This window comes from Sarcophilus harrisii, chromosome 2 (genome assembly GCF_902635505.1).
Source record: "Sarcophilus harrisii chromosome 2, mSarHar1.11, whole genome shotgun sequence".
NCBI lineage: Eukaryota > Metazoa > Chordata > Mammalia > Dasyuromorphia > Dasyuridae > Sarcophilus > Sarcophilus harrisii.
The window spans coordinates 303,679,717-303,804,921 of NC_045427.1; the positions used below are offsets into that span (position 1 = coordinate 303,679,717).

General features: G+C 34.7%; 1 protein-coding gene across 8 annotated transcripts; it reads right to left on the reverse strand.

Moving 5' to 3' along the window:
* Positions 1–39,065: 39,065 nt before the first annotated feature.
* Positions 39,066–106,045, reverse strand: GPATCH2L (G-patch domain containing 2 like). Of its 8 annotated transcripts, none has more exons than XM_012547975.3 (10): positions 105,879–106,045; positions 102,274–102,945; positions 92,682–92,746; positions 90,032–90,208; positions 83,577–83,656; positions 81,084–81,151; positions 79,857–79,911; positions 78,374–78,459; positions 48,936–49,030; positions 39,066–40,425 (listed from the first exon to the last, which is right to left on the reverse strand). In XM_012547975.3, exons 2-10 carry the CDS (start codon positions 102,933–102,935, stop codon positions 40,256–40,258), a joined length of 1,458 nt encoding a protein of 485 aa, XP_012403429.1. In that variant the 5' UTR covers positions 102,936–102,945; positions 105,879–106,045; the 3' UTR covers positions 39,066–40,255. The 8 variants fall into 8 exon arrangements, 6 of the variants coding, with proteins under 6 accessions (XP_012403429.1, XP_003756260.1, XP_023357722.1 ...); XM_003756212.4 differs by lacking the exon at positions 79,857–79,911 and adding an exon at positions 79,966–80,005; XM_023501954.2 differs by lacking the exon at positions 105,879–106,045 and adding an exon at positions 105,757–105,872.
* Between the last annotated feature and the right edge of the window lie 19,160 nt (positions 106,046–125,205).

Below are 125,205 nucleotides of genomic sequence, written 5' to 3' on the forward strand. Positions count from 1 at the left end.
TATCTGACCTATGAAGAGCCTGACATTTAAGAAGATCCAAATCTTATAAGGGGGAAATAAATAATAATTGTCCCCAGAATAGAATTTAATAAGGTAAAGACCTCTTAGCCCAATTTGCTCTTCTTCCCAGCCCAGTTTTCATCTTGAGGTTAAGTAAAGCCCAAGAGTATAAATCTGGAGTGAAGTCTTCTTGAGGATGGTCTACTCCAAATGGTCTTGGGAGTCAGAATCATCTCTTTCAATTGGGTGTAAAATATACTTAATTTCTCTGGGACTCTTTGAAGTGGGAAACACTGAAGGTTAAATCAAACTTCTTTTTTTGTTGTTTCTTTTGTTTTGCTGAGGCAATTGGGGTTAAGTGACTTGTCCAGGGTCACACAGGAAGTATTAAGCATCTGAGGTCATATTTGAACTCACATCCTCCTGACTTCAGGGCAGGTGCTCTATCAACCACACCATCTAGCTGCCCTCAGATCAGATTTCTTAAGGCTACTTTATATTATAGCAGAATTCCTGGATCTTTTCTTTTAGTCCTGATGACTATGGAACTGCATAGACTGATCTCTGGAAACACAAGTGCAAGATGGGCATATTTGGGCTGATTTGGAAGGAAGGAAGGAAGGAAGGAAGACAGGGAGACAGGGAGATAGGAAGGGAAGGAGGAAGGGAGGAAGGAAAGAAGAAAGGAAGGGAAGGAGAGAGGGAGGAAAAGAGAAAGGGAGGAAAAGAGAGAGGGAGGAAAAGAGGGAAGGAGGAAGGGAAAGTGGGAGAGAGGATGGGAGGGAGGGGGGAGGATGGGAGGGAAGGAAGGAGGAATCAGATTCCAAATAAGGGAAAATCCATGCAATTTCTAATATATATAAGAAAGAGGAGAAGCATGGGAAATTGTGATGGCAATTGAGGCATCTCAATTTATTCTCCCTCTTACTGTCTAAAGAGAAAAGAGGATAAACAATTTAAACTAAAACAGAAATTGAAAATATTTATTATAAATGTTAACTCCAATCCTGATTCCCTACATTGCCTACAGAGTCCAACTCGTCCTTTGGGCAAAGAAAAAAAATAAAAGCCAGTACTCTTAAATGACAGGTCCTTAGTCTTTTTGGTATTAAGAATGCATCAGAATAATGTTTTTAAATACATAAAATGCAACACACAGGATTAAAAATTAACCCAATATTTAAAGATTTCCAAAATATTTTTCATTCACAAATTCACAATCTCCTGTAATTTATTTTATAGACACCTCTCCCCCCAGGTTAAAAATCCATGTTTTAGATAGTGTTGTGGTTACAAAGTCCAGGAAAAGGAAGGTCCAAATTCTTTCAAGAACCACTTCAAGAGTTAACCAGGCCTTTCCGTATTTATTTACAGGTTAAAGAGGCAAGATCTGATTGAAGGAAAAGTACGCCAAGGAGTTGAACGGGAGCTAACAAGGAGCTCTCTCCAGCGGCACTGCGGGCGATTACTCCCGAGCACCCAGCCATACCAAAATCAATAAACAATTTCAGCGAGGCCCAGGGAACTTTGCCACACTTAATAAAAGTCTCCAGTCACAGTTATGGCTTCATTTCACCTTAACATCTTCTTTAACTGTCCCTTCTTTTCAAGATCAATTAGAGGATCATGCAAAGAGAATAAAGAAAAAAAAATTATATATATATATATATATATATATATATATATATATATATATATATATATACCCACACACATATACCCCTAAACAAACAAGGTCAAGATAAGTTTTGAACTCTCCCATATACATCTTCCCATTTTAAATGTTCAATATGAGGTAAAACTAGGGATTATGTGGGGAGAGGAGGTAGGCAGTTATTGCTGTGGGGCAATGGGGCAGAGCAGCAATAAATGAGTTGCTCTAGCTTTCAAAAACAAATGAGTTAACAAATGTGGAAAGGCTGCATTATCCAGGGTTCTTTCTTGCCTATTCATTTCCATCCTGCTGAGTCTTTTGGACATTTAGCACCTCTACTTAAAGAGTGTACAGCAAAAATGGAAGTCAAACTGAAATGTCCCAATTAGCACTTCTAAGAAAATTGTTAGGGACCATGGTCAAGGAGAGAGACATACTAGACTTTATTAGTTAAGATTTTTTTTAATCTGCACCTTTCATTTATCTTTGTATATACTAGAACATTTGTCTAATGATTATACTGGGGGTCCATATAAAATTAATGCCTGCCTTATTGTAGGATAGTAGGTACTATATTTTTAAAATTTTTAGCACATATTTAGCAGAGGAAAGCTAATCCATGATAAAAAATTAAATCTGTACAATAATGAGAAATGTCTAAAAGAAGAGTCCTAGGATGTTTTATTCCTGGATAGCATGTATATATGTATGCATAGACATGTATGTGTGTATTTTATATACATATATATGTGTGTGTGTATATACACACACACACACACACACACACACATACACACACATCCTTATATATTATTCTACCTCTTCTGCAAATTAAATGATTGGGGGTCTCTGCAAGATTGATTAGAAAAGAAGTCTCCAACACTAATTAATTTGTCATTGTCCTTAGCTCCAGAAAGACCTTAATTTAGAAAGGCCAAGGGCATCCATTGCATACCAAACCATCACCAGTTGCCTTGACTTTTTTTTACCATTGGATTTTGATGATTTTTTGGAAGAAAAAGATATCACCCTCCTGATGTCATTGGTTCTCTTCAAAAATGAAGAACAAATAACAGCAGCAGCTTCCAAAATAGAAATAAAAACAAAGAGATTGCTAAATGCATGAAGAGTGAAAACAAATATCTACCAACAAAATGTATTTCAAAAGTAAAAAAATAAAATGATCTTATCTATGTCTCCATCCATAAGGAGAGCAATTGCTCCCTGCTTTAGTAAATAGTTTAATAAGTTGCAAATGGCTAAATATGGTTTTTAAAAGAAAGTGAGGTCTTAGATTGGCTAAAATGATAGGAAAAGATAATGATGAATGTTAGAGGGGATGTGGGAAAACTGGGAAATTATTGCATTGTTGGGGGAATTGTGAACTGATCCAAACATTCTGGAGAGCAATTTGGCACTATGCCCAAAAGTCTATCAAACTGTGATCCAGCAGTGTTTTTACTGGGTTTATATCCCAAAAAGATCTTAAAGGAAGGAAAGGGACCCACATGTGCAAAAATGTTTGTGGCACCCCTTTTCATGATGGCAAGAAACTGGAAACTGAGTGGATGCCCATCAGTTGGAGAATGGTTGAGTATATGAATGTTATGGAATATTATTGTTCTGTAAAAGAAATGACCAGCAGGATGATTTCAGAGACATCTGGAGAAACTTACAGAAACTGAAGCTAAGGGAAATGAGCAGAACCAGGAGATCATTGTACATGGCAACAGCAAGATTATATGATGATCAATTCTGATGGACATGGCTCTTCTCAAAAAGGAGACAATTCCGCCCGGTTCCAGTGATCTTGTGATGATGAGAGTCATCTACACCCAGAGAGAAGACTGTGGAAACTGAGTGTGGTTTACAATATAGCATTTTCACTTTTTGTTGTTTGCTTTCATTTTATTTTCTTTCTCATTTTTTTCCTTTTTGATCTTATTTTTCTTGTACATCAAGATAATTGTATAAATATGTAAAGATATATTGGATTTAACATATTTTTAACATGTCTAACATATATTGGATTACCTGTCATCTAGGGAAGGGGTTGGGGGGCAGTGGGGGAAAATTGGAACACAAGGTTTTGCAAGGGTCAATGTTGAAAAATTATCCTTTCATATGTCTTGAAAATAAAAAGCTTCAATTAAAAAAAGGAGGTGGGGGGATTGCTCAATCTTGTTATTTCTATCTTCTAAATTCTTTTACAGGTACTCTTGCTTCCATTCATACAGACACAACTCTAGTTCATGTTCATTCAAGCCCCTTCCCTCTCTACTCCATTCTATTCTCCACTCAGCCACTCAGGCCATTTTTCCTAAAGCACAGATACAATATCCACATTCTCTCCCTACTCAATGAGCTTAGGTAACTCCCTTTTACCTCCATGACCAAATATAAGTGCTTGATAATTAAACCTCTTCATAACTTATTTCACTTCCCTGCACACATGCTACACATGAGCTACACAGGTCTATTTGTAGTTCCTCACAAACAACAATCCATCTCCTAATCTTTGTCTTTGCCTATCTTTCATGCAATACTCTGAATCCTTCACTTCTGCCTCACAGTTTCCATAGATTTTTTTGAGACTTATTTCAAAATCCATTTTCTACAAAAGTTTCTTCCAGTCCCCCAGCTGCGAGTGTTTCCCCCTTTCAAATTATATTCATCTCCTCTGAAGAGCTAAAAACTTTGAGGGAGATGCCTGCCATAAGCTGGAAAATCTACATAAATTTTGGAGCCCTCCTTTCATACCAGAGAAGTCTGAATTATGTATTATATATGTTTATATTGTACAATACTATCTATGTAGTTTATGCATTTCTGAGTTTCTAAACTTTTCCTGTGTTGCCTGCTGTCCAGGATTGTGTCTCATTTGCAGCTTCTGCAAAATTCCCCCCAAATTCCTATTTCTTATGTTGATCTATGGTATGTGGAAACCATGAGGAGGAAAGTCACAATATGGAAGGTATAATTATAGATATTTTGTCTGCACCTAGCTATGTCTCCTTCTCTTTGAGAGTAGGAGATATATTTTGTTTCTTTGTATCCTCAGTATTCAGCACAATGCCTGGCATACTAAATGACTGACTGACTAGCATAGTGTACTGTCATTTCAGTTGTATCCAACTCTTTGTGACCACATTTGGCGTTTACTTGGCAATGATACTAGAGGGATTTGCCATTTCCTTTTCCAGCTCATTATACAGATGAGGAAGTTGAGGAAAACAGAGTTGAGTGACTTGTCCAGGGTCAGACAGCTAGTAAGTGATTTGAATTCACAAAGATGAGTCTTTCTGACTTCAGCTTCAGAGCTCTATCCATTGTACTGACTCACTGCTCTAATATTAGTTGAACTGAATCCAATATCTTTTTAATTCTCATTTCCAGATAATTCATTCTTAGGTCTAATTCTCTCATTCTATAACTATTCCCCTCTCCTGTGCCTTCTCACCCATATTTTAGCCTCATCAATATATTCACATTTTGTTCTTGTTTTGGTAGTAAATGGTAGCAAATGATAAAGAAAAACTCCAAAATAGCAAATTCATGTGAGATGATATTGTTTTCTTTTTTAGACAATACTTTTTGCACATTGAGTGGCTCTTCTATGGAAGATTTATGAGGAAACATGAAAAAGCACATCACAATGTGAGACGGCATGAAGGACTTGTAATCTTCTGAAAGGGATATCTCCATCAATTAAAAATCACTAATACACCATAGCACCTTATTGAGTAGAAGACAGTTTCATTCTAAGGTTTCCCTGGTAATTTAGAATGTGTTTTCTAGCTCTGAATGTTTACTTCCTGTTCACTTTTCTTACAATTGTGAGAAATAAAGAGTATATCAAATAAATTCCTAATTAAATTAAACCAAAATTCCTAAATAAAGCCCATATCCTGGATTTATAGGCTTCTGTTCCACAAATCAAGTCAGATATTGTGGTAAATCAGGTCAATTAAGTATTTCCCTGGTTTGGAAAATAATGATACCTTATAAATTACATATATATAAGCATAAATATAATTATATAACATAATATATAAATACATTTAATTATATGTAATTATGCATATAATTATAATTTTATAAATAATCAAATTATTATATAGCATATATTATGCATATAATATATATTACATAAATATATATACTTATAAGTAATTATATCCCTGGTTTGAGTGATCTTTCATGGCTGCTGTATATAATTATTTCATTTAGATTTTTCAAAACTCTATGGTGATATGAACTCAAACCAACATATTAAGTAACAGAATCTTAAGTGGTGGCTGAGTAAAATTGGCTATGTCTTTAAATTTCTATTATGTGATAAATAACTCCCATTGAAAAATTCATCAAATTAAGACAATATATTATATGTCAATGCAACTCAAACAGGTTTTTGCACAAAAGGGCAAGTTCTATAGTAATGCTAGATTTTAAGTAGCATGCTATTACAACTGTAAGTAGTCACCAAACCTTGATATTGGCATAAGGGTTGTCTACAGAAGGTTCAGGGGAAAAAGTTTGGAGGATTAGTAAAGAGTATAGACAAAAGATAAAGGATAGGTACTGGGTTAGAAAATAGACCTGAGATTTCAGTGATACAGGGAACTCCCAAGCGAGGAAACTCCTCCTACAAAGGCAGATCAGACCCTTCTCTGCAAGGGAGACTCTCCTGCAAGTTGCAACCTAGAGAGTTACACTAAGGTTAATGACCTCTCTATCACATAAACCGTGTATGTCAGAGGACAGGCTTGAAGCCATGTGCTCCTGGTTCCAAGGTCAGCTCCCTGATTATGATGTCATAAGTGTTTCTCAGTACATATTGTGTATACATGTACATACACACATGCATTATTTTTAAATGAATATGTTAGTAAAAAAAAATAAACCTGGTTATCAGTGGATTTAAAGCTTTCCTTTAGTTACAGGGAAATATGTGGACAGAGTATGGAAGACCTAAATTCAAATCTCATTGGCCTTAATTATGTGACCTTGGGAAAAATTCTTACTTTCTCCATGCTTAGTTTTCTCATCTATAATTGAGATAATAAAAGCACCTAATTCTCAGGGCCCTTGTATCAAATGAAATATATGTAAAATTCTTTGTAAACTTTAAAGCACTGTAATTGCTAACTTTTACTGATGTTAATTGTCAATATTATTAAAATGAGTACAACAATCAATCTAGAAATGAATAAAATGCTTCAGTTCATTACAACAAGTGGCAAGAAGACTTCATGTACTATGCAGGGCTTTTAAAAAATACTTAATTTGAACCATGCAGTAGACAGAAAAATTGACCTTAGCTATAAATCAATCCCTGATTCTCTGAGTATTCTTATGAAATGATCTGTATAGCAATTGCATATACAAGCTTTGGAGATGATTTCAGAACCTTTCTATAATAAAAGGGGATAAAAATATTCAAGAAAATGTGTCACATAAACATACATGCAAGTGGATCATCTCACCCTCGAGACTCAATTAAACAGTTTCTCTTCCACAGCATCTTAAGCCGCTGCTTAGGTTTCCACATTACTACATTTGGTTTCTCAATCTCTTCGCCTATGAGCGCCATGCCCTGGATTTTCTCTCCTAGCCCATATATTTGCAAACTCTGGAAAAAGCCATCTTGTAGCATTATCATCTTTGTGGGGTGCTAGAAAGCCCTGATTTAAATCTTATTCTGATGGTAAAGGGTCCTGCAGAGGAAAGGAAGGTTGAAACGACCCCACAGCCATAGTTTTGGGTGAGATTTATTTAGAGCCGCATCAATTTTTTTGTGTATGCTGTATCTTTTTTTTTTTTCCCTGTGAGGTCAATCAAGGTTGAAGCAAGTTGTATCAGATATTTCAAAGATCCTCTATGATGAAAATTCATTCTTTAATAATACTACAGTACTTAGTTTTATGATAATTGTGGGATCTGTAAGCAGTTGGGGAGATAGAGGGATGGTACAAGAACCAGGTAAACGAAATAAGATGATTTTTATAAGTCATTTCAAAATGATGGAGAACAGAATAAAAATAATTCAATAATTTAGGTCTTGGTAACAAATGATTCCAGCATAAATCAAATACTGTGCCTTAATAATATTACCTGGTTCTTTTTTTGTGTAGCTGTTTTAGAATGAAGAAGTTAGTTCTATTTCTACTAAGTCCAACTTAGGGTTCTGAGATGGAGACCTTTACAGAATTTATGCCTTATGCCTTCACCTTTAGTGATATCAATGCAGCACTGTTTTCCATAAACAGTATCCCTTTTCCATAAACATTAAACAGTATTTTCATTTCAAAAAAATAACACAGCAAGTACAACCAACAATATCTTCCAAATCAAGCACATTAAAGAGTTATTAATGGACTAATATCCTACTAGATTGTCTTGTAGGCTGTGTGGGTTATGATATGTTGAACTAGCCTCACATCTAATTCCCATGGGCATTCAATGACAAGTTTTGGTAAGATAACTACAAGTTAACTACAGTGTCAATGTGAATAGCTAATTGGCCTATGTGATGATTAAAGTCATGATCTTGATATTGAAGATATAGTCGGCCAAACGGAATCCACACTGATTTAGGAAATAAAGGACATAAAGGACATTCCATCACAAGTCCCCAAATGCCACTGTGAAACCCTGTCCCAACTTCTGTTCTTTCATCCATCAATTATAGTGGCTAAACTGGGACCTTGCATTAGGCACTAAAACTATTGAACAAATTCCTTTAATTTAGGAAAAGAAAACTAAATCTTAAGTGTCACTATTACCCAGTAGTAATACCCAGTACTTCTAATCTCAACTATCAGGAAGTTTAGGCTGGGAGATCATTTGAGTTTAGGAGTTCTGTACTGACATGGGCTTAACAATATTGTAGTCACATTTTGTTCAACATTAATATAGTGAGTCATGGGATGCCTCTTAGGTTACCTAAGAATGTGTTGACTAGTTCAGGTCAGAAATAGAGCAAATCAAAGTTCTCATGCTAACCAACACTCTTTTCTAAGTGAAATTCTAAGTAACAGCTAAAATAAATTAAATTTGGGAGGGGTGAAGCACAGAATGAGAGAGGAAACAAGTAACCTAGCTATTGATTCCTCTGATGAATCATAAATCATTAAAAGATGGAAGGTATCTTTAGAGATTTTCTGATGTAGCTGCCTACCTCATGGAGTCAATAAACACTTGCCCACTATATGCAAGCACTAAACAAAGCCCTGCGAACAAAAAGCAGCAAAAGACTGCCTTCAAGGAGTTCACAATCAATGAGAATCTTTACTTCTTACTATTTTAACAAGCCACCCACCACACGGGACTATGTGCTTATTCCCAAGCTTGTTTTGTGCAGTATTGTCAGACACCTTCAACAAAGATGAAAATGGCATCGAGGTCAGCTATCTCACTGATGTTAACTTATTTAACTTGAAAAAAGCTATAAGCTAAGACTAAAGTGAAGAGAGAATTGATGCTCTCATGCCAACCATGGATTTATTTTTAAAAAAATTTAATGTTGCAAGAACCATACATATGGGCACTATATCTCTTATAGCAAGTCACCATTCAAGCCCTAAAATTTACCTTTTAGACCTAAGCTCACATTTTACATTATATGGAGTGATATTCAACTTAGATTATGGTTGACTCAGAATATGATCAATATAGAATACATAAAATTAGTTAATAAAGGATTCATCAAAAACAAAGGATTCACAGAGGTTTCTGAGGGAAAACTGTTTCCAATTTAGGGTTCTCAGATGGAGACCTTTACAGAATTTATGCCTTCATGATTTCTTAATATTAAAAATCAAAAGGATCATGAAATAAGATTTTTCTCTATGTCTTTCCATCTCTTGTGGAATCTGAGATAATTTTTATATGTACCTGGAAGGTACCTTGTTGGAACAATGATTTGTTTTCCACAACAAATAGAAACCAGAGAACTTAGACTGTCTACAAATTTCAGTCAGTTATGTGATGGTGAAGATGTGAACCTCTGTTCAAGTACAGATCAGATTGTATTCATCAAGTTCCTTTCTTCCAGCATGCTGTGTACACTCCCTCTTGGTCTTTGTGGGCAGTTTTTATGAGCTATTATAACTGAAAACAAATTCATCACCTGGTGGCCAATTGTCTCTGATAAACTTCTCTAAGTTTAGCAAGACTGAGTTTGGGATGTGTAATGAATTACTAGGTCCTTATATTAACCTTTTCTGACTCTGGCAGAAATCAGAAGAAAGACTTAAAGGCAGGTAGAAATGTGTCCATTTGAAGGCTCTTTTACAGTTCATAAATAGAGCAAAAAACTATGGAGGGCAGGAATTGCTGAGGGAAAACCAATCTAACCTATAAGCATGGTCATATCCTACTTGGAAAAAGAATGTTTTTAAAGATTGTGACAAAATATTAATAACAGGACTATTATAGAAACCAATAGTTTGAATTTCATGTCTAGAAAATGAATTACCTTCTTGTGACAAAAAAAAAAAAAAAAAAAAAACTCTGCAAGTCATAATAATGTTGAGATTGGGAAGGGGCACCATAAATGTCCCAGAATGGTGTCACAAGATGTCTCAAAATAATTTGCAGGCTTGAACCCATCTCCTAGTCAAGGGGCAAAGTTTTATTGAAAATAATGGTATGCTACTACTAAACGAACTGAATTTTAAGGGAATCCAGTAAAGAAACAGAACCAAGGAGAGTCATTTTATCCAGCTTCAACAATAGATATGCCAATTCTATGGCTCAAGGGATAGGGAGTCTATCACTGGCATGTTAATTCTAAAGCCCAAGGGTAGGGATAGGAAGTCCTACCATCAGTCAGCAATGAATTGAGAAATAGTCTATTTAGTATCAGACAGATTGGACATAGGAGTTTCCTGAGGCAGACTCCAAAACTAAAAGTTTTAGGATTTCATATTATATCAATAATAGCCAAATGGACTCAGGTAATGACTAAAATCTTACCTTGACTTGAGTTTAAATCAGTGACTTTCAACCCATTGTATTTTATCCCCAAAACTTAGAATATGGGGGTGGGTTTTTTTGAGTTCCTTCCTTTTATTTATTTATTTTTTTAATTATAGTTTTTCATTGACAGAACATATGCATGGGTAATTTTTTACAACATTGTCCCTTGCACTCACTTCTGTTCCAACTTTTCTCTTTCCTCCCTCCACCTTTTCTCCTAGATGGCAGGCAGTCTCATACATGTTAAACATGTTAAAGTATATCCTAGATACAATATATGTGTACAGATCCAGATCCATAAAGTTCTCTTGTTGCCTAAGAAGAATTGGATTCAGAAGGCAAAAATAACCTGGGAAGAAAAACAAAAATGCAAGTAGTCCACATTCATTTCCCAGTGTTCTTTCTCTGTGTGTAGCTGATTCTGTCCATCATTGATCAATTGGAACTGAATTAGATCCTCTCTCTGTCGAAGATATCCATTTCCATCAGAATATATCCATATATAGTATTGTTGTTGGAGTGTATAATGAGGTTCTGCTCATTTCACTCAGCATCAGTTCATGTAAGTCTCTCCAGGCCTTTCTGTATTCATCTTGCTGGTCATTTCTTACAGAATAATAATATTCCATCACATTCATATACCACAATTCAGCCATTGTCCAATTGATGGGGCATCCACTCATTGTCCAGTTTCTAGCCACTACAAAAAGGGCTGCAACGTTTTTGCACATGTGAGTCCCTTGCCTTCCTTTGGGATATAAGCCCAGTAGTAACACTACTGGATCAAAGGGTATGCACAGTTTGATAACTTTTTGAGCATAGTTCCAAATTGTTCTCCAGAATGGCTGGATGTATTCACAATTCCATTAATAATGTGTCAGTGTCCCAGTTTCCCCTCCAACATTCATCATTATCTTTTCCTGTTATTTTAGCCAATCTGACAAGTGTGTAGTGGTATCTCAGAGTTGTCTTAATTTGCATTTCTCTGATCAATAGTGATTTGAAACATTCTTTCATATGAGTAGAAATGGTTTCAATTTCACCATCTGAAAATTATTCATATCCTTTGACCATTTATCAATTGGAGAATGGCTTGATTTTTTATAAATTTGAGTCAATTATATATTTTGGAAATGAGGGCTTTATCAGAAGCTTTAACTGCAAAAATCTTTTCCCAGTTTATTGCTTCCCTTCTAATCTTGTTTGCATTAGTTTTGTTTGTATAAAAGCTTTTTAATTTGATATAATCAAAATTTTCTATTTTGTGATCAATAATGATCTCTAGTTCTTCTTTGGTCACTGGGGGTGCCTTTTTAAGTACACAGAGAATTTGAGACACAAAACAAATTAGCTAAGGTAACAAAGATATATGGCTTGAGCTTGACTCCTGTGGAATTAAATAGCTATAGCTATTCTGTTCATGAGGTCATGCAATATTTCATAGCATTATGTAATAAAGGGATTCATTAATACAAGGGATTCAATACATACCTACTTCTACAACTGTCTCCAAAAGGGTTTGAAAAGTCATTAGAAACATTAAATGATTTTTCACCAAGTCCAAAGTCTATCAAGGAAAGATATCCAGAGTTTATCTAGAGTTCAAAGTATCAGTGAGCAGACTGATGAGGAAATGAGGTATCATTCTAGGATCTTCCTGTGTAGGACAAAGACCACCAACTCAAATAAATCAAATAAATTAAGGAGATTTCTCAAGGGAAAAGCAGAAAGGAATTTTATTAAGATCTCCCAAGAAAGGGTGTCTCCCTGTCCACAATCAGGCAGAGAGAGACGTGGCCCTGTTAACAGACAAAAATTATATAGGGGCCTGGGCTAACACTCCTTATAGGTTGGATCTTTGCCCAGATTAGCCAGGACAAAATGAAGAAGAAACCCCGAAACTCTAAAACTCCTTGAAGGAGAAGATCTTCAACTCTGCCTCAACCCTGCCCGAGGGAAACAAGACCAACAGTTTCATTTTGTTATCTGGGAGGGGGGGGGGGGGGGGCAGTCCTGAGCTAAAAGAATTCCAACCTTATTGAATTAAAGAAACTCATTCAATTCTACTCAAATTCCAGCTTATAGATGAGCCAACTTGGGCTGTCCCAGCCCCCACTGGGTCTGATCTGCTTGGGCTGCCCCAGTCCCCACTAAGACCCAATATAATAGCTTCCTTCAACCAAGGTCTTTTGCAGATGGAACTCGTTAGCTCCCTTTGCTGCCAGGACTTAGACATACTATACTACCTTGACCCCAAGATAGTGGTGCCATTTGGTCATCTTTGAGAACCAAGAACGATCAATTAACCACTACCACAATAATTGCTATTACTATTGCTACTACTGATGTAATAGGACTCTTTGGTCCCCTGATCTTTGTGGAGGGAGACCTGGGTCAGAAAATCCTGAATTTCCTGGTTCTGGCTCACAAACCACCCACCCCCCTCCCTTTTTTACCCGGCCTCTGGGAAACTCCTAAAATAATCCCCACCTTCAATTCACTTGGAGATCACTCTTTAGTTTCTAGCTTTGAGAATAACCACCCATAACTGACTTGAGGATTACTCCCTCAATTCATCCAGAGATCACACCTTAGCCCTCGGCTACAAAAGGCTAAATAAAACTGAAATGTCTCCCAAATGTTCCCTACTTTCCTAAGCAGGATCCTAGCCCACTGAGAACTGCTTGGTGTAAATAAACCCCTTTTGCCAAACCCAACTTGGAGACTGGGATTGTGAATTCTTTCACAAAATCTGCAACATCAGCCTGGGAACCCCCAAGCACTGTTAGGGTGTCTTATCCCTCAACATTACTATCACCATCACCACCACTACTTTTGTTATTACTACTACTAATACTATTACCACAACTATCACAACTACTACTACTGTTTCTATCTCCAGCACCAGCACTACTACTATAACTACCATCATTACCACCACCTACTACTACTATTACTACAATCACTATTAGAACTAGAACCACCACCACCACCACTACTACTACTATATATTTAGCTAGCATTGACATACCATTTTAAGTTTTGCAAAGTACTTTACATGTTAACTCATTACATGTTAATTCATTTTCTACTTGACTAAGTAGCCAAATCTAGATTTGGAAAGTACTAAAATTGAGACAAAAATCTGTCATTTCTACTCCTTGATCCTATTTCAGATTTCAGGAGCTAACAAAAATGAATTTAATCCTCTTTCTTTATGATAATCCATGACCATTTAAAGATAGCTACTATGTCTGCTCTAATTGTTCTTTTCATCAGGCTAAATATACTAAGGTAAATATATAACTTTCAAGTTTCTTCATAATTCATTCTGTTTGCCTGTCTCTAGTTGTATTCCAATTTGGTTTTTTGGAGAGAGAAGTTATGGAGGATGATGAGGTTTAGATTTAGGGAACCAAAATGAGATTAGGGTTTCTAGTGGTCAGGGAGTTAAATGATAAGGTCTAATGGCAGGTTGGGGTTCAGAGAACCAAATGAAGAGGGCTTGGCTCCCTTGGGAGTTTTGGGGACTCCCTTCTGGTGGCGCAGAGATTTCTCTGCAAAGGAATTTACAGACCTGAAAATCTAGATTGATAAAAGAGGTTTATTATGGGGATTGGAAGTAAGGTTAGAAATCCTGACAGAGAGGCATAGGAAAATACATAAGGATAAGGAGAGGATAACACTAGAAAAGAATATTATTCCAGCGGGCAGATCAATGGAAAATGGAGTTTTGCACTGAGAATGCAGTTCTCAGTGGGCAAAGTGTCCTGGTAGTTGAGTAAGCCACCTGGAACCTCATTATATTGGTTGTCTTGGTGGGGGTTGGGAAACCCAAGCAGATCATCAGAATGGGGGCTGGGACAACTAGAGCAGATCAGAACCCATGGGGCCTGGGAGAGCCCAAGTTGGCTCAGATCCAGTTGGGGTGGGACAAGCCCCGAATCTCCTATTGGAATTCAAAAGGGTGCTTTTGACCAGGATTTGTGAATCAAAGGCCCTGGCTTCCTAGACTAAAATGCTTCAGCCAGGAGGGGCTGGGAATCTGAAAAGAATCACAGATCACTCTAAAAGGAATCACAAATCAATAGGAAATATAGTTTTTTAAAGGGACCACAAACTGCTTCAAAGGAGATACAAATAATTTTTTTCATGAATATAGGGAACTCCTCATGGGAATACTTTGTTGCTAATATAGACCATGAGAGTGTTGATTGGAACACTAAGAGCTTAAGAGACTTCCCCATGGTCATATAGCTATTATGTATCAAAGATAGGATTTGAACCCATGTCTTTCTGACTCCAAAATTGACCTTATATCTAATATTCACTTTCTAATTTGTTATTGTCTCCCTTAAAATGTGGTTCTCTAGAATTGAATACACATATGTGGTCTGAATAAGACTTTAGATTGATCTTTATCTATCTGGTTTCAACTTGATAAAAGCTATGGGAATCCCAATTCTGTCCTCAGATTTTTATCACCTGAAAATCTAGTAAGCATTGTCTTCATCCAAATACTAAACTGGGAAGGAATCTAGATAATGGCCCTTTAGACCCTAGAGGTTTTCCTCTAGGTTAACATATCATTGATCATAATTTTTTGGCCCTGATCAATCATATTTAATACTTTAAAATTAGAATTTATTAAATATTTTGTCTTCAGGATTTCCCTGATTTATCAGTCTAATCATAGATCCCAAAAGGATATGAGGTTGACTTGCCATAGGAAAAAATGCATGCATTTATGCCAATTTGTAGTGATCACTGCTTTACTTATTAAGTGCTCATAAGCCATTTAAGTGTTTTAGAATTTTACTAAGGATAGATATGTTTCAACCAATTGCTAATTCCTGCAATTCATTTTTCCCTTTTTTTTTGAAATTGGAAATTTTCTCCACAATTTCTCAAAAATTACTAGTAGCAGTTAGATAAATATGACTATATTCCTCTCATATGATAGAATAGCTTTTATCTAGATCAGATGTTTGAGCATATAATTTAGAGAAGACACATTGTCTCTTTGTATCTCCTCATCTACCTGGGGTTTTAATTCCCTCTTAAAACATACTGGTTATTCCTTTCATTTTGAAGATCATTTTTTAATAACTTCAGTGGATTTATTCTTATTTTTCTTGATCCATTTATGATCGTTAAAAGAACCTTAGATAAATAAATTTCTGTGTTCTTTTATCTCAGTAATCAGAATGTATTGGGTTTGTCCAATCCAAAGATCCCAAGTTCCAAACATTTTCTCTCTTAGGATACAAAGCGTTAGCTACAAATGTCTTCCTTTTCTTCAAGATTTATGAACAGAATGGGACCGACCACTACAGTAAAAGAGACATTTGTGACTTGTGTATACAGACATTCAATAAAATGTGTTTTGATTTTCCAAAAATTATCTACAATGAGGTATGTCACGGAATCAAGGTGAGGGATAAAAGGTTCATCCTGAAGTCAGAATAGAATTCTGTCAATACTCTGTACCTTGGAGTGACAAATTTTAGGCCTCAAGAAAAGCCTGTGGCAAAAGGGAGACCAAAAACAATCAGAGAAAAGCTACTGTCTGAACATCTGTCCACTTCACCAACCAACAGTACTATCACAAAAAATTACTGTAAGCAGATTCATCGTGACTAAAGCAACAACCTTGACCAGTCACTTCTGAGCCCACTTACATTCATAATGATACTGTCTCTCCACCTTTCCCTTCCCCCAACAAGCATGAAAGATGAGTGGCTTCATGGAACGAGTCCCCGAGCTGTGATGGGAATCCGTCTCGCTTCACTGCAAAAAATATATATATCCCAGTACAGCTGTGATGAATTCTTTCATTATTCATCTGCAATCTCACTGCTATTTCTTTCTCTTTCTTTTTTAAATAAAAATGAAAACAGATTAAATGACAAATGTTGAGAATAACTGGTTTTACATAGCCAGGCCAGAATACAGAAGACAGGGAGAAAGAGACAGATAGGAAACACTGCATAAGCTCAAAGCACAAAGCCAAAGAAAAGAAAAAATTCTGCGTAGTAGGGAAGCTTGGAAGTCTTTAAATGTTGACACGATCTGCATGGTGATTGCATGGGGTCAGCTCAAGGCTGAGGAGTTTATTTCCTACTTAAATGCTTCCATTTGGAACAATTTACGGCCCTCCAGATTATTTGACTGAGAAAGCCTTTTGGATAGAAACTGTTCATCAACATTTCAGTAGCAGACATATTCATGAGGCCGAGGAGGAAAGCATCAAGAATCACAGGATTGCATCTCTGAAGTCAAAGGGGGTCAAGTTTTGGTACTTACTAAAAAATGGGACAGACTTACAAGGCAATTCTTAGTGAGAGGATAGATCTTGTCTTTAAAAGTCTGCATAACAGCCAATACATGCTGGGCATGCCAGGAAAACATGATGATGTAGAAGGTAAAGAATTGAATTAGGAATCAGGAGACAGGTTCTGGTGTTGGCTTGAGCTGGGTGACCTTGAACAAGTCTTATTGACTCTCTTAGGCCTTAATTTGCACAAAGTATTCCCTTATTTGTTGTTATTCATTGAACTGGATTGAAATCTGTAAAAGAAGGGGTCTTTAAATGGTTTCTAATTTTCTCAAGTTAAACTTCACTTGGTCATTGTTTAGGCCCTAACAGGCTCAGTGAATGAAAATAGCACACAAATATGTGTGATTATGTAAGTATGTATTTATGTATGTATATGTATATAGACCAGATGAAAAAAGGCCATTATCTGTCTCAATTCTTACCTAGCCTTAATCACTGAATGGGTGTTGCCTCAGTTAAACTGAGTTCTTCAAGATCTTAGCTTAAAAATTCCAGCTTCTTCCACTGCATCCAGGGCCATCTCCAGTTGTCCTGATATGTGTCTTGCCACTGGACCCACATGTTTCTAGAGAAGAATGTGAAGCTGATGACCTTGTACAGTCTTCACTTCAATCCGATTCACTTGCATATCATGGCATCACCTCCTTGATGTCATGGTCATCATTGAAAATGAAGGACAAACAATAAGGTTCTCTTCTAGTTCTGATTCTATGATCCTGTCATATAACCACCACTGTTGAAACAACACATTGATGAATAATCTGCCAAATTAGTAGCCAATTCTTTGGCCATTTTCATAGAATAGAACATCCTAACAAAACAGCTATTTGCTTTATCTGATTGTCCAGTTAGTATGCAGTCAACCAGATTGAGGACTGAGAAACACCAAGACTTCTCTCTCCAAAGTTACTAATGATCTCTTAGTTGTCAAACTAGAAAGAAACATGGACATATTTGAGCCAATCCCTCCAAAAGGAGATAGAAGGTGCCCTGTACTCATGACAACCGTCCTCATCCATTCCACTATATGAAGGAACATGACAAGGCTTTTATTTTCAGAACCAAAGCTTCATTGATTATTCCCTGTTAATGCTTCCCTCTTGATGGAGGGAAGTGGAGGGAAATGACAGAATGTAATATCCGGACCCCTCAAGAAGAAAATCAATTTGATTTGGTTTTACATTTCAACTGTAGATAACCTCTTCTTCCCAATTCCAACCAACAATCATTGCTTATCACTCCTATCTCTCCTTACCCCCCTAATCTCCAATTTATGCATTTATTCAATCTTCCCTTTTTTAAACCCATTCAAGCATAAGGGGTGAAGGTAGAGTGTGGAGAAAGAACAAAGGAGCTTATAAAAAAAAAAAAAGATTCCACATTTCATTCATGTTCTATTAGTAATTTAGAGCAACTAACTAAACAGGTTAGAGGATACTTAGTAATTTAACACAGAAGGGAAGGACCTATCCAGGCAGCCAACTTATCTGACTTATTGCAAATGCATCCAGGAGACAGCTAATCTCAAAGAATGACCTTGGAAAACTGACAACCTAGAAACCACATACCCCCTGGCACAATGCAGAAGATACAAGTTCAGAGGAAGTGGCAAGGAGCAGATCACATCATGCATAGTGGGAGTACACTGTATATTTAGACCAGGTCAACAGATGTTTTTAAAGCACAATAACAAACAAGCAAGCATAACCTTGAAGGTCTAAATTGGATCTTCTAAAAAAGCAAAGCAATTGTTTTAAGTTTACTTGTTTTTGATTTTCATTTGTAGGAAACACTTAAAGTGTCTTTTTCTAGTTAAGTTTTCAAAGTACTATCTAAATAACTAGAGGGGTGATCAGGGAGAATAGCCTCTCTTGTGTGAAGCTTGACAAGCCCTTTGTAGGGCTGCTCATCTACTTCTGGTGTCTACCTGACACAACTCTCAACTGTGGTTCCAAAATGCCGTAGTATACACAGTGGCCACACCCCAGTTAAACCATCTTAACAGACTGACTAGAATAAATTGAGAGTAAGTAAACTATGTTAGTGAGTTGGGGCATGTCTATCCCAATGGGCAGATAAGGGCAGTTTGTTCCAAGGCCCATGAAGGCAGCTGAAGCAAGCACTGTAGCTCTACAGTCAGACATCAAACATGCCATGGTCATCCAGAGCATCCTGAGACATGACAACTCATCCTGAATTATGTGTTAATAATGGTCACCCCTATGTCATTAGTCCTCTTTAAAAACAAAGGACAAACAGAAGAAAGAAAAAGGAGGAGAAGCAGGAGGAAAAGAAAAAATAGAACTCCTCTCATCTTGTGCCTCAGGCTTCTTTATTGGCCAGTAGCCTTATGTGAGATAGCTGACTCGTACTTTGTGTCACATGATTGTCAAAATAATGCTAATTCAAGCATTATTTTAAAATCCCATTTTTATGAAAAATTATCCTCTCCTAATTTGTTATTTCCCAGGGAAATAAATAAGAACCTTTCAGAAATTAACCCATAATATCAAAAAAAAAAAAAAAAAAGACATCAAATGTTGTGCCAGTTCCCTTTTATTGTCCTGCCTCAGTTTCCCTAATTTTTCTGCCTCAGTTTCTTAAATTGTTCTACCTCAGTGGCCCTGGTTGCAACACAGCCCCCCCCCCCCCCCGCCCCGCCCATTAGGACTGATATAACTTAGGGCTGGCTACTCTAAGGTTATAAACTATAAATGTTTAATCCAGATAAGGAGAAAGACCTATCTTAGATATCATAACTCCAGACCTTCCCAATTTATCAGAATGACCAGTGCTCACTGCCTCTCACCTCCCTCCCCCCTTTTGTCATTATTTTCTTGATCACTAAAATCCTATAATCTCTGGAATTTCACATTTGATGTTGAATGCTTTGAGACATCAACCCTGGGATCAAAATGGATCCTTTGGGCCCAGAAAAAAGAGGGAGAAAAATTTCTCCCTCTCAGAAATCCAAATAAAATAACTTTCTAAAATCTCTATCTTGCCTCAGTTTCTCCAAAATTACACATGTAAGTCATTCTTCCTGAAAAAAAAAATACTTCACTTGATCCTTCCATTCTTGATAATATTCTTATATCTCTTTTGCCTTTTGTAGATAAACTCCTTGAAAAGTCTTTCTACAAAGTATGCTTCCACTTTTTCCTACTCTCATTCTTTCCCTAATCCTTTACAATCCAATTTCTGATCTTATCATTCTACCAAAACTGCTCTCTCCAAAGCCACTAATGATCTCTTGGCTGCCAAATCCAAAAGCCTTTTCATCCTCTTTGAACTCTCTGCAGCCTTTGACACTTCTGATTCTAATCTCCTCCTTGATACTCTTTCTAGATTTTTATATAATCTCTCTTGGTTTTCCTCTTATCTGTACCTCTGATCTCCAGATCATACCCAATAACTATAGGTATATCTCAGGATACTATCCTGGAGCCTGCTTCTCTTCTCCTGCTATCCTTGATAATCTAATCAGCTCCCAGGGATTTAATTATCATCTTTAGACTATTTTCATAGCTACCTTTCTTGCCCCAATCTCTGCTGACCTTTAATCTTCCATCTCCAACTGCCTTTCATACATTTGAACTGAATATCTACTTAAATTCATTATCTTATTAAATCCAATGTCTTAAATTCACAATGTCCAAAAACATCTTTTCCCCCAAAACCCTCTCCCACTCCTACCTTACCTGTTACTGTACAGGTCAGCATCATCCTTTCAGTCTTTCAGGCTCACAACCTAGGAGTCATACAATTCTTGGCTCAGAGAATTTTCTCTGGGAATTTCCCATTCGTTTAACATTTTTTCTCTCTTCCATTCTATTTGTCAGAATATGGACTATTTGTACCCAACCTATGATAGAGCTCTCCAGGCTCCTACTGGTCTGATCATAGTGAGACACACTATACCTTGACCCCAATATAGTAATGTCATTTTGGTTCTCTTTGAGAATGAAAAATAATAACCAACCGACTGATTTCTTTGGCTTCCTGTAAATCCCAACTAAAATCCCACATTCTATAGAAAGCTTAATCCCTCACAATTTCAATGTTTCTCTCTTTAATTATTTTCTACTTGTCCTGTATATGACTTGCTTTGTAGATATTTGTTTGCATGTTTCCTTTCCCATTTGGTTGCAAGCTCCTTGACACTAGGTAATGTCTTTTGCCTTGTTTTGTATCATGAGTTCTAAGCACAGTGCTTATGAACCTAATAGGTGTGCTTTATATTTGATTTATTCATCTCAAATTTTTAATGATCACAGTCCTTGAACATCAAAATATCTTAATCCTAAAAAGGGGGTATGTCATCTTAAGATCTGAATAATAAAGCTTGAGTCAGGTTTTTTTTTTTTTAATATATATATATATATATATATATGTATATATGTGTATATACATATATATATGTATATATGTGTATATATATATATATATATATATATTTATTTTTGCCATTTGATTCAAAGTTTCAAAATATGATTCTGAAGGATATTTTTAATTCCCTGGTACTATTTGATTCAAATAGTGAGCTACTTATGGTTCAGAAGACACAAAGAATTCTCACAATATGGTTACCAAACATAATTATAAGAACAAATTAACAAGACTAAGAAAGTTAAAGTAGATTTGTAACAACATGGAATTGTTTTGTTGTTGTTGTTTTTTGACAAAGACAGGGTGGTTTGTTATTTTCTTATCTGGTTCATTTTACAGATGAAGACTTAAGTGCCTTGCCCAGGGTTACACTGCTAATAAATGTCTGAAACCAGATTTGAACTCGTGAAGATGAGTCTTCCTGATTCCAAATTTAGTGCTCTACACACTGTGCACCTAGCTGGCATATAATAGGCACTTAATAAATATTTTTTGAACTGAATTATGCAATTTTAAGTCTTGCTTACTTAAAGTAGTGATAAAAAGGCAAAGAATATAGATTTAAATTCTGCATGGACCAGTTATAAGCACTGTTTTGTTCAATAATCATTGAATGCATTCACAACAGCAGCTTGCCATTTTGGAAGTACAAACTCCTAAGTACATATTCTGAGTGAGAAAAGTGAACTGGATAAATTCATTGTCATTATTGAAAATGCAATTCAAAAAGTATCCTTGTCTAAAGGGAGCATCATTTTTGTACTTGAAGAATAGTACAACATTGTACTTCACTGAATATTAAGTTCTTCACAAAGAGAAGGTAAAAATGTGGGAAATAATACTAAAGTATAAATTGCTAAGATTCTAAGAATCAAAAAGTGCATCAGAGGATCCAAGATGGTAGAGTGAAGTGAGGAAGCTGCTTGAGCTCTCTCCGTTTCCTTGAAAACCAAATGAAATCAAGTCTCTGAACAGAATCTGATGGAATGAAACCAACCTCCAACTCTAGATAAATTGGAAAAACTTCAAGATCAGTCTCACTGGGGTAAAAAGTGGTGCTCAGCTTAGCTCAGAGTTTGGGAAAGTCAGTGAGAGGATTTTAATCACAGCAGATCAGCAACTGAGACCCTTGGACCTGGCTTAATAGAGGAGCAAACAACTAGGAGCAAACTTGCCTTCAGTTCTAGCTCAGAAGGCAAACTCTTAGAAACCAGACTGTTTCCTGGAAAGAGCAAGCAAAGCTACCCCTCTGCAAACACAAGCGGCCCCTGTGCTCAAAGCCAACAAGGCTCAGAACTACACAGGAAGCTTGGAATTGTATTCTTTACCCTAGGAGCAGAGCTTGATCATAAAAGTAAAAAGAGTAAATACCAAAAGAAAAGAAAATGAGCAAGCAACAGAAAAGAATCTTGACCATAGAAAGCTACTATGGTAACAGGGAAGACCAAAACACTAACTCAGATGAGGACAAAATGTCCACAGAGGAAATCCCAAAGAATATATGAAGCCTGAAGAGCTTCTTAGAATTCCTCATTTTCCTTTAAAAGGCAAATAAAAGAGGTAGAAGAAAAAATGATAAAAGAAATGAGAGATATACAAAAGGATCAACAGCTTGGAAAAGGAAGGCAATTCCTTAAAAAATATACTTGGCCAAATGCAAAAAAAAAAAAAAAAAAAAAAAAAAATCCACTGAAGAAAACAACACTATGAAAAATAAAATTATTCAAATGGAAAAAGAGATACAAAAACTATCTTAAGAAAAGCACACATTAAAAACTAGGACGGAAGTTAATGACTCTATGAGACATCAAGAATCAGTCAAATAAATTTTAAAAAGTGAAAAAATGCAAGAAAATGTAAAATACATCAACGCAAAAACAGTCAAACCCAGAATATAGATCCAGGAGAAACAATTTAAAAATCATTGGTCTATGGGCAATTAGGTGGCACAGTGGATAGAGTACCAGCCCTTAAGTCAGGAGGACCAGAATTCAAATCTAACCTCAAACATTTAACAGTTCCGAGCTATGTGACCCTAGGCAAGTTACTTAATTTCAATTGCTTCAGGGAAAAAAAAAAAAAATCATTGGTTTACTTGAAGGCCATGACCAAAAAAAGAGACTGTATATCATTGCTCAAGAGATCATCAAGTAAAACTGCCCTGATATACTAGAAACAGAGGGGAAAATAAATCACTGGAAAAAAAAAAAAAAATCTATCGATGACCTCCGGAAAGAAATCCCATAAGGAAAACTCCAAGGAATATTGTTACAAAAAAATACTGCAAGCTGCCAAACAAAAGCCAAACAAAAGTATCAAGATACAACAGCCATGATTACCTAGGATCTAGAAGTGTCTACAATAAAGGATTGGAGGGCCTGGAACACTATATTCTAGAAGGCAAAGGACCTGAGATTACAGTCAAGAATTAACTATTCAGGGAAACTGGAGCATCATCTTTCAGGGGAGGAGATGAAGTGCTTCCATGAAGTAAGAGACTTTCAATCATTTCTTATGGGGAAAAAAAAAAAAAAAAAAAAAAAAAAAAAAAAAAAACAGAACTAAATAGAAAATATGACCTTCAAACATAGGACTCAAGAGAAGCATAGGAAAATATTTTCCCTAGATTTCTTTGTGAAGAACTTATGGAATATATTTTATATATTCCCTAACATTCCCTTCTTGAGAACTGTATCTGCTATTTGGGCAGTTAGAGGGTGATAACACATGGACGGAGGGTGTGGTTGTGATGATACCTGATGTGATGATATCAAAGAAAAAGACATTAAGGGGTATGAAAAGGATTGTACTAGGAGAATAGGAAAGGGGAGATATAATGGGACAAATTAAATTACATGAAGGGGCACAAAAGACCTATTACATTAGAAGGAAAAGGAGGGGGATGAGCTTGATCTCATTAGTTTTGGCTCAAAGAGGGAATAACAATCATTCAGTTGGGTATAGAAATTTATCTTATTACCATTTAAAGGAGGAGGAGGAGAAAGAGGAAAGAAAGGGGAGGTGCAGGATAGAGGGGAGGGCAGAAACACTAGAAGGAAGGGGTAAGAGAAGGGTGAGGGGTAATAGAAAATAGTGCAAGTAGTGAGTGGGGTAGATTAAAAACAAAACACTACAAAGGAGGGACAGAATGGAAAGAGAACAAAAGTATATACAGGGGAGAAAATAGAATGGAGACATACAGAGTTGGTGAATGTAAATGGAATGAATAGCAGAGTGGATTTAAAACAGAAACCTACAATATGTTTACAGGAAACACATTTGACACAGAGAGACACATATAGAATAAAGGTAAAAGGTTAGAATAGAATTTATTATGCTTCAGCTGAAATAAAAAAAAAAAAAGCAGGGGTAGCAATTCTGATCACAGATAAAGCAAAACTAAAAATAGAAAAATAGATCTTATCAAAAGAGATATGGAAAGTACATCTTGATAAATGGTACCATAAACAATGAAGTAGTAGCATAATAAATATATATGCACCAAGTGATAGAGCAATCAAATTCCTAGAGAAAATTTTGAGGCAGTTACAGGAAGAAATAACAAAATTATACTAGTGGGAGACCTCAACCTTTCCCTCTCAGAATCAAACAAATTTAGCCATGAAAATAATTAACAAACTAGGAAGGTTAACAAAATACTAGAAAACCTGGATATGGTAGCTCTGGAGAAAACTGAATAAGGACAGAAAGGAATACATCTTTTCCTCAGCAGTACATGGCACCTACATAAAAACTGATCTGATCATGTATTAGGGGATAAAAACCTTACAATTAAATGCAGAAATACAGATATAGTAAATATTTCCTTTTCAGATCATAATATAATAAAAATTATATTCAATAAAGGGCCAGGGGAAAACAGACTAAAAAACCAACTAGAAATTAAATCATCTCTCTCTCTCTTTTTTTTTTTTTTGCAAAGGCAATTGGGTTTAAGTGACTTATCCAGGGTCACACAGCTAGGAAGTGTCTGAGACCAGATTTGAACTCAGGTCTGCCTGAATTCAGAGGTGGTGCTCTATCTATTGCACCACCTAGCTGCCCCTAAATAATCTAATTCTAAAGAATGAATGAGTCAAACAACAAATCACAGAAACAATCCATAATTTCATCCAAGAGAATGACAATAATGAGACAATATATAAAAAACCTACAGGATGCAACTAAAGCAATTATTAGTGGAAATTTTATACCTCTAAATAGTTACATGAATAAAATACAAAGATCAATGAATGAGCATGCAACTGAAAAAGCTAGAAAAAAGAACAAATTAAAAACCCCTAATTAAATACCAAATTAGAAATTCTAAAATTCTAAGGAGAGATTAATAAAATTTAAATGGAAAAAAAATTGACCTAATTGATAAAACCAAAAGCTGGTTTCATGAAGAAACAAACAAGATAAATAAACTTTTGGTTAATTTGACTAGAAAAAGGAAAGAAAAAACCAAATTACCAGCATCAAAAATGGAAAGGGTGAATTTAACACCAATGAAAAAAAAGCAATTAATTAGGAGCTATTTTGCCCAACTGTATACCAGCAAGTCTTGACAATCTAATCAAAACAGATCAATATTTACAAAAATATAAATTGCCCAGATTAACAGAAGAGGGAATAAATTATTTAAATAGTCCCATTCTAGTAAAAGAAATTAGCCAGCAGTGAAAATCCCTAAAAAAAAAATCTCCAGGGCCTGATGGATTTACAAACATTTCAAAAACTATTAGGGGATTCCATTAATTCCAATACTATCTAAACTATTTAGAAAAATAAGCAAAGAAGAAGTCCTGCCAAACTCCTTCTATGACACAAATATAGTAGTGATATCTAAACCAGAAAGAGGCAAAACAGAAAAAAAAAAAATTACAGACTAATCTCCCTAATGAATATTGACACAAAAATTTTAAATATTAGCAAATTAGATTATAGCAACTTCTCAGCAAGATTATACACTATGACCAAGTGGGATTTATACCAAGAATGCGAAGCTGGTTCAATATCAGGAAAAGTATTGCCATAATCAACCATATCAATAACAAAAGCAACAGAAATCATATGATAATCTCAATAGATGCAGAAAAACATTTGACAAAATACCCATTCCTATTAAAAATACTAGAGAACACAGGGAAAAAGAGAATCTTCTTTAAAATAAAACCTATAGCAACCATTACTTGTAGTGGAGAGAAGCTGGACACATTCCCAATAAGAACAGGGGTGAAACAAGAATGCTCATTATCACTACTATGATTCAATATTGTCCTAGAAATGTTGGCTTTAGCAATAAGAAGAAATTAAAGGAATTAGAACAGGCAAGGAGGAAACAAGCCTGTCACTCTTTGCAGATGATATGACAATATACTTAAAGAAACCTAGAAAATCATCCAAAAACCTACTGGAAACAACTGTAGAAAAGTTTAAGGATATAAAATAAATCCACACAAAGCATCAGCATTTGTATGTACTACTGACAAAACTCAGCAATGAGAGAAATTTTATTTAAAAAACAAAATATTTGAGTATCTACTTGTCAAGACAAATCCAGGAACTATATGAACACAATTACAAAACACTTCATAATAGACAGAACTAACCAATTGGACACAAATTAAGACAGATCTAAACAACAGGGAAAATATCCCTTCCTCATGGGTAGGCTGAGCTAGTATAACAAAAATGACAATTCTACCTAAATTGGGCAACTTATTCAGTGTCATACCAATCAAACTGCCAAAAAATATATTTTATAGAGCTGGATAAAATAACAAAATTCATCTGGAAGAACAAAAGATCAAGAATATCAAGGAAATTAATGAAAGAAGAATACAAAAGATGGTAGTCTAGCAGTACTAGACCTAAAACTATATTATAAAGCAGCAGTCATCAAAAGCATTTAGTACTGGCTAAAAACAGAATGCTGGACAAGTGGAATAAGTTAGACACACACGATACCATGAATCAATGACTATAGTAATATAGTATTTGATAAAACCAGAAACTCCATCTTTTGGGATAAGAATTCACTATTTCACAAAAATTCCTGGGAAAAGTGGAAAAATGTCATAAACTCAACATAGACCTATATGTCACAGCCCACTCCAAAATAAGGTCAAAATGGGTACATGATTTGGGCATAAAAGATGTTGCAATAAATTAATTAGGAGAGAGCAAGGGATAATTTACCTATCAGACCTTTGGAGAAGGGAGGAATTTATGACCAAAGAAGAACTAAAGAACATTATGAAATGTAAAGTGGACAACTTTGATTACATTAAATTAAAAAGAATGTGCACACAAAAAAAAAAAACCCAGAAACAAGACTAAAAGGGAAGTACAAAGCTGGGGGAAAAAATTATAGTCAATGATGCTGATAAAGGTTTCATTTCTGTTGTTGCTGAGGCAATTGGGGTTAAGTGACTTGCCCAGGGTCACACAGCTAGGAGGTATTAAGTGTCTGAGACCAGATTTGAACTCAGGTCCTCCTTACTTCAGGGCTGGTGCTCTATCCACTGCACCACCTACCTGCCCCTAAAGGTTTCATTTCTAAAATAAATAAAGAACTGTATCACATAATACAAATCATTTCCCAATCGATAAGTGGTCCAAGGATATGAACAGACAATTTTCAGTTGACAAAATTAGAGCCACCTATAGTTATATGAAAAAATGCTCTAAATCACTATTGATTAGAGAAATGCAAATTAAAACTACTTTGGGGTACCAGCTCACACTTTTCAGATTGGCTAAAATGACAGGAGAAGATGATAAATTTTGGAGAGGATGTGGGAAAACTGGGACACTGATACATTGTTGGTGGAGTTGTGAAATGATCCAACCATTCTGGGAAGCAATTTGGAACTATGTCCAAAGGGCTATAAAATCTTTTGACCCAGCAGTGTCACTACTGAGTCTGTATCCCAAGGAAATCATAAAGGAGAGAAAAGGACCCACTTTTGCAAAAATCTTAGCAGCTCTTTTTGTGGTGCAAGGAATTAAAAGATGAGTAGATATCCATCAATTGGGGATGGCTGAATAAATTATGCTATATGAAGGTAATAGATTATTATTGTTCTATAAAAAAATGTACAAGCTGATTTTGGAAAGGCCTGGAAAGATTTACATGAACTGATGCTGAGTGAAATAAGCAGAACTGGAAATACATCATATATAGTAACAGCAAGATTGTGTGATGACCAACTATGAAAGACTTGATTCTTTCTTCTCAGTGATTCAATAATCACAATCCCAGTAAACGTTGGATAGAAAACGCCATCTGCATCCAGAAAGAGAACTATTGAGATTGAATGTAAATCAATATGTGCTATATTCATTTCTTTTTTGTTTTTTTTTTCCTCTCCTGTGTTTTTTTTCCCCTTTTTGTTCTGATTTTTCTCTCTCAACATGATTCAGAAAGAAATGTGTATTTAAAAAGTTAATATACATGTATTACCAGAAAAAAATGTTAAAAAAAAAAATTATTAGAGTCACTACAGGTTCAAATATTTCTATTTACTCATTAATCTCCTCTTCTCCTATTTTAAATATATACAAGGATCATTTTTTTAGACAAACAGTGTTTTAGGAAAATTGACCAAAAGAATCATCTTTGAACCAACTAAAAAGTTATTGTGCAAAGAAAATTAAACCAGAGACTAACCTCTGATCTACTTGTGGTTCTCCCTCAAAGTGTGACCTTGGGAAGACATCTCTAGATCTGTTTCCTCATCTGTAAAATGTTTAACATTCTTATCAATAATGATTTGAAGGTAGAGATGAAATAACACAGATCCCAACAATTTTCAACAATCTAGAATAATGGATCTATGATATCAATTATACAGGATGGGAGAATAGTTAACATGGAAAAGACTGTAATCAATAGTGCAACACCACAAGCACAAAGCAAATGTGATTATTGGATTTAAGAAAAATAGTGCAAAACACGTTGTTTCCATTTCACCCTGGAAAATATTTGAATTACTATGGCCCATGTTGGTATTAAGTGTCCCATCTTAGGTCACTGGCAAGGTCAATACTGGCAGGAGTGGAGTACAGCAGATATAACACTGGATTGAAGCCAAAACAATTCAAGTTCAAATCTGACCTCAGAAATTTACTAGTTATGTGGCAATAGACAGGGCATTTAATCTTTCTCAGTCTTCCTCATTTTTGAAATGAGGGGATTAGACTTAATGTCTATAAATCTAAATCTCTAAATTTTACATCTAGAAAAAAATGAGACTGAAAAAACTGTGATTATTTAGCATAGAAAAAAGACTGATTTAGTGACATAGCTATCTTCAAATATTTAAAGAGCAACAAATGGAAGAACTTGCTTTGATTGGCTCCAGAAAAGTTACAGAAAGACAGGTTTCAACAGTTTTTTTAAAATTTCCTTATTATTAAAGCCGTCCCAAACTGGAATGAGGCTCTGTCTCAGTTAGTACGTTTACATTCCCTATTACTAAAGGTCTTCAAGTAAAGGCTGGGCATCTATTCAGGAATAGTATAAGGAATTTGTTAAGGTAAACATCCTCCCTATTGACTTCTGAGGTTCATTTCCAATTCAGATATGAAAATAAGGGTTAGATTAAATTAGCTCTCATGATCCTTCCAGGTCTGATAGCCTAGAAATTTATGGCTCCATGGTCCTAAACCTGTTAAAGGCTTGGCTTCAAGAATCTCTCTTCTAGTCAGAATAACAGACTGTTTAAGGAGTAGAGTTTTTTAGCAAAATAAACAAAAACACTGTATAACAGTAACAAAAATAACCTTCTCCCTGTTAATGTTGCAATAATGTTGCAAAGAAGAAAATTACTTCTAGAATCAAAAATGACAAGTTGTTTTCACAGCACTTCTGTTCTAAATCATTCAAATTCTGAAGATGCCCGACTCCAGATCTTAATGGAACACTGACTAAAATTTTACTTGATTCTTGACTGATAATTTGCTATCATTAAACAAGACCATAATCATACTCGGGCACATGAGCAACTTGGTGTCATGCAGGCAATTCCCTCTTCCCCTACCAACAGTTACATATGAAACTGCAAGGAAGACACCTGAATGGCCTTAAGGTTCATGTAGCTCAGATTAAGATTATTAGGTCTGGGACCAAGCCATGGGAAAAAGAAGAGTCTACCTTTGACAATATCATCAGGTTATTTTTCATAATCACCTTTGATATTGATTTCTTCCAAAGAAGCATTTTACAGAGCAACAAAGACAATGTATCCAACAGCTACAGAAACAAGAATCAGTATCAAAAGAGTACAATGGACCACAAGGACAAAAGTCAACATTCTAAAAATCATAAATAAATTAAATACACTTATTTCTGTAGGGTCTTTTTTTTTTTTTTTTAAGGATATATAAGATTTTTTCCCCTTGATGACCTATGTGGAAATAGCTTGAATTTGTTTATAATCAGAATTTTGAGAATGATCAACAGAAAAACAGCCCCTTCTTTGGGGAATTCAATCCGTTATTGTCTGCAGAATTCTGGAAATTGAAATTCTGGTAATGGAAAGCACAAAGGAAAAAATATTTTCAGAATGGTTGCTGTTACATCACTCAAGATTTCAAACAGAAAAGTTGGTTTCTAAGTTATTTCTTAAAAAATAAAACATAAATCTTAAGGCAGTTTCATTAATTTTGAAGTATTTCTGGAAATTTCACTTAAGTATTTCTTAAGAAACATGGCACAGTGGATAGAGGAAGTCCCAGGACCAAGAAGACCAAATACCTCACTTTTGACATGATAGCTATACAATCAATTCAAAGTTTTCTCCTAGAAAGAAATTATAGGTCTAGTCCCCAGTCTTACTTCTAGAAAAGCAGCAGGCAAATTCTCACACGACACTGCTTGTTTTGAATTAGCAGCCAGTGTTCTCCAGGGATGCTTTGGTCTATCAGCCTATAACTATTACTATCAGGTCAGTCAGTGACAATATAGGAACAAATTAAAACTACCTTTGTCTTGTGTATAAAACTGACCATTCAGTTAACCATATGATATTGATATGACAATCAGCTTTCCCCTCCATTTTTATATATCCTCAAGTTACTTCCAAGACTTTTAGGACACATTCCTACATTTGATACTTAGAACAAACCCAATGAGTTGAAATCTAAAAGTGAAAATTATACACAGTCTGTACTAAACAATACGTAGCTATTCTACATATATTACAGGAGAAAGAACTTGAGGTAGTGTTTCAAGGTTGTAGATAGAGTCCAAGTGGCATGTCTCACTCTACAATCCATTCCTAAAACAGCTGTCTACTTTCAGTGATGGTGAATCTGCTAGTCTTGGTGTTCTTTCTCCATGTAAGTCAATTAACTTTACACTGAAAAAAAAAAGTTGTTCATATTAATTCCTTGGATGAATGAAGTTATTTAATTTTAAAATGGAAGTAAAAGTAGTCTACAAAAAGGAAGATTACACCTTGGAAGAGCTATTTTGCTAAGATATGTCATCAATCATAAGATTGATCAGGATCAATTTGGTAGAATATTCTAGCACAACCAATTACCATTCACATATAATTTTGGAGCTTTCAAGACTTTTAGAGATTACTCCAAGACTCTACTTTTACAGAGTAGGAAACAGAGGCTTATTAGATATTTTGTAAGTGGCAAAGGTCTCTCATGAATCCCAGCTCATGTTCTTTTCAATACAACATATTTTAGGTCTATTTATATTTTCTTGGTTTCAAAGATCTTACTAATGACTATAGTGGCCATTTGCAAACATGAAAACAGACCCTTTATGTGAAGCTGTCAATATTAAAAGAGATTTGCTTTCTTTTATAATGTTCATATAGGGAAGGATAACTCTACTTGAGGATATCAATGACAGAATAATACACCAGAATTAAACAGCTGACGAAAAAAAAAAAAAGCAAGTCAGAAAATGGATCAAGGAATCCCAATCAGAAACCTTGCTAGGAAAATACCAGATCATATTTCATAATAGTCCTCCTTTATATGGCCAACCTACCCATATTGAGTGAAATGATAATGGAGAAGAGCCAATTGGAATGGCTTCACTAAAAAAGTATGGAAACCACCATTTCAACATAGAGTGTCAAACAAAACAGAAATTCCAATATTCCCAATTTGTGCTGTTATTAGTGTTATCAATAATAATAATAATAATAATAATAAAGGTAATCATAATACTACCAACTATCAAGTGCCAGAACAAAGCACATGGGCAGCAGTGAAATCTGTGGTAACAATGACTGATGTAGATGCCATGATTAACAGCTATAAAACTCTGCTGAAATTTGCAAGAAAGTGCTTCCATTAATATATACATATTACTATTATATTTTACAAGGAGAGAGTACTTTTCTCTTCAAGTTTAAATAATTTTATTAATTTTACTCAAGCTGTACTTAAACCTATTCTTTTGCTAAGACATGTCATCAATCACAAGAAAGATTGAGCAGGATCAATTTGGTAGAATATCCCAGCACAACCAATCCCCATTCACATATAATTTTGGAGTTTACAGGACTTTTAGAGATTACTCCAAGACTCTTTTACAGAGTAGGAAATAGAGGCTTATTAGATAAGAAAAGTCACATGAAGTGAAATTACATTCAGCGACTTAATATTTCTCTTATTAACTGAACTCCATATTCAAATATAAATCAGACACATTTTCACCAAAAGCTCTCACTCAGCTATTTTGTCTCTTATATGCCACACCTTCCCATCACATAACAATTCTTGACATTTGAAATGTTAATATTTCACCTCTTTGTATTTAATTGAATATATTTTGTAATTACTTATCTTTGTATATATACTGTTCCATTTCTCTGCTGTCCAATCCCGGCACCATAGAATATTAAATATTGTAGACAGTTTGTCCTTATCTTCATAAGTGTCTATTACAATATCTGGCATAGAGAAGACATTAAATGCTTGTTGAATTTAAAATATGACCGTCTAAAAATACTGCTCCTGTTTATCAATGGTAAAATCCAATGTTATCCTTCAGACTTCCTGAAGAATTACCTAGGTTAGTGAAGTACAAAATGGAAGTAAAAGTAAGCTATTGAAATACATAAAGAACTGAAATTCCTGCAAAGGGCTTAAAGTTTGAGTGAGATTCATTTAGGTATTGATAGATTCCAATCCCCTCCTTCCTTTTAGGAGAAAATTTAACAACATTCCACTTGTATCAGATAAATAAGCACCAAGTTTTTTAGGTATTCTTTCACTTACGTTCTCCATTTCAGTAACTGATAATAAGACTTAATTCCCTTAAGAGCAGTAAGTCCCTTTCAGAAACTTAACCATTATCTTTCACTACTTACTTTCTCTCCATCACATATATTGTTTTCCAAGGATAACATGTACCATTCTAAAGGACTCCTGAGATTTTAGTCAGAATAGGTGTTACGCACCATATTCTGGAATACTGAAAACATCAAATTGACTTGCAAAACATTAACAAAATAATAAAGAGTATTTTAAGAACTTGGGGGATAGGCTCAATACAGTCTTACATCAAATATTGAGAAAAGAGGACTTTTGGGCCTGGAGAGACAGACTTACATGAACTGATGCTGAGTGAAATGAGCAGGACCAGGAGATCATTATATACTTCAACAACAATACTATATGATGATCAATTCTGATGAACGTGGCTCTCTTCAACGATGAGATGAACCAAATCAGTTCCAACAGAGCAGTAATGAATTAAACCAGCTACACCCAGCAAAAGAACTCTTGGAGATCACTATAAACCATTACATAGAATTCCCAATCCCTGTATTTTTGTCCGTCTGCATTTTGGATTTCCTTCATGGGCTAATAGTACACCATTTCAAAGTCCGATTCTTTTTGTACAGCAAAATAACTGTTTGGACATGTATACTTATATTGTATTTAATTTATACTTTAACATATTTAACATATATTGGTCAACCTGCCATTGGGGGGAGGAAATGGGGGAAGGAGGGGAAAAATTGGAACAAAAGGTTTGGCAATTGTCAATGCAGTAAAATTACCCATGCATATAACTTGTAAATAAAACGCTATAATTAAAAAAAAAAAAAAAAAAAAAAAAAAGACGACAACTTTTGGTTCTTCATCCACTGCATAAATCTTGGCTAAATTTTAAAATACTAAAGTACAAAAGATTAATATCTAAAAGTTGATTACCATGCTTATTCTAACAGATTACTAATTACATATTTATGCACTGTGACATTTTGCTACCCAAATAAATGCTTTACTAATATCAGAGGAGCACCCTTTACTCCTCAGCCTGGTATTTAAGGTTTACTAATCTAGCTAATTTGGGGCTATACAAATCTGTCTGCTACTTATACCTTTGGCTGAAATAATTCACTCTATTCCCCTATTTTCAGAGTATTCCCAGCTACTCCCTAACCTTGGTCATCCTCTTCAAACTTTGAATTCACACAGGTTAGGGTCCATCTCAACTGAGCTGATGGGAGATCCTTCCCTTTATATTTCTTACATCATTTTATCTATATGCCTTTATGTTTGTTTTGCTCTTATATCATGGCTATCTAGAAATGTTTTAATCTGATAAGACTTCAAAATTCTTTAAGGGCAGGGGTCACACTGCTTTTTATTTCATTATATGCCTAACAGATGTTTATTAAACTGAAACCTCATCATAGCAGCAAATGGAAATAGCATTTCAAATCATGATTTGATCTATACATACTTAAAAAATCCTGGAATCATTCATCTAACATCAACACATATTGGGATTTTTAGTACAGTAAAAAATTCCCATATATCAACTAAGTCAATTGAAACTATTGGGAAAAGTGTAATAATCTATTTTGCTATACCTCTTTTAATCTAGACATGATAAGGATATCATTTTCTTCATATCTTTATCTCATCTAGAAAGCAATTTCCAGAGGATCATTCTAATCCTTAACAAGTGAGGGAAAAAAGCAACAAAGGAAATCTGATATATTATCATAGTTTTTACCAAGGTTAATAAGTCCATTAATTAAAATTATAGAATTGATGTTGAGCAAAACAAGCAGAACCAGGAATACAATATACACAGTTAATAGCAAAAATGTGTGATGATCAGCTATGAAAGACTTGGTTTTTCTCAGTGGCTCAGTGATCCAAGGCAATCCCAATAAATTTTGGATGGAAAACACCATCTGCATCCAGAAAAAGAACTTTGGAGATTGAATGTAAATCAACACATGTTGTGTTCAATTACTTTTTTTTTTTTTTTTTTTTGCTCTCCCATGGTTTTTCCCCTCTTTTAACTTTTCTCTCCCAACATGATTCATAAAGCAATGTGTACTAAAAATTAATTTTAAAAAATTAAGTATAGAAATACCACAGTGTTCTAGGTAACATCTAGAATTAGTTAAATTTTATTGGTTAGGCCTCTACCCTTGAAAATATGCCTTCCTCTTAAGGCACATTTTCAGATTCTTATTCTTCAAAATACTGGTAATTCTCGACTTCCAAAATAATAATCTCATCAGTTGTCTATTAGAAACTTGAGGGGATTTTTTTCTTTCTTTTTGGAAAAAGACAATCCTTGATATTTCTCACCTTTGTTCACTTTTCTTCTATGTTTTTCATTGACTTGACTTTTATGTGTTATGAACTCCATATAATTTGTTTCATTAGGGGTTGAGAGTTAACCCCTATTCATCTAATCCCTGATGTCCTCTCTCTACCCTCCCACATTGCTACTGTTTTATAAAGGAATGAGGAATCATGCTAAGTCGGTTTTGCTTCTACAACAAAGTATCTCTGGGTCAGTAACTACCAGAGTGGGGAGAAAAGACATATTTGTAGTAAAAAGCCCTTTTATAATCTCCCAAAATTCCAAAATCCAAAAAAATTAGTCCTCAATGACTTGAAGGTTTACTGATAGCAACATTAAATTGTTTCCTCTGTTTCACCTAATTCCTATAGGGTCACATAATCTTAGATTGAAAGGAACTTTTGAGGTCATCTAGTGCATGAATCCCATCCTTGCCCCCAAACTCATACTTACACACACATTCTCAGAATCACAGAATTTGTTTCCTTGCTTTTTCCAATGACAGAAAATGTGTCACCTCATAAGGCAGCTCATTCCCTGAGATAATATCATCAAAACTATATCCACCCTACCCTTATCATAGGTCTGACAAGATACACTAAATAATGATATAAAAGAGGATGGAACTATTAAATCTCTTCTTTTTTTAAAAATTCAGCTTTTACCCCTAAAAGTACTGACTGGATATGTCTATTCCTGAGAACAAAGATTGGACAAACCAAAATGCAGAAAGGATCTAAATAAAATTATTTTATGCTTGAAACAATTTTCTGGAAAACAGGAAGCATTAAAATTATGGCCATATCATTTGCATGATCCATTTGTCTAGTTTTTAACAGTCTTGGTTAGTTCTCCATCTCTGTGATCACTACATATATCTTTCTATCTTCATTCTTTAACTTTTGGAATCTGTTCTCTCATCTACAAAATCCCCTTTTCTAATACGGATTCAGCTTTTATTCCCATACTGTAAAAACTATTAGTTCACTGGCTTCAACAACATCTAACATTGAATACTAAATGCCTATATACACTCCTACTTTACTGTGACATTTTAGTTCTAGTTAATTGTAAGGCTTGGATGTGAAAGGGACCAAAAGCAGCAGGCATTCATTTTAGACTAGTGATTTCCCCACTAGAACAGCTTAGGTGCAGTCTATTTCACCTTCCAATAGAAGAATACTGATTATGACAATAATACATTTGATTTTAAGAAGCATTTAGATTTGAAAATTTAAGGCTGTCTGATATACTTCCTAGCTAAAACATTATTTAACATCTTTTTAAAAGGATAACATTTTTTCTTTTTACCTACATAATTGTGAGAATGGTTTTCTTAATGTTACAATAAAAAAATTCTTTAAAATGCTAGTTTTAAAAACTCCCTTTGAAGTCTTCAGTTAGATGTAAATCTGAAAGTAAAAGGTCCCAACAAAAGTACAATGTTCAAGATCCTTAATTAGGCTATAGAATGACAGTGTGTGCAGTCAGTTTGTATTTACCAGAATCTGAAATGAATATAAACTATGGGATTCAGCTTGAGTTATTTCTTTTGTGCAAATCATATTTACTAGGCTAAAGGTCTGGCTCAAGAAGCAGTGTCGCACATTTTTCTAAGAATTTGTTGATTATCTAATTTTAAAATATTGTGTTTTTCCCAAAATTCTTTGTAGGATATCTTGTGATTGATTTCTTAAAACCTTGATATAACAGAAAGGACAATGAATTAAAAAAAAAATACTCAGGAGTAATATCCTTTGGAAATCCATTTGTAAAGAATATGGAGAACAAAGCATCACAAAAAAGACATTTGGTCAATATTCATAATTCCTTAAGCATGCAAATACAGCACCTAAGTCAAGGAGCACAATTTGCATCTCCCCTCTCCCCCACCTTGTTGAAAAGCATTCCTGTGCTTAATAATCATTTTCCCAAGTACAAATTATTTTTCCATCTTATTGAGTACCACCTATCACAAGTACTCAAACGAGCAGACAAGAATATCCCAAAACCAAACATTTTGATATGCAGTCCTGGCACATCATTTTGTAAATTTGGCTCTCAATCTGCAAACTGGGCTGGTCAATGGGAAGCTATATTAACAAGGAATATAAGGCATTGGAAAGAAGGGAGAAAAACCCTATACATCATCCAAATAATACACTGAAAATTTGAGAGCAATCAGGATATAAGGTGCCTCTACATACTGGCAAGTACAAAGTAATCAGAGATATAAGAGAAAGAAGACCCCACCTCTCAATTCCTTGTCCCCTGCCTATACTGCAAAGTGGAGATTAATCAGACTACAATCAAAGACTATTTTGATCTAATGTCAAGATATGTGGACCAAGAATTTAAAAACTTGAAATATAATATTAGGTTGCTTAAGTGGCAAGTCACTTTAAAGTTTTGTGGCTCTCTATGCCTTACTGGGATATTGTTAAAGGTAAGTAAGTTGATACATAGTCTTTAACTTCCAGCCAAAAAGGGGTTATAATGGTCAACATAATTATTAACACCTCTGTTATCTAAGCCAATCCTTTTGCAAGTTAATCATAATGACACTGATAACCAATGGTTTTACTTAACCCTACAGTAGACAGACCACTTTGAAGTTTGTAAATCATCAGAGGCAGGATTCAAACACAGCTGTTCCCAATTCCAAGTCCAGTACTCTTATCAGCTACACATCTGCCCACGTGAGCCAGTGGGTTTGGTACAAGGAAAAATAATATTCTATGGCCACAAATCCATCACTGATTAAATATATCATAGTTAACAAAAAGGCCATAAGCCAGTACTACTACTATGGAAACACAAAGAGTATGCTCCCTCTTAAAAGTGAGTCAGATGCATCATCTACTTCATCTTTGTATCTGAACACAATGGACAACACATACTTCTATGGAGAACAAAAGAAAACAGCTGAGCCCTGAACCCTTCTCAAATATATGATTTGAAAATGAATATGATTTGAAAAGGGAAAGCAGTTAGGGAGTTCCTTAATTTTAATCTATTACTAGAAAAGCTTCTGAGCTTCAGGAAATGGGAGCACTTATCTCCAACATCTACTGTAGTATAGAAAATGATCAAAGATGTGTGAGAATCCCTATAGAATTTACTGTGTACAGTATGCATGTAAAAAATCAATTTACTGACTTTTCATTCTTTTACAGTTTCCTCTTACATGTTTCACAGTATAAAGTACTCAAAGTGAGCACCTTTACATTAAGCCCCTTAAAACATGTGGTCTAATACTACTATAGGAAATGGCAGCCTCCCTTTAGCATTTCCCATTAGCTATATATCCCTCATATTGATAGCATCGCAACTAACCTCAGGTATGACCAGAGGTCTTCACAATGCTTTAAGAATGAAGGGAGACAATGGAAATTTTTATCAAAAAAACAGATGACCCAAAAGAGTTATTATAGCAACAGATAAGCTTAAAATTATTGACCTGAAAGATCAATAACTCACATGATAAAAGGACTGCTTAAGGAAGGCTTTGACTTGGGAAATGCAATTTTTAAAAATATTTTTACTAGATACCTTAGAGCTTATTTTCACCTAAATTATCTTCATTATGCCAATTTGAATGTGTTTAATGGGATTTCTTGCTCAAGAAAAGAATACAGGAGAAAAGGCAATGATTAGTATAATCATGAGCAATGTTAAGATATCTACTAGATAAACTTTTTCTGAGGCCCAAGTTACTAGCCCATGTTTCTCCTAAGATCCAGCATGATTGATGGAGTCTTGCTGTACTGAAACCACCAAAATACAAAATTTCAAAGCCCCAGACTTGAAATCAGTCTCATGTTTTAGTGTCCTACCTCCTGGTCAATTTCATGCTAGTCAAACTCAGTTCTCACACTTGCCTGGAGCTAGCTGAAAGTCAGCTTTTCTTCAAAGGACATTGGCAGCACTGCCACAAAATAAGATGCAAAAGCAATCACCAGTTTCACAACAACAAAGACAGACATCTGCAAAAAAGCAACAGCTCTGTAAAAGTAGCTGTAGATAGATGTTGGGACAGCAGTGACAGATAAACATAATAAATACAGCATAGCAAGAATTTTTTTCAACTGCCCCAACATGTTAATACTTTTAAAAAAATGAATCATAAGCATGATTTTCCAATAAAGAGATCAAGTTGCTGTGATTGAAGATAAGTGCGCTGAAAATGACGATAGGTATTGCCAAATAAGACAGCTGGGACAGTATAGTCCAAAGTCTAAAATGTTTTTAACAAATCCAGCCAATATTTGGTGAGCAAAACACTTCTCTAGCTGCATCCAGAGCTTTTTTCCTGCGGCATTTTAAAAAAGGTCACTGTAGCTGGCCCTGTGGTTTTCTCTGCTGCATAGGTCCGGACTGACCACTCAGAATTCGGAGATTTCTGAGTCTGAGATGATGGTGGGATTGCTTCTACTTCGTCCATGTGAACAGGTAAAGCTGTTGGAATAAAAATAAGAAGAAGCAAGGGGAAGGGGAAAAGACAAGAGAAGGGAAACAGAGGTAGGAAAAGGGAAAAAAATGTTCAAATTAAAATAACAAACTTTCAGAGAAAAAACAATTCCACTAATCCCCAGAAACCTCAATATTTTAAAAGGGCAGACAATATAAATCTATACTTGTTTATTTTATTTGCTTAACATTAACAGAAAGGAAAGATTATGTACTTTGTTATGTACCTAACTTTCAATTAGGTACTCATAAAACAGTTCCATCTAAACTAAGTTAACATGCACTTTAGTGAATAAATTTAGCTGTGGGAATTACTAATGTGAATTTCTAATATTTTTATCCTAACATCATTAATATAAAAAAGGGAGGGCAAAAAAAAGTTAGAACATTAGCATCCAAACAACAGTTCAGATCAAGTTACCCATTAATATATAATAGGCAATACACTCCATAAAGTAAAATTTGGAATGAAAGCAAACTAATAGGAAAGAATGGGATTACTTTTACCTCGTTAAAAGACAATCCCATTCTTTTACAGGTATTGTGGCCTATAGAAAAGAGCAAAACTTTTTAAACTGTAGTTAGTGAACCCCATCTGGGATCATGTAAATAAATATGGGGTCATGACATGATTTATTATCAGTAAATGTTTGATTTGTATACCTATTTTATATACCTATGTACCTGGGGTCATGTAAAAATTTCTGAGGTGAAAAAGTCACAACTGGAAAATGTTTAAGAAGCCCCATGATAAAGTACCAATTTTGAAGTCAGGAAGACCTTGATTTAAAAGTTATATATAGTGTAAAACATGCCTAATTTGCTTAATTTGCCTCCAGGAAACTCTCTAAAATTAAGATAAGTTGTTGATCTACATTAATAATTTCCATACTAATGAATAAGGATCACATAGGTCTAGACCAAAAAATTAAAATTAAAAAAAAAAAGAACAAAAATCTGTGATTCAAAACTTAACAAAATGCAACTGATGGGAAGTAGAAGGAAAGTTAACCTTCTACATAGTATCTTAAGGATTAAGAATGTATTCTATATCTTAAAGATAAGAATATTTAAATCCATTTGGACTATCTCATCATAGTGATTATATCTAGAAAAATCTGCTGTCCTAAGCCCACTGAAGTTACTTTTGTTTTTTTAATAATTTAGCCTGAAATCTACATTTCAAAATTAGAGATCTACTATTTAGAAAAAGATACTTGAACATCTATCTTTGAAACAGACAAGGGCTATTATACTTAAAATAAATTCAACTCAAGAAACCACCAACAGTAAGAACATAATTCAATAAGATTTGCTAAACATTTTACAAATATCGCTCTCACTGATTCTCATAAACAATCCTGTGAGGTGGGTATTGTGTTATAATTATCTCCATTTTATAAATATGGAAAAGAGGTTTTGAGAAATTAAGTAACTTGCCCATCGTAAAGTAGCTAATAAGCATCTAAGCACTTCAATCCAGATTTTTTAACTCTTGAGTTCAATACTTTATCTTCCATGCAATATATGGGTTCATTTAAAACAGAGTTGATGTATATTGTATATTCTTAATCCTAGTATGTTCTTATAATATAATAAATATATAAATATATAATAATATAATATAATAAGTATCCTACAAAATAGAAGGAAAAGACAACTTTTAGTTAAAGATGTAATTGAATCAAGAACAACTAAGCCAGAACTTAAAGAAGGTATTAAGTGTAGTCATGGGGGGTCAGCCTGAATAAATGCACAGAAAAAGGAGTTCATAAATAGGAATGGAGAAAGATAACACTAGAAAGTAAGTTTGAAGGCAGATAGTCACGAACTTTAAACTGCCAAATTATGAAGTCTGTGTCTGAACCTACAGACAATTGGGAGCCACTGAAATTTTCTGAGTACAAAGATCAAATTTATATGGCAGTTGCAAGAATGATAGATGGGAAAAAAGGAGACTATAATCTGAGAGATCAGTTAAGGAGCTATTATAATATAGACTAGGCAAGAGTTGGGGTAAGAGCTTGAGCCTATTATATTGAAAATGGGGAAGAAAGGAAAAATTTAAGATATTGCATGGGTAGAATTTATAGATATGAGAACTCACTGAGGAAGAAGAAAATAAACAAAGATGATGCTACAGTTTGCAGAGTCCTAGTGACCCAGAAGACAGTGGTATCCTTAAAGAACAGGGAAGCTGGAAAGAAAGGCAGTTTAAAGTGGAAAAAGATGAATTTATTTTCTGTAAAGACTAATTCTGAGGTGCCAATGGGCTATTCAGATAAAGATGTCCTAGCAATTAAGAATATTGAAGCTCAAGTGAGAAAATCAGGCTGGACATAAATTTGAGAAACAGCTGCATTTAAATAAACAATACCTCCAGATTCCTGCTCCAATGCCTTTATGAAACCCTAACAATCTCTCCAAACCTCATTTCTTCATGGGTTAAGATGGGGACAATAATTTTATTTACCTGCTTCACAAGGGTTGTTGAGGATCAAATAAAAGGATCACAAAAAGTGTTTTATAAACTTTAAAACACCACAGAAATTAACAGTATCTGCTGAGAGGTGAAAAATGAAATCATAGAAGTGGACGAGGTTGATAATAAAGATTAAGGGCAAGGACAAAGAGTTGGGGGAACCCATGCTTTGGGATTGGGGATAACGGTTAAAAGATGAATTACTATCTAAGAAAGAACAAACAGGTAGGAAGAAAATAAGGGAGAAAATATGTTCAGAAAATAATAACAACAGTTAGGGCACAGAGAACTCTCAAAGGAGCAATGAGTGAAGGGATCAACAATGTCAAAATACTATATGAAAAGGTCAAGGAAAATAACTAAGAAAATGCCACCATGAAGTCATCGGAGAAAAGCTACTCCAACACAGTTAAGAAAAATGGTTTCCCTTTATGAAGAGTAAACTGGCAAAGATGATAAAAGATGATGATAATGTTGGTAGGATTGTGGAAGGACACATAAGCTAATATGCTGTCAGTAGAGCCGTATCTGAATTGGGCTAAATATTCTGGACCATTCAAATGTCTATACATTCTAATACAAAGATCTCCCTAGTAGGCAAATACCAGAGGGCTGTCAATAACAAAAAGAAAGGTCCCATATAGAACAAAATATTCAAAGCAGTACCCCTTTTGTAGTAGCAAAGAAATGGGAACAAAACAACACTATGAATTGGGTAAGAACTAAATATATTATAGCACACAAATGTAATGCAATATTACTATCCAGGAAGAAATGATAAATATGAAGAATACAGAAAAGCACTCATCATATGGATTAAAGTAGAGTGAAGTAAAAAAAAAAAATCAGACAATAAATATGCACAATGGGTACTTCAATGTAAACAGAATTTTTTTTTAAAAAAAGGAACATAAAATGAACAAAAAAGAACTTTTAATTTTAGCAAGCATCTCCTAGAAACAAAATGAAAATCTATAAATTTTGGTTTTTTGATAGAGGGAGATTCTGGGCATGGAACATGTCAAATTTAGTTGATATGTGGAGTCAATTTTTCTAGTTTTTTTTTTTTTTATCTTCTTCATTCTTTGTTCCAAAGGATAGTTTAACTGTGTAGGAAAAGGGAGAGGTGCATACTCAGGAAATAAAAGAAATATAAAAATAAAAATATTTGTAATAATTAGAGATTCATTTTTAAAATGTCATTGGTGACCTTAATTATTGTTCAGTTGTTTTAATCGTGTCCTCTTTTTGGGGTTTTCTTGGCAAAGATACTGGAATGGCTTGCCATTTTCTGCTCTAAAATTTATTTGATTTACAGATGAGGAAATCAAAGCAAAGAGCATTAAGTCACTTTCTAACAGTCAAACAGTCAATAAATGTCTGAGACCAGACTTGAACCTAGGAAGATGAGCATTCCTGAATACAGACCCAGCATTCTATTTATTAAACCACTTAGTTGAACCTTGGTGACAGTTATAAAGATAGAATGGAAGAAACAAAACCACATTGGCAAAAGTCTGAGGAAAGAGTAAGTAATGGTAAGTTGGTAGAAATATAGATTACTCCCAGGAGGAAGTTCAGTAGTATTTGGAGAAAAAGCAGAAAGCTAGCTTGAGGAGTTAGCAAAATCAAAGGAAGATTTTTTTTCTTTAGGAAGATGTTAACATTTTCCACAAAGAGTTAAAAGAGCCAATAGTGAGAGATCAAAGATGAGGAACAGAAAGTAAAATGATTCATGAAGCAAGGTATAAGAGGGAGTGAACAGAGATGATATCAAAGGCACAAATGAGGATTAGTCTTGAAATGGAAGAGAAAGACCTCATCTGCTAATACAAGTGAAAGGAGGTGAAGATTGCTGAACACATAGTAAGGTTTTTTTTTGTTGTTGTTGTAAAATAATGGAAATGAAGTAGCTCAAGATAATTACCTTGGCCTTGTAGAAGAGGTGATTTGCTTAAAGTGGGGTAGGAAAATAGAAGGAAAAGGTAAAGTTGATGAAAAATAAGGTTTCTAACAATTAATGTGTGAAATATAAGAATCAATAATAAAACTGCTATGCTCTGGATAAGGGCCAAATTAAGATAAGACAGCAATATCTGCAGTGGACCCAAATTAACAAAGATTTCATGACTTTCTCTAGCAGCAAAAATCACACCATCTCAAGAAAGTAAAGTAGTATTTTCATCTGGATTCTTATTTGTTTGGTTGGGATTTTTTTTGGCTAGTTAGAAAATATCCCAACTTCTTTTATCTATTAACTGTAGTTTTGCTATACAATTCCAATTGTTACTTATAAATTTGTAACTTTCCCTAGATGGTAGGTAAATCTAGGTGTAGTTCTGTATGCAGATCACTTGAATCACATGGGAAGCAAAAGTCTTTTCAAGTGAGATGACTTATAGGAAAGGAAATAACTACTTTCTCAATGATTCTATGAACAGATATTTTCCATGATCTCTCATTTCTGCCACTTTAAAAAAAGGTACATAAAGCTTCCCAACTCATTTCTATTCTTTATTTACTACCCCTTTATTAACATCTTTAAATTCAGTCAATTTCAACTCAAAACTTTATACAGACAGGGGAGGGGAGGGGAAAACAGGGAAAGATTTGTGGCTGCATGTTTAAGAAAGAAGCTGAATTCATCACAATGACAGGGGAGAGTGTTGGCAGAGATCTGAGCTATTTATTCTTTTAGGAAAATCCTATAAAGAATGACACGAGGAAGCTTCTATCTGCAGTCTTGTTCATCACACTGGTGAAGAGTCCGATAACAGATGTATGCAGTAGCGTGATTTAGTGCCGGGAGCTGGCCCCTGATGTGTATTAATACAGCGGCATAGCGGAACGCACCTCTCTTCATCACTCATTTCTATAAAAGAGGTGGAATCTGAGATGGCCCGATGTTAGGCAGAGCAAGCCCATTTGTTCTACTGACTGATGGTGCAGGCTTGGGCTGTGTCCTTCACCTCTATGGGGTACTTGGGTTGCAAAAAAAAAAAAAAAAGAAAGAAAGAAAAGAAAAGAAAAGGGAAAAAATTTTCACTGAAGCAAGGCCTGGTCAACAAGTGAGACATGAGTAGTTAAGATTCCAAAAAAGAAAAGATTTAAAAGTATATCTCATTTAATTTCTCTTTGTTTGGGTATTCCTCATCTAAGACAGAATTTTTAAAACTCTTCCCAACCATTCTTCTCCTGCAAAGGATAAAATGCTAAAAATAGAAAAGATAGACCAAAAAAAAAAAAAAAAAAAAGAATGAAATCACAACGAAAATTAGAGAAGAGATGTTGTAAGGCACTAGTTGCTTCAGGAATAGATGAGAATATATAGATGATCATCTGGGGAACTAGACAAATACTACTAACTTGTTGGAATCCTAGTGTCAACTCAACTTGAAATAGGTATGAAACAAGATGTACATAAATCCATCAATATGGGAGGCATTACACATAGTTATATAAGCATATAGCAATATAACACTAACTCTGTTAGTCCTTTGATAAATAAAGACCCTTCAGTTGGCCAAATAGGGAACACTTTTAATAGTCAATTAAAATACAACAGAATAGTAACAGGCAAATTTCTGAGTATGAAAAGCTTTAAGATGGAAAGTCATTTATATAAGAAAGAGAGACAGAGAGAGAGAGAGAGAGAGAGAGAGACAGAAACAGAGACAGAGAACTGGAGACAAAGACTCAGAGAGGGAAAACCATAATTTTTTTTGAGGCCTACCCTCTTCCTAGCTACCTAGCCACTCTGTAACTTCATTTGTGAATCCTTTTTTTAAGGTCTTCAGACAAGACTAGTAACTATATATTTCATTTAATATTACTAAAAAAGGATCCCAAATACTTTTAATTTTGATACTCCTTTATTTTTAAATCCTATAAGTGGAACATTTGTGATTAATACTGAAATCTGGACAGTGAATCAATCCAATCCAGTCTAATCCAATACACATTTGTTAATAGATTATGTGCATCCTTAACAGGACTAAAATGACATTCAGGATTATTTTTTGAGAATAGCCCTTATTTTCTAATTTTTTTTTCTCCTGATTCTCAAATTTCCATTAGGGAATTTTCTGACAGACAAGATATTACACTTCTTTTGTTAGTGAATTTTCATTATAAATACTTCAAGGAACCATGAATTCAATGGAAAGAATACTTGTTTGACCAGTGTAAATTAAATATCCTTTATGCGTTTGGAGGTCTTTATAAGTTTTTCAAAGACCTGCTGTCAAACTTATAAGAGATAAGATATCCCAAGATCTCCCTACCCTCTGCATGCTGTTCTGCATTAGACTTACCACCTCTAAATTCATCACCATGCTGCTAACTCAAGCCTTGACTAATACCACCACTTCTCTGAGCCTCCTTTCGCCCCCAACTGCAGAATGTAGTAACAAATTCTTCCCAATGCTATCTATCCTTTAAAGAGGGCAGAAATTGGAATTTTGGCTTCACTTGACTCTGCATCAGTTGTTCTGCCTGGTTTCAAATGCACAGAGCACGATACCTCCATCTGGTAGCCACCGGTGCCTCATTTCCCCTCTCCCCTTAAACTTATATCCCTACTTTCCTGCTTTCTTTTGTGCTGTCTCCCTCCATTAAATCATAAACTCTTTGATGGCAGGGACTGTCTTTTTATTCCTGTTCCCAATGCTTAGCATTGTACCTGGCATATAGTTAATGCTTAATAAATGATTATTGGATTTATTGGATTGAATTGGTTCAAAGTCTAGATTCTTAACATTACTCACAAATGTTCCATTTTCAAGATTTAAAAAAAAATGACACTCCTTTATCCAATCATGGTCTATCATTTCATCTCTTTCTATGCCAAACCCCTCATAAACCTATCATTCATTCTTAGAGACCTCTAATAATGCTAACCCCCCCCCCCCCCCCCCCCCCCAGTATTTTCTCTGGCTATTACACTACTTTGACTTTAATTTTCTTAATTACAGAACCTCAACCCTATAATTAACCAGTTCAATACCATACTATCTTCTATTCTCAAATCTCTTGACTTACTCATCTGTCATTTACAATTCATGCTTTGTAACACCAACTCTGGATTATTCCCACTATCTACCTTCTCCCCTCCTCCTCATGTACTGTGGAACAGAGCTAAAGGAATTCATATAATCAAACTGACTGAATCCATTACAAATGTAAGTTTTCTAATTTCAAATGGGTCATCACTACTGTAAAAAATAACAATAACAATTTACTCTCCCAAATTGATTTCCTCTGCCACTTCCAAAAGAGGCTTTTACATACACCTTCAACTTACCTTCCACTTAACTGAGGAATTTGTCTTATACTTTATAGAGAAAATTGAGGTCATTTACTCCCTCTTCTTCCCTTCTTTTTTCTTCATCTCAAAATCCCTTTATCTTCCTTTTTTCTCCAAAACGATGACCTTTCTCATAAGATCAATCCTTTTATATGAATCCTTGATGTATATCTACTCTTATCTTCTCCTTTATCCCAAATTAGCTTGTATTTGCTCTGCATATACTTATAAAATGTACATGTTTTCTCCCCCTGATAAAATGTAAGCTCGTTGTGGATGTAGGTTATTCCCCTGTAATCTCTGTATCCTCAGCACTTAAGTGCCACAGGGTAGGCAATAAATACTTGTTTATTGACTGATTCTCTAAATATTTTTGGTAAATTATTAGGTGCTAATATAAATGGAGGCTATTACTACCAGGTAGGTCTTATGACGGTTGACATTTTTATAAATCTATCAGCAGTTCCATAATTAAAACTTTCCCAGACTGGTAGGATCCGCCAAAGCTAATGCTCTACTGGCATAATCTTGGAGAAATCGGGGTCATTTCCAGGTCTAAATAAAGCATGTTGCACCTATTAAGCAAATAGTTTTCTTTGCTTAATGAACAGACCTTTAAGCTATCCCAATTGGTTAATCTCTCTACCACAGCACACATATTTTGTTTATTGCAGAGTACAGGGAGAAGACTTTGAATCAAATCCAATTTACCTGCAGTTGGGCTGGACAGAGATGCTGTGGTCATAGGTTTCCGTTTCCTCTTTATGTCCCTTGAACATGGTGGTCCCAAGTGTACATTTGCCTGTCTGCACATGAGAAAAAGAGATAAAGATACCAACTTATAACATGAGGAAAAAAAAGATAAAAACTCTATTAACTTACAAATTAAAGCAGTTCTTTTAATGAAATATATTTAGTTTACTTACACTGGAAGCTTAACACTTGCCCTCATCATGTCATTCTCTCCTCAAAAATCTTGAGTGATTCCTTATTATCTCTAGGATAAATAAGACAAACTCCTCAGACTGGCACTTAAAGGCCTCCTCGATCTGACTACCACCTTTCCCAATTTTTTTCATTTTATTCTTTCACACAAAATTCAGCCAATCCAGTCTATTAATTGCTCCCTAAACTCAGTACTTTATATTTAGAATGCACTCCCTTTTCAACTTTCTCTTAGGATCTCTAGCTTCCTTCAAGACTCAGGCTCAGGGTTCAGGTACCATCTCTCCTGTGTGAATCCTTCCTGATCTTCCCAAGCTGTTAGTGAGCTCTCTCTCCTTAAATTACTATGTATTTATTCATCTTTGTACAGGTCATATCCCCTCAGTAAAATATCTAAGTTTCTTTAGAATATTTTCATTTTCATATCTTTACTACCACCATCTGTCACAAAATTCCTTCCCCATAGTTGGTGCTTAATACATTCATATTGACTGATTAAACTGAATCATGGAACATAAAAAAATCTGCAGTCCTTCTACCAATTTAAATTAAATTTTTATCTAAAACCATTCAGAATTAAACAAAAATAGTCCATAACTTCACCAACAATATACAGCCATACTATCTTTACCATTTGACTTCAGAGCATCAATTATACAGTATTAATTTTGAAACACTATTGTACAAACATGATGATATCGGATATAAGAGCTAAAGAGTCAAATGTTCTAAAATCATTAGTGAAATATCTATTCTCAAGGAAACAAACATTGAAAAATTTAATTGTATAATGAACACAGGCATTTGCATAACACTTTATTAATAATCCATTTTAACCTTCCTATCTCTAACATGGATTTTTTTTTATCCTATTGAAGATCAGCAATAAATTTTATTTTGCTTTTAAGAAATTTTAAATTAAATTGAAAACATTAGTTACAATTAATCATGTCCAAATCAAAGAAAGGTGATTTGGTAAGCCACATTTGAAGTATTGTGCTCATTTTCAAGTACAACATTTAATTAAGGACAGTGACAATAAAAGGAAAGCAACCAGGATGGTGAAGTGACTAGAAACCATGACCTATAAAAGTAGATGAAACTAAAGCTATTTAGCCTAAAGACAGGAAGCCTAAGGGAGGAAAGGAAGGATAGTGGAAGATGATACCAGTCTTGAAGAATTTCAAAGGCTGCCATACAGAAAAAGATATTAAGATTTGCTCTGTTTGTCTGCGGAGAACAATGGGCAGAGACAGATTTCAGTTCAATAAAAGAAAACATTTCCTAATTAGTCGTGTTCAAAAATAGCTTTCCTTTGAAGGAAGCAATTTTCTCATCATTAGTGGTCTTAAGAGTGTCCACTGGATGAGCACTCATGGTTGGATACCCTAAATTTTACTTTTGTTTGGGTATACCTTAAACTAAGATCACTCCTCTGTGACTATTTAGCAAGTCTAATTTTGATAAAAAGTTCTAAATTCAATAATAATATCTCTGAACCTTCATTTAGGAAAATTTCTAATCTCTAGGCAGAGGAAATAGGGTGCTCTACTTTAATACTTTTAAACTTTAATATATCAATGCTTTTACACACTGACAGGGAAGTTGGAGGAAAAAGTCTTTCTTGGGATCTCCCTTTACTTAGGTACAGTGATAGGGAGTTTTCTGCAGTAAGACACTCATAGGGCTTCTCTTCTTAATATTTCTTCCCACCACAACCATAGCTTGATCTTACCTTCCTTTTTATCAACCAGAAGCTGGTGCATCTGAGCTGCAAGTTCTTTACAACTCATCTAAATGACCCTCCCTGCTTCCTCTACTTCCAGACACTTAGAATCTCTTATCTGGTTCTGAGAGAACTCCTCTCTTTTGTGCAAGTTATTTATTCAAGGAAGTTTACTGGTCTTGTTAACACTAGCCTTGACTGGCTGATTCAAATAAGCAATCTCACCTAACAAAGATTGTGATTGAACTTAATTTTTCATCTAAAATAAATTTTTAAAAGCTATAGTGGTAGAAACCACATAGATTTTAGGGATAATTATATTGTCCCTAAGTGAAAAACAAGGTAATTATTTTTAACAGTATTATAGAAAGAACCACAGAAATAATTTTGCTAAAAAATCCTCTGATCATGAATGTCAAGCAGGGCTTAAAAAGGAAGAGACTGTGTCCACCCAAGGTTATTTGCCATAACACACATAACATCCAAATAGATGGATTTTATACAAACAGCAAGGCCTTCCTCTAGTCAGATGGAAGAAGATGGAAGGAGATGTAAGCCAAGGCCAGAATCAAGGTCCCTTTTCCCCCAAGCAGTCCTTCTCAGAAGTATTGCCTGGAATGCTGCATTTTCTCTAAATTCTGGAATAAATTCAATTCTATTAATTAACTTGATAATTTACAGATGATTCCTGGTGCCTGAATGAGCTTCCTGATATCTAACTACATAAGAAACTCTAGTTCCAAGGATGTTTGCCATTTAAAGTCTATGACTTATGAAAAGGTGCTCTAAATCGTTATTGATCAGAGAAATGCAAATTAAGACAACTCTGAGATACCACTACACACCTCTCAGCTTGGCTAAGATGACAGGAAAAGATAATGACCAATGTTGGAGGGAATGTGGGAAAACTGGGACACTGATGCATTGTTGGTGAAATTGTGAATGCATCCCGCCATTCTGGAGAACAATTTGGAACTATGCTCAAAAAGTTATCAAACTGTGTATACATACCCTTTGATTCAGCAGTGTCACTACTGGGCTTATATCCCAAAGAGATCCTAAAGGAGGGAAAGGGACCCACATGTGCAAAAATGTTTGTGGCAGCCCTCTCTGTAGTGCCAAGAAACTGGAAATTAAATGGATGCCCATCAGTTGGGGAATGGTTGAATAAGTTATGGTATATGAATATTATGGAATATTATTGTCCTGTAAGAAATGACCAGCAGGATGATTTCAGAGAGGCCTGAAAAGACTTACATGAACTGATGCTGAGTGAAATAAGCAGGACCAGGAGATCATTACACATGGCAACAATAAGATTATACGATGATCAATTCTGATGGACATGGCTCTCTTCAGCAATGAATTTATTCAAACCAATTCCAATTGTTCAGTGATGAAGAGAGCCCTCTACACCCAGAGAGAGAACTATGGGAACTGAGTGTGGACCATAACATAACATTCTCACTCTTTCTGTTATTGTTTGTTTGCATTTTTGTTTTACTTCTTAGTTTTTTTTCTCTCTTTCTAGATCCCATTTTTCTTGTTCAGCAAGATAACTGTATAAATATGTATATATATATTGGATTTAACATATACTTTAATATATTTAACATATATTAGACTACCTGCCATATAGGGGAGGGGGTGGAGGGAAGGAGGGTAAAAGTTGGAACACAAGGTTTTGCAAGGGTCAATGTTGAAAGATTACCCATGAATATGTTTTGTAAATATAAAGCTATAATAAAAAAATAAAGTCTATGACTGAGAATGACTGAGCATTTAATTTAATAACTTTACCAAGTTGATCAATTCTACTCTGACCTATTAGAGGAAGAGGTTTTGTTGATTATAATTTACATTCATGCTTGCAATCTATATCTCAATAAAAAAACCTCAGAAAAGAATTTCTTAGTACAGTAAAATAATATTCCTCCAAAAATAATGGATGATCTTGCATAGACATGTAATTGCTTGGAAGGGTCATCAAGATTAGGTCTACTAAATGTGAATCCTTTCTACAACATATGCAGCAAATGCATACAGAATTTGTTTAAAGACCTCTAAGGAGGAAGAAGTACCAGGACCTCTAAAGGCTACCAATTCTGCCTTGGACAACTCTAAACCGTGCAGAACTTCTTTCTTATATTGAACCTTCAATTTCCCTCTTTACCTTCTAGTTTTGTCTGTTGGAACCAAGCAGAACAAGCCTGAGCCTTCTTCCATAGGGCAATCCTTCAAATCTTGAAGAGTTATCAAGTCCTTGTCTAAATGCTCCTGGTCCTTCAAAATAACTCACGTAGCATGACCTTTGGTCCTTCACTATCTGGGTGAAAGAATCCTCTACATTCTTTCCCAGCTTATCAATGTGCTTCCTAAAACATGGTGCCTAGAGCTGAAGACAGTACTCCAATGTCACAAGAATAGGCATCAACCAATCCTAGCGCTCTCATAATGCAAACTAGGATTGTTTTGCTTTGACATATCACTGACTCATATTGAACTTGCTACCACTCAACCCTTTTTATGAGTAATTGTTATTTAACTGTGCTATCTTTAACTGTGCTATCTCTATCTTATACTTATGAAGCTATTTTTTTTAATCCAAGTATAAACATTTACCTATATCTATTCCATCATATTTCATTTTAGATTTAGCTCAAAGTTCAATCCATCAAGTTCTGTTGAGATTCTGAATTAGTTATCCAAGTTATTAGCCATCCCTTCTAGCTTTGTCTCATCTGCAAATTTAATGAGCATGCTATTACCTAAGACAATGATAAAACTGTTGAACAGCAATACAGGATCAAGCTAAAACACCAAAGGCACTCCATTAGAAATTTCCTTCCAAGATGACACAGAAATATCAGAATTCTGTGGGTCCAGTCATTCATCCAATTTTGAATCCATTCATGCTAACTAATTCACATTTCTATATTCTTTTCGCATAAACAGCATGAAATAGACACTATCTTTATAGGACCATGCCAGGATGTTGCATTCATTCTGTCACCTATCTTTACTTTATTTTCTTTATACATCTATTTAAAAGGTAAGCTGGCTGTTGAGTACCCTGTGCATCCACATTTGTTTTTCCAGATGATTTCTGAATTCTCATCAGAATTTTTTTCTTTTTGTACTTTGAAATTTTTAATCTTAAAATCTCTCCAAGAGACAAAACCACAAAAAAGGAAAAAAGATAGGAATTAAGCTTAAGTTCTCCACAAAAACTTTTGGAACAATTTTAAACAATGCCTCAAAACAAATTCTGGAGTGGCAAGACCCCAAAAAAGAATAGGATAAAACAATTTTCAAGCCTGATAAAATTCAAAAGGTTAGCAAGAAGGGTCTATTGTAGTAAGGTTAAAAGTAGAATGCAGGTTGCACCCCACCAAACCAGCAGGAGGCCTTGGGGTCAACTCAGTAGCAGCAATGGCAGTTTCTAGACTTTTCAGCCCATAGATGGTAAGGGGTTCAGACAACTTATCAGAAGAAGATTGAAAGGGCCCCCTTTTGTTGACACTGAGGGCAACTCCCTATTGCACTGCCCAATTTGGATTTGATTCACAGTACTGGGTCTCAGTCTCAGAGCTTGTACCCAAAGGACCTTCCTCACAGTTCTAGGGCAGAAAAGAGTACTTGTAACTGCTCATAGTCCAAAGGAGTAATAAAAACAACTCTTCCTAGATCATAATCCCTTAGGAGAACTAAAAACTTACAGACCCTTAGAATTATTTCTGAAACAGCTGCACAAAAAAACCTGAAGCCTGGGACAGTGTCCCCTTCACTCCAGAGCTGCACAGAATTAAAAGTCAAGAAATGGGTTGAGGAAATGAGCAAAGAGAAGTAACTGACTGCAGAAAGTTAACTGGTGACAGGGAAGATCAAAACACAAACTCGGAAGAAGACAGCAAAATCAAAACTGCTACAACAAAAGCCTGAAAGAAAAGTATGAATGAAAGAACTTTTAAGGATTTTAAAAATCAACTAAAAGAAGCAAAAGAAAAATTGGAAAAGAGAAATGAGAGTGATACAAAAAAAATCATGAAAAATGAGTCAACAGCTTGATAAGGAGACATCAAAAGATACTGGAAAAAAATACACCTTAAGAAAACAGAATAAACCAAATGATAAGAAGAAAAAAAAAATAAGTGAAGAGAAAAATACCTTGAAAAGCACAATTGACTAAATGGAAAGAAAGATGCAAAAACTCGCTTTTAAAGAAAATAATTCCTTAAAATTTTTTAAAGAAAATAATTCCTTAAAATTTTTAAAGAAAATAATTCCTTAAAACTTAAAATTAGGCAAGTGAAAGCTAATGACTTTATGAGACATCAAGAAACAATAAAACAAAACCAAATAAATAAAAAAAATAGAAGACAATGTTAAATATCTCATTAGAAAAACTGACCTGAAAAATAGATCCAAGAGGGCTAATTTTAAAATTATTGGACTACCTGAAAGCCATGATAAAAAAAAGTCTAGATATCATCTTTCAAGAAATTGTCAAAGAAAACTGCCCTGATACTATAGAACCAGAGAGCAAAATAGAAATTGAAAGAGTTCATCAACCACCTCCTGAAAGAGATTACAAAATAATAATTCCCATAAATATTACAGTCAAATTCCACAGTATCCAGATCAAGGAGAAAATATAACAAGGAGCAAAAAGAAAATGAAATATCGTGGAGCCACAGTTAGGATAGCACAAGATTTAGCAGTACCTACATTAAAGGACTGGGGAGACACTAATGCACTATTGGTGAAATAATATACTGTTTCAATTATTCTGGAGAACAATTTGAAATATGGTAAAAGAGATATAAAATTATGTATACCCTTTAACCAATCAATATCACTAATGAGTTTATATCCCAAAGATATAAAAGATATAGAAAAACAAAAAAGAAAAGGACTTATTCACAAAAATATTCATAGCTCTCTTTTAGTAATAGCAAAGAAATGGAAATTGAAAGGATATCCATCAATTGGGGAATGACTAAATAAACTGTAGTATATAATTATAAAGGAATACTACTGTGCTATATAAGAAATAACAAGCAGGATATTTTCAGAGAAACCTGGAAAGACTTTTAATGAAAACTGAAATGAGCAGAACTAGAACAACATTGTATCCACTAACAGCAATATTATTATATGATGATCAATTGTGAATAACTTAGCTATTCTCCACAAGACAATGATCCAAGTAAACTATGAAGGAATTATAATGATAAATATTACCCACCTCCAAAGAATGAACTAGTAGTGTCTGAATGTAGATTTTCTTTTATTTTTCTTGGAATTTTTCTGTATTTTCTTTTATAACATGACTAATATGTTAATGTTTTACATGACTGTACATGTATAACCTATATCAAACTGCTTGCCTTATTAATGTGGGATGAGAGTTGAGGTAGAGAGGGAAGGTGAGAGAGCTTAGAACACAACAAAAATTTTTGTTAATGTTAATTAAAAATTATTTTTAATTGTAATTGGGGAAAAAATAATTTTTTTTTAAAAAGAAAAATCTCCCTAGTTCTCCTCAGCTAATTTCTCAAAATAAAATTTCATTCCATGAAATCCTAAAGAATTTCTTCGAAACCTTTAAAATTTGCTCTCTACACTACAAATTACCCTAATTCTCTCTCTGTCCCAAATTCCTAGGATAGTGTTATTTGACAACATTTATGAGTCTACATCACTATTGACTTTAATGATAATACTATCTCTGCAGAGTCTTATATCTACTATTTTAACTGTCTTTATTCTAGCCTTTACTGCATCATATTATTTTACTCGCAAATCTGGACAGAGGTCAAGATTCCCTTCTGCTTCTTCAAATCCTTTCTCTTCCTTATTTTATGTAAAGACTTTTGTGAAGTGACACTGTATTTCCTCTAACAACCTGAGGAACCTGCTTCATAATCACTTTTATCTCCTCTTCTAGTGTCAAAGCCAGGCTGCATTCTGAGCATATTGGACAGTTACATGGCCATAGACAGGATATTCTAAGCAGGTTAATATGTCTTCCCATTTGGAGTCCTAAAATCAAGAGTCTCATTCCTTTGTAAATCTTGCTAGTTACTCTTGCAGTTAATTATCATTATCTATGGGATAGTTATTTTTCTTTCTGCCTTTATTTTTTAAAACTCCCTGGTGTATATCCATTCCAGGATGATAGAAATCTTATCACCAACAAGATACTAGATATTGTATAGTATATAGTTCTTTTGGCTAGTTCTACTTTTTAAGGAGTAGCTCTCCCCCCCTTCAATAAAAGCAAGCTGAGTTCTTTCTAAGATTATATAGATAGCAGCAGTCCTTAAGATACACAAATCTTCTAATTTGTCAGCTGGCTTCTCTTTGCTTGTTTATGGGATTATATGTTTCTCTACAAAAGATTATCCTTTCACTAGTGACCTTAAATAATATTCCCAAGCAAAAAAATTAGGGAATGGGTAAAACAAAAAAGTAGTAATCTGCATTTTTTTCCAAACCCTTTTCTGATATTCCTGACTAGATCACTGCTTTTAAGAGTTAGTGAGACCAATCTGTTGAAGCATAAGTATATCTGGCTACTCTGAACAAAGAGAAAACTGGGAGGTGGAAGGTGGATGGGGGGAGGTGTAGAAAACTGCAATATTAACTCCTTCACAACTACTATTTTGCAAGAACTACTATTATGACAAAAAAATTGGCTCAAATAGATTCAAATAGTCACCCAAACAGTGTCACTGTTAGCTATTGGGGTAAAATAAGAGACTGAAGATATAAAAAAGGGACAAGTCAGAAAGTAAATTATCGCAAAAGGCTGAGAAAAATGCTTGAATTTTTCCATCTCTCCTTGGGCTTTTCCCTGATTTTCTTATTCTTTGGCTTCTATCCAGGACTAAGAAGCTAATAGTAGGCAAGGAAATTCCTAGAAAGATTATTTAACAATTTATACTGCCAGTATTAACAACATTCCATCCCTTAGAAGAGATCATCAAGGACTCTGAACATTGTGAATTTCTGAGACTTATCCAATTCCAGATTCAGTACCTGTTTGTTAGTTGGTAAATTACTCATATATTCAAATACTTACAATGACTACAGAGTTTATAGGTTGAAATCTAGCACTTGGTATTTTAAGGGTTATAGTAAGTCAGTAGTAAGAGTGGTAAGTAAGGAAAAGATTTGGGAACTAGGAAGGAAAGGTAAAAGGTTATATTTGTAAATTTTACCTGCTTAATAATATTGTTAAGCAAAGAATTTTTGTATTCAAAGTTTTTTCCACAATGTGGTTATTCTTCTATCTTAAAGACTTTATATTATGTAAAGATGCCATATACATTTAAAAATAAGAATACACTATATATAAATGTATAAAAATATACCTCTATGTGTATGATAGATATATAATATAATGATATAAGTGTATAGAAAAAGACAGTAGAGGAATAAAAACAATGAAAGAGGGAAACGAAAAGAAAATAAGGCTTGAATACTATGGATTGACAAAAATATGTATTTTAAGCTAACTTTAAACTTTTTAAAAGATAATAGCCTTATCACTGATGACATCAATGACTCAATATAAGTCATTAAAAAGTTATCAATACAATCTAGAGCGCAACTGATTCATTCAATTGCCATGTAAGTGTGAGACGTGCTAGACATTAGGAGATGATTGACATAAAAATTCACAATGACATATCACTAAACTTTACAAAGTGCATTCCCATAACATTCCTTGAGATAAGTCCAAATATTACTATCCCCATTTTGTAGAAGACATGAGGCTCAGAAAATTGTTGTCTCTTGTGTGTAACCACACAAGTTTATATGTCAGAACTAGAGCTTGACTCCTTCCATCAAACCAAAATTCTTCCCATTTATTATAAATATAATTGTGACATTAAATAATACTGAATAATCTAGAAATGCTTTTGTCCCAGAATAATTTCTGAATCCTAAAGCAAATCAAAGGAATAAAGGAATAAATAAAGATGAAGATCTTTTAAAATAGGACCTCATAATGAAAATGAATTTGGAAACTATTCCAAAATGAGATATATTGGCCCTTTAATTTTTATTTAATTTTCTTTGCATTTTAGAAACAGAGGATCATAGAGCTAGAGTTGGAAGAATATCAAGGAGCATCTAGCCCTTTTTGTAGATAAGGAAAGTGAGGTCCAATGGGATTAAAAAAGATTTATCTAAGTCACACAGTGCTAGACATTTGAACTCAGGTCCTTTAATTCATTTTAAGTTAGTGTTCTTTCCACCATGCCACCTAATCTCTGTTTCAGCTTCTACTCTTAGTGAGTGAAAAATTCAATTTAATTCCCCTTAAAATATTAAAGACTTACATAGACAAAGCACTGGGGATAAAGTTTTGTTTTGTTTTGTTTTGTTTTGTTTTTGGGGGGTTAAGCATACTCCCTGAACTCAAGGTGCTTTTTAACCATATAATAAGAAGGATGCGACATACATGCAAACAAGTATGAAAAAAGGTGAATAGGATAGGAATACAGGGTTAAGTCCAGACAAACTGTCCTAAGAAAATGTAAGGTAGAAATCACTTTTAGATGAGAAGAGATAGAAAGGAAATTGATGAAATTTGGGAAAAACCTATAGATCCTGCCAACGCTTATTTCATAGCTGAATAGACACATGAATTCCTCTCTGGAAGAAACTTCTTTAGCCAAATAATTTGCAAAGCAAAATTAGGTTACAAAAGCAATGAATAAAATTCCTCATTTCAAATAACTTTACACAAAGAGCAATAAACAAATCACAAGGCAATGTTGCAGATTATTAACAATTCACTGAAAACGTACACTCACACATAACACACACACACGTGTGTGTGCGCATACAATATTTATATCTTATATTCAATTCCAAGAAGCTGAAGAATTAGGTGTGCTATTAAAATTTCACTATTGTTTAGCAAAGTAGGCTATGATGAAAACTAAGACTAGATGGCTATGTCTCTGGGAGGGCAGTTATGTACTTTGGAAGAAAATATTTTGGACAAACATGCTTATTTATAGCAAAAAGTAACTGAAATGACTATTTTTTTTAGATTTAGGATAAGCATAGTCACTTCTAATGATAAAAAGCAGCTTATATTCACTATGCCAAGGTACCTGTAGCACTATATTGCCATTGTTTTAAAAAAGCCATTCATTTTGGAAAACTTCATTAAAAGGATTCATAGAAACGAAGTTTAATGTTCCCATGCTAAAAGATCTGTATTTATAGCCATTATTATGAATAAACTTGATGTTTCTGAGGACCACAATACACTGTTCTCTTTACTGATTTATTTTCAACATCAATTAACATTTATTTTAGTACAAAGTAACAAACATTATAGTAGCATCAAGTTCTTATTAACGTGTACTATAGAAATACGTGTTAATCCTATAGAAGGATCTGGGCACTAGAAGCAAGAAAAAAAAAACTTTTAACAATTAGAAAGAAACCACAATGGACTGTAGAAATGAAAAAAAAAAAAGTTTCCACTAGTTTTTCTCAAATTTGACCCACAAAGGTCATTGGCTAAAATTACTACAATTCACTTACTCCTAAATATAGAGAACTCTCTGCAAGTCTTTTCATTTAAGTAGTCACCAAGTTCAGATTAGGGCATGTTATGAACTTGATTCATGTTATCAATAGGATCTGATTATCTTCAAATCTGGGAAATATGGAATGATGGGTTTTTTTAAGTCATGTCCAACTCTTTGTGTCCCCTTTTGGGGATTTTTTTTTTTTTTTGCGAAGATACTAGAGTATCTTTTTCCTTCTCTAGCTACTTTTATAGATGACAAAACTGAGGCTAACAGGGTCAAGTGAGTTGCCAGGATCACACAGCTAGTTAAGTGTCATGAAGTTTATAGCTTAGAGGGAAATGAGATATCTATACATACATAATTATCTGTTATAAAATGATAAATGTGTAGTATATTTAAGAAGTACAAACTATAATGATTTCAAAAAAGGGAAGAACAGTAGATGTCAGGGAGGTATTCTTAGAGGAAGTGTCATTTTAGCTGTGTTTTACAGAACAACAGGCAAAATAAGGACTACAGAAAAGTAATAATAACAATAGCTGGAATTTATATGGCACTTTAAGGTCTATAAAGTGCTTTACATATATAATCATATATAATCTCATTTGTTGACAGGGTAGAAGAAAGTGTGTAAAGCAAAGGGTATGTTCAAAATATAGTAAGTTGTCTAATTTGGCCGAAATCAAAAATACATGGATGGGAAGAGAATGAGATAAGACTGAAAAAGAAGTCTGAAACTGGCAAGTTTCAAAAGGGAGCAACTTGAGATTTTTTTTTTAAGCAGAGGAGGCCTTATAGAAAGAATACTAGATCTCGTTGCAAAGAACTTTGCCACTGATTAGTGGTAACACTGAGTATGGTCCATTCCATTTAGCATCAATTTCTCATCTGTAAGTTAGAGATAATAGAACTCGCACTATTCTACATCATATCAGATTGCTTAAAGGAATAATTTTCTAAGCATAAAATTACATTTAATTATGAACTTTATAGTGACATGGTCAGGTCTATGCATAAGGAAGAGTATTTTAGTGGCTGTACAGAAAAGAAAGACAAATTAACAAGGAAAACTTCTGAAAAGGCTATTGTAAAAGAGTCCCCAACAAGGAGAAATCCTATATAAATTACTTAACACAAGGAGAATTTTATATGCAAGAAAGCTCATTCAGCACTCTTCTCCACCAGCCTTCACACATCTTTGACAAGATCACATGTAAATAATGGACTGGGATTCCTAAAGCTGTCCCAGGGGTTACCCAAGGCAAGGACACAAGTTGACAATCTCCACATTCCCTAACACAAAAAGATTGAGGTAAAACTGAAGACCATCCTTGGGAAGTCTACTTAATAGGGAGAAAGGAATCAGAAAATGACAAAAGAAAAAAAAAGGCTGAAATATCAAACATTTCAAGAGAAAAAGCCTAAATAAAAACCCAGCATACAAGCAAAACAGAGCAGATCCTAAAACCATAAGGAAGAATGAGCAAAATCTGAAAGAGAATACAAAAATCTCTTAACTAATCTTATTATATGAAGGAGAGAAGACTCCCATAGACTCCAAAACATGAAGAAATTCAGAATGCTTCAAAGGGGAAATAAAATCTACAAAAGAAGAAATTAAAAACAAATATGGATAAGAAATTGGAGCTTTTGTTGAAGAATTTAAAAATACAATTAATAGATTAGGGAAAATGTAGCCAGGATAAAGAATCTCTCTAGCAAAATGAAAGATTAACAGATTTGGAACATAAAAATATTAAAGTAAAGGAAAATTTGAGAAAAGAAAAACAATAAGCATTAATATTAAAAGAACACCATATAAATTCTATACAAGTCAAAGTAACTGACCTTGAAGACAAAATGAACAGAAATAATTAAAGGAGTATAGTTCTCCCAGAAGGACATGACAGTACCATAATGCAGGACCTAACACAAGGAAACTGTCCAGAACTTGCGGACACAGACAACAAATTGTTGACTGAGATATATCAGCTAACAATGAGGGGTGAAAAAGCCCTATAGCTCAAATTCTAAAAAACACAGAGGTTAAATTTAATAACATCAATGATAAATTACACCAAATTTTGCAAGCAACAAAGAGACTTAACTATGAAAGAAAGGAAATTCAAATAACACAAGACCAATTCCATAACCACATAAAAATTGTAAAATAAAATGGAATCATACACTCCCAAAAGTGAATGCACCAAATAACCCAACATAACAACCCTGGAAACCTGGGCTTAATCATAGACCTCAAACAATTGAAAAATTCAAAAAGGTAAATAAAGCTATCGTGGAAAGAACAAGTAATTAAATCTCATATTTAGAGATTTGGGGGAGGAAGATTAAACAATAACAGAGTAAAAGAAAGAACAGAGGGATCATCAAAAAATGAAAATGAAAAAAGGACGTAATGAAGATTTAAAATGGAACTTAAAATATCAGAAAAAAAAAATCAACAAACATCCAAGGACTAAATCCCATCCTTCTCATTAAAGGTGAATTGATGTCTTTTGTGGGACACAGCTGCAGCAAGACCTTGCAAAAATGAAGGAAAAGTGGGGGATGAAGAGAAATGAGCATATACTCTTAAGTCCATGAGAAAACAGTTAAGAAATGGTGATTCCTATTGTCTCTCAGTAAGATGGGTGCTGTGAGTGACTAGGAGAAGGAGCAGAGGTAATGAATTGAAACTGAGAACTAGAAAGGGTGTGGGCACTGAGAAACACTTCTCGAGGGGCGGAGCCAAGATGGCGGAGAAGACACACGCAACTTTCTAAGCTCTTCTCTTACCCTCGTTACCAATATTATATCGAGCCTCAAAAATAGTCTTGACTGCTACAATTCGGAAAGATAAGAAGTAGAACAACTCACCTGCCAAAGAAAATCTGCAGTCTGCCAAAAAGGTTGGTTCGGGGCCAGGGGGAGATCGGGCGCAGACGGGAGAGAAATTAGGTTCCGAGGAGAGTCTCAAACCGAGGGTGAAAGCACAGATCTCAGCACAAGCGCAGCAGCCCCAACCCGCAGTAAGGGCTTTTCCTTGGGGCAGTTGTGATCCTGCACGGCAGGAGGACGCAGCCGGGTTAGCCTCCAATCTGCACAGTGGGAGCTTGGCTTGGGGCCATAGAGCTTTTCCAGGGCCGATTTGCATTGGGCAGAGACACTGGGGCAGAGTTCAGGGCGGTCTGCGGTCTGCGCTCAGCTGCTAATACTCACAGTCCCACAAGAGGCTCCGGCCTGGGGCAGTGACACTTTCACCACTTAGTCTCTAGCCTAGGGCAATCGATAATCCACTCAGCCCTACTAAGCCGTTTGATAGCTCGGCCAGTGCTGAATCCACTTCCTGTTGGGGGAAGTGAAAACTCTCACCCAGAGCACTCCCATACCTCGGAGCCGGAAATCGCTTTAAATCTTTCCCTGCTCTGCAGAGGAAGCTGTAACCTTGCCTAGGAGACCTACCCTAAAGGCTTTAAACATGAATAAAAAGATGAAAAGAACAATCGACAGCTTCTATGCAGAAAAAGAGCAGGTCAGCAAACCTGAAGAGACCTCAAACAGCAAAAATGCATCAGACTGTCCTCCTTTACATAATGTCCTCATAGAAGAGACCATTAAAAGTCTCAAAGAGAGTTAGAAGATAAATGGGAAAGGAAAGAGAAGCCTTTACAAGAGAGCAACAACTTCCTGAAATACTAATTGGAAAAGTTAAAAATTCCCAGGAAGTGCAAATTGGTGAATTGGAAAAATAAAAAATCACAGGAAAGTAAGAATTGTGAATTGGAAAAATAAAGAATTCACTAGAAAGTAGGATTTGTGAATTAGAAAAGACAAAGAATTGCAGAAAGTAGGATCCGTGGAATTGGAAAAGACAAAGAACACGCAAGAAAGTAGGATCTGTGAATTGGAAAAAGAAAATAATTCACTAAAAAAAAAATTAGTGAAATGGAAAAAAAATTCACAGACCAAAACAATACATTCAAAAACTCAATTGGACATATACAGAAAGAAGTAAAAAAGCTAATGAAGAAAATAATTCTTTAAAAATTAGAACTGAACAAATTGAAACTAATGATGCATTGAGACAGCAAGAATCAGTCAAGCAAAACCAAAAAAATGACAAACTGGAAAAACCATGAATTATCTACTTGCTAAAATGACAGACTTGGAAAATAGATCTAGGAGAGATAATCTGAGGATTATTGGACTTTCCGAAAACTATGATGAAAAAAGAGCCTAGATACTATTTTACAAGAAATCATCAAAGAGAACTGCCCAGATGTAATAGAATCAGAAGGTAAAATAGGCATTGAAAGAATTCATCAACACCTTCTGAAAGAAACCCTAAAATAAAAACACCAAGGAATATTGTGGCAAAATTTCAGAACTATCAGATAAAGGAAAAATTTTACAAGCAGCCAAAAAACCATTTAAATACCGAGGTGCCACAATAAGGATCACCAGGATCTGGCTGCCTCTACATTAAAGGAAAGAAGGGCCTGGAATATGATATTCCGAAAGGCACAAGAACTTGGGATGCAGCCAAGAATAAACTACCCAGCTAAGCTGAGCATTTTCTTCCAGGGAAGAAGATGGACATTTAATGAAACAAATGAATTCCATTTGTTTCTGAAGAAAAACCAGAATTAAACAAAAATTTGATCTCCAAGAATAGAACTCAAGAGATGCAGAAAAAGGTAAAAATAACTCTTGAGAATTGTATTTCTGTTGGATATACAAAAAATACATGTAAAATTTGATAGTACTGATATAACATAAAAAGGGAAGTAGATATGGAAAAGGGATGATGGCAGAATAAGGTGGGAAGGAGGGATAAAAAGAGGAAACCACATCCCACAAAGAGGCTAAGGAAACTTATCATATCTGAGGGAATTTAGAGAGGGGAGGAACATTGTGTGAATCTTACCTCATCAGAGTTGGCTCAAAGGAAAAATAATTGACATTTGTTTTAGAGAAAATTCTCTCTGCCTCATTAAAACAGGGGAGAGGAAAAAGGGAAAAGAAAAAGAGTAATAAGGGAAGGAAGGGGAAAAGACTCAAAGGGGGGGAGGGAGGGATTATAAAGAGGATAAGTATCGTGATACAAGAGGGGTACATAAGTTTAAAAGGGGGAAAGAGGGTTGGGGGAGGCAAGAATAAGTAAAAGCACAATCTAGGGGTTATTAGGATGGCAGGAAATACAGATTTAGTAATTCTAACCGTAAATGTGAATGGGATGAACTCCCCATAAAGAGGAGGCAGATAGCAGACTGGATCAAAAGTCAGAACCCTACAATATGTTGTTTACAAGAAACACATTTAAAGCAGGGGGATACATATAGAGTAAAGGTAAAAGGCTGGAGCAAAATCTATTATGCTTCAGGTGAAGTCAAAAAAGCAGGGGTAGCCATCCTTATCTCAGATCAAGCAAAAGTAAAAATTGATCTAATTAAAAGAGATAAGGAAGGAAACACATCCTGCTAAAGGGTACATAAACAACGAAGCAATATCAATATTAAACATATATGCACCAAGTGGTATGGCACTCAGCTTCCTAAAGGAGAAGTTAAGAGAGTTGCAAGAAGAAATAGACAACAAAACTGTAATAGTAGGAGATCTCAACCTTGTACTCTCAGAATTAGACAAATCAAACCACAAAACAAATAAGAAAGAAATTAAAGAAGTAAACAGAATATTAGAAAAATTAGGTATGTTGGATCTTTGGAGAAAATTGAATGGAGATAGAAGGAATATACTTTCTTCTCAGCAGTTCATGGAACCTATTCAAAAATTGACCATATATTAGGACATAAAGACCTCAAAATTAAATGCAAGAAAGCAGAAATAGTAAATGCTTTCTTTTCAGATCATGATGCAATAAAAACTACATTCAACAAAAATTAGGGGAAATAGACCAAAAAGTAATTGGAAACTAAACAATCTCATCTTAAAGAATGATTGGGTGAAGCAGCAAATTATAGATACAATTAATAATTTCACTCAAGATAATGACAATGATGAGACATCATACCAAAATTTGTGGGATGCAGCCAAAGCGGTAATAAGAGGGAATTTTATATCCTTAGAGGCTTACTTGAATAAAACAGAGAAAGAAAAGATTAATGAATTGGGCTTGCAACTAAAAACAAAAGACCAAATTAAAACCCCCAATCAAATACTAAATTGGAAATTCTAAAATTAAAAGGAGAAATTAAAAATATTGAAAGTAAAAATCTATTGAACTAATTAATAAAACTAAGAGTTGGTTCTATGAAAAGCCAATAAAATAGATAAGCCTTTGGTAAATCTGATTAGAAAAAGGAGGGAGGAAAATGAAATTAGTAGTCTTAAAAATGAAAAGGAGAACTTTCCACCAAGGAAGAGGAAATTAGAGAAATAATAAGGAGTTATTTTGCTCAACTTTATGCCAATAAATTTGATAACCTAAGTGAAATGGATGACTACCTCCAAAAATATAGACTTCCCAGACTAACAGAGGAGGAAGTAAATTGCTTGAATAGTCCCATTTCAGAAAAAGAAATAGAACAGGCAATTAAACAACTCCCTAAGAAAAAACCCCAGGACCAGATGGATTTACATGTGAATTTTACCAAACATTTAAAGAACAATTGGCCCCAATGCTATATAAATTATTTGATAAAATAGGGAATGAAGGAGTCCTACCAAATTCCTTCTATGACACAGACATGGTACTGATACCTAAACCAGGTAGGCTGAAAACAGAGAAAGAAAATTATAGACCAATCTCCCTAATGAATATTGATGCTAAAATCTTAAATAAGATATTAGCAAAAGACTACAGAAAATCATCTCCAAGATAATACACTATGATCAAGTAGGATTTATACCAGGAATGCAGGGCTGGTTCAATATTAGGAAAACTATCAATATAATTGGCCATGTTAATAACCAAATTAACAAAAACCATATGATCATCTCAATAGATGCAGAAAAAGCATTTGATAAAATCCAACATCCATTCCTATTAAAAACACTTGAGAGTATAGGAATAAATGGACTTTCCTTAAAATAATCAGCAGCATCTATTTAAAACCATCAGTAAGCATCATATGTAATGGAGACAAACTGCAACCATTCCTAATAAGATCTGAGTGAAACAAGGTTGCCCACTATCACCGTTACTATTTAATATTGTATTAGAAACGCTTAGCTATAGCAATAAGAGCTGAGAAAGAGATTAAAGGAATAAGAATAGGCAATGAGGAAGCCAAATTTTCACTCTTTGCCGATGACATGATGGTATACTTAGAGAACCCCAGAGATTCTGCTAAAAAGTTATTAGAAATAATCCACAACTTTAGCAAAGTTGCTGGTTATAAAATAAACCCACATAAGTCATCAGCATTCTTATATATCACTAACAAAATCCAACAGTCAGAGTTACAAAGAGAAATTCCATTTAAAGTAACTACTGATAATATAAAATATTTAGGAATCTATCTGCCAAGGGAAAATCAGAAACTTTATGAGCAAAATTACAGACCACTTTTCACACAAATTAAGTCTGATCTAACCAATTGGAAAAATATTAAATGCTCTTGGATAGGGTAGCAAATATAATAAAGATGACAATATTACCTAAACTAATCTATTTATTTAGCGCTATACCAATCAGACTCCCAAAAAACTATTTTAATGACCTAGAAAAATAACAACAAAGTTCATATGGAAAAACAAAAGGTCAAGAATTTCAAGGGAATTAATGAAAAAAAATCAAATGATGGTGGCTTAGCTGTACCAGATCTAAAATTATATTATAGAGCAGCAGTTACCAAAACTATTTGGTATTAGCTAAGGAATAGATTAGTTGATCAGTGGAATAGAGTAGGTTCAAGGGATAAAACAGTCAACAAATATAGCAACCTAGTCTTTGACAAACCCAAAGATCCCAGCTTTTGGGATAAGAACTTACTGTTTGATAAAAATTGCTGGGAAAATTGGAAACTAATATGGCAGAAACTAGGCATTGATCCATACTTAAGGCAGTACACCAAGATAAGGTCAAAATGGGTTCATGACCTAGGCATAAAGAATGAAATCATTAATAAATTAGAGGAACATAGGATAGTTTACATCTCAGACCTGTGGAAGGGAAGGTCTTTATGACCAAAGCAGAACTAGAGATCATTACTGACCACAAAATAGAAAATTTTGATTATACCAAACTGAAAAGTTTTGTACAAACAAATCTAATGCAGACAAGATTAGAAGGGAAGCAATAAACTGGGAAAATATTTTTACAGTCAAAGGTTCTGATAAAGGCCTCATTTCCAAAATATATAGAGAATTAACTCTAATTTATAAAAATCAAGCCATTCTCCAATTGAAAAATGGTCAAAGGATATGAACAGACAATTCTCAGATGAAGAAATTGAAACTATTTCTAGTCATATGAAAAGGTACTCCAAATCATTATTAATCTGAGAAATGCAAATTAAGACAACTCTAAGATACACTACACACCTGTCAGATTGGCTAAAATGACAGAAAAAGATAATGACAAATGTTGGAGGGGATGTGGGAAAACTGGGATATTGATTCATTGTTTGGTGGAGTTGTGAACAATCCAACCATTTTGGAGAGTAGTTTGGAACTATGCTCAAAAGTTATCAAACTGTGCATACCCTTTGATCCAGCAGTGTTACTACTGGGATTATATCCCAAAGAGATTATAAAGAAGGGAAAGGGACCTGTATATGTCACGAATGTTTGTGGCAGCCCTTTTGTAGTGGCTAGAAACTGGAAACTGAATGGATGTCCATCAGTTGGAGAATGGCTGAATAAATTGTGGTATATGAAAATTATGGAATATTACTGTTCTGTAAGAAATGACCAACAGGATGATTTCAGAAAGGCCTGGAGAGACTTACGTAACTGATGCTGAGTGAAATGAGCAGGACCAGGAGATCATTATATACTTCAACAACAATACTAGATGATGACCAGTTCTGATGGATCAGGCCATCCTCAGCAACAAGATCAACCAAATCATTTCTAATGGAGCAGTAATGAACTGAACCAGCTATACCCAGAAAAAGAACTCTGGGGATGACTAAAACCATTACATTGAATTCCCAATCCCTATATTTATGCACACCTGCATTTTTGATTTCCTTCACAAGCTAATTGTACAATAATTTAGAGTCTGATTCTTTTTGTACAGCAAAATAATGTTTTGGTCATGTATACTTATTATGTATCTAAGTTATATTTTAATATATTTAACATCTACTGGTCATCCTGCCATTTAGGGGGGGGTGGGGGGTAAGAGGTGAAAAATTGGAACAAGAGGTTTGGCAATTGTTAATGCTGTAAAGTTACCCATGTATATATCCTGTAAATAAAAGGCTATTAAATTAAAAAAAAAAAAAAAAAAAAAAAAAAAAAAAAAAAAAAAAGAGAAACACTTCTCTCCTGTGGAAATTAAGTATTTATCAGGAGGAAAAGAGGGAAACTTCCCTATGGGTTTAGTTTTAGAAGTTTATTATATGCATTAAGAAGCAATCTTCTTAGAATCTACAGAATCTTCATGGGCAGTAGGAATATGCAAAATACTAGGAGAAAATGGCATATAGAATAGGCACGGAAGAGTGAGATGAGATGGTTTTAAATAACTAAAATTATAATAGCATGGTCTTTGAGAAAGGAGACTGATTATAGTGAGTCATGACAATGAATATTCCACAGGCTATTTTTGTGACCCCAGGCAAGTCACTTTACCTTCCTTGCCTCAGTTTCCTCATCTGTAAAATGAGGAGAAGGAAATGGCAAAACACTCCAGTTATTTTTTCCCAAGAAAACCCCAAAAGGGATCACAAAGAGTTGGAATAACTATAAAAAGATTAAACAAACTTTTTAATTGAATCTAAATAACTTTTTTGCATGCTTTAGTAGATTGGGCTCCAAATATTTTGTGTCTTTTGGAGTTATTTGGAATGGGATTCACCTTTCTATTACTGCTTCTTTGGTTTTATTATTATTATATGGAAATAGTTGATTTGTGAGAGGTTTATTTTGTAGCTTTCAACTATGATGAAGCTATTGTTTCAATTAATATCTTTGCTAATTCCCTAGTGAAATATAACATCAACAAATAGAGATAATTCTGTCCCCTCTCTTCACCTATCTTTATACCTTTCATTTTTTTCTCTTGTCCTATTTGCTATTGCTAAACATTTCTAGAACATCAAATAACCAGTGGGACAACGGATCTCCTTGCTTTACTCCTTTATTTGTTCAAAGGGGTTCTAGTACATTCTCATTTCATATGATGCTTCCTTTTGGTTTTAGGTGCTTTTTATGACATTTTTTAAAATAGATATGTGGTCAAAGGATATGAACAAACATTTCTCAAAAGAAGAATTGTAAAGTACCCAGGATCACATGAAAAAATGTTTCAAGTTACTAATAATAAGAGAAATGCAAATCAATATAACCCTGAGGTTTTGTCTTATATTTTTCAAATAGGCAACTGTTGTAAAAAAATGGCAATACAGACAGTTCTCACTATACATATATATATATATATGTATATATATATATATAAGAATTATGCAAATTCAACTTTATATAAAGAATTCTCAAAGAAATCTGCATTCAAAAAACAAAATCTGTTAAATTTAATTTATGGTACTGTGCTCCCTTCTCTTTTTATTCCTTCCCCTTGGCTTAGCACTGTGTGGCCTCTCACTAAAGCTTCCAAGTGAAAGCAGAATGGACAGAGAGGACTGATATCTAATTCTAAAAAACACAGAGGTTAAATTTAATAACATCAATGATAAATTACACCAAATTTTGCACTCAACAATCGCTTCTCTGTCCCCAATCCCCATGTTTCTTTAAGTCATCTCTATCTGTGTTTTGTATCCATCCCCCATGTTTGCCCTCACATGCTCTTTCAGTTCCAGCCATGCCCCACACAGCTGCCCCTGACTCCTGTGTATTCTTTCTCCTATTCTCACTTCTTGTCTCCAGCCCCAAAATGTCCTTGAACTATGTGCCAACTCCCTTCTCTCACTTCCCCATGTCCACAAGCAAATTCACAATATGGAAAACACACAGAGATCTGTAGCTGATCCATTTACATAAAGCAACAGCCGTCTGTAGTCAATTTTTGAGATATTATAGGAAACACCCTAATACATTGTTGATGGAGCTATCAAATGGTATGACTATTTGGAAAGCAATTTAGAAACATAAATAAAATGACCAAAATGTTCACTGATAAAAACTAAGTTCCACTATATATATACACACACACACACACATACACACACACACATATATATGTGAATATATTAATAGCAATACTTTTTATGATAGCAAAGAATTGAAAAAAAGCTCCATTAACTGGGGAATAAACAATTTGCAGTGGATGACTGTAATTGAATATTAGAGTGTTATAAGAAATAACCTATGTGAAGAATACAGAAAAAGATTGTACATGAACTGACACAGTGAAGTAAGCTCACCCAAGAAAACAATATACACAATGATTAAAATAATGTAAATTCAAAGAAGTGTATGTACACAAACACACAAAATCAATGTTATCTTAAACTATCAAAGAATTACTTTACAAAGCTAGAAAAAATAATAAAGTTCACAAAAGAAACAAAAGTTCAATATCATGGAAATCAATCGGAAAAATATGTAAAAAACACCAGATCTTAAACTAGGCTGCAGAGTTGCAATTATCAAAACAATCTGATACTGGGGTTGGGGAGAGTGGAAGAACCATTGATAAATGGAACAGATTAGATACACAACATACTGAAGTATATGAGCAGAAACCTTGTATCTACGTGGATCACAACAAAATATGGAGGAAACTATATGTGGGCCAAAAGGCAACAGTAAGAACCAAACATGGAACAACTGATTGGTTTAAGATTAAGATAAGGTTTAAGAGAAAGGACTCTGACAAGGGTATATTCTGTCACCTTACTAACTTATAAGCAGAAAATATAATGCAAAATACTAGGCTGGATGAATTAAAAGCTAAGAATAAGGAAAGATAGCCATAAAGTCAGATACACAGATGATAACATTCCAATGGAAGAAGTGAAGAATTATGAAGAAACCTCTTGAAAGAAAAATTAAATAACGTCTCCTGAAAGACGAGGGTTTAAAAGCTGGCTTGAAGTGTAACTTTAAAAAATAACTAAGATCATGGCAACTGATTCCATCACTTCTTGGCAAACAGAAAAGAAATGAAAGCAATGTCAGATATATTCTTGGCCTCAAAGATCACTGTAGATGGCAACTTCAGCCATGAAATTACAAAATGGAAAACAGACAGCATACTGAAAAGCAGATACAACACCTTGCCCACAAAGGTCCATATACTCAAAGCTCTACTTTTCCAGTAATGATATAAGGCTGTGAGATATGGACCATAAGGAAAGCTGAGCACCACCACTTGCATAGTAAGATCAAATCAGTCAATGCTTAAAGAAATTAATTCAGACTATTCATTACAAGAACAAATACTGAAGCTAAATCTTAAATACTCTGTCACATAAGAAGACAGAACTCATTGGAAAATACCTGGTGTTGGGGGAAATTAAAGGCAAAAAAAGAACAGCAAAGGTTGAAATGGACAGATAGTGTCATAGAAGCAACGAACATGAGCTTGAACAGACTTGAGGAAACAGTAGAGTTTCAAACTTGATCTCTAATAAACCAAAAGATCCCAGCAACTGAAAGCTGTTGGGAACATTAAAAAGCAGTCAGCTCAAATGAGTAAATAAATTAGACGTAAAGGGTGACATAAGCAAATTATTAACAAAGCAAAGAAGAAATCACCTATCTGATCTATGGAGAAAGGAAAGAGTTCTTGGCCAAAAATCTATAATAAATCTAACAGAAAAAAAAAAATGAACAAACAGAACTAAACAAACTATTGTAGGATTTAGAGGTGAAAGACTTACAAAGTCTTCCAAATGGGATCGTGAAAGAATAGACTTATTTCTCAGCACCACATAGTACCTTTACCAAAAGAGATCATTTAATGGAAACACAAGTTAAAATAAATGTAAAAATGCAGAAATACTTATCTAGACTACCACACAATAAAAAATAGTAATTAACACAAGATCACAAGTAAAAGATATAGTACTGAATGAAAGCTTATTAATAACATTTTGAATAATAAATAGATCCATAAACAAATCACTAAAAATATGTGATAATGATTATCTTGAGGGAGATGGTAGAAGTCAGTACAAGTTGGAGGCTTTTCCCTCTATTTTCTTTTATTCACTCTCCTCAATCTTTTATAATATATCCATGTAACTGATTACTCAATTGAAACTTATTTCTACAAAATTAAACTCTTAAATGCCAAAAATTTCATGATCTTTTCTTACTCTTCATGCTACTTCATATTTCTGCAGCATTTAATACTATTAAACTACCTCCTTACTCTGAGATTCTCTTCTCTTTTTCTATAATGTTTCTCTTTCCTGGTTCTCTTCCTATCCTCTATGTCTCCTTAATCTTTTTTTTGTTTGTTTTTTGCTGGCTCATCATCCACATCATACATGTGTCTTACCATATCTGTATGTGTACCAAAGGTTCCATGGGCACTCTTCTATTCTCTCTCTACCCTCTGTCTCAGTAACCTCATTGGTTCCCATGTGTTTACTCCAAATCTATATATTCAGATTCACACTTCAATGCTACATCAACAGCTGCTTCTTAGACATTTCAAACTGGATATTCTAAAGATTTCTCTAATACAATATATCAAAAAACAGACTTCATTATCTTTCCATCAAAACCTACTGCTCTATTAAACTTCCCTATTTCTGAAAAGAGAACCTCCATCCTTCCAGTCTTCCAGATTCATAACCATGATGACATTCTTTATGACTCTTTATTCTCCCTCATTCCATATATCACATGATCAGTTGTCAACTCCTATCCTTTCTATCTCCACAATATCCCTCAAATCTGATGCCTTTCCTCTACTCATACATCTAGTATCTTATTTCAAGTCTTCCTTTACATCTTAAGACTTCAGAGATGGATTCCTAATTGATCACCCTGCCTCAAAATCTCCAAATTCCAATTCATCCTTTACTTAAGCACAAATCTGATTCATGTCATTCCACTATTCAAAAACACACCAAGAGCTCCCCATTAATTCTAGGATCAAGTATAAACTCTTGTTCAGTTTTTAAAGCCCCTTTCAACATGGCTCCATCCAACTCTTCAGGCTCTTCATACATTAATCTCCTGCCTATAATCTATGATTCTGCCAAATTGGCCCTATCTCTTCTTCACAAAGGATACTATATCTACCATTTCTAGGCATCTGAATAGCTATCCCCAAGATCTAGAATGTACTCCTTCCTCAAATCCACTTTAAAGAATGCTTCACTTCTTTCAAGGCAATTTAAATACCACCCTTTCCTGATCTTCCCAATAGTTAATGCCCTATACCTCTTTAACTATCTTTCATTTATATTATATATATACATATGTGTGTATAAACAGGTATATATGTATATGTACATATTGTCTCACCCTATTAAATAAAAAAATCTTTGAAAGTAGGTATTGTTTCATCTTTTGTCTTTGTATTTCCAGTGCCTAACACACCACCTGACACATTGAAGACAAAAAATAAAATACATGGTGCTATGTGACTGAAATTAAAGAACTAAAACTTTAAAGAAATGATAAATAAAACTAGAAGTTGGTTTTTAGAAAAGTCTGTAAATGGGCCCTTATTGACAGGTCTAACAAAATTGATAAGCTTTTAGTAAAATATGATTAAAAAGAGGGATGAAAAATAAATTAGCAAACTTTAAAACAGGGGTCCTCAAACTTTTTAAATAGGGGGCCAGTTCACTGTCCCTCAGACTGTTGGAGGGCCGGATTATAGTAAAACAAAAACTTTGTTTTGTGGGCCTTTAAATAAAGAAACTTCATAGCCCTGGGTGAGGGAGATAAACGTCCTCAGCTGCTGCATCTGGCCCATGGGCTGTAGTTTGAGGACCCCTGCAATAAAATGAAATTACAACAAATAAAAAGAATTGAGAGCCTACCATATAAAGTTATATGAGTAGAAAACTAAAAATTTTAAATATTTTTATCTACAAAAATAAAGTCCCTGAATTAACAAGACAACAAATAGAACTCTTAAACCCATTTCAGAAAAGGAAATCCAAATAGCCATAAAAAACTACACTTACCCAACACCCCCTCCAAAAAACAAACAAATAAAACTAACAATTAATTTACAAAATAATCCCATCAAATTTATAAAGGAAAATTTATATCTGCACTAAAAACATTATTCTCAACATTGTGAAATAAAATAACCTATGGAAATCCTTTTGTGAGACAATGATAACTAAATTAGAAAAGGACAAAATAAAGAATAAGAACTACAAACCAATATCATATTAATGAATTCAAAAATCTTAAGACAAAATCCTGGCAAAAAGATTACAACAAAATATCAAAAAAAATTATTCACTGTGATCAGATTGGAGTAATTATGCCAAGCATGGTACAATGATGGTTTAACATCAGGAAAACACTTAACATAATTGATCATATTTAAAAACCATTTTTTAAATGTAAGAAAAAGCTTTTAAATTTCATTTAAAATCTCATAAAACACAGGCATAGAATAAAAGGACATGTTTAATATGAGTATATGAGAGAGAGAAAAAGAACATCCCAGCAAAAAGAAAACAGACCAAAGCATCTCCCAATCCATTTTCACTTATTTGAAAGTGCTTTTTATAATTATTTTATGAGGTAAGGATGTCAGTTTAAAATTTTTGTTGATATGTTCATTAACAATTTCTCCCATCAAAGAAAAAAAAAAATAAGGCACTATCCTTTTAAAAATACTGATATTATACTCCATGAATAATTTGAAGAATCCTCAAAGACCATCAATGATTCTTAAGCCACACTGCGCACCTGTATAGCTACAGGAAGCTATCCATTAAGCAGATGCTGAAGAACCTTTACAGTTGTCAAATGTTTGGGAAATTGGAATTACAGTTGTCCATGCAGGAGCTGACTCTGTTCAGCAGCCTGAAAGGAGAAAACCTTCATAGCCTAAGCATGATTATCAAATTCTTTGTGCTCTTAAAGGAGAGTAATTATAGGCATGTGAAAAAAGGGAAGCACTCCCTGAGGTACTCTTCCTTGCATTCCTCCCAAGAGGCACCAGAGCCATTAAAAATTCCAAGATGAAGAGGAAAACAGCCTGGGAACAGCCAGGAGGCAATACAGCAAATTAATACACTAACTGTCCTCAGGGAATGCTGTGATAAAACAGGAAACACTTCTCTCTTCGCAAAATAAAATTATACCACTAATGATAACACAGTCACCACACACACACACACACACACACACACACACACACACACAAAAACCATTCTAATGATGGGTGTGAAATTCCCAATGCTGCCCAGATGCTTTGAATGAAATCTTTCCCCACTACATACAAAATTAGACAGAAAAAAAAAAAGGGAAAGCTCTTTCCTAAGACCAGCTCTCCTTAGTACCAAGCATGTGTCCTCCTCCTCCCCCCTCACCCTCCAAAAAAATCTCCTCCAACTATACCTGAAGTCAATCTCAATGCCTGATATTGAATTCTTTTTATTTAGCCTCAGTTGGAACAGTCCTTCAATGGCTGGCTAGAGACCCCTTCCTTAAAAAGCTCTAAAGAGAGAAGGCCCATCCATTATTTTGGGAAAATAAAAGATGGCCTGTGTTTTATCATTCACATTTTCTAAGAGTTTCATAGAGGCCATGTGTACTTATCAAATGATTAACAAAGAAAGAATGGTATTTAGGAGAGAAAAATAGAGATATCATCTATTTTCACTCTCCTTAGTGTTCAGTCAATGACAATATGTGAAGTAATATACAGTGTTTCTTTATAGTCTGATGTGCCCACGAGTACAGTCTAGACTTCTCCATGTTCCCAACACTTAAGCCACTAATACTGATAGGCAAGAAATAGAAGATAATGATATGACTGATGAGATATATAAATAAGAAACATAAGCTGCTATGCAGCACAGCTTTTTAAAGGAAACAGGAAATACCAATAAAAGTACACATACTAATTCACCATTGTATAATCTTATTGACAGAGTTAAGATATGGACAAAACCAGTCACTTCACTTTACTTCTGACGTGATACAGTACACTGGATCTGTCTAAAAAGATTTACTTAAGTTAACATGTAATAAAAACAATAGTCATCTAACCAAAAAAGACCCAACCAAAAGTTAGGGAACTACATTCACATTGCCTTTTAAAACTGAGGATTTAAATCCAAAGAAAATGCTAAGAGAGAAGTAGTTTATACTAACTAGTTTCTGTGTTTTCTGTATAACTATTTATAAAATTTTTTCTTTCAAAAAACTTTTTCCACAACTTCCCCACTTTATTCTGCAGTATATCATAGGCTCATGATTAATGTCACAGCTTCTTGTGGTAACAATGACAGTACCTATGAAGAGTCTATCTTTTCAAACATTACGGTTAACCCTATATAAAAATTATTAAAAGAGTAAATGCATGGACTTTTTGCCATTAGATCAAACAATACTTAACTAATTGGTATCTATCAATTAGCTATGCAAAGAATTGCATGTACAATACTTGCACAATAAATATGTTGTAAACACACAAACAGATTGATTAATTAAGAGCTGACTTTAGAATAACTATGACCTTAGACTAACTATCCAACTTTAATTTGTTTTCTGATCTTTTCTTAAGAGAACCTCTCTCTGGAGAAGCAGTTATTAATATTACTTTTTGCAAATGAGGCTTTTAGAAGGAAATTAGAGAAGCTCCTCAAAGAGACTAGAAATATTACCTTGCAGAACAATGTGCTGGTAAGCATCTTCGGTGGGAGGCATCAGCAAGAACATCCAAAGAATAGAGGGGAGAAAGGGGATTGAACTGAAAGAACAAAAAGGAAGTCATTTCAATTAGCCCCACTTGTAAGACACAACCTACCCATGAAAAAATAAACACTCTGTCAGAATACTTTTCACTACTATATCTCGACCATTTATGCTACCCTAAAACTTTGTCACAAAAAACAAGGGAGGCTATATAATGTACTGCTCAACATTATGCTCAATGATTGCAATATGACCACTCCAGTTCCCTCAAAAGAATGAATTTTCTTTATTCTGTTAATCCTCTAAAAATATTTTAATGTGTCATAGTGTTGCATTTTCTGCAAAAAGTACCATTAACTGGCAGTTTTACCTATTGGACTTCATTTAAGTTCATTCTCAAGTAGACAAGCAAAATATTATTTCCTATTCTAACTTAGAGAATCATTTTGATGGACAACAAAAATATCTGTAATAGGGTCTTTGAAAATGGTACAGCCCAGGGAATCAGAAATTCCAATCATAGCTTTGCCACTCACTTGCAATGTGATTTGGGGCAGGGCAGTTAACATCTTGGCCTTTAGTGTCTTCTAACATGGAAATGTTGTAGAGTGCAGGTATAAAGTTAAGAAGACCCAGATTGTTCAAATCTCTCTTCTGCAACTTATGAGCTGTAATAGCAATAAAAAATAATACCTATAGTGCCCTCTTCACAAGGTTGTTGCGAGATTCAAATGAAGTATATAAAGTATTCTGCAACCTTGAGAGTACTATGTTCCAATAACAATTATTATTATCTATCCTGATCACTTTACAGGGTCATTGGGATAAAAGCTAAAAGGTTTTGAAAAAGAGGGTGCTATAAATATGTCAAGTAAGGTATATACATACTTAGCATAAAACAAGCTAAATACTTTTAATAACCTGAAATAGCTTTCCCTTCGTTGTCCAAAAACCCTGACTAAAAATATCTTTTAAAAAAGTAAAAATTATTTTCCAGCTTCTAGATATGAATATTTTTTCTATTGTTAGTGCAGCAATTTCAGTAAAAGATATCCAAGTCCAATAGAAGATTATGAAAGAAATGAAGTCTTATTGATCAGCTTCCATGATTACATATTTTTTTTTCTGTTATAACAACTAATCGTTAGGGGGGAAAAACTCATGGAATTAAGAATGGAAATGCCTCACCCAGGAAGAATCTACAAACTGTTCATTTTATGATATCCTTGTTGCCAGTTTAAAACTAAATAATTACCACCCGACATCCAAACAAAGAATCAGTGACTAAAAAATAAAGTAATCACCACAACACTGAACCCTGAAAAGGAAATTAGCCACAGCAACCTAAAGCTGTGTTCTAAGGTATAATATAATTCAGTAAGAGTCAAATATCCATGGAACACAGAATGCTTAGAATACAAAAGTTAAATGTATGGATAATGACTTCCTTACCTCATGTGAACAGGCAGGAATGTGGGGAAAATCAGAAGCCAATGCTTTGTTCTTTCTAAAGAAAAGGAAACCAAATGAGAAAATAAAGATGGTAGAAGAGCCAACTTACCTGGTTGCGCTCTCTCTTCCCTGTTGATGGTAACCAGAAACTAAAGGGAGGGAAAGAACAAAAAAGGAAAAAAACAAAACACAAGAAGCAGGAAAAAGATAAAGGAAAAGAAAACAAAAAGATGGAGGGAAAACAAATTAAGGAAATGAAAAGATGGAGTTGGGGAGAGAGGGAAAGAAATATTAAACATGGGCAAGCTTCACACTGAAAACAACTTTCCAAAGGAAAAGCCTCCTAATGAGAATATCAAGCATAGGGGCAACACGATAATGAATCCATTTGCAAAGCTAATATAAATAAACTGCTGACTAACAACCTGATTGCCAAGTCAAGCTTATTAACCACAGATTATGAGTATCTTTACCAACTGTTATAGACAAAATAATACCTATGTTGGATAAATTCTACTGAAACTGGCTCCCAATCATGTAAGAAGAAAAACCAAATGGCCATTATATTGTGTGAAACAAGATTTACAGGATATGGCTATCATAAGAAAGAAAAGAACATTCCTCCTACAACAACAGTTTGCTCAAACAGTTCACCACTAATTAACACAAAAATTCTTTCTTTCTCAAGTTACATAAGATCTCCTACTTTTGACACTTGACAAGATTTATTTTAATAGCTTCCTCTCCTTTGCCACTCAGTATCTAACCCAATGCTAGTAGTAGTAGGCATTCAATATATATTTATTGAATATTTGCAGAGGAGAAAGTAGTAGCTGAAGATAATTTTCAATTTTGCAGATTTATATTAAAAGGAAAAAAATAACTAAAGTTAGGCATTCAGAGTACAAAAAATTTATGAGAAGCTGCTTTTAATAGCACATACATCTAAAAAGCAAAGCAAGAAGGAAAAGTAGACTAGAAATTTTTAAAAAAACAGCTATAAAAGACATGTCACATGGTTTAATGCTCTAGATAGGACAAATGTCATAAACAACATTTCACTGGATTTCTAAAGTCTCTTTCAAATTGCTAAAACTCTGTTTTTTAATGAGAAATTTCTGGTGGCTATAAAAATTCCCATTCTTCCTCCCCCCTACATAGAACAAGAAATTCCTAATCTTTCTCTTTCTTAGAAATCAACCAACCAGAAACACAACAGGTACTTACTCTTTCTGACGTGGATCACTAATTATGTGGCCTACCCTCTCAGTCCCTAAAGTGCTCATGCTGGTTTCCTAAAAAGACAGAGAAGTGAAATATGTCACCACTACCATGAACACTGACACACAGTGCAAAGTATGATTTTCTGTTAGAATTTTTGAAAAGTACCTCAAATTCACTTATATGAAGTTCATCCTTCCTTACATCTATGGTTCAAGACAAACATTAGCCGATAGTTATACCCAAAAGTTAACCTGTTTCCAATAGGCCTAATGTGCTTACTGCTAGACAGTAAGCTCCATTAAGGGTAGGGACTATCTTCTGAATCTTTGTATTTCTTTCAAATACTTAGTGCAGTGTCTAGTACATAGTAAAGGTTCACTAAATGAGCTAAATGAACACTAAGGACTCAAAGGCTAAAATTAGTCACCACATATTGGTATCCTACCAACCAAACCATTTTCTCCTTCCCCTCTTTCCCCAAAATTAGAAACTGGTATTGTTTTTACAAACTGATCAGTCCTCAGCCTAAGCTTTTAACATCACAGGCCTCATAAAATGATCACAGAATCGTCATCTTTGGATTATAGCAAAATGACAGGAGAACTCACCCTTCACTTAACATGAACATCCATTACATTAACTGTGAAGGCAAATGGATGAGGTTTATGCACATACTAATACATAATACGAAGAAGAGTTGCACAGTACATATAAATGTTGCTGGGCAAGCACAAGTCAAGTGTGCACAGAAGTCAAGAAATATATAAGCCTGTTGTGTGCATATTGTCTTTTGGCAAGTATTTTGTGTGTTCATCTATGTGGTGAATTAATCTAAGCATTAAGCTGTACATCTTAGCATAACAAATGCTATAGAAAATTAATTTGAGGTCAGGTTCTGGGCGGGAATGGAGCTAAATGAAAAGGTTTTACACCCTGTATTCTTCATCTCTCATGGCCATGCCTCCTGGTCACAGACACACATGAGGTGGGGGGGCCTTGGGGAGGGATGGGTGAAAAATGGGCTATTTGTTACAGCAGAAAAATTATTAACTTAAAGTGCCGTAATGTTTAAATTTACAGTTTATTACTGTGTAAATTACAAGCCGTACTTTCAGTAATTAGCAGCTCGCTGGCAGGGAGCTGTGAATGAAACTCATTATTTATGATTACAATTTAGAAAAAGAGAAGGACAGGGAATGGGGAAATAGGGGGAGGTGGGTAGAACAGTGACCTCCCTTGTAAATGACAAACACCCCTTTAAGGTGATGAAGATGAATTTAACAAGTAAATATTATCCTATTCATTTCAAATTGTTAGAGATATTTTCAATAGATTCTTGTTCCCTCCTAGCTAAAGACAGCCTGATTTACTCCATATCAATTGAAGGCTTTTATTTTACAACTTATATAGGTAGAGAGGCAACTCTTAGTTTTCAAATCTAACAGAGGGGCAGGAAAACTGAAAAAGTCCTCTCCCCTCCTTCCTTTTTCCACTATAAACTTTTTAACTTACTAGATCTCTAACTACGCTTCCAACATAGCAAAAGGGATATAGGACATTCTAATATACACAAAATGAGTTTCAGGAGTAGATACTCTTCCAACAAATGAAACCAAGCAACATGTTATAGTATAAAAAGTGCCAAACTCAGTGATTTAGGACACTTCTCTAGTTCTCAGATTCCTCATGTAAAATGAGGAAATTAGGCTAGATGACCTTTGTATGTAGGGGCAGGAATATGATTACAAACAGTAATCTCAATAGAAATTTTTTTAAAAACTAATTTTTGTTCATTTAAACTTCAGTAAACAACTACACCTTCAGTCATCTTCCTCATATTCCTCCTCTAACTCTCCTTCTAAGCCATTCTGGTCAAATAGGGCTGCTATTCTTCTGGCCCTGATTATGTATCTCACAAAGCTATTAAAAAAAAAAGAAGTAAGAGATTGAAGACTCCCTATGTCCTAAATGTCCCTAAAGAGTCCCAAAGCCTCATTCAGTTGCAAGTATTAGATGATCTTTGACAAATACTGAGATGAAAGGTCAAAACTATGTTGAACAAAGAAATCTTCATAAATTTAGACAGAGTTATGATAAGGAATAGAAAAGATCTTCAGAGCAAAAAGACTTCAAGTAACATAATTAAACACAACAGTAATCTGTAAGCTAAAGTACTGAACAAAAAGAAAGTGAAGTCTGGACTACAAGATGATTCATAATAAATCTTCTGATGACCAATATTTTCTCTACCTAAAACAGAGTACAAAATTAGGCTTAAACAAGAATTAGGGATGAGGGTGCTAAGGGAGCCAGAAGTTCTGTAGTTTTCCATTCACTGACAAATACACTTCTGTCATATGATCTATAGGAATAATGTTAAATTATCTATGGGGAATGTCAACTTATAGCAACATTTTTGATTACAATAAGTACACATACTCAAGAAACAACATTATTACCCTACTTATGCTAATAAATTCAATGAGAGGTCATCACCTTTCCAACAAGCCTTCTTCGTCCTTTTCTGAGGCATCGGGCAGCAGCTCCAGGGAGCCGATTCAAGCGTGAATGGAACCCTGGAAATAAAAGGGAAAGACCTCAAAATTCAATTTCAATTGAACAAGTATTTATTAATCAAGTTCTATGTTCAAGGCACCATAGCAGGTGTTATGAATTTTAAAAACAATAAGCCAATGAAGTTATCTCTATCGTCAAGAAGCTTATAGTCTTAGTCAGGGGTCCTCAAACTTTTTAAATAGGAGGCCAGTTCATTGTCCCTCAGACTGTTGGGAGCGCCAGACTATAGTAAAAACAAAAACTTTGTTTTTGTGGGCCTTTAAATAAAGAAACTTCATAGCCCTGGGTGAGGGAGATAATCATCCTCAGCTTCTGCATCTAGCCCGTGGGCCGTAGTTTGAGGACCCGTGGCTTAGTGATGTGATCTATGATGTGGAGTTTGTCAGCATATGATGGCAGGCACCAAAAGTTGGGTTTTGGTCATGTAAAGAATTCACAATGATCATTATCTTTGGTAAAGAGTAGTTTTATTTAGGGAAATGGTTATAGACAAAATGAAGGGATACAATAGACACCAGGAATGGTAAATATGAAATAGAATTGGAAGAGCATCTGAAAGACAAGTTCCTCAGTGGAAATCACAAAATACCCAGTAGAAAGGAAACATCCCATGAGATGGAGCAGCTAAATCTTGAAAGGGATTTAACACCCCAAAAGAGTGAGTTAACTGTAAGGAGAAGAAGTGGGATTGGGAAGTATAGTGAAGTTAGGGGAAATATTACATGGCATGGGGGAAGGAAAAAGACACTTATAAGGCAGATTGCCTTGGCAAGTTGACCCAAAGGAAGGTAACAGCCATGGAATGGCCCACAAGTAGGTTTTATGGGAAAATTTAACTTCAGATGCATGACTGGGAGAGGATGGGTCTCAAGAGTTTGGCATGACTTTGATTTCAGATTGGATTACCTCCCCAAAGAGTGGGACCAAGTTGCTAAACTGATCTCATTCTGAGCCTGCTTGCCTCAGAGATCAATTTTATCAATTCCTCTGTTAACCACACCTAACATTGAGACATTGTCATTAATACTCAATAAAGTTGAAGAGGATTTATTACTTAGATGGTGACAAAACTAATAATTTTGCCATGAAAACTGGACTTATAAAGTTCATTTCTCAAATTTTAGCCATTCCAAAACCCTAAGTCCTTAATTCCCATGATTTTAAATATGTGGGAAGAATTTATGATGTCATCACTTTAAGGAACTATCTTCACTAACTTAATCTTAACCAAGATTACAAGTCATGGATGTAAATTAAGTGCTGGTTTATTATTATTATATTTATATGACTGATCAAAGCATTTAGAAATTAAGTGACTTGTTTAGGGTCATACACCTAATGTATATCAGAAGTGGGATTTGACCCTAAGTTTCCCATTACCAAAACCAACACCTTTATATCCTTTATATCATGTTTCTTCTACAATTAAGCTGTTTCTTTTTAAATAAACAGTCCAGCAACAAATATTCATTAAGAACTTACTACTCAATCAACTAGTGTCCTAGGCCCTGGGGCGATGGGGATGGAAACTAGCGGGAAGGTAGGGTAAAAATACAAAGAACAGAACAATCCCACTCTCAAAGAGCTTACATTTTAATGGGATGATAGACAGATCTATATATCGCTATAGATATAAAGATACACAAATACACATATATAGATATATAAATACACATATATAGATATATAGATACACAAATGTATAGATATACAAAAAGAATGCAAAATATTTTGGAAGGGAAGACAAAATGAGGAAGTTTGGACAGGGGTTAGGAAAGGTTTCATGTACCAGATGATACTTGAGTTGCAGAGTTTACATATTATCTGAGAAGCAATAAGAAGCCAATGAAGTTTACTGAGCTTGAGAGATACACAGATCTGCCCTTAATGCAAACTGATTTGGCAGTAATATAAAAGACAGACTAGTGTGGGAAAAACCTTGAGGCAAGGAGATCAATAGTAAATGGCAGCAATAAATTAGTAAAGAAATAAAGAACTGAACTAAAATGACAGCTGTATAAACAGAAATTGGTTCAGATACCAAGGATATTGCAGAAGTAGAAATGGCAAAATTTAACAACTAAATATGTGGGATAGAGTGAGAGACAAGGATAATATCAAGCCTAGAAATTTCAGAATTGGAAGGATGATGATGATTTCAATAGAAAAAGAGAAGTTTAAAAGAGAAGAAGCTTTATGAAAAGAAAAAATAAATTCTGCTATGAATGTTTTTAGTTTGAGATGTTTCCAGGACATACAGTTTGAAATGTCCAGTATAGATAATTAGAGAGATGTTCCTGAAGATCAGAAGTCTGTTAACTCAAAAATATATTAAAAGGTAGGTCACAAAGCTTGTTGTAATACTGACATTAGTCTTCACCAAAAACTATTTCTATTACAATCAGAAAAGCACAAGGCTCTTCTATTTTAAATCATTAACAAATTTTCCCAAGGTAATATGACTAAAAAAAAAAAAAAAAAAAAACTAAGCACAGACTGAGACTTACAAATTCAAGTGAATTATTCTCTTCAAAGTCATAACCTAAAGTCAAAACATATTTATTCCAAAGGTATTATCACTGCTCATAACAATTTTAGAACCAACTTTAGAGCCATGAAATTTTCTTTCAAATATTCTCAGTAGTGAAAAATCTTCATTCTTTGGTAGATTTGATTTTTGAAATCAATTTAAGGACTTAAGAGTCAAATCTAAAAAAACAGAGTAAATTGAAAATTAAAGTTTGAGGGCAAAAATGGCAATGTGACTACAAAATTAAGACTGACTCCTTAATTCTGATTCTGAAGACAATGCCAAACAAGGAATTCTGAAATTATTTTGAGCAATGGCAGTTATCACCAAAATAAGTGTATCATTCTTTTACATATAAAACTGACAGCATTAAGGATCTTGAACAGCTCCTGAAGAAGAGAGGGAAGAAAACATAAAGGGAGAAGAAGGAATAAGTATTTAAGTGCTTACTATATGTCAGGTATTGTGTTAAAAGTTTTACAAATATTATACACTACAAACTCACCATATAAAATATCTGCAGTTAAAAAAATAAACAAAAAAAATTCACCACAAAAGTGGTAAAAACATTAAGACATAATACTGAACACAAATCAAGAATTTCCTAAAAAACTGATTGATTCATTACAGAGAATCAAAGTTACAGAATTCTGGAGTTGCAAGGGAACTTAAGATTATCTATCCCAACCCCTTACTTCACAGTTGAGAAAACTGAGGCTCAGAAAGATTCTTTCTGAGCCTAAATAAATGGCTTGTCCAAGTCTGTCTACCTTAACAGAAGGGGGGGGGGGGGGGGGGGGGGGGGGGGGGGGGGGGGGGGGGGAGACAGACCCTAGAAGTCAGGTTTCAAATGCCAATTCAATGTCCATTTCACTAAGATAAGCTGCTTCACAAATGATAAGTATTATTATACTAATGAAAAGAGACCCAGACTGCCAATTTAAAACATAAATCCTAATAAAATTAGCAACTGCTAACTTATAGGACCTTGGACAAGAACCTCAACCTTGAATCAGTTTCTTCAGCTCAGAAAATGCTAAAGTACCTGTATCTTGCACATAGTACCATACAAAAGCCCTGGAGCCAGAAAGCCCTAGGTATAGATCCTGTCTCTGGGAGGGAAAACCCAATCCAGAAGTTCTAGAAAAAGTTGTGGGAACATTACACTGTTATACACATTTGTAGTATTGCCAAGAGTAAAGATCATCTTACTCTTTGTATTTATATTCCTAATTACAATCCCTAGCTGTATTTGTATCCCTAGTGCCTAGCATGGTGCAAGGAACATAAGCACATAAATGTTAATCCACTGATTTACAGAGGCAGAGAGAATAGTTATAGAGCTTCTGGCTAAGATAACTGCCTATTGGAGGCAGACAGACCTGTTTCAACACTGATAACTAAAACAAAAACCTAAAAAAAAAAAAAACCCAGCACTAGATCAAATAATAATAAAAAAATTCCAGTGTAAAACTATAGTGATTACATGACTAAACAATATAGGATGGGAAAAACATATTCAAAAATGAAAGTGATTTAAAAACAAAAGATAATAAAATACAATATTAAATAAAAAAGGTGAATTTTAATAATCCAGGTAGGAAATCATGAATCTGGTTTATGGTTGTAACACTGTTGAATGGGGAACAAGGAAGATATGAAAGAGATTTTGTGGCAGCAGAATCAACAAATTTGGCAAGTGATTAGACATGAAGGGATATGGGAGAGAAAAGAGTCAGGATAACTTCAAAGTTATTAGTATTATAGTGGGGCCCTTAGTAGAAATAAAGGAATTATAATGAAGGAAAGGTTTAGGGGGAAAAGATAAGTGAGTTTTGTTTTGAACATGTTCAAGTGAGCAAGATCTCCAGCAATCCAGCCATCTCCAACAAAGGAGAATTGAGGAAGTTTATAACTAAAAATTAGAGATTTTGGAATCATTTGCTTACAGGTAGTAATTAAGGCTATGGAAGTAGATAATTATAGTCATTAAGAGAAAGATCTATGTTTCTCTTGGGTAAAATTAAGGGGGTAAATATATAATGATCCAAATAAAACATAAAGAAATCAATATATAAGAAAAGAATCGGGAAAGAAAAGCATTACAAGAGCCAAAAGGAAGAATGAAGTAGAAGAGAGTGGTCAATTTGCTGAATGTTGCCCAAAGATAAGTAGCATGTGAACCATCTTTAAAAAAAAAAAAAAAGTCATTAGACTTTATAGTTAACAGATTGGGAGTCACCCCCAGTCTGGTTTGAGTGTTAAAGCTGACAAGTAAATCTGGAAAAGATTAAAAAGTAGAAAGTAAAGAATTAAGAGTCAATGAGTGAAGACAGTAACCTTCTCCTGAGTCTCACAAAAGAAAGCAGAGAGCTACAAGAACAATTTGAAGAAGAGGACACAGTTAACATGTCAATATCTGAATGTATCAGAGTCTCAATATCAATTTTTTAGATACCAAAATATTCCATGCTTTTCAGTTATGCAACACCAATGGAAGAATATTGAGGTAAAAAAAGAGCTTACAATTTAAAAACTGGCACTATTAAAATACATCTGTAATTTCCCAAAGACCATCTAGATTGCTTTCATGGTCCTGTTCAATTCTGAACTCCATCTTGGCACAAAAATGAGACTACCATTTTTTCTCAGAGATGGAAGCAAGAAAAGAGAAAATGAAAAACAATGTAGAAAGGTTTTGTGGTATGAAATAGAAGACAAGAAGTTACTGAGAGTAGTTGGCCTCTGTTTTTTTAATTCAAGTAGGACAACAGGTCCTTTGCTTGGGGGTACAGGAAGAAGGACGGCATATAAAGGCCTTAAGGATAGAAATTTTGGAATAGTTACTATAGAATGAATATAAGTCAAATAAGGGGAAATAAAAATACTTCTATTGAACTACAAGGGTCCAGTTAAGATAGAATAACATAAAATTTAGAGAAGATACTATCTGCAGAGTTCTATGAAATCAATCACCTATAAATATAAACAGACACCATGAATTTGGGAGGAGTTTATGAGGAGAGTTTAACCCAGACTAAGAGTGTGGCAATTTAGATTTCAAGAGTATAAGGCAGTACAGAGAAAAAAAATAAGATCAGAGCAGGGGTGATGTATTGAATGAATATGAAAGGATGCAGAAGGACATAAGGATAAAAGTTGCAGTAAGAATAAAGAATCTATAAAATGAAAGGGTTGGACCAGACAGTTTTTAAGGCCTTTACCAACTTTAACATTCTGTAATTTTATAATGCCATAGAGAAACCAAAAAATGAGAATAAAAGTTATTCAAAGAAATATTTTTAATCATCTCTTAGTAAAATAAACTATTATTCTAAAAACATTTCTTACAGAAATCTATTCTTACCAAACCCAAAGAGCCAACATTTCAGCATCCTCCAGTGAGTAGCTAAGAAATCATTAGTTTCAATGTAGCTCAACAAAATAAGTAATGAGACAAGGTTTTTGACCTGTAGTATCCTAATAAGAATGCTACTACAAGTATTGGAAGAAACTCTCTTCAGCTTACCATATATTCCACTATCTCCCATTTTATCTCAATTTTACAGATGAAAAAATTAAAGCCTAAAGAGAAAATGAGCCAGCTCTGAACCCTCCAAGTGGGTTTCAAGACCTCTACCCTTGGTCCCATCCTAATCTAATTTCATACCCATATAGTTGTCTGAAGGAATCCCAAGAACATTTAGGATGTCATGAACAGGCAGACAAAATTTATATATCCTTCTGCAATGGGACAATCATCTAGCCAGCCTATAGTTAATCAGATGTGACCAAATAATTAAATTATCATTAATCTTGTCTCCCAAGTAACTTGGAAACTCACCTCTTTGAGCTGGACGAGAGGGCAAAAGGAATGTGGAATCTGAAAGTTTGTCTAGTCCTGCATCCATTCTCTCTACCTCAGATCGATGATCAGGTGCCCACTTGGGGAGAAGATTGGGGACTGTGAATCCTGAGACACATTCACCTTCATAGAACCAATCACTTTGTTCATCATCCCCTGAAATAGGTAAGCCAAGTTATCAACAAGTAAATCTTATAAAGAGGCCAAAAAAACTTTCATAATGCCACATTTTACGGAACTTTTAAAAAAAACCAACATTATAGCACATTTAAGTACATGCCCAAAAAAACCAACATTATAGCACATTTAAGTACATGCCCGTATACACATCAAATTGCAAAAAGGTTGAACTATCTAGCTTACACTGTAAAGAAAATTTTTGTAAATCTTTCAGAGATAAGAAGTGTGAGTTATAAGATTGGATAGCTTTTAAACTGATTATTCTGTACCATATCTAGTAGAGGGGAAAGGCTAGTTGAAGACTGTAATCCATAAATTGTCTTACAATTCAAATTTTAGTGTTTCTGGAATGCATTCTATATATTCAAACTTTATGTCATACAAAGAACATGTATTCATACCTTTCTCCCTAATAGTTCATTAACAGGAGAGAGATAAGCAACTTAACATTGGTTTAATAGTTTGATCACTAAGAAATTAAGAGAAAACAAAATTTTAGAACTGGAAGGAATTTTAGTGCTCATGTAATCTAATCCACTCATTTTATCAGTGAGGAAACTGAGGTCCAGAGAGATTATGTTCTTTGTTCAAGGTCATATTAATGCCCAGGCCAGAGCTGAAATCTCCATCACTTAGCTCTCAGTTTAAGATGTCTTCCTGCTACAGGTGAAACAAAATGTGCTCTGTTGAGAAAATTTCTGCCTGCCAAAACAGAAATATGATAACTTACTTCATCCCTCTTCTCAAAAACACAGAATTAAGAAATGATGGAGAGGGCAACAAAGTACTACAACTGTTATTTGAGTGGATACATTAATCCTACTATGAATTGCGTCTTAGGAGAGATACTTTGAACTTGCCAGTCTTTTGAACTTAAACACAGAATTGTGATCAATGTTAAATCATTTTGGCAGTCTCCAAAAATATGAAGTTAATGCAACCTGTAAAATTTTAACTTGGGTAAATTATCTATGTCCAGTGATATTACTATGAAAGCAGTTCTGCCCACTGACCCGTCAAAAAAAAAAAAAAAAAAAAAGTCCCGTCATTATAGCCCAGCAATAACTGCCAAGAAAACAAGAATGTAGTAAAATTAAAGATCACTCAATAAGATATTCTTTTTTATATTCATTATACCTTCTTATCTCAAAAAAAAAATCCCTAGACCTCATAATAATATTTTACACATATAAATATTTTCAAATAAGAAATGCCAAATACTGTCCTGAAACAGAAAGCAATTATATAAGTTTTAAAAAAAATTCAATATAGCTTCTCTGGAATAAAAGAGAATTTAATCTAGATTATATACCTAATTCAGTACTAAACCTATACCACATTAAAAGGACCATCTTTGTATTTGAGGGGGAAAAAAAGTTAAAAAGACCACTAAGTATAAAATTCATAATCTCCCTTGGTAGCTCAATACTTTATTCTCATTTTCATAAATGTGTTCCTAAACTTAATCTTTTATATTGAAGTCAGGTTCCTATATAAAAATACTGCTCCATAAATTTAAAATTATTAGGTCACTCCACTGTTTCTCCTTAAGTAAAATGAAAATGTGAAGTGTTCGTGCAAACAGCTCTTTGTGCATATAAAAAGGACCACAGTGAAATTATCAGACTTGACAAGGACTGAATCAAGCATCAAGACCCTAAATGTCTGCCGAGGGAGAAGACCCCCACAAAATCAAATTAGGTCCCCTATAACTAACTTATCCTTCCTTATAGTGTTCAAAGTGGCATTCACAGTAGTCCACATAGCATTTCTTGGACTAATAGGAGGGTATGAATGCCATCTCAGATTTTAGTAAACCTGACAGCTTTGAGGTAAAGATGTCTCAGTCTTCCCAGACGTAGCAGGATCCTTTCAACTGTTAGTGGAATCTGACAAAGTGAACTATGATTTGGAAAAATTGTCACTATTGTGTCATTAACTCCCTACAAAGAATCTGAGAATGTTAAAGCTAGTTTAAAAAAATAAAAATCTAAACCAACTTCACATTTCCAGAATCACATGAGACAAACCTATTTTAAAAAATTCATCTTTTAGAGTTGTAAAAGTGAAAATTCATTATTAATATATTAAACTTGCCTTCAGTGTTCCATGTAACAAATGTCACATCTGTAGAACAGCATGAAGATTTTTTTTTTTTTTTTTTTACAAAAAGCGACACAGCAAAATTCTAATCTTTTTTAGGGATAAAAATATATACAAGCAATTAAATTTTTCCTACACAAGAGTAAAAAAGTGTTATATATCACACAATTATAAAGAAAATATTATGGATATATCTGTTCGCTCAGAAAAAATAGCAGCTCAAAGATGCATTCCTATTATTCAAACATTATTTAAATTCCACATTCAAAAAGAATCACTCTTATAATTACTAGGCTTGTCTCATAAACACTGAGGCACAGCCTCAGGACTCTGAGATAATGATTACCTTGACGACCTTCATCATTGGTGAAGAGACCCGCATCACTGCTACTACATACACTGCTGGTTTCACTGGAAAAAAGAACAACAAAACTGTACATCAGTTCCAGTCATATAATATTTTAGACATCTCAAATTAGTTTAAAGATCCCAAGATTTCCTGCACTGCATTCACTTATCCTATGAGTAATTAAGACACAAAATAATTACAGAAATTTTGAATGGGAAATTTTCATGTCCCAATCAGAAAAGAATTAATGACTTCTTAATTTCTAGAATTTTTTTATGCCTCATTGTACTGTGTAATGAAATCTTTAGATTTTAAAAAACTTTTTGATGATGTAAAATTGTTTAGCTAGTTTAGGGCAATATTCACATATATGTCAAGATATGTAGTTTCCCCATAAAGAGACATTCGCTACAACAAAAATAGTTTAAAAAGTTACAAATCAAGTTACCTAGATTCAATTTTTTTAAATTTTATCATAAACAATGTGAAATGCTAGTATATTCTAAATTTTTGCTACTGTACAAGAGGAGGGAAAAACCCAAGAAACAGAATAAATCATCAAAATCAAAATACAATAAAGAAAGCTATGGCATTTTCTGAACTTTGTGCTGCCAATGTCAAGAAAGTATTAAAGGTATTCATTCTTTGAAAAAGGAAAGGGAGATACGAGAAAAAAAGATACAGCTATCACCACTACCAAACTTACATAATTCAATTTATGACATTTCTAATCAGTCTTATTTTCTGAAATATCACCATTAGCAATTCCTGCTGCTTTTGATGATTTGATTTTTTTTTATCATCTCAGATTTCTGAAATGAAGCTTTTCTCTATACTTAGACCAATTTCTTTCATTGCTAAAAATAGAAGAACCTAAGAATGGCAAGAAGCAACAATTATATATTGTCAAATAAAGGCTTTGCAACCTATTACAAAATAGATACATTTGGTAAAATTGCATTCTATATGTAATACCTAAAGATCAAAGGCATTTAGGTGGCATAGGGGTTAATAATAATGATATTAGAATTATAACAATATTTAACATTTATTAGTGTTTAATTCACTATGTACCAGACACTGTGATAAACACTTTACAACTGTGTTGGAATCAAGACAACCTTAAATCAGATCTTGCCTCAGATGCTTAACAGTATGACCTTGGGCAAGTCACAAATTTTATGCCAGTCTTCTCACCTGTAAAATAAGGGAATTAGACTCAAGGTCCTCTGAAGTCATTTCCAATTCTAAAAACTGTAATCCCATGATTATATTCTGCAGGATTCTGTCCATGGGAAAAGTGTTACTTATGGAATAAGAGGACCTAGGTTTGGTTCCTGCTTTCGATACTTTTTGTATGACTTTCAGCACACCAGTTCTAGATGTGGGAATCTCTGAAGTTCCATTTGCTTCTAGATCTACTTTCTTTTGTAATCTAGTCAAAGAGTAAGACTAATACCAATTGTCTGACTTTGAATCATATATCTGCAGCAGCATGAATAAGCAAATTCTTAAAAAATATATTTCATGTTACTATATTCTTCACTTAAAAATATAAACCTGTTTCTTTTTTTTATATATAAAACCACAAATTATGAACAGCTTTTTTTTTAAATCACAGTATACAATAAATTTAACACAATTTCAAATTATTTTGTTTTTCAGTCTCCCTTAAGTTTTTCCTTCTCTTCTCAGGCATGATTTTTAATGCTTCACTGATATTGTTCTGTAGCACTATCATTCCCCATTCCCCATTATAAATGACAATAATTATAATCATGGTCAAGTCAAACATTTTCCATGTCTGAAAACACACATCTCATTCTATATCTCTGGTCTAACACACAATGTCAGGAGGGAGGAAGCATGCATCTAATGGAGCCAGTACATGGTTTCGAATGTTACTCTTTCAAAATTGTTTTTCTTTCTAATATTCTAATTATTCTAATATTTGTTCTCCTGATTTAATTTTATTTTATAACAATTCACTTAAGACTTTGAAGGTTTTTCTTAATCCATTTCTTTTGTAATTTTTTAGGCACAATATCATTCCAATACATTCCTATACTATTATGTACTAAACTATCCCTAATACCCGTCCTCCTTCATTTCCAATTCCTTCCATAACAAAAAGTGTTTGTAGGGATATTATTATACACAGGGATCTTTTCCCCTCTTTCTTTTCTCTTTTTGAGGCATATGCCTAGTTAGTATTACTGGATATCAAAGGATATGCAATTAAGAGACTCTAGTGGTATAGTTTCTTTCCAGAATGACTGCATCAATTCATAGCTTCACCAACAGTACATTACTATGCCTGTCCTCCCCAAAACCCTTCAATAGTTGTCATTCTCCCTTTTTGTCATCTTTGTCCAACTGATGCATGCAAGATAGGACTGGATAGCTGTTGGTACCTTTTTTTCCAAATGATTACTAACTATGCTTTTCGTTTTTTGAGAACTGTCTTGTTTTAACATGACCCACAAAAATTATTTTTGTGGATTCATTTTTTATCCTGCTACCTTATGTTTTTGTTTCAACTAATTTTAATTGATTATCTCGAGTTTTCAAAGTAGATCATCACATGACCAGCAAACAGCAATAACCTTACTCCTACTTTGCTTATCTTATTCCCTCAATTTCTTTTTTCTTCTCCTGTCTTATTCTTAAGAGTTCACATTTCAAGAACTATATCAAACATTTGTGATGATATACTTGATTTACCCCTGACATTACTGAAAAAGTCTCTATCACTTCTCATTACAAAGAACATAAGCTGGGCAATGATATGAAGGTCAAAATTTTAAAATTTCCTGCCTATATATATTTTCCATTACTTGCAACGTCATTCCCAGAGAATAAAATGATCTTGGCCTAATTTTTCTATAATCATTTAGTCTCATCTTGTCTTTCCATTAAGCTGTTGAAAATGTTTAAATACAGTTCATAATGAAGTAACTTTAGGACATTAAATGGCACCCACTTTCCCTTTATGCAACAGCAGAAAGGTTTCTGGATCACAACTGGAAAGAGCCATTTCCTTCAGCCTTGCTTCTCTAAGGCCTCATAATCATGAAAAAAAATTTTCATTTTTTTCCTTTAATCTTTTTCCCTTCTACATTTGATATCTGATGTATTTACTAAGCAATAATATTTAGAAATTTATGTTTGAAAAATTCATATTTGAAATTTATTTTCTTCCTCATAAAAACTTCTAACTTATTGTATAACTTGCAGATAAATAGTCCAGGGATATGAATATGAACAAAAGCCTAAATAGAACACTGGAATATTATAAATGTCATTAAGTCTTGCTTCAAAATCACTAACAGTAAGACAATTTCAAATTAAAACAAGTTTCCCACTTAGGAGACTTTATCTCACCCCATGCAAATGGCAAAGATGAAAAATAAAGAATCAAAACAACAACAAAAAGACCATGATAAGACAGGCAACAATGATGCAATTACTTGAAGCTACACAGTATTTCAACCATTCTAGATGTCGAGTTAGAATTATGCAAATAAAGTGACTAACCTATCCATCTTTCAGTATTATCCTACTAAAGGAAGTCAATAATAAAGAAAATGAAAAATATATAGAAAATTTCTAATTGAATAAAAGCTTTATCATTTAATTTTGAAAATATGTAGGTGGAGGAAGAAAGGTATCTTATTCTAAAGGATCTCACATTACCAAGTATAGGATTTGATATTTCCCCAGAAGTTAATCTCACAATAACTTGCCAAGACCAAACACAGCAACAAAAGAAGCTATTCTAAAAGGGACCTGTATGTGCACGAATGTTTGTGGCAGCCCTCTTTGTAGTGGCCAGAAACTGAAAACTGAGTGGAAACCCATCAATTGGAGAACGACTGAATAAATTGTGATATATGAATGTCATGGAATATTATTGTTCTGTAAGAAATAACCAGCAGGATGATTTCAGAAAGGCCTGCAGAGACTTAGATGAACTGATGCTGAGTGAAATGAGCAGGACCAGAAGATCATTATATACTTTAACAACAATACTATATGATGATCAATTCTGATGGATGTGGCCCTCTTCAACATTGAGATGAACCAAATCAGTTCCAATAGAGCAGTAATGAACTGAACCAGCTACACACAGGGAAAGAACTCTGGAAGATGACTATGAACCACTATATAGAATTACCAATCCCTCTTTTTTTTTTGTCCACCTGCATTTTTTATTTCCTTCACAGGTTAATTGTACACTATTTCAAAGTCCAATTCTTTTTGTACAGCAAAATAATTGTTAGGACATGTATATATATATTGTATTTAACTTATACTTTAACATATTTAACATGTATTGGTCAACCTGTCATCTGGGGGAAGGGGTGAGGGGAAGGAAGGGAAAAGTTGGAACAAAAGGTTTTGCAATTGTCAATGCTGAAAAATTACCCATGCATATATCTTGTAAATAAAAAGCTATAATAAAAATAAAATAAAAAAGAAGCTATTCTAGAGTATACTATAAAGATATTTTGTTCTTAATGGATTAAAAAGGAAAAATAAGCAGCGAAGAACCTAAGTAGGAAATTTCAAAACCAGTACAAACAGTAAGAAGTCGACCAGTCACTATAATCAATGTCAAGTCAAGTTTCCCTCATTGAACATTTAAATCTTTGCACTTCCCAAGCAGATAAGAAAAGTAAATGCATGGCTAAATTAGAGTAAACAGAGTTTTTAGTATATATATGCTCAAAATAAGAATAAAATAAACCCAGCTCTTACTGAAACTCACTTGTCTCGTCTCCCATTCCAGAAATATAGTGAGTAAAGAAGCAATATTGTATAAGAAAACATTAGACTTGGATTAAAGATGGAGGTTTAAATCCTCAGGCTTTTAATATCTTAGTAAGATCTTAGAACAGTCACTTCCATTCTCTAGGCCTATTTTATTATCTGTAAAATGAAATGAACTTTAAAGTCTCTTTCAGTTCTACATCTATGATACTATGAAACTTCTGACTGAAGTTTAAGAGAAGTAAACTATTATGCAACAGTAAACCTATCCTGGTAGTTTCCTGAGCTGGTATCTGCCCCTTCCCCAGAGACAAGTAAATAAAGAACACAGACTCCATAAAAATGAGTTCCACTTTGAATGAACAAGTTCATTTTATCCTTAAGTATGTGGAATTGAAGTGAGGGATTAAAAAACTGTCTTTTTAATACTATCTTCATATTAAATAACTTTAATATATTCTTTCCCAAAGTACACCTTAAGTAAACTATGATCTTTTAAAGTTTGCCCCCAAGGTACTTAATAACTTTCCTCTGAACCCAATACAAAGATTTTAATCCATTCACAATTTCTTCAGAGCATAGAGGGAAAACCTCAAGTTAGGCTTTTAAAAAAAAAAAAAAGTTTTACAATAGCAGAGAGGATTAATTCACTATTTCTTAGGGGAAATGTTTAATTCTAATCTTCTAGTTAAATTTTCAAAGTTTCTCTAAATTCTCAGAACTGGGGAAAAGTGTAAAACACTCTCTCCAGAACAGCTTGCTCTTTTACCTGGAGAGTTTGCCAGTCTTGTTACATCATTTGTCACTGATGTCTGTAAGATTGAAAATAAAGGACTGATTTAAGTCATCTACATTACCTAGTAAGAATTCACAATATGCCTCATTATCTTCAAGAGATGATAGTGGTAGTAGTAATAGCAGTAGAAGTTGTTTGTAGTCTGGTTATTTACACATATAATATGTTGATAAACAAGTTATCAAAGAAAATGAATTCTTAGAAAAACTAATAAATATTACACATTTAAAAAAAATAAAAATGGGATGGCTGTGAACATACTTTGGTTCTAAAAATGGGGCCTTTTTTATCTAATAGACATAAAGCTACTACAGCAAACTACTAAATAACTTTATAAAATTTTAAATAATCAGGGATCTCTACTGAAAATGCCCAAATTCTGAGGTACTATTATGCTTACAGAAGTAGCAAAATATATAGAAAGATATCATAGATCAACATCTCCATTTATAGGATTAAAAAGCAGTATCTTCAACCTGCTACACATGTCCTTTTTCCCAGCTCCAGTAAGCACTGATTAATGACCTCCACTTGCAAAGGAGGCTACTTACCTTAACCATGAAATAATGAATGCTATTGATTCAACAAGCTACTGCTATAGAGTGTTATTGATCACCCAATCTTTGGTTAAAATGGTCCTCATTTAGCAATTTCATTGTCGCAAACACCTAGAGCAAAGCACGCTCATAATTAAAGAGTTTGGGGGAGTTTAAGTGAGAGGTGATGGACAGAGAGCTCAGCTTTCATCCATTTATTCCTGCTTCTGAACTATTGTTTGTGTCAGAAGGGATATTGATTTTCTATAAAAATAAGAAAACAAGAGGCACTGCAGGGCTGCAGAAGGTCAGCCTGGGCTACAAAAGGAGGGGTAGGTTTAGCACTCTGTCTCTGTCACTTGCCTTCTAGGAAGAAGGGAATATTTTCTTTCCTGTGAAATTGGCCTTTAATACATCATTTCAGAAAGGCTCTTGGCTGCCACTTCAAGCCATCACCAAACCAATTCAATTAACCCAAGAGAAAAGAGCTGAACTACACATTCAGTAAGAACAACCAAGTTGGGCTGTTAGCCCAACACCCTATGATTATTAGCTTGTGTGAATCAACTCATTAATTGTTACTGAACAGGCACTGAAATATGAACTGTAGAAAGAAATCTGATAAAATGTATCTTCTGTCCCTACTCCCTCAAAAAATCTTATTCATAAGGATCATATATACATATTTATGTGTACATATGTGTACATATGCACATACACACAAATTAATGACAAATAAGCTAATAAATAACCTAAAGAAAGAGATGAATACATAAGAAATGTTTTCTTGATTATTTTTCATTCATGATCCAATCACATTCATCATGATTGAGTAAAAAATAATTGGTTATCACAGGACAGTGAAAGAAAAGGGGGGGAAAAAGGAAATTAAAGTGACTCCGTATTTAGTCAATTTCAAAAATGAACTTCAGAAAAGCTAGACAAAAAAACTACCTTCAAGTAACTGAGTTATGCCAGTATTTTTTAAATTAAAAGCAGCACCTACTTTTCTTTAAAAAGTCCATCTTAAAATTACTACACATAACAACTTCATCATGAAGTTTTCATAAATTGAACTCCTTTTTACTAATTCTCAGATTAGCAACATAGAAAGTAAAGTTATTAATATTTGAATCTAATAATAAAAATGGGGCAAGTGGGAGAGTTCTGGAAATCTAACTATTTAATACTTAGTAAATAGCTTCAAACTTCCATATCTTGAATAACATATCAATAAACAATCTAAATTATAAGGTAAGCAAAGAGGATGCTAAGCAAAGAGGATGCTAAAAAGTAGTGGGCACATTTGTCATTAACCAAAAAAAAAAAATTACAAATTTTAACTAACAATATTTTGATAAAGGCCTCATCTCAATGTATAGCCTTAGAGAAGCAAGGAAAATTCTCCCATTTCCTAATGAAGAGAATAAAAAAGGGAAGAATCATATTTAGCTTCTCTATTTTCATTTATGTTAGAGTACTGGCTAGTTAAGATGTGGTAGCCTTTAGAATTCTTGAATAACTATAAAATTCTTAAGGAATTCTTCCCTCTGCTTCTAACATAATTCCATCCCAGGACTCCTTTCTACCTATATTAGAAGAGGATTTGGGGCAGGAGGTAAGGAAAATTAAGTTAAATTCTGAGAAATGTCAAGAACAGGAAGCTCTTGATATCCCTTATCCTATCTAAACCCTAGAGTTAGCCAAAACTAGAATAGGAGATGTATTTTCCAAAATTGAAAAAAGAAATACGTGTTCCTTACACCCTCAAATATTAAGAGAATTATACCCATAAACCTGTTTTCAAGACAAACTTGGTGAGAAACAAAGGCCTAAAAGAGGTCCAAATTCTGCAACGTGAGAAACATGCAAACCAATAGGTTATCCCCTTCATAAGCCGGACTTTCAGATAACCAGATAACCAAAAAGTATATTGTCAAGATTAACTCCTATCAGATAAAATAAATATACTTGTAAGTCAAGATGAAAGGGAAAAGAAACTTACAGTTGACTAATTAAAGGATCTACATCTAGAAGCTAGATTAAAAAAAAAAAATCACTAATCCAGGTTAGAGGTTTGTGAACTTTAAAAAAAAAATTGCAAAGAATATTTCAATGTAACTAGTTTCCTTTGCAAATCTATATGTTTTGCTTTATGTATTTGAAAAACATTACTTTGAGCATTCATGACACAAAAATGGCTAAAAACTCCTAGTCTCGGGCCTAGGCCCTAAAATAATATTAAAAAAAAAAATTAGAAGAATAGAATAAAGAAAATAATTATATCCATATGTAAAATAGTTTAAGAAGTACCTAATGTAAAAAGAAAAAATTGGAAAGAAGTGTTTAGAAAAAAGTCACAAGCTACTATTCCAATATACCAGAGTTGAAGTAGGAAAAAATTAAAATTTTGTAAATATGTTAAAAAATGAAAGCCATAATGATCTAAGAAACTAAACTATTAAAAAAAAAGGAGAAAGGAAACTTGGATAAATCAAGAATGTCAATAATGTAAAAGAGAAGGAAAACTTAACAAGAAAAGTACAGGATTAAAGAATATATACATGAAGAGAAATATTTAAATAATGTATTCAAGGAAGAGAAGTAAAGTAAAACTGTAAACTCCCCTTGATATATTTCTGAAGACTAGAGAATGTAAGGCTTAGAGTGAAATGAAGATGCTGCAATTAAAAGCCAATCAATAAAAACAACAGACATTCAAAGCACAAGGCAGCTTTTCCTGAACCTAACATATCTTACCCTGAAACTGTCCATGATTTATGCCTATGCTTTCAAGACATGTTTTGGAAAAGCAAAGTCCTAGAAGAGGTCACAAGTCCTGCAGTATAAAAAAGTTTTAAGATGATTCAGAAAAAAGACTCATGGAAGACATCAAGTTGAGCCCCTTGTTGGGAGTCCAACCAATTGTCAAGGTCCTAGACTCCTATCTGGAATAAGATGGTTAAGAAAAACTAGGCTGACATGTTAGCCAAAATTCTTTACATATTAAGTCTTTTATAAAAGTTAGCATGAAAAAGCTAATAGGAACCAATGTTTTTGTTTTTGTTTTTTTTTTGATGCTTCCCTATATAGAAAGAATTTGGTTGTTTTTATATTAGACATGTTACATGTCTGACTAATCCAAGTGTTTTAGCAGTTTGAAACTCAGATATTTCCAAATAATTCACACTAAGTAGAAATGTTGAGATAAAGAGTAGCAGTCTTCAAAGCCAAATCCAAAGTTTCACATGAGTGGCACAAAACATGCTCATAGGTACAACACAAAAGATGGATGATTTCTGAATATCAGCTCTTGTTAATAAGATCATTTAAGAAGTCTGGAGATATCTAAACTATTGATTAACATAGGACTTCAAAATAAATACTGCAGAAGCAAACATGTTATGAAAGGCTGGCACTGGACCGCAGACTGTACTTTGTAAATAGTTGTGAAAACCTTTGGTTTGTGTAGGGGGGGCCTCACCATTCCGACATGTTCTCATCAGAGCCCTGTTTTTGTTCATCACCTTCACACTCCATCCTCTCCTTCCTGACCGATTTGGTAAGGAAAGTCCTGTTTTCTGTGGGCTCACACAACCCATGGCCTGATGAAGTCCAGGGAGCGTTCTCCTTCCAACGTGACAACCGCTGCTTCTTGGCAGACTTGAACCTGCAGTTTCTTTCATAGCTCCAATCTGACACCTTTAGTTTTTGTTGGAGGCTGGCAGCCACTTCTGAGGTCACTCGCTTCACCTTCCTCCTCCGCCGCAATGGTCTACAGGGCGCATTCTCAGTAAAGGAGTCTGACTCATGCCAAGTATGCTGCTTGCTCTTCAGGGTGGCACTGAGAGCCGGGTGTCGCTTGGCCACCATTGTGTCATCAGAGTCACTGAAGTTAGTGACTGTGGCCGCTTCCCGACAGTCTTTCAGAGCCTCATCCAAGCTGGATTCCGAGGCCTCGCTATAGCAGCAGGTATGCTCAGCTAAGTGGGTGAAATCAGAACGCCGCTTCCGACCCCTCCGCTTTCGAAGTTGTCGTCTCTGCTGTCGGGGGCTCAGAGCCATCTCCTCCCACAGCTCATCTAGTTTATTTTGCTCAGATGTCTGCTCTAGGGCTGAGGCCAAATCATGTACCAGCTCATCCATGAAGCCCCGTCTGCCAAAATACAAGCGTTTAAAAACAAAATTAAGAATTAAGTGAAGCAGATAGAATTATATACCATATTGCCATGCCATATACTCATATGCCACTAGTAACTTCTGGCACTGTAAACATATCCTACCTAAGAGTTGAAAATAGAGAAGGAAGTCACCTTTCATTAAAATGCACTCCAATTCCTTTTCTAAAGTCTTTGCTCTCCACAAAAAATCTTCTAAAAATGTAGTTGATACATACTCTATGCCAAAAGAATGTATGTTTTTATAAAAAAGAACTACAAAGTTTCACATAAAATAAGAGAAAACATGATGAAATAGAAATACAGTAGATTTGGAGTCAGAAGACTTGCTGATTTCTTTTGTAAAATAGGATCTTTTGTGAGGACAATTAATATTATCTGTATTATATATATATATATATGTATATATATATATATATATATATATAAAATTATTATAATCTGGCAACTCATGAAAGAGCAAATTGCTCAATATTAGCACCTAAAACAGTTCAGTACAAAAAAAAAAAAAAATCCACTTAACACCTCCAGTCCTTTAAGAATACTTAAAAGGAATTGAATAATTGCCAACATTTAATTTTCTCCCTAAAGATGCTGGCATCCTTTCAAATTACAAGTCTTGTTGCTACCAAAAAAAAAAAAAACCTATATACCAACAAACAAAAACCAAGCTAAGCATAAAACTGATGGTATTGAATTTTTGGTTTAAAAATTCTGGCTAATTGGTTTTCTGGACTTTTTTTTTATTCACACTGACTCAAAACAAAAGAGATTGAATTTGAAATTTCACACTTGCTTAAACTAGAAATTGTATTGTAAAACTACTTCACTTTCAAATTTTTCATGATGAAGGGAAGGGATAAAATCTGTTTTCAAAAAAACTAATTTCTGATAAGTTTTCAACAAAACAACTACAACACTTCTCCAAAGTGTAGAAAGTTGGGGTGGGTGTACGGACTAAATATCAACCACTATCCCTTGTAAAAGAGAGGCCTTGAACCAAGAAAAAAGAGGTATTTTTAATGTATTCTTGTTCCTTATTAAGCACATTTGCAAAAAAAAAAAAAAAAAAAGTCTTCACCACTGTTTAAAGTTTTGTGGTTACCAGTCAATATTTCCCATAGTTCTCAAATGTATCTGTGACCACATCAATTTGAATATTTCCCTCCAAGTCATTCATGCCAGCCCAACCTATGTAATTCTTGTTTATAGTCTCCAACTATGATCCCCAAAGAAAGCCAACTCAAGTGCTAGAGGGCCTTCCTTGATTTCTCCTATCCTCACAAAAAAACTTACGCTATTTTCCCTTACTTTCAAAATCCCTTACTTTTCTAAAGTCTTTGCTCTCCACAAAAAATCTTCTAAAAATGTGGTTGACACATACTCTATGCCAAAAGAATGCATGTTTTTATAAAAAGGAACTACAAAGTTTCACATAAAATAAGAGAAAACATGATAAAATAGAAATACAGTAGATTTGGAGTCAGAAGACTTGCTGATTTCTTTTGTAAAATAGGATCTTTTGTGAGGACAATTAATATTATCTGTATTATATGTATATATATAAAATTATTATAATCTGGCAACTCATGAAAGAGTTGTGTTATAATTTCTTCTTTTTCAATTATACGTTTTCCTAATGCAATTCATGAAACAAAGTATTCTGTTATCATTTTATGGTTACAATGGCTTTTCAATCATTCCATTTTCACCATGTAGTCAAGGCAGCAAATTCTAAGTAGAATGTCATCTACTATAGCAACTTGTAGAAGATGCAAAGATGTAAGTAATTACCAAGATGATGTTTCTTTGACATAGAATTCAACTCATCAAAATGCTAGAATGACATTTCACCTAAAAAATATTAAAGTAGCTGAAAACCACTGCTGTCCTCAAGTCCAAAAAAAGATAAAGGAGGTAGGTGATCCTATAACCTCACCAATCCTAGAAAAAGTTCATTGCTCTAAAATCTCAGACTTACTAATTGTGAAAACTTCAACGCACATACTAAGTCAAAATGGAAAGGTTTAATGTATTTAATAATAATAATACACATACACACACATTCCTAGTGGAAATGTCTCTCCTCCCTCAAATACACTATCGCTCAAACAGGTGATGCTTCAAAAGGATTTCCAGCCTCAAACCCCTCCAGTTGCAAGTGCACTGAAGTCCACGCAGGCGCGCATAATGGAACAGAGGAAACATCCCTGTTCAAAGTTAAAAACTGAAACTAATGGACATAAGTGGGGGGGAGAGGCGGGGGATGCTGGTGAAAAGGAAGATCCTGATCTTCCCAAGCCAGACCCAAGGAGGTGCGGGGCTCACTCGTGCTCAAAGGCTCCTCTCAGTCCAGGCTATTAGCCAGCACTGACAGACAGGACCCCGGATAATCAGTCTCATCTCCCATCCTCCCCCGGAGCGCAGAACGGGGGTGGCTGCGGGCACTGAATTTCAACCCCTTATCTTGGGGAAGGGAGGCCCCGTGCCACGGAACCTCGGGACGGGGAGGAGGAGGGAGAGAGGAAAGAGATAGGAAGCGGAAAACAGGAGGAGGAAGAACAGAAGGAGGAGGAGGGAAGGAAAATGAAGTGAGGAGATAGGAGGAGGCGGAGGGAAAGGAGAAGCAACAAGGCAAAAGGCGTTGCCTAGGAGACAGGGCCCCGGGGCCCCAGTCGCGGCCGGGCTGCGGGAGAAGGCCTCGGACCGCAGACAGCCGAGGCCCAACCCTCGGCCTCGGGTCCCTGCCTCCCTCCCGGGGCCCGCCCACCACCACTACTACCGCACACCTAGGAGCTGCCTCCCATGATTTTCGCCATGGTCCCCCTACAGTCCACGTTCCAGATGGAGAAAGAGACGCCGAGGACCGGCAGGACCCGGGGGCCCAGGCTCCCGCCCACCTCCCACTCACCAGCTGCCGCAGCCCCGGTCAGCGGCCACCGCAGTTTGGGCCCCGTCTCTCCGCGGGGGGCTCCCTCTGTGACCTCATTTCCGGTCCTGACCAGAGGCGGGGAGGAGCAGGAAGGCCCAAGAAACCCCGCCTTCCTCCCCTCCCCCAAGCTCCAGCCCCGCCCGAGCGCTACCTCCGGACCGCTCAGCGCACGAGGAGACCCGCGGGGGCCTCCGAAGGGAAAAGGGAGCCTGTGGGCTCCGCCCCGGGGGCGGGGCGGGGCGGCCGCCGAGCGCCTAGGCACGCCCCCCGAAGCCTCTGGCCTCTCAGAGCGTGGATAGGTCCCCTGTTAGCACCCTCTGAAATCTGGGAGGCACCAGGAAGTTACCAGTTTCTTCAAACGTTGGAGCCTTCCTCCCCCTTGTTTTAAGGAAACCACGTCCGGCTCGATAGTTGTGGCACCAGAGTTTAAGTGACTTGCCCAGGAGCTCCCAGTCCATATATATGACCTGAGACGTTTAATAGCTAGGTTAGCCTCTTTGCCTCAGTTTCTTTTGAGAACCACTAAAGGACCTTTTAGAGATCTCTTATTCCTCCAAAAATAATAACAGTAATAATAACTTTTTTTATGTTCCCTTTGAGTAAGACTAGAATCATGGATCTAGAGTGAAAATGGTTTAAATCAGTTAACATATATAAAATACTTTGTAAAACTTATTTTTTTAAATAATTATAACTTTTTATTGACAGAACCCATGCCAGGGTAATTTTTTACAACATTATCCCTTGCACTCACTTCTGTTCCTGCTTTTCCCCTCCCTCTCTCCCTCCACCCCCTCCCCCAGATGGCAAGTAGTCCTATACATGTTAAATATGTTATAGTATATCCTAGATACAATATATGTGTGCAGAACTGAACAGTTCTCTTATTGCACAGGCAGAGTTGGATTCAGAAGGTAAAAATAACCCGGGAAGAAAAAAAACAAACATGCAAACAGTTTACACTCATTTCCCAGTGTAAACCTTAAATATTATATAAATGCAAGGACTCAGAGACCATCTGTACTCCAACTTCTTAAACTATAGTTCCTGACCCCACATGGGGTTTTATCATTGAATGTGGAGGTCACAAAACTAAGATTTTCATTTTTGCATACCTATTTTATATGCCTATTTACCTAAAGTCACATAAAAATTTCTCAGGCCAAAATTGGTTATGAGTAGAAAAAAGTTTAAGAAGCCTTGATCTATACAAGTCCCCTCATTTTATAGAAGAGAAAACAGAAGGTCCCAAGATGGTTAAATGACACCGACAGAATCCTGCTTCTTAACTAGAGCAAATCACTTTAGCCTCTCTTCTTCACTTTTGTCTTTGTAAAACAGACAAATAGTTATAATAATAACTATTCCCTCAAATGAGTTTTATATATGTTAAGTCCTTATGGCAAAGAAAAGGCTTGCTCAGAGTAAATCTCCACTATATATCAGAGATGATTATTGTCTATAAAGATTGCAAAACATCTTACAAATATCTCATTTTATCTTCCTGATAACCCTAGAAAATAGATGCTATTATCCCCATTTTACAGATGGAAAAACTTAGCTGAAAGTTCAGTAATCATTTATGAAGTGCCTGTTGGCACCAGATACAAAAAGAGAGGCAAAAGACAGCCCTAACAGGGTTTACAATTATAATAGACTTCTAAGCACACAAAACTGGTTATGTGACCCAGGGCAGTTAACTAAAACTCTCAGTGACTCAACTCTCTGAAGTTCATAAATGGAAGGACATTCCTCACATCTATGAATTTTGTTTATAAAATCACAAATCTATATCCAGAAGCGACCTCACTAGCCATGTAATAGGAAATCCTCATTTTCAGGTGAAAAAACTGAGGTCTCAAAAGGTAAAGAGTTTTGCCCAAGATTACACAGTAGTGTCAGAGTTGGGATTTGAACCTAAATCTTCTGAAAAAATATTGCTCTCTCCACTGTTGTAATACAGCAGTAGACTGGGAGTTAAGCTGTCTAGCTTCTAGTCTTTGAGCACTGCCACTAACTTAGGAAAGTCACTTCATCTGTTCCTCATTTTCTTCATATATAAATTGAGAGGTTAAACTAGGGTCTTTCCAAGAGCTAAAATTATGTTTCATTTCTAGCATTCTATATGATTTTTCAGGAATCAAAAACTCAGAATTGGAAAAGTATCTCAGAGGTAATCCTGAACAGGAATTCTCTCATTGATATTTTCAACAAGTCATTCTGCTTTTTCTTAGACTCCAATAGTAACTCATTACTTCAAGAAACAAAATACTCCTCCCCTTAGAAATCCTTAATCATTAGTTAAGGTTTTCCTTATGTGGAGCTAAAATATTCCTCTTTTCTGTTCAGATTCACTGTACTTCTATCCCGTAGGCCCAGGCAAACAAGTTAATCCTTTTTCCCCATTTCAATTCTTCAAATACTTAAACACAACTATGTTGTTGTAGTCCCTAAATTTTCTCTCCCCCAGACTGAATTTCCCCCCCATTCCTTAAGCACATTCTTATATGGTATACTGTATACTCTTCTCATCCTGGGCACCATCTTAAAATTTTTGCAGCAGTGCTATTCCACAGGTGAAATGGTAATTTAGCATCCCTGCCAGAACGCAGAGTTAATTTAGTGAAAAGATCTTAAATTTTTTTTTGTCCCAATCCTTTCTAACAATTTTTTTCAAAAAAGATAATCATAATAGTGTTGTCTTTGGCATACCCAAAAGACACTACAGTCTCTTCATATCTGTAATCTGTAATTGGTTATCATTTTTTCTCAGATATTAGATTTGGCCTAAATTAGCTATAAAATGAGCTGGAGAAGGAAATGGCAACCTCCATCAGCATCTTTGCCAAGAAAAGCCCAAATGGAGTCATCAGACATAACTGAACAACAACTTTATTCAGTGCTCCTTATGACTAACTGCTAAGGTGAAGTCTAAAGGCATAAATCACAGAATTTGAGAATTGGAAATGCAGTCATCTAATCCAACCTATACCACAAGAAAATCCTCTATTAGGGCTTTTTAAACATTTCACATGTGCAGCACCTTTTCATGGAAGAAATTTTTGCGTGATCCTGGGTAAATGGGTGTATAAAATAGGTATACAAATCAAACATTACTGATAATAAATCATTCAGTTACATGACCCCACATGAGGTCACAACACAGTTTAAGAAGTTTTGCCCTATATCTTCCTAAAAGCACTCATCTAGCCTCTGCTTGAAGACTTCCAGTGAGAGGAGCTGGCTACCTCCTGGAAGAGTGACTCCAACTTTAAATGGTTTTAATTCTTAGGAAGTTTTCTCTGATACAAAGGTTAAGTTTGCTTCTTGGCAACTTCTATCATTTTTTCCCTCTGGTTCTTCTCTCTGGGATAAGGCAGAATAAGTTGAATTTCTCTCCCCAGCAGCAATACTTGTCTGCCAACAAATCAGCATGGTGGTATAGTGTATAGTATTCAGGACTCAAGATTCATCTATCCCTTGTTCAAATTTAGCCTTAGACACTTATTATCTGTAGGACCCGGTTTGCCTCAGTTTTCTCATCTGTAAACTGAGTTGGAGAAGGAAATGGCAAACCACTCCAGTATCTCTGCCAAGAAAACCCCAAAATTGGATCACAAAGACTTAGACATGACTGAAACAACAAGCTGCAACCCAAACCACCCAGTTTTGTCGTCTACAAGTTTAAGCTTATTTGGTTCCTCTGACCAGTCTTATATGGCACTGATTTAAGATCTGTTATCATTTCTCATTTCTCTTAAGTCTTGTATTTGAAAGTCAAATTTTCTATTCAGCTCTGATATTTTCATCAAGAATGCTTTAAAGTCCATTATTTCTCTGATCCTTCAATATAGAAACTACCAAATCTTGTGTTATCCTGACTGTGGCTCCACTACATATGAATTGTTTCTTTTTGGCTGCTTGCAATATTTTATCCTTGACCTGAGGACTATAAAATTTGGTCATAATATTTCTGGGAGTTATCATCTTGGGTTTTCTTTCAGGAGGTTATTGGTGAATTCTTTCAATTTCTATTTTACTCTTTCATTCTAGAATATTAAGACAATTTTTCTTCATTTCTTAAAAGATTATCGATACGACTTTTTTTGGTCATAGCTTTCAGGTAATACAATAATTTTTAAATTTTCTCTACTAAATCTGTTTTCCCCAATAAGTTGTTTTCCAATGAAATATTTCATATTGTAGTCTACTTTTTCATTCCTTTTGTTTTATTTTTATGGAATTCTCATAAAGTCATTAGATTCCATTTGCTCAATTCCAATGTTTGAGGATCAGAGAGCTTATAATATGATATTCCAGAGGACAAATGAACTAAAATTACGACCAAGAAACACCTACCAGCAAAATTGAGTATAATTGTTCAGAAGAAAACTGGATATTCAGTGAAATAATGGACTTAAAAAAAAACATTTTGAAGTAAGTTCTTCTGATAAAGACTTCATTTCTTAAATGAGAACTAAGTCAAATGTATAAAAACAAGTCATTTATCAAGTAATAAATGATCAAAAAAATGAAGTTTTCAAATAAAGTAATCAAAGTTATCTATATATGGAGAGAAAAAATACTCTAAATCACTATTGATTAGAGGAGTGCTAATTAAAGCTATACTGAAATACTATCTTATACTTATTGGATTGGCTAATAGAACAGAAAGGAAAAATGACCAATACTGAAGGAGATGTGAGGAAAATGAGGCATTAATATCCTATTGGTGGAGTTGTGAACTGATTCAACCATTCTATAGAACAATTTGGAACTATACCCAAAGGTCTATAAAACCATGCAACCATTTTGCAATATTAAAATTAAAAATTAATGCTAAATTTCATTATTGTGATTATGATTAAAATTGTATATTAAATATAACAAGATAGTTAAATTAACCTGCTAGTTTCCCTGTCTCTTTCTGAAATTTTTTTCTGTGTATTTAAAAAATATAGACTTTTAAAAAAATTATCACTCCTCATTGATTCCTCTATCTCTATTTTGTAACAAATAAAATTAAGAAAGATAAATCAACATATTTGTTATGTCTGAAAACATGTCTCATTCTATACCTCTATTTTATCACCATTCTACTAAGAATTGGGAACATTTTTTTGCCATTAGTTTTCTAAAGTCATAATTAATCAACTTTCTAAAGTTTTCAGTGTTGGTTTCTTTTACATTATTGTGGTCAAGTTTTAATTGTTCTCCTGGTCCTACTCATTTCACTTGATATTATTTTATACAAATCTTCCCAAGAGTCTCTGACTTGTTACAATTCATCTTTTGCTATAATGTTCTATTTCTTTACATACTACAATTTATTCACCCATTCCATAACTAATGGCTACCTACTTTGTTTCCAGTTTTTCCCTAGAACAAAAAGTGCTAGTAGAAATATTTTTTGCTCATATAGGACCTTTCCCTCTCTGACTTTCTTAAAGTATATGCCTAGTAATGATATACATTATTGGACCAAAGGGCCACTTGTTATAGAATTCTGAATGGGGGCTATTTCTGTGGGTTCCAGAAGTTTTCAAATCAGGAGACATGACCAGTTTCTACTAGCTATTTCAATAGGTCCAGGGACTAGGGCCCCAGTTATTGATACAACTTTCCAGTTGCTTAGGACATAAAAAGGCAAAGCCTACTAGAAATCAATTTGTCTCATACTCGATTAATGTACTTACTGCCATGAAAATCAATGAACTCTCATGATACAATGTAATTGTTGATATTCTCTAAATGAAAGATTATATAATACACTAATTGGAAAAAAGAAGAAAACCCACATGCAAGACTTATGTGATGAAATGAAGTTTACTAGACTATATTCTGTACAACTGATGGAAACCTCAAGATCATCTAGAGATAGGAATACTCCAGATGTCTAAGTCTTCATCCACTTTGGGTAGGTGGTATGGCAATTTTTTGGAATACTGTTAGAAGCAGCTTCTTAGATAGCTTCCCAATTTTTTCTCTTTCATTGAGGAAAAAAATCCATCTTTGATATGTGTTAGGATGCTCCCTTAATTTTCCAGGAAACAGGGTTATTATTGTTGCTGTTGTTCATCTTTCATTTTTGAAAATCAATGACATCACAGGAGATGTCATAACTTGTGTATGAAGTAAATTTAAGTGAAGTAGAGTTGTGCAAAGTTGTTAGTCTCACCATCTTTTCCAGAGTTTCCAGTTTGGGAACTTTAGAAAGTCCAGTACAAGATGATGATAGCGTGGGATGCAGTGAATGACCGACCTCGGCATCTTTGATGTCTTACCAAGTTCTCAATTCTTTACAGAATGTGCTTTGGCCACCTTCTTGGTCATTGGAACAAATTGTTCTCTTCTACTAATTCTGCCGGGGGAAATCTTCACATGCTTGGGATATATTAAATGGTAGGAAACAAGGTATTATCCATTACTTCATTTTCCATATCTGTACCTTAGGATTTCAGAGTGTTGAGATAATTAAGGAAGAAGAAAGGGAAATGTGAAGAAAATTTGAGTCATCTCATGACTGACTTGGGACCTATATACATAAAGATAGGAAACAGTTTTTCATGGCCTTGGCAAGACTTCTAAAAACATTTAGCTTATATCATAAGATTATATAAAGATACCAAAATCTGTTCATAGTCAATATCTGATTTAATTCTTTTTTAGTCATTAAAACGTTTTATTTTCAAAACATATGCATAGTTTTCAGCATTCACCCTTGCAAAACCTTTTGTTCCAGATTTTTTTCTCCTTCTCTTCCTCCTGTTGTGCCACAGTTCCCTTTTATTGTCCTGACTCAGTTTCCCTAAAATTGTTCTGCCTCAGTTTCCCTAATTGGTCCTACCTCAGTTTTCTTAATTGTTTTGCCTCAATCTCCTTAGTTGCAACCCCCCCCCCCCTTTCTGTTCATTAAGACTGATATAACTCAGGGCTACTTACTCTAAGGTTATAATTTGTTAATGTCTAAACTAAAGATAAGGGGGAGTCTAGACTTCCTGGCTCTAAGCTGGACACCTCCTTAACTCTCAATTTGTTAAAATTTATGGTCCTACCCCCTATTCTGTCATTGTTCTTCTTGATCCCATCTTATCATAATGTCTAGTCCCTCCCCCACCCTGTCAGAACCGGATTGATAGTCTGTTCCCGCTCTCATAGCTCTGACTCTGCCCCTGCCTCAGTCTACCCCTGTAGCTGAGCCACAGGTGTATATATACTTCATGGGAAGCACACATTAGCTGCTGGATGCTTTGGACATCAGCCCTGGGGGCAACATGCCCCCAGCACAATCTCTCCCTTTCAAATAAAATATTAAAAACTCTCTAATCTCTATCCTGCCTTAGTTTTTCTAGCATTACACTCCCACCCTCTTCCCTAGATGGAAAGTAATGCAATATATGTTAAACATGTGCAATTTCATATATATATATATATATATATATGTATATATATATATATATATATTTCCACAATTATGTTGCACAAGAAAAAACCAGATTTAATTTCTCTGTGCTGGTCTCTAGATTATAAAGCAGAGCTGTCAAATATGTGGTCAGCAACATTCTTGAGAATGAAACCAGCAGGGATCCCTTTGTACAGCTTAGAGGTCTTCACTTCTTTTTGAATTTGACACCATCTCTAAAATACACTAAAGCAGTATTTTAAATGAGTATTAGCATTCATTCAGAGTTGTGTTCAGTACTTGAATAAGCACTAACACAATAGTTTAGTGACTTTAGAAGCATAATTGCTAATTGTTTTTAGTAATAGTTGGCCAATTCACAACTAGATCCATCAGAGTATAAGTACTCTAGTCGGAACAATATCTACTCAAGTTTTCTGTCATATAAGTTAGTAAAGTTTTTATCTAAAAACAGAGACTCCAAATCTCCCTTCTTTACAGATCAACGGGGACACAGATTTTACAGATTAAAAGGTACACAATTTCACCCCCTAGAGTAACAGTACAAATACATGGGGACAGGAAAAAACAGACCACAGTTGGGGAGAATGTTTTCCAACCTAGAGATCTCTGCCTCAAAAGTCCTGCTGGAATATGTGTTGAATTCCATGAAGGGTAAAGTGATATGAAAGTAGAAGCAAAGGATGAGAACTGGGTATTCAATCCTGTAGTAAGGGGGCTTTAAACTCATTCAATTACTGCTCTCCAGGGAGTGACTTCCTCCACAGAGCGGGATTTGAGCATTGGTAGGCTGTCATCACTTGGAACTCAAGAGTTTATAGAATTTTAAACAGTAACCTAAAGCATCTTTGGAATAATGGTTAATGAACACATGCTTTAATGGAACCAATGTTGAATCACTTCTGGAAGCAGAGCTCTACTGGTTTGGGGAGCTAACAAAAAAAATTGCTTTTATAAAGCAAGTTAAATCAGCTAGAAGGATTGTATAGGGACTGTTCTTTGTCCCTCTTATAGTTAGTTTCATATTTGGTGCCATTAAGATGAATTCTAGTTACACCCATTTCTTCAATGAGGATCTTCAGGGGTAGGGGTGGGGGTGAAATTTCTAAAATATATAATTTGATAGGCTAAATCTATGTCACTCTTCCCATAATAAGATATATACTTTATAACTATCCTGCATGAGAAGCAATCAGATAATGTGTTCTAAGTGAAGTTTTACATCTGATTGTCACTACAAACTTTCCCCAAAGCACCACTCTAAAAGCATAGATAGAACAATTGAAAAAATTTGAGCAGGAGATCTGGCATGAACACTATGACTGTGGATAAAAATAATTATAGGTACAAACAGTCTGGGGGTAGTAAGAGAAAGCATGACACCATCAACTCTGCTATATGGGCATAGAATAGTTAACCTTTCTAATAAGGCACTTTGGGCGTAGTTCTTGAATTATGGAATTGATAAGGAGGCAATGTATAACCAACTAATTGAACACCAGTAAAACTAAAGTTACATCTCTGATCAAAATTAACCCATTTTCTAACCCCCTCTAACTCGGAAGTTCCAAGACACTTAAATCTCTGGATCAAGACTTGACAGACTTTGGGGAGGAGTCCCTCTAGTGAAGGGACCCAAAACTCTAAAACTCCCTGAAGGACAAATTCTCCTTGAATCCTGCCAATGGGGGGGACCCCATTGGAGGACAAGCAGCTTCATTCTGTTGTCTGGGTGGGGCTGGTTGAGTTCAGAGCTGAAGATAGCAATTCTATTGAATTGGAGAAACACCCTATTTAATTGAAGATTTTCTGTTCAATTCCAACTCCACCCTCATTGGGTGGGGAAGCAGGCCTTGGCTTATAGCCAAAGACTTCCTTATAAAAATGGCAATTTTAAACTCATTTCTTTGCAGAGGTCCTAACATGCTATGCCATGCTATGCCAAGGAAACCTCTGCCCGCTGGAATAATATTCTCTTCCAGCTCTATCCTTTCTTTATCTCCCTCACTTATTGCCCTAATTAGACTTTAGGCCTCTCTGTGGGGATTTCTCTAAACTTTACTTCTCTGCCAGGATTCTTCCACTACTTTACTCTCTGTCAGGATCTTGCTACTAAGGAAATCAGCCTTTCTGTTCATGCATACCAAAAGCTGATTTCCCAATGACTATAGTTAACTTCTTTTATCAATCTAGGTTTTGGGGTTTGGAAATTCCTTTATGAAGGACCTCTGCACTGCCAGAAGGGGAGGGGTTCCCAAAACTCCCTATGCTTGCACCAAATCCCAAGGGGGTATAAGGAGCCAAACCTCTCCATTTGGTTCCCTGAACCTCAAACCTGCCACTATACCTTATCATTTAACTCCCTGACCACCAGGAACCCTAATCTCAGGGTTGGTTCCCTGACCACCCTAAATCTAAACCTCATCATATTTTGGTTCCCTGACCAAAGGGAACCCCAAAACCTAAACCTCATCACTAGGACCAAAGTTGGGGTTTCTCTGAGGTTCTGTCATACTGTCTGCAAGACTGCAAAGAAACTGGTGCCATATCGCTAAATTTACAATGTCACAAAAAGAAGTAAAACACCAAAAAGCTGCCAAATACTAGTGACCAGATTACAATCACGTGGAGATACCCTTAAAAAGCTCATAGTACAATCCCTATTTCCACTGTGGGTTACTGAGGCAAAGCGACAAAGAAAAGCCATATCGTCTCTATGTAGTTTATTTTGGAAAAGAACAAATAGAAACCTTTGGACTCTCCCAAGCCATCTGTTAAGTTAATACCAAGGATTATTGGATAGAGGGGTGGAGTATTATATAAAGTGAAAAAATTCTAGTATACTTTCACTATTATTCCTGCCTATAGGCTTCATACTGTCACAATATGGTAAACAGAGAATTAAAAAAGGTTCCCCTTCTTGAGGATATTACTGTTTCACACTACAACATTGAAGTAATGTTGACCAGGGTGGAGGTCCTAACTAAATCAGTCAATGGCCTATATAAAGAACATGTGGGTTGGGAAATCAACCCTGAGAAAATCCAGGGTCCAGTCTGCTCAACCAAATTTAAGGGAACACATTGGATGGAGAACCTAGATGATTCTAGTCAGAAACAAACTACTGAGTTTGAACATTCTTGCTTTACCATGATATTATTGGAAAGGCTTCTAGTATTTTATCCATTAAAATAGAACTACCTCTTCATCTTAGATTTATAATCTTAAGATTATATCTTCATCTTAAGATTTATAATAAAGATCTATTTGTTCCTATTTTAGTATATTTTTAAACATAAGTGAATGCTATATTTTGCCAAATACATTCTGAGTCTGTTGATATAATCCTGTGGTTTTTTATTATTTTAGAGATGTGCCTATGAAGGGCAACTCTGGTTTATAGGCATCCTGTAAAAAACTTTAAGAAGAAAAATGTGAACAATTATAAGCAGTACTATTTCATAAAGCAGAAAGAAACATTGGTGAGTAAAATCAATCCAAAGGAAGTTTAGCAATGTATTCAACTAAACAATGTCACCCAAGAGCATTCAATGATAAAAATGGAAAGAAAATTCTAAACAAAAAAAAAATGGAAAAGATTTGTAAAAGTTATTACAATAAACTTTTCTGTATCAAGGGTAGTAAAACTACCATAATGGATCTTAATATTTACAGTACTTGGAGTACTTGAGAAGGAAATGTGTCACTAAAGAGAACAAAGTTCCAGTTTGGGCCCCCAAAAAAGAGGAGATACATATCAGAGGTTATACATTTCTGAGGGTATAGAGAGACCAATTTACATACCAATCTCTCCTGAAGGAGAACTATATATCAAAGGTGTGGGAAAATATCAACTTTATTGATATCCCAAAAAAGATGAGTGAGGAAACAACTACTCACTTAGTTCTACTAGACAACTGACCTTATTCTATGTCTATATGACATTTTTTTTTTTAATGAAAATCACTTCCTTATCAGTTAAGTCTGTTTTTGATGGAAGGTGTTAGTAAGGAACAAGCAACCTTTCACAAATAATATTTAACAAAGACCCACATCTTTACTATCTCACATTTGAAAGGTATAGAAACTATAAGATACCATTGTGTGTGTTGATTACCAAAAAAAAAAAAATCACAAACCATTCCTCTCAGTAGAATAAAATATTGTCTTACAAATTTTGGTAGTTTTTTTGTTTCTTATACTAAAGTATCTCTTATCCAAATATCAAGATGATTTGGGATGCCTTGGAATGTGTAACAAAACAAATAACACTTAATCGCTCTGACAATAAATATCATAAAAGCATATTAGGATAATATATAATATTAATCTAAGATAGAGGAGATTCAATACAAAGTCCACGGCAAAGAGGGAATCTTCTATGGATTATGAGGTTTTCTAGATGTTCCTGTTTGCAGAGAACATTGCATTTATTACATCAAACCCCAAGACATTTCAAAGTCTCTTGGAAAAGTTCTGTGATGCTCAAAGAAGTTTAACCTATTTATCACACAACAAAAATTAAATGAATTAAGAGTTATCTATTATTTGAATTTCAAAATGCATTTTAATGACACCCTAAAAAGTCTATCCAATAGAATGTATATCTAGGACAGGCAGGGCAAATTTATGCTGAAGTCATCCCAGTTAGAATAAATTTACTTTTGAGAAGTTGTCAAATATTTTTACTGACTTCAGGTTTCCCATAATTTCGAAGGTTCAACTTCTTATACAAACATTTTACCAGTATTGTGGCATGGTATCAAGGATTACAATACATTGGTTCTGCATAATAAAGCAAAATGGAAAGGCATATGGTAGATATAAACAGTCTGTAACCCATAAAACATTTGGGCAGCTAAATAACTCAGCGGACAGTGTGCTAGGTCTGGAACCAGGAAAACCTTAGTTCAAATCCAGCCTCAGACATTACTAGTTCTGTGACTCTGGGCAAGTCATCTAACTTGTTTGCCTTGATCCACTAGAGAAGAAAATAGCAAACCAATCCAGACATGATTGAACAACAGCTAGCCAACAAAGAAGAGAACAGGAGTAAAGGATATCATTGAGAAACCCTATAACAGAAAGAGAAGTCACATGTCAAGAAAGAAATAATAAGCAGACAGCCTGGGCGTTGTACTAGTATCCTCCTAATGTCAGCAGAAATTCAGAAAGTCTTCTAGCACTTTGTTTGGTCTCACAGAGGGAGGAGATGGAGGAACTTTGGGAGACGATGGACAGATAGAGTAAGATGGAAAGCCATGAATAATTTCAGTCTGCATTATTGGAGGGAACTCCTGACCTGATGAGATCAAAGATCCAATTGAATATTGAGGATTGTGGTTATACTTATTCTATTACTGAGCCACCCTGGTATAAATCCAGCCTAGTCATCGTGAATAATCTTTTAAATATGTTGATGTAGTTTCTTTGCTAATATTTTATTTAATATTTTTGCATCGATATGCATTAGTGATATTTTGACATCTCTTCTGGCTTCCACTCCTGACTCTGGATTTTTTTTCCTTCATATTGGAAATGCCTCTAACCCTACATCCCACTGCCTAGCCTCCTTCTCCTCCCATTTGTGAGTTCCTTCCCGGAGTTTCTACTTCTAGAAGTGTCCAGGCCAGCCAGGATCCATTTCATTTTCCTCTTCTCTCTTTTCCTTAGAGAATCTGACTCTCCAGACTTTTCTACCGCCATGCTAGCTCCCTCCCTCCCTCCATCACCTTCCGGAGATATCTCTTCACCAGCCATGGCTCCCCTCTCTCTCTATATATATATTCCCCTTTTGACTGTATGGACTCTATCACTTTCACTTTTATTTATCTTTCTCCTTCTCCTTTCCTTCCTGGATTTTTCAGCTTTCTTTTAGGTATCATCTTCTCTGAATGGAAGGGAAGCTACTTGAGGGGAGAGACTGCTTTTATTTCTGCTTTTAGTATAGTGTCTGACACATATTAAACATTTAATAACTGTTTGGCTACCTAACTTGATTCATCTATGGATAGTATTGCTGACACCAGGTCCTACCTACCTTTTTTCCTATTAGAGTCAAGAGAACAGAACCGTCCTCTGCCATTCACAGGACTCTTACAGGACTGTCAGATTCCTAGGCAAAAATAGGATTTTCTTAATTTATCGGTAGCCAACTCTCACCTTTTCCTCTCCTAATCCAACATGATACAAAAATGAAGATCACCTCTGTCAAAAACTACTTCATCCCCTACTCTTCCTCCTTATTCTCTCATCTTTATCCACCTCAAGTATACCATCACTACCAATTCCCTATCCATCTCTGTCTGCTTTCTCCACTGTCCTTTCCTCAAAATCACTGAAACATCCAGGATCCCCAGTTCATTCACCTCTTCTGTTTTCATAAACTATACATAACCTTCACTTGATCTTAGCCTCACATTGGAATCTCTATATTCCTGATGTCACCATTATCCCATTCATGTCATGTTACCATGGTACAATCCCATATGCATGTTTAAGATCTCTAAAGTGCTCCATCTAATCATTGCCTCATATCCTTTATATTCTCTCTGTGCCTCAATCCTCTCAAATTTATTCTTTCCACTTAATAGTATTTTATTTTTTCCACATGTAAAGATACTCTTCCATATTCATTTCCTCCACATATGTACTTTATTTTTTTCATGTATATTCATTTTTAAATACACATTTCTTTATGAATTGTATTGGAAGAGAAAAATCATAACAAAAGGGAAAAACCATGACAGAAGAAAAAACAGAAAAAAGTGAACATAGCATGTTCAACATTCATTTTTGTAAGATTTTTTTTTTAATAAAAGAGGTTTATTATTGAGTTTAGAAGTAGGAGATAGGTGAAGGTAGAGATAAGGAGGGCACTGGACAGAGGGCCCAGTGGACAGAGGGTCCTCACATGGCGATCATGTTTGGAATCTCTGCCATTTTTGTAAGATTTTTGAGTTCCAAAATTTTCTCCCTCTTTTGTCTTTCCCCTCCCCAAGAGGAACTTAGATTTTTATCATTTTAAATTATTTAAGCACTCTTTTATCATTTTAAATCATTTAAAACATATTTCCAAATTAATCATGTTGTGAAAGAAAAATCAATACAAAAGGGGAAAGCCATGAGATAGGGGAAAAAAAATGAAAATAGTATACTTCTATCTACATTCCATTTCCAGGTCTTTTTCTGGATGCAGATGTCATTTTCCATCCCTAGTCTATTGGAATTGTGTTGGATCACTGTATTGCTAAGAAGAGCTAAGTCTGTCATAGTTGGTCATCATACAATTTTGCTGTTGCTGTGTACAATGTTCTCCTGATTGTGCTCAATTCACTCAATATCAGTTCATGTTACCCTCAGTGGATCGATACAAGCATGCTAATATTTCCTTTGCTATTTTTCACATACTTTATGATGTCTCATTACTCCTATTATGACATAAGCATGAGGATGATGCTTTCTATTTCTTCATTCCCCTTTACCCTCCATAGTCTACCATAATGTGGCTTGACCTTATATTGTGCAAAGAATAATAGCAAAAAAACAAAACAAAACAAAAAACCATCATGGTGCCCTAAACTTGACTGAGATAGCAATTGCAACTGAGAATTTTTTTTGAGACAATCAGGATTAAATAACCTATCCAGGATCACATAATTAATAAGTGTCTGAGGCTGGATTTGACTCAGGTCCTTCTAACTCCAGGGTTGGTGCTCTATCTATTGAGTCTAAAATATTATAAATGTAATTCTTATTTCATGTTTCATTTTTTCCTCACCCTTTAAAATTTATCATTTTTCTTTTCTGTCTTATTAGCCATTCTAACAGGTGTGATGTAGTACCTCAGAATTATTTTAATTAGCATTTCTCCAGCATTTTCCAGCAGTCTCCAGCAATCTTTAATCAATAATAAGTTGGAGCATTTTTTCATATGGCTATAGTTAGCTTTGATTACTTCATCTAAAAGCTGTTCATATGTTTTGATCACTTATCAATTAGGGAAAGACATTATTATAAAGTTGACTCAGTTCTCTATATGTTTAAGAAATGAGGCCTTTATCAGAGCAACTTCAAAATTTTTTCACATTTATGATTGCTAAATGTAATCTCCTTCAGACAGTTATTTGAATTCCTTGTCATCTGTGGACTGAGAGCTCTGGAAACAGCTAATGCTTTCAAGGTGTGCTTCTTGTTTTCTAGGACTTAGGAGGGCAGCCTGCAGTAGACTGTGCTCCATTCTCATCCAGATAAGACAGACCTTTCTTGATGACTTTCTAAGTTGTCTTGGGTGTCTGTAGGCTGAAAGGTCTGGAAATTGCCACTGCTGTTCCTGATTCAGTTTTCTGGAGGCACTGGGCAGGAGTCCTTCTGGTTTGCTGGGGTATGGCTTGCATAGGTGGGCCTGTACTGGACTGTGCTCTACTCTCACCCCGGTGCCACAGAACTTTCCTGTCTTGGAATGGGAAACTTTTTCACTCCGTCTTTTTGTAACTGGTTCTGACACTATAGGATGTATTTAGAGACATTATTTAAAGGTATCTATAGAGGTTTGGGGGAACACTCCTGGGAATCCCTGTCTTTACTCGACCATCTTGTTCTGATCTTGCTCAGAATCACCACACATGCCAACATCACCATGTATGTGCTCTTTTCCCATCCTGGCTTCCAAATGTAGCTCTTAGAATTGTAATCAAACCAATACTACTATTCTTCCTGGAAAGAACATGTCAATCAATTATTTTTAGATTCCATCATCATCCCTGTCCAAAATACTCCTCCCTAGCTACTGCTTCCCATTTTATGTTGTTTTCTACTATTAAAATTGAAGTACTTCAAGTTCAAAAACTGTTCTCCTTATTTGCATTTGTTTACTCAGCAATTAACTGGCATATAACTGCTTTATAATAGCTACCCTGCCCCCTTCCCTATTCATTGTCTAATGGGAACAAACTCTTACATCTTCTATATTTGTGAAAATGCTTTTTTTAAATGTTTTCTTGGATATAAGAATGTTACAAGATATTTGATTATGCAGGTGTTTTAACTTCCAGAAAATTAAGCTCTGCATGGAAGAGAAGTATTTATTTAATGTCATCAGGTTGCATGTTACCAGTGAAAATGCAAAACCTTGATGTAAAATAACATAGAAGGGGCATCATTTTCAAACCTTTCCCAGGATACACAAATGCCTCCCATCCCTCCATTCACTTGTACTCCATGTGGCATCCCACCCAACCTCTAGTTATTGAAGGGATTAAGGAATAAGCACAGGTGGAAATAAATACTACCCAGCTGTCAGGCTCAAAATTTTAGCATCCTCCCTGCCATGGGTTTTTGGATTTAATGTGTGAGCTTTTACTTCCTGCTATTTCTGGAATTGCTATTTATGGAATGATCTTTGAGTTTATCTGAACTTTAGCCCTGGGGGGAATAAATGTAACATGGGATCATAGAATTTAGAGTTAGAACAGTAAAAGCTTGAGATAGATTCCTTATGGATTTTCCAAAAATGCATGCATGTCTTGTATTATCCTTTCAATATATTCAGGGTCCATTTGTGCAGAGAATTAGGGATTAATAGTCATAGTTCTAAATACATCTTAAGCACTCATCATCTTTGTCCACTGTCTGTGTGGTATATTTATTCTTACATTTGGCTGCCTGGATTTTATTTTGACTACAGCACTAAGACACAGTGTTCAAAGCACTGAACCAGAAACTACATCTTTTTAAGATATATTTGTGCGTGTGTGTGTGTGTGTGTGTGTGTATGTGTCAGAGACAGAGACAAACAGACAGAGACAGAGAACAAGGTGAATGCAAAAGTGGCAAGACAAAGAAATAGCTTTTATTTTTCTCAGTCTGGATTGATTTGGAGAATCTACTAGCTAAACTGATATAGCTAGTTCATAAAAAAATATGATACTCTGCCCCCCACTCTGTACTCCTAATACTACTAGTACTCCTAATAAGTGATATTGTTGGGATTTGAATTCATGTCCTTTGGATCTATATCCTCATCCACTTTCCACTGCCCCATAGGGCTACTTGTCCTGATCCAATATTTCTTCTTTAAAAATGACTTAGTGTTTTACTGAAAAGAGATCAAGTGATAACGTGTCTCCTTTTCTTTGCAGTTTCTGTACCTTCTCAGCAGTTCATGAATCTTCTAAGAAAATTGCTACTCACTCAAGAAGTAGTTTCTTTGAATTACTCTTCCTACAACTCAAAAAGTTCAGTACAATGGGCTAAGAGGCCAATCTGAAATCAAAGAACCTGGGTTCAAATACCAGCTCTGCTATTATCCTAGTCAGATTAGCTCTCCAGCTCTAGTTTATGGATGATGGATCCATAAGATTTAGAACCAGGAGGGAGGGATTCTCACTCCCTCATTTTATAGGTGAGGGAACAAGCTTAAGTAGGTAACTCATACATGGTCTCCTCTTCTGTCAAATGATGGGGTTGGACTAGATGACCTTGAAAATTTCTTTCAAGTTCTAAATCTGCGGTGTTCTGAAGGTAATCTTAAGAAATTTTTTAATAAATATGGTGGAAGGCAGCAGGAGGACCTGAGGTCAAACCTGGACTCAGACACTTAACACTTACTAGCTGTGTGATCCTGAGCAAGTCACATAGCCCCAATTGCCTTGACAAATAAAAAAAGAAAGAAAGAAAGAAAGAAAGAAAGAAAGAAAGAAAGAAAGAAAGAAAGAAAGAAAGAAAGAAAGAAAGAAAGAAAGAAAGAAAGAAAAAGAAAGGGGGAAAAGATAAATAAATGCATAAATATGGTGGTTTCCCTTCCCCTACATAAACAATTCTGTTGTGCACCACCATTATTTTCTTTAATTTTAATTTTGTTATATATTTTTGACATCACCTTCATTTCTATATACTTTCTTCTTCCCTCCCCAAAGAACATTCCTTGCAACAAAGAATAAAAAAGGAAGGGGGAATGAAGCTCATACAAATTAATCAACACATCAACCCAGTCTGACAGTAGATGTGCTGAACAACTGCTTTTTTAAAAGATCTTTTCCAAACACTCAGAGCTTTTGATTTACCTTTTTTTTTTTAAAGAAAAATGTATAAATTCAGCTCAATAATACAGCATTCTGGGATTTATTTTCTTTATAGTAATTGCTTACTCTTCTATAGATTACTTATAAAGTGATGTAAATCACATCCCACTTTATAGATGAGGAAACTGAGGATCAGGGAGGTTAAGACATTTGTCCAAGGTCAGCAGTTAGTGTAAATGCTAGAGCTGTGTTTATGAATCCAAGTCTTTTGATACCAAGACCAATACTTTCCCATTACATTCAATTCATTCATCCAATTCCATCCAATTTGATTCTATCCAAATCAATTCAGTCAATTCAGCAATCATTGATTAAGCACTTACTAGGTGCCAGGAACTATTCAAGGCTCTGGGAATACAAAGACAAGTCAGTAAGGAGTTTATATTCTTGGAGGAAAGATGGGGAAGGAGCCAAGTACTTGTACAATATGTATATAAATAAATAAGAACAAAATATATGCAAATTAAATACAAAGTAATTGGTGGGGAGTACTAACAATTGATGTAATCAGGAAAGGGACCTTGAAATAGGTAACACTTGAATCTGCAAGGGATATGTGAGTGAATGCATTAATGAGCATTTATTAGGCACCTACTATGTACCAGTTACTATCTTAGGTACTGTGGAAACATACAAAAATGAGACAAATAACCCCAGAGAGTTAACATTACAATAGGGGAGTATAACAGACAGGACAGTAGAGTCTAGAGAAAATGTTTCAGATCTGGGGAATCACAGGGATTGTGGGTAGAGGCATAAGGCTGTTGATTTTCTGAAATAGCAATCATAGTAAAGATCTGAT

Excerpts from the sequence above, each read along its gene's own strand:
- GPATCH2L (XM_012547975.3), bottom strand. The coding sequence starts at position 102,935 with ATGGATGAGCTGGTACATGATTTGGCCTCAGCCCTAGAGCAGACATCT. Across the intron at positions 79,912-81,083 it reads AGTGATCCACGTCAGAAAGA|AAAGAACAAAGCATTGGCTT; the intron begins GTAAGTACCTGT and ends CCTTTTCTTTAG. Across the intron at positions 49,031-78,373 it reads CCAGCACATTGTTCTGCAAG|ACAGGCAAATGTACACTTGG; the intron begins GTAATATTTCTA and ends TCTCATGTGCAG.